Here is a 130466-nt window from a genome sequence, read left to right on the forward strand (position 1 = left end):
CGTCGCCTCGCAGGGCCCATCGGCGCGTCCCAGGGTTTACCCCAACATGCCTCGCATTATAGTCGCGGGACTGTGTAATAGGGACGTGAGCACACCCGGGTTCACACGAGTCCCGTTCTGACACTCCCAAGCCGGTTTCAGCCCTGAGGTGATCTATTTTCTCGGCTAGCAAGACAATATCTATATAATCCCAGGCCGGCTGGGCGAATTTTCCAGGTAGGGATCTGAATAATAGAGCGCAAGCCACTTGCTCCGCAATTTGGTGGCTGGATGTTTTATGGGATTGTAGCCAACCAACCACCTTAGCCCACAAAGCCATGGCCTGTTTCTTAGTTGCCTTAGCGGGTTTGTATGTCCAGGCCATTATGTTTCTCACCTGCCAGCCTGGGTTTCTCCCACCTGTCTTAAAGGGCTTGCCCTTCGTGGGATATGTATGGGCAGTCCCCACACCCAGGAGGCCATAATAAGTTCTCAATGCGTTCCCTGACGCACTTGGCTCTAGCCTATGGGTCCCGGGGCTATTTTTCCCGGACCTTTAACAGGATGATGGGTCGAAGCATATTCAAGCTTTCCCCGACACGCCCCGACGGACGCCCACTCGGCAACTAGGGAGCGGTACTTACCCATCTGATATTTTGTTGGATTATAAACGTGTGTTGAGCCTAGGTTTAGGTTTGCCTTCCAATCTCTCCAGGAGGCCATCCTCCTGCTGACTACGCCACTGTAAAAGAACAGACTTGACACATGTAAAGGAAGGTTTGGGGCAGCCACCCGTATAATGTTCCTAGCTGCAAAGGTTTTTCTTTTTTATGCAACACAATTGTTGATTGCACTGAGTCCAAGACAGAACTGATCAAGGTTGGAAAAGATGTCGGTTTTAAGTGGTCAGACAGGAAGTGATGTAGGGTAACCAGAAGTGATGTAGGGAACAGGAAGTGACGTCCTTCTAGGCGCCGGAACAGGAAGTGACATCCTTCTAGGCGCCGGAACTGGAAGTGACGTCATTCTAGGCGCGGGAACTGGAAGTGACGTTCTTGATTCAAATAGGTTTTCCTGCGGCTGGTCTGTAGAGACAACAGGAGAAGGTTTAGTGCACCCCACCCCCCCCGGCCTGGCGTGGAATTACCTTTACTTGGTCCACACAACGTCCTCCTACTCGCACGTGTGTGACAATATATATATATATATATATATATATATATATATATATATATATATACAGTGTATATATATATATATATATATATATATATATATATATATATATATATAGTAATTTTATGAAATACCCATCTATGTTTACATAATGCAGTCCAAAGACATGCAGGTTAGGTGCATTGGTGATTCTAAATTATCCCTAGTATGTGCTTGGTGTGTGTATGTGTGTGTGTGCGTGTGCGTGTGTGTGCGTGTGTGTGTGTGTGAGTGTGTGTGTGTGTGTGTATGTGCCCTGCGGTAGGCTGGAGCCCTATCCGGATGGATGGATGTTTACATAATGATTATCTTCAAATTGTTTTTAAAAAGTTTTTTCATGCTAGTGTTATGGAGGCGTTAAATTCTTGCTTTTAAATGCAAGAACATATAGAATGAGATGTCTATTATATAAAAAAAACTTGGGACGAGACAAGACCTGTTCAGAGAGACGAGACGTGACCTTCAGAGAAGGACACTTTCACGTCCCACGAGACTAGACTGTGTGCCAAGAGATTTAACCACACCCGGGGCCGGAAAAAGACAAAGAGTAGATGACAAAGTATAAATTAGTCGTAAAGAATTCAAAAACGTTGCCGCAATAAACATGCAGAGCAGGTTAGAAATTATTGAGGAAGCTACACATAGGAAAAGCCATGGAATCAGGTGTCAGTCCTTGAGTTCTTAAAGCTTGTGCTGACCAACTTTGTGGTGTGTTCTGACATCTGTTCAGTCCGCCAATATGACTCTAGAAAGCGCCTCTGCTGTGAAAAACATCCTTCATTGTTCCTGTTCCAAAGAAGCTACCTCTTCACCTAATGACTACAGACATTAGGCACTTACAGTACATCCGGAAAGTATTCACAACGCATCATTTTGTTATGTTACAGCCTTATTCCAAAATGGATTAAATTCATTTTTTTCCTCAGAATTCTACACACAACACCCCATAATGACAACGTGAAAAAAGTTTACTTGAGGTTTTTGCAAATTTATTAAAAATAAAAAAATTGAGAAAGCACATGTACATACAGCACAGTGACCTCCATCATCCGTAAGTGGAAGAAGTTCAAAACCACCAGGACTCTTCCTAGAGCTGGCCGGCCATCTAAACTGAGCGATCGGGGGAGAAGGGCCTTAGTCAGGGAGGTGACCAAGAACCCGATGGTCACTCTGTCAGAGCTCCAGAGGTCCTCTGTGGAGAGAGGAGAACCTTCCAGAAGGACAACCATCTCTGCAGTAATCCACCAATCAGGCCTGTATGGTAGAGTGGCCAGACGGAAGCCACTCCTTAGTAAAAGGCACATGGCAGCCCGCCTGGAGTTTGCCAAAAGGCACCTGAAGGACTCTCAGACCATGAGAAAGAAAATTCTCTGGTCTGATGAGACAAAGATTGAACTCTTTGGTGTGAATGCCAGGCGTCACATTTGGAAGAAACCTGGCACCATCCCTACAGTGAAGCATGGTGGTGGCAGCATCATGCTGTGAGGATGTTTTTCAGCGGCAGGAACTGGGAGACTAGTCAGGATAAAGGGAAAGATGACTGCAGCAATGTACAGAGACATCCTGGATGAAAACCTGCTCCAGAGCGCTCTTGACCTCAGACTGGGGCGACGATTCATCTTTCAGCTGGACAACGACCCTAAGCACACAGCCAAGATATCAAAGGAGTGGCTTCAGGACAACTCTGTGAATGTCCCTGAGTGGCCCAGCCAGAGCCCAGACTTGAATCCGATTGAACATCTCTGGAGAGATCTTAAAATGGCTGTGCACCGACGCTTCCCATCCAACCTGATGGAGCTTGAGAGGTGCTGCAAAGAGGAATGGGCGAAACTGGCCAAGGATAGGTGTGCCAAGCTTGTGGCATCATATTCAACAAGACTTGAGGCTGTAATTGCTGCCAAAGGTGCATCGACAAAGTATTGAGCAAAGGCTGTGAATACTTATGTACATGTGATTTCTCAGTTTTTTTATTTTTAATAAATTTGCAAAAACCTCAAGTAAACTTTTTTCACGTTGTCATTATGGGGTGTTGTGTGCAGAATTCTGAGGAAAAAAATGAATTTAATCCATTTTGGAATAAGACTGTAACATAACAAAATGTGGAAAAAGTGATGCGCTGTGAATACTTTCTGGATGCACTGTACATCTCACCTTATGAAGACCAATGAGAGACTGATTCTGGACAATATGAGTTCTCTTGTGGTAGACCACCTGGGCCCACTGCAGTTTGCCTATCAAACAAAGATTGAAGTGAATGATACAATAACTATCTGCTTCAGGAGGCTTATTCTGGACAAAGCTGGCACCTGGACAAAGCTGGCAGCACTGTAAGGATTATGTTTTGTGATTTCTCTAGTGTCCTCGATACTATCCAGCCACCCCTGTTAAGGGGTTATCTTAATTCAAAGATAAGCAAGTGGATGAGCCTATGGTGTCCTGGATGATGGACTATTTGTCAGGCAGACTACAGTTTCTGAGACTCAAGGACTGTGTTTCTGATACAGATGTGGGCAACACTGGACCACCTCAAGGAATAATCCTGTCTCCTTTTCTCTTCATTATGTACACCTCCAACTACAAATATGACACCAGGTCATGTCACTTGCAGAAATTCTGAGCTGATTCTGCACTTATGGGGTGTATTGACCAAGGGGGATGAGACTGAGTATAAGAGTCAGGTGGAAAAGTTTGTTTCTTGGTGCAAAGAGAATTGTCTGTATCTTAACATCAGCAAAGCTAAGGAACAATTGTTGACTTTCACTGCACCAAACAGCCTCTATGTCTGGTCACTGTTCAAGTACTTGGGGTCCACATTAATGACAGGCTGGGCTGGCCTTGGAACACAGAGGAACTATATAAGAAAGGGCAGATCAGATTCTTTTTCCTTAGGAGACTGTGCTTGATTAAAGTGAGTAGTGATCCTTCACATGTCCTACAACTCTGTGATGGCCAGTTTGATTTTCTATGCTGTGATGTTATCTATCTATCTATCTATCTATCTATCTATCTATCTATCTATCTATCTATCTATCTATCTATCTATCTATCTATCTATCTATCTATCTATCTATCTATCTATCTATCTATCTATCTATCTATCTATCTATCTATCTATCTATCTATCTATATATTCAGAAGAAAATTAATTAAATCTCATTACTATTATGTTGTGAGCATTACCCAACAGCAGGTGCCATGATGTCCTGGTGTTCTACTTTTCATCAGTGCAAGCATTCACATTAATTCCAAGATGAGCATTTGTCTTTTCAAAAGCCAATTACCACATCAGTATGACACCAAAGTTGTTCCAGCAAAACAGGCACAGCATCAGTCATAAGGCAGAACGTAAATTTTATGTACTTAGCTGATATGAATCACTGGCTGAAAACATAAAGCTGCCATGGCATATAAACAATTTGGTCATTTTGTCTATTTTGGCCGCTTGGATCCATTTTCTTCTGAAGGGTTCATCGGTGTGAAAGTTATTAGAACTCAAGCAAGGATGTTTTTACTTAGAATATGAGCACAGGGGGACATTACAGAAGTTCTTGTTTTGTGTCTGCCATTGTTTGGGATAACTAAAAACTTTGTCAAGTTTACCAATTGACAAAGCCTCCTGAAAACAAAAATGCGAAAGTGTTAAAAGGGCTAATTAACCTAGTCATGACATACACATTTATTTATTAATTTTCAAAAATGCTAACTCATTAGACTCAAAAAAGGTAAAAGTGCTGTGATGAGACCAGTTTAGAAACCCATTGAACACCTAGTCCAGCGGATCTCTTAATTGAAAGTATGTGGTCCTATAACTCCACTAAAAAGATCACTAATGTTCTGCATTTATGAGAGACTTTTCGAAAAGTAAAGGCTCCCTGGAACAAAGTTTTTATTTTTTTCACTGGTGCAAAGCCAGGGATGGAATTGGATAACAACCAGATTACTACAAATAGACTGCTGAGTTGGACGGATCCCAGTCACATTAATAAAGATATAAAAAAAAACATTTTAGTGTGCTATAAAGAAAATGTCCTTGCCAAAATGCTCTGACCTCACCCCATAAATTATTACATTTTGACCCACTCTGATAGACAAATAACTCTTTAAGAAGTCTTAAACAGACATGCTGATTTGGCGATTTAATGTTATGGTGAAAATTCCACCTGCAGTTCATTGTTTAGGATTATTTTTAAAGCAATGTATAAATTATTGTATTATTGACATTAGACACAACATGTAAGAATTCAAACAAATATATAAAATTATTATATTTCCACTGGTGTGTGAAGCCAACAAACCAATATCCTGAAATTTTAATCACCCTAGCCAAGTTCAGATGCTTTTGAGCTTTTTCAGCAGATATACACCAGGATTATTGGAAAATGTTTTTGTGCTTTTTTTGGAATATTATAAAATTCATGAGACGTAACTGCAACACCAGACTTGATTAGTGAGTAATCCAATTTCCTTAAAAAAACTTAAAAGAATTAGGCTTTTATTAAATATAGAAACTTAATGGGGCCAAGGTACTGAATGTAACCAATAACATAAAAATTTGCAAATCAGGATTCAGTATGCAACTACGTGTTTAATCAGTTACCCACTTTATGCATAGAATATGTAGAATACCAGAATATTTTTACTTTATTTCCCATCAACTGATTCTAGAATGGGGCAGCACGGTGGCGCAGTGGGTAGTGCTGCTGCCTCGCAGTTGGGAGACCTGGGGACCTGGGTTCGCTTCCTGGGTCCTCACTGCGTGGAGTTTGCATGTTCTCCCCGTGTCTGCGTGGGTTTCCTCCGGGCGCTCCGGTTTCCTCCCACAGTCCAAAGACATGCAGGTTAGGTGGATTGGCGATTCTAAATTGGCCCTAGTGTGTGCTTGGTGTGTGGGTGTGTTTGTGTCTGTCCTGCGGTGGGTTGGCACCCTGCCCGGGATTGGTTCCTGCCTTGTGCCCTGTGTTGGCTGGGATTGGCTCCAGCAGACCCCCATGACCTTGTGTTTGGATTCAGCGTGTTGGATAATGGATGGATGATTCTAGCATGTGCCAGTTGTTGTACTGTATATGAGTTGTCTTCTTAACATTTTGGGGTGCCAGCGGTGGTTCAAGATAACTTCAATATATCTAATGTACTTCATCCATCCATCCATCTTCCAACCCGCTGAATCCGAACACAGGGTCACGGGGGTCTGCTGGAGCCAATCCCAGCCAACACAGGGCACAAGGCAGGAACCAATCCCGGGCAGGGTGCCAATCTCTTTATTTAAGCATAAGCAAGAGTGCTGAAATAGAACATGAGATGAAACAGCTTTTCTGCTTTTTAAATAATCGGTTTACTTTCCCGTGTCTAGATAACGTAGAAAGAGCATAATGAAAAGAAAGTAATATGATTGGATTTGCAGTGTATGTTCTGGATACTGGTGAAGAAAGGGGGAGAGCTGTCAACTGATCACCACATTGTGATGAGTTTGGTCAGTTGGTGGAGGAGGCACTGGGACAAACCTGAAAAGACCAAGTAAGAAGTGAGGGAGGACTGGGAACATCTTGGGGAGGTCCTCGTCTAGAAGTCTTTGAACTCACACCTCTGAAAGAGCTTTTGTACCAGGGAATGAAGAAGGAGGCCTTCCGTATATGGGTATCACAGGAGACAACTAAAGCAGCAGAGAGATACCAACAGGCCAAAAAAGCTGTGGTATCATTGTTCTGGGAAGCAAAACCCTGGGTGTGGGAGGAGTTCAGAGAGACCATGGATAGTTACTATCAAACAGGCTCAAAGAGGTTCTGGTAAACCAATAACCGACCCAGAAGGTGAAGTTAGGGCTTTACCCAGGCTGTTCTTAGCAAGGGTGCAGAAATGCTGACCTGGACTGAACATTTGGTCTGGTGGTGGATGGAACACTTTGAGGAGCTCCTGAACTTGAGGTAGTTAAGCAACTCAAGTGTGGATTGGATCCACCCAAAAATACTGAGGGCTCTGGACATTGTTGGGCAGTCATGGCTGACATGCCTTTTTAATGCTATGAAGTCATTGGAAACCATGCCCTTGGAGTGGCAGACTGGAGTGATGGTCCACATTTTTAAAAAGGGGGACTGGAGAGTGTGCTCAAACTACTGAAGGAACACAGTCCTCAGCCTCCCAGGGAAAACTTATGCCAGGGTACTGGAAAGGAGACTCCACCCAGTCATGGAACCTTAGATCCAGGAAGAGCAATGTGGCTTCAGCCCAAGCTATGAAACAGTGAAACAGCTCTTTTTACCATCTTGAGAATCCTGGAGGGGGCACAGGAGTAAATCAAATTGTTCTGCATGTGTTTTGTGGACTTAGAAAAAGGTGTATAACCATATTCTTCAATGGTTGGGGATGTGCTGGGAGAGTCCAGGGCTATTCAGTCCTTGTATAATAACACTTAGAACGGTGTCTAAATTCTCGGAAAGAATGACAGCACCATTCTCAGTGAGTGTGGGACTCCTCTGCCAGGACTGTGCTTTATCTCATATCCCCTTTTGTCATTTTCTTGGACAGGATGTAAAGGTGCAATTGAGAAGGGGAGAGTTTCCTTAGAATTGCGTCACTGCTTTTTGCAGATGGTGTGGTCCTTTTGGCTTAATAAGGCTGTACACTCCAGTGGAACAGATACGAATCTGTATCCCTAAGTCTGAGGCCATAGTCCTCAGTAGGAAAAAGGTGGATGATCCTCTTTCAGTGAAAGGGGAGTTACTGCCTCAAGTGAAGGAGCTTAAGTACCTTGGGGTCTGGTTCACAAGTAAGGGGAAAAGGGATGGTGAGATCAACAGACATATTGGGGTGCTAAACACAGTTAGGTGGTTGCTATACTGAGGAGGGAACTAAGCCAGAAGGCAAAGCTCTTGATTTAACTGTCAGTCTACATCCCTACCCATACCTGTTTATGCACATGAGCTTTGGGCAATGACCAAAAGAATGAGAATAACGATATAAGTGGCCAAAATCAGTTTTTCTCTGCCGGGTGGCTGGGCTCTCCCTTAGAGAAAGGGGAGATAATGCTGATCCTTTGCATCAAGAGGAGCCAGTTGAGGTGGTAAAGGCTTCTGATAAGATGACTCCCAGATGCCTCCCTGCGCTGTTTTTACAGGCACAATCATCTAGGAGGAGATGCCGGGGAAGACCCAGGGCTCACTGGGAGGATTATATTCCCAAGATGGCTTGGAAATGTTTTGGGATCCCACAGTATGAGTTGGCTGGTGTGGCTGGGGAAATTGACATATGGGTGTCATTTCTAAAACTGTTGCTCTTGCAAATATGTAGTGGAAAATGTATGAATGAAGGAATGAATAATATGAATGGAAACTATACATATGCTTATATGTGAAATAATTAAAAGACAGTAATATGAATGGATAAAATTCCTATACTTGTAAATCTACATTAGTGCTTAGAAATATACTGTATGTGACCATGGATTCTTTATGCTTATATAAACAAATGAAACAAAGAGATCATGGAGACTTATGATCCAACAAAAATATTTGTTGATGATGGTGAAAATCCTTTTCGGACACAAAGGAATAGTGAAATGTCTGGGAAGTCGTTGTTTCTGTGAATGATTTTCTTGTAAAAGTTGTCCCAAAAGAAAAGAAGCAGTATGGACAAGTTAGCAGTGGTGTTGACCTGCAGATACAAAAAAAAAACAGCTAACAAGGCAAATAAAGAAGGCACGGTGTTTTTACAAAAGCTGCTGTTAGGATGTAAACATCTTCAATACGCGATGAAGTCTCTGCCAATGGAAAATAAAACTTTTGATCATAAGGAAAAGTTTTTGTGGTGAAAGCCCATGAAGATAGAAAGAAGTCCTCATCCACAATATAGGTATTATGAAATACATATGTCCATCCATCCATTTTCCAACCCGCTGAATCCGAACACAGGGTCACGGGGGTCTGCTGGAGCCAATCCCAGCCAACATAGGGCACAAGGCAGGAACCAATTCCGGGCAGGTTGCCAACCCACCGCAGGACACACACAAACACACCAATCACACACTAGGGCCAATTTAGAATCACCAATCCACCTAACCTGCATGTCTTTGGACTGTGGGAGGAAACCGGAGCGCCCAGAGGAAACCCATACAGACACGGGGAGAACATGCAAACTCCACGCAGGGAGGACCCGGGAAGCAAACCCAGGTCCCCAGGTGAAATACATATGTTTGCCCCCTAATTACATAAATGGAGTTAAATGACTTGAATTATTATGCATGGGTATTGCCAAGAATAGCAAAGACCATTTGATTTGTGAAATTAGGCATTTACTAAGTAACCATTGTTTTTCTGTTCTTAGCTTTACCATGGTGGCTCTTAGCATAACTGCCATTTTCAAAACAGGGAATGTAATTTGAACTGAACCTTAGAACCTTTTTTTTATTATTTTTCACTAATATAGTAGATTCTAGATTTTTTTCACTTCTTTCTCCCTTAAAGTTCTGGGATTCTCCTCATGAGCTCAGCTTCTTTTTATTTTTTCCCACTTATTTTTCAAGAGTCTTCAATTTGTTATAAGCAAAAAAGGCATGATGGTTAAACTCTGTTTATCACGTTACGTAGAAAATGTCACACATGTTGTAACTCATCAGGTGAAATGCAGTGCATTTCCTGTTATTAACTGATACACCACCAAACGTTCTGTTAGTATTGAGGTGTGTGAATGTGGCAGAGTGGGTCTCTTTAGACATTTGTCACCTAACCCCCATTCCCCTAAACCCAGACCACATAACCAGATCTGTCTGGAGGTCCAACAAGAATAACCACCTATTAACATAATTTATAACCCGCTGAGAGACAAAGAGTAACAATGATTAAGGAGGATGTTATTGTTATTGTTCCACACAAGTGTTCTATTTCAACCAAATTATGGTAAAGTAATAACTTTACTAATTAGCTCAGAATATAAACACAAAAATAACCACCAATGAGAGAATATACAAAGATGTGAATTACAATATTACAAATAATGCATTCTCTTGGCTTAAACAGCCAAGTAAGGCAATATCCATGTGCCTCAAGTCTTAGAGTAAAATCTGAGAGTCGGGGCATAATGTTCAGAAAGCAGATGGATCCCTGCTTGAACAAGTATGCTGAGCAATCTGACTGACATGTTTTGGGAAAACTTCCCTTCTTCAGAGCCAAGGCCAACAACTTGATTGCAGGCTTAACAACACGTGATTGCAAATAATTAGTAGATAATAACATCTGAAAGAAAGGCTTATAGAGGTATTCAGCACACAGGGGAATATACACGGAGAAAATGTGTGGAGTAAACAAAATACTGCCAGGACAGCATCCAACATCAACCCTCATGAGTGGAAAGGATGGTCAAAAGTGTCTGAAGGTCCTCCTTTTTATATTGACTCTGCTGTAAATTGCTGTGGTAAGGATCAATAGGGTATCTTTCTGCTAGGCTAAATGACATGGAGGTATGGTACAATGAGTTTGGAGCCAGATTCCTTCTGGTCAAAGGCACAAACCTTTATCTTAATTTCTATAGGGTACTTCCTCATCCTCAGCAAAGCTGGTTGCAGTGCCTGTCCCATTCTTGTCAGGCTCCTCAGGTCTTTTCTTTTAAAATACAATTTTGCTGTTAAAGAATATACAGAGCTGGATTTGAATTTGGTGGGTCATGGTTGTTTTAATATTTTCTTAAAATTTGTTCAGATCTGATTCTTCTCTCTTTCTACTGTTATTTCAATGAAAAAATGCAAAAAAATCAATAAAGTACATAAATGAATATCACAATGCAATAAATCATATGTCTTAAATTTATCAATATAATAAGAATTGGGACTAAATACCAATATAGTAATTGTGCATGAGAAGAGTTTCTCCTTTCAATAAATTTCTATAGAATGTAAATGTATACATTTCAATTGTGTGCACCAGTAAATATTATCATCTTTGAATTTTTGTGAGTCTTACAATAGCTTTTTCTTTAACTAAGCTGTTTTAATATTTTACCCTAATTTTGTCTCGTAATTAAGATGGTAGAAGATTTATTAATACATAATCTAAAATTACAACATAAAACAAGGAAGAAAAGTTCCTTAAAAATATTAATTTTATGTACAAAGTAATAAAGTGACCTACTTTTAACTCATTGACCTATATGTTGCTTCATACCTACAGTTATAATGAATTTAAATGTTTTTATAAGGCACTAATTTTAATTATTTGAAATTATTATTACAAAATATTTTATAGCTATTATTTCTTCCCGTGTTTTATTGTGAAAAGAAGTTTTCTAACAGAATAGGGGGAAATTGGTGTATATCAAAACTATCTCATGATAATGCAAAATTGCATCAAGCATACAGTACATGGGATTGGTTTTCTTTTATTATGAAAAATAAAACAGGTTTAAGTTATTTTCATTATAGAATGTTATTCATTCAGCACATTATTATAGCTTATGAAATAACATTCATAAATTACAGTAAACTGACATTCACTTCACTGCTGCTGTCAAATTTTATAAGTGGCATTTCAGAACAGTGTATGCCCAGTATTCATTCAAAATTCTTACTTCCTAGTCAGCCAACGAATGAAGCCACCTGTAAAAACAGAAGCCATTTCCGAGTAAATGGTAAAGGTAAAAAACAAATAATCACTTATGACTCATCTACCGAGCTAAGGGAAACAGAAATCATGTACTACAAACCCAAACATTTTTCACTGAAGCTAGCCTGAGTGAAATTTACCAGATGCTGTTCTGAGTCACCCAAAATATGTTCAAGAATCTAAGAAGAGAGGAGGCAAAAGACACAAAAAGTGGCATTCTTGATACAATGACCTCAACACAGTAGGTATGAAGTGAGCTAATGACTATCAAATGAACATACAGGAATTAATTATTTTAATGAAGAATGCTTTTTGTACATTAGTATTATATACTACTACCTTATAAACACAGACAGGCTATGCAGAAAAAGTGGAATTTCAAATTACAAATTATGAATACCATAGATAAACTCATATAAAACTTTTTGTTCGCCAGAACCTATAAAATGATTTAATGTGTGATTTCCTATTCAGAATGTTTTAAGCAAAGAGCTCCAAAAAGAGCATTATTTTCATATGTTAAAATTAAATTGAGAAGTACTGACTAATTTATAATATTACATCCATCTATGTACTATTCAGAACTGTAACATCAAAATGTATCTAAACTTAACACTTTAAAATCCCTTGTACAGGTTAATATGACAACTTATGTTTCAGGTTTACTAAAAGTAACCTGAAAGCAGTTTATACTTATCTAAAATCATATATTATGACTTTACTTAGAGGCAAACCACGTGCCATGCAGGATCGTCCTTTTCTACTCCAAATCTGTAGTCTGTCTCCCACCTCTTGGTCACTCTAGTTAGTATCAAAATTACAAGCTGGCAGCATAAATGCAGGGAGCAGCCGAATATGATAAAATTTTAAAATGTAAGATTAATTCTCAAGAAAATTGGCAAAAAGACTAAACTGGTGTACATCATAAAATAGTATAGGTTTTTATGCATACAGGTATGTACATATAATTAACAAAACCATTTTTATGTATAGCAGATTGATGGAGATGCTAATAATAGTAAGAAGAAGAAGACATTGTATTCATATTGTGCTCTTCAAGACACTCAAGCACTTTACATAGAGAGGTGAAGCCACTTCAGCCACCACCAATGTGTTGCATCTACTTGGATGATGCAATGGCAGCCATTTTGTGCCAGTATGCTCGCCACACATTACTTATTAAGTGGTTAAGGCATCAGAGAGATAGTTAGCCAATTAGAGACTGGACAAGATTAGAAGGCCAGAATGACCAGGCCATGATGGCAATTTATCCAGGATATCGCGAAACACCCTACTCTTTATGAAAGATACTCAGGGATCTCTTATGACTGCAAAGAGTCAGGAGCTCAGTTTTACATCTCGTCCGAACGTGCCATTTTTTGGAGCACAATGTCCTTATCATTGCACTGGAGCATTGGGATCCACACACAGACCACAGGGTAAGCACCCACCTGCTGGCCTCCACCAACAACCTCTTCAAAGCCAACCTTAACCTTTCTCTTATTAGTGACTGTGAAAAATTCGTTTCTACAATTATTCTTTTATAATGATACAATATAATGGGAAAAAATAAAATAAAAGCAAAGAAATTAAATTTTGTTTGTTTGCATTAGAAATGTATACAAGTTAAACAACTTACTTAGTCTAACACATACAGTTTTAACTCGATAGTAATATGTTTAATTACGCTACCAAATGAAGTCACACGACTTGCACCATGTCACTTCAAATTAGACCCTGTTGACTGTTCATTCAATCATTCCATTTTTGGAATTACTATTGTTAGTGATGATTTAATAACTTGTTACTTTAGGCTGGGATAAACTTTAGGACAACGCATAATTAAGGAATAAGAATCAAGAAGTTAAATAAGATGCATAAAAAACTGAATGCCTATGCTTATAATGCTGTACACTATCAGTTAGGAAGCGTTAGGAAAACTTTGCAGGACATTGCCACTGTATACGTTGACTGAATGAGGAAATCTGTTTTGATCACCATTTTCAAATTAACAACCCTGTTATAATAAATCTAGCAATGAATAGCAAGAAGCATACAACAAGTAATAGCCTCACATTATCCCACTGGCCTGAGCCTGTACTTGTTAAACAAGTTTCAGATGATATCTTTGATGGGCTGGTATGAATGAATTGTTCAATCAACAGTATCTGAGCATTCTGATTTCTATTTTCCATTTTTCTTGTGATGTTAATCCATTTCAAAATACTTGATAAATCAGTCATGAGCACAGGAGGAGGTGATGAGGTGATAGGCCTTAGGTGGCACTTTGCTAAGGGTGGCATTTTCATGACAGTTACAGTAAGTAAGAACCTTAAGAATTACATACACATCCAGTGCCTTATTCATATACTGCCTTTGAAAGCTATGAGGAATATTTTCATTTTGTAAATTTTAAAGTTTGCACAACAGTTTGTACAGCATGCGTCTGAGATTCAAAACAATGCGTGCACATTTCAAAGCTGTCAGTGTTAGTGTTCATTATAATTTTCTCAAATTGTATTATTTATATACTGTTAATGCCACTTTGTAAAATTTCATTAAATTCTGGAATGTTTTTAAGGTATCAGTCACAAGTATAATGTCTTTTAAATGTCTCTCACATTTGCACTGCGTATATTTACTTAAGAAAGGAGGCTTCTTTTAGCATGTAGGATTAGTTTGGAAACTGCAAAGGTATTTAGAGTTTCATGCAGAATGCACAAAACAGTGGAGTTTTGCTTCACATTCAATGTTGCTATTCCAGAGCTCTCTTAAAACTGTTTTTTTGAGACAGTTAAACAGAAACAGGGAAGAATGTATGTATTTTTATTGTTTTCAATTACTGTTTTGTGTATTTTAGTTTTTAAGCTAATCTTTATTTTTAATCAAAAATAATATATATTCATTGTTTTTAATTATTTATTGTTTTGTTCTTGCTCCGAGGATGCTCTATATTGTAGGACTATTGTATCATGAAGCCTGTATCGCAATATGTATTGCACCAGTAACAGAGCACTGCACGATAACGTGCAGTGAATACACTTGACTTGAGCATTCATGGTTTTCATACTCTCTCTCTGTACATTTAGCATTCATTTGCTCAGAGGTTGATGCGCTTGCTGCTTCCTGAGCAGCTCTTCTTTTCTCCACGCTTCTTCTCTACTTTCATCTGCATCTTTTCTCGTTAAAACTGACCAAGTCGGTGTTTGCATTGCAATTACTTAGTACCCATCCATCCATCCATCCATTTTCCAACCCGCTGAATCCTAACTACAGGGTCACGGGGGTCTGCTGGAGCCAATCCCAGCCAACACAGGACGCAAGGCAGGAAACAAACCCCAGGCAGGGTGCCAGCCCACCACAGGGCACACACACACATACCCGCACACCAAGCACACACTAGGGACAATTTAGAATCGCCAATTCACCTAACCTGCATGTCTTTGGACTGTGGGAGGAAACCGGAGCGCCCGGAGGAAACCCACGCAGACATGAGGAGAACATGCAAACTCCACGCAGGGAGGACCTGGGAAACAAACCCAGGTCTCCTAACTGAGAGGCAGCAATTACTTAGTATGTTTTCCTTAAATTTTCACTTAAGCTGGCACTTAAGTCTTCAGTCTGCCTCAAGAACGATTTAAGATATGAAGAGGTATGGGAAGTGACAGTGAAGGTGGTAGGGATGAGAATGGCGCCTGTACGCATGCGTTGCACGGCCACGCTGCTGGCCGCTGCTGAGAGTTGATTCTACAATAAAATAAAATAAAAATAAAAAGAGTAATAACTTTGGAAGTCAATCATCATCCCAGAAGCGGATAGTAGAGATCACATAGTATATGTGTACCAAATTTCAGGTCAGTTGGTCAAACGGTTTGCGAGCTACAGGTGATTTAAAATCCTGGACAAACAAATGAACAGACATGGTAGCGTATTATGTAAGAAGATGTGGATTAAGTGCATCATCTTATGAATTGGGTGGGACAGTGGCAAGAATGTGCCTTGCCTCAGGCAGCATTATTTAACACACTGGCCATGTTGATAATTATATAAAACATAAGTGCCAAAACACATAAATGAGTATGGTACTATATAAAAGACTACATAACAGAATTATGCATACTGTATAAGTAAATTGTCTACACAGACTGAGTGAGTATATTTCTTAGAAAAAAGAACAATCATTTAGCAATATCTGTAACAGCAGATTGTCAGTCTTGTTATAGCTAAAAATTATGGATGTATAAAACACAGAGATAAACTTTCCCAGGTTTACAGCTCCGTAGTTTACAGAAATGACTTACACTGGTTGCATTTGATGTGACTTGCTAAGGATAAGATTAAATTAACAGTTTGCCTTTTTCTTAGCATATACTGTATATCCTATTTCAGTTTTCAATGCTTCTTTTTGTGAATCCTTTCAAGTGGTAGTTATTTATGCTAAGACAGAAAAATAAAAGTGGGCCAAGACCCCAGAAAAATATTTTAACCAAAACGAAAAGAGAAAGACAGAAAATGCCATGTGTTTGAGGGTGATTCTTCAGCTGATGTGATTTTTTTTCTAGCAAATATTGTCTTCTGTCTTTAGGCTACCCTAATAAATAGTCATGATGATATTCATCTCAGCTGTATCTAACTGTGTCAGACATGTAGCTGACAGACACGCAGGCATCCTGTGGCTTGAACAGCCATACTTGAGTATAGATAACATAAAGCTCGCTTCACATCCTTCGCTGAATTCCTTCCAAATGTAAAAGTTTCCATTTGTCTCGAACAAGTTGATTTTATTTCCTTGTGACCACAGACATTTATCCCAAAACATATTTTGTTTGTCAGTGTATGATCATGCAAACACACCCACCTCATTTTTTAACTTTGCTTCAAGTGGTCTGTATGTTTCATTTTTTTTACCCTAGGCATTAATTTTTTCAGCACCATTCAAGTATCAGAGGTTGTTACTTCTGATGTTCCCGATTCATGTGGCTGTTTAGTCCGTGTCTTTGAAGATAGCTGCATCTGTGTTTTCTTACTTGTCGTATTGAGTATCATTTTACTATGTCTACGAGCCAGTGTGGCTTCCATCTATCTGATGCTCAGCACAATGTAAGTTGCTTTATACTTCTTTTCAATTTGTCTTCTTTTTTTCACGTTTTAGAATTGTGCTGCAGACTTATCTTGAGGTTAAATGTTGCAGCAAGTAGGTGTATTTGCTTTGCAATTTCAATTAAAATAACACTAGCATTAATGAAAGTTCTTTTAAATGAGGACATAACACAAAATTCTAAATATACTGTATGACAGATTATAGTAGTGCAGAAAATAAACTTTTAAAGCATATTGTGTTATGATGACTTTCTCATTATTTTTAAGTCATTCAGAAATATTTGTATAGTAATTAAGAACTGTCACTTAACATAATAATTCCAAGTATAAAAAATAAAATATGTGTGAATTGCAATATGATTATTAATTATTGGTCTTACTTGATAACTGTTGTAGGGTCAGAGGTATCCACAAGATGGCACTAACATTACCTGCAAACAAATATCATATTAGCCAACATGTTGTTCTCATTTTAAAAGTACACTGTAATAATGCTAAGAATTTCAAAATATTACCCACAATGTATGTGTAGTATATATTCAGTATCAAGAAGTTTGTAAGCGGGTCTTTTAGTTGCTTGATGAAAGCAATAATTACAAAGCAAAGGCTCTCACTATCCTGATTATATGCTGCATCTGTCACATTTACAAAATTCACATATTAATTATGGTATCACTTTCTTTACGTCGCCACCCATCTCTAGCTGCTTCTATTTGCCTGTCATCTGCTTCCCTCATTTGGTGCTTCTTCTTCCTAACAGTTAAGTCTTCTTCCTGCTGACCTTACATGTTCAATTTCAGATTCCACTGTCTATAAATGAGACCATTCTGTTCTCCTGCTCCAAGATTTTATATGACAAAGTGTCAAAGATTCCACCAAAGTTTGAAATCAGTATTATTTACCTTTGACTTTCGGTTGTGAAATGCCGTGTTTCAGGATTACTACGGCTACAATATCTATCCATCTGTTTAACAGAACAAATTACGTTCACATTCACCTAACCTAAATATTCTCATGCTAAACGAGACAATCCTCAATCCTAAAATCAATTTTCAGTATAATAATAAAACATTTCATGTAAAAATACAACCAAAAATCTAATTATAAAAATACAACACAATGCATCATTTCAGAATAATAGATTATAATAATTCTGACATAATGCAAACATTTAAAAAAGTCTTGCTTGTTTATCTGTCTGAGTAAATTATGTTATTTTAATAGTTATATATCAATATACTGTATTTTTATTTTGAAATTAATTTATGTCTCAAAGTATGCCATATTTATAAGCCACATTTAAGAAAGAAAAATTATATTTATTTATTAAGATGTATGTGTAATGTAAATATAGTTAATCTTGATTCTTATGAAACAATAATACATATCAAATACATGTAATTTAATAAAGAATTAGTAATTGATATTTATATTTAAAAAATAAGTAAAAATTAAGTGAACCTTTTATTTTTTACTAGATTGCAGATAGTTATACACACTACTGCTTTGTATACCGCTGCACCAACCTGGTTTTTTTTTATAATTTTTAAATATGTTTCAAAAATACTGAATATATAATAAACTATAAAACTCAATCTACATATTTAAAACAAGGAAATATTTGTACAAAACCTTCAATTACTTAAAAAAAAATCATCCAACTCTAAAAATGGCATTGCATACAACCCTTGGTAATTTTACTAAAATTTCTGCTGCCCTCTAGTGGAACTTTTGCCATACATCATGCTGTGAAGAATTCCAACAGAGCATAAGGAATTACTTATACTTGTGGTTTGTGCTGAGTAGTTCCTAAATGTAGCTTTCTTTGGGAAAAAATACAGCAGTGATTTCTATAATGATTAGAGAGTGTTTTGAGAACTGGGAGACACTTGGTGAGTCACAGATGTTTGCCATGCCAAATATGAAATGTCAGGGAGAAATTATTGGGGAAAAAAGAAAGTAAACTTCCTCATGGTTATCACGGTGTTTAAGGTTGACTAGGACAGGAACTGTTTTGTAAGCTAAATATAAATAAGTTAACATGTTAACTGGAATGGAAATGACACCTAAATCAAATCTGAATGAAAATGTTAAGATTTTGGACTTCCACAAGAAAATAGCCATGTTATGCATGTAATAAAATAATGTTATGATTTATCTAGCACTCACTGCATAAAGTTTTCCAATGAGGTTATTGTTGACATCAGGTCTGGTGCAGTGAATGACAAATCACCACCTTGTTTTGAAGTGGAAATTTGTGTACTCTTACTGTCAGTGATGTCTCCTGGTTAACAGTGATTCAGAGTGAATAAAAGCAGAGAAGGTATCTGACCGGACTGTTCATTCTAATAAAGCACCAAAGAAGACTCCTCCATATCAATGCTGCATATATTCAAGTAAAAGGTAATTTAGAAAGAATTGCTATCTTGTCAATCTAAAATGACTTTCATAACATGCTTAGGAAATAACATGGGTACGTAAATATTTTTTACATGTATTCAGTGTTATGGTTCATATCAGATTTGACCAAACTTACAGTAAGAAATCCTTAAAATTGAGGCTAAAAGGCTGACAAACTCGACTGTAAATCATAAAGTTCAGGCCCCCACTTCTCAATTACTGTGATTCACAAGAAGTGGCATTATCATTAACTGTACTATTGGGCAATGTTAAGAGTGTCATAAACAAAGAAAGAGGATAGGGTGGGAGTATGCACTGATACAATGCATTGCTGCACCCACCACAACACGAACCTCTTCAGTATCCCAAATTAGGACCAAGCATAGCTGTGAAACAGCTGACACCTCAGCCCCACACTAGTTCAAGTAGTTACAGTGGCTGGAGTGCCATATCCTGCCACCAACCCCTGAGATTTCCCTGCAAGTTGGAGGACCTGCTTGCAGGGCTGGATGCAGGTTAACATCATGCTCAGGACAGGGCCATTGCAGGTTAAGGGCCCTTCTCAAGGGCCCAAGAGGGTGAAATCACTTCTGGCATTTATGGGATTCAAACTGGCTACCTTCTGGCATATCCCTAGCCTCAGAGCCACCACTCCACCCACAGGCTAAGCTATCAGTTTAATCACCACCAATTAGTGAATGTAGGGCCCTGGGCAAACCAGTTACATTTACTGATTGTGAAACTCAACATACAGGGCTATTCAAAATGAAAGAACAGATTTCAAAAATGTATTTCAAACAAACTGTATAAGACAGAAGCACATAACGCACATCAACGGATAAAGGAAAGTTCAAATTATAAAAGCCCGCCTACAAGTACTAGTGAATGCCACCAAGCGCTGTTTCTCATTTATAGTAAAATGGCGACAACACCACAAGAGAAATCATAGAAGGTAAATGTGTTTTGTGCCATTTCTGTACGCAAAGTTTATGGACCTTTCTTTTTTGCGGAGCAAGCTGTGACTGGATTTTCATTTCTGGACATTCTACAAGACTGGTTATTTCCCCAACTTCAAGAAGATTCAAATTACTTCATTTACATGCAAGACAGTGCCCTGCCTCATTTCCACTTGGAGGTCTGGCGTTACCTGAATGACACCAATCCAGGACAATGGATTGGAAGAGGTGGACAACAAGGTTTTGCTCATCATCTATGGCTTCCCAGGTCTCCGGACCTTATCCACTGTGATTTTTATCTATGGGTGTACATTAAAGAAAAATTGTTTGTTCTACCTATGCCCACTAATCTTCAAGATTTGCAACATCGAATTGAGGAAGCTGTGAATTCACTAACTAGAGACCAGTTGACTCTTGTGTGGCCAGAAATCGTCTACTGTTTTGATGTTTGTCGCGCTACACATAGTGCTCATGTTGAGTGCATGCAACCTCAAGGACCATAGGATCAAACTTTGAACTTTCCTCTATCCAGTGATGTGTGGAATGTGTTTCAGTCTTATGCAGCTTGTTTGAAATACATTTTTGAACTCTGCTCTTTCATTTTGAATAGCCCTGTATAATCAGCTTGGTTATGTCTGTCTGTGTGTTACCCTCTCTTAGGGAAATTTATTATGACAAATGGAAGATGTCACTCTGGGGCAAAAATTAAGGATTATCATAAAGATTATAACAGAAAAGTTTCAAATCAGTAATGCTGGCATCCAAAGAGTATATTTTTTTTACCTGAAGAATAGTCAAAGCACAATATTACATATCCTATTTTTCCTCTCCCTTTCTTTGAATTAATTTAGTAAATTGCTCAGAGTCCCATCTCTCACTACTTCACATCCTCATACAGACAGGCTAGCTACAAGCCTGAGTCCTCAAAGTCAGCAAGCTAGAGCTTACCCAGTTGAGTAATGATCCCCAAATAAGTACGTGAGCCTATGACTTTCTAGCTGCAACTATCATAATACACAGTGGCAGGCTCACTCTATCGGACTTGCAGATATTAAAGGGTCTGAATGGCTTACAATAAATAAGAGTCTAACACAACAACAGTACACAACAATGCAACAATATATGTATGTCTGTCTGTCTGTCTGTGAGTTACCTTCCCCAATAACAGTAATTTTTTGTTTACATAAATGTAATTTAGTTAAAATGAGTCCCTGCCCTTTAATTAAAAAAAGTACATAGCTCAGATATTATGAGCTAAGAAAAACAAAAGAAACACTAGAGAAGAGTGTCAATTTCAAAATGTTAAATGAATTATTGAGTTTTGCCAGTCACCGCAACTTGCACAGACTTCAAAAGAGGTTACTGCAGCACATGCACAAAACCCTGTTTGCCACAGTCAATCCTGCAATTTGTGGCGATCAAGTCAAAAACCCAAAGAAGATGTTGCAGCATTGGTACAACCAGACGATCAGCGAAAGTGGTTTCATCAGTGAGAAGCCCAAGAAATGTACATTTTACTTTAAATTATTTTTGCCCATCATTTTCAACAGGCATATCTTAAAATTGTACATTGGTTTGTGATTTTTAAGCCAGTATGGATATACGCATTAGGAGAAGGTAATTTCTGTGCCTATTCTGCTTCTTGGACTTCCTTCAAGAAATTAAAACCTGAATCTCCAGTTGCCATGAGAATCATGGTGGTTAGTCAATATTCAAATGAATTGTCATTGGCACAGAGGTTGTTGGAAGCTTTGCTGGACTCACATGGCTGTTCTGGTGCAGGATCCATGTGGGTTTTGGTCCCATGAAGTGTGTTCATGCACAAGGCAAGTGTAAATATTTGTGTGCATTGATTACCTCTAAAAAACTCCAAGTAACATAGTAATCAAGCAAAGTGCAAATGAAGTAATGAGACAATAGTCATTTCAGAAATATATCCTTTTCCACTTTGCAGCCATTGTTTTGAATTGCTTTTAAATATGTATATTTACATATGAATAATCCAACAAAGACATAAATTGTATATACTAATAGGGTGGAGCAGTCTTGGTAATCAGAACTTGCTGATGAATACTATATGTATTACTGTACATGGTTAATGCTAATTGTCTCCTATATCACAAGTAAAAATTTAATTCGCACATTTATGAAGGGTAAATATAATTCAACAGAAAGAAAATACAAAAAAATTAGGCTAATTAAATATCCTGATAAAGAGAAGTCCTCTTCTAAGAGATGAGGTGGCTTATGTGCACTTTGATACATCACCTAACTGTACATCTTCTAGGGTCTACAATATGTATCTGTCACTTTGTTTGCATAAAGTTAACTTCTTGGTCATTTCACTCCCTTGAGAAAAAGTACAGAATGGAGTTCAAATAATCTCACAAGTAATATAGGAAATACCACAGAAATTTACATAAAAATCAGAAACATTAAACTCTACTCTAGTTTTCTTCATGTGTGATTCATTGTCACACAGCCTGGGAAATGCAGTTGGAGTTAAATTATGTAAGATTATGTAAGAGATTTGAACTGTTCAAACCCAGGAAACTAGGAGGACATTGTTACGGTATACTATTATGGTATCCACCTACCTTGTGAGAATGGTCCATCTTCTATTATAAACATTATTCCACTTGAATATTTAATTCACAGCTTGTCATTTCTGCATCTAATGAGATCAAAGTAAGCACATTGAATAATCATATTATTATAATGGATGTACCTTATATCAGTAAGTATAACTGAAAGTGAGAAATAAGCATACCATATACAGTAGAAATAAAGAGAAGATCTTTATGAAATTTACCTATTTACTAATAATCTGCAGCATCAACCTTCCCTGATCTCAGCTACACTGATTTGTAAAAGAGTTGAATAACTAACGGACTTCTCAAAGCCTGAAGAGATAATGTTACCCTCAATACTATTATAAAGCAATTATATCATTTTCCTTCTGAAATATACTTTAACAACTAAGATTCTCTACCTAAAGAATAAGATACATCATGTTTGCTTGCCATGTGAAATCTCCCCAGAGATGTTACGAAATGTTCCGAATTATGTAATAATTGATCAAGAATGGGTGTGTAATTTAATATGGCAGCACTGACAGAAGTTCCATGTTGGAAGAGCTTTCTTTTTCTACAAAAAATACAAATGGGAGTAGAACATTTAAGTTCATCTGACTAGCAGACAGCAGGGTTGTTCCTTATGTCTTTAAAATGTTTCCATGGCATCAAGTTTGAACCTTATAACTTTGTGGTTTCTTCTCAAATCTAGCACCTCTGGGAGTGAAAATGTGACCCTTATCCTGGTCCTGCTTTTGTCATGAAATTAGATCTTGTCTTACATCATCCTCAAGTACTTTCCTGCCACATGTGAACATGATGTTCATGGAGGACCAACGGGTATACTAAGAGAACAATATAAAGTGATCTTCAAAACAGTCTGTTTTTTGTAGCTCGAGTATTTGACAGAGGTGTAGGAGTGACAATGTGCTGTGACAATGTGCTGGTGGACTGTATATCAAGAGTTTAGAAACAAAATAGAGGGGGACAAGAAATAAAAAAGACTTGTAGCTTTGTAGGTGACTTGTGGAGCCGAGTAAGGAAAGAGGAATCCCTGGAAGCTAACTGAAAATTGACTCCTGAAGTACAAATGAAGAAACAATCATGACATTCAGCAATTGCATGTAAAAGATGCTCCTAACCTGTGTGATAAAAACACAGACCAGACATCATAAAAAGGTTTGGGACAGCCACCCGTATAATATCCCTGGCTGCAAAAGGTTTTTTAAGTTGACAGCGATGTTCGCAATACTGAGTCCAAAACAGAACTGATTTCTTGGTGGTAAGATGGCGGCTTTAAAGGCCCATATAGGAAGTGACGTCATCGAGGGGGCTGGACCCGGAAGTGACGTCATCGAGGGGCCCAGACCCAAAAGTGACATCATTGAGGGAGCCAGAACCTTGCAGGATTTCTCGGAAATGGTCTGCAGGGAACTGAGAAAGACAGTTAGCGCACCCCACCACCCTCTGGTCGGATGTGGTATTACCATTACTTAAGCCATTGACAGGTGTGACACCTGATAAGATAAGTTTAGGTCACTGCCATCTACAGAGCAAAATGCTGTACAGTAATCCCTCCTCCATCGCGGGGGTTGCGTTCCAGAGCCACCCGCGAAATAAGAAAATCCGCGAAGTAGAAACCATATGTTTATATGGTTATTTTTATATTGTCATGCTTGGGTCACAGATTTGCGCAGAAACACAGGAGGTTGTAGAGAGACAGGAACATTATTCAAACACTGCAAACAAACATTTCTCTCTTTTTCAAAAGTTTAAACTGTGCTCCATGACAAGACAGAGATGACAGTTCCGTCTCACAATTAAAAGAATGCAAACATATCTTCCTCTTCAAAGGAGTGAAGTAAACAAATCAATAGGGCTGTTTGGCTTTTAAGTATGCGAAGCACCGCCGGTACAAAGCTGTTGAAGGCGGCAGCTCACACCCCCTCCGTCAGGAGCAGGGAGAGAGAGAGAGAGAGAGAGACAGAGAAAAATCAATACATGCCCTTTGAGCTTTTAAGTATGCGAAGCACTTTGCAGCATGTCGCTTCACAAATCAGCTGCACACAGAAGGTAGCAACGTGAAGATAATCTTTCAGCATTTTTAGACGAGCGTCCGTATAGTCTAGGTGTGCGAACAGCCCCCCTGCTCACACCCCCTACGTCAGGATCAGAGAGAGTCAGCACAAGAGAGAGAGAGAAAAGTAAGTTGGGTAGCTTCTCAGCCATCCACCAATAGCGTCCCTTGTATGAAATCAACTGGGCAAACCAACTGAGGAAGCATGTACCAGAAATTAAAAGACCCATTGTCCGCAGAAATCCGCGAACCATCAAAAAATCCGCGATATATATTTAAATATGCTTACATATAAAATCCGCGATGGAGTGAAGCCGCAAAAGGCGAAGCGTGATATAGCGAGGGATTACTGTATTGAAAGATTTCTACAGTCCACGGCTGATTGAGAGTGAAAATACCCTCCTGACAAAAAGACTCCTGAAGTATTCAGTGAAATGATTGGTACCTCTGGTAGAAGGAAGGACCAGAAGGCAGAAGGTGCCTTAATGGGAGAGCATCATGTTGCTGATATGAAGGAGAGACACCATGTTTCTAGTGAAGATAGACGGGGGAAGACAGAAACACATAATGATAATTGGTGAGAGGTGGAGAGAGAGTGAATGAGAGTGAAAGAGAGAGACACAGTACAGAGGGTAGAAAATAATCACTGCTTCATGGGTTCAGAGTGAGTGTCACGTAGAAAAGAGATAATAGTACATAAAGCACTACAAAGGTACAAATTATAATGTCAAAGTAGGGTGTGTTTCACAGTCAGAAAAATAACCCACATGAGGTAAGTGAAACCACTGCCTATAGGCAGCAAAACATCAAGGTGTACCTTTATGGTTGACTCATCTTGTAACTGCACCAAATTGCCAAAAAGGAATGGAACAGGTCACCTGAACAGTGAGCCCCAGGGAGGGGGCAGTGTGACAGAAATAGAGCTCAAAGGAATAAGGGACAATAGAGGGTGCAGGGTATGTCTTAAAACTTCAGACACCTATCTAAGGTGTGTAGTCGTTCCTTAATTTGAATAAACTTCTCCAGCTATAGTGCTTGTTTACTTTAAATTTGGTAAAAGGCACAATTTTTTAAAAGGGAGAGTTTTTGCGGATATGTCTCAGTCAAACAAAGAACAGCAATCATGGAGGTTGTGCACCAGGCCAATGTTTGAAGTTGCACATTCTGTGTATGTTAGGTGAGGTATGCTAAAGGATTACTTTTGAAAGCACTAGCTGACTAAGCAGACATCCATTTTTGTGCTCTGTCAGTAGTGTTTACAGTTGCCAGATATTTATATACAATATACTATATATATATATATATATATATATATATATATATATATATATATATATATATATATATATATATATATATATATACAGTATTTATATTTATAAATGTATGTATATATATGTATGTATATATATACTGTATATATATATCTACTCTCTATATATAAAATCATAAGCCTAAAGGTGCAACGATTTTATGTTATATTTTTATGTCACATTTTAAATAGGGCTTATTTTAAAACCTACATATATATGTTTGGTATCATTCTTTTCAGAATTTATCGAACGTTAATGTGATGTTATTAGATTTTCAGATTCTTATTCCGTTTGTAAATTCAAAAATAAAATATCTAGAAAGTTGTGGTTTTTAATATCAAGAAAGTCATGGTTTTTAGGTTTGATCGAGTAAACTTTCTTTCACAGGAACAAACTATTAAAAAATTATCTTTTCATAACACCAATGTCTGTATTTAGGTGATTTAGTTAGCAGAAGGTTGAGTTATGATGACCCATTGCATACCACTTTAGTTTTCACATGATTTTTCCTGTTATTTAAATTAGTCATTTTTTTAAAAAAAAAGGTTTTTTATCTATAATGTCAGTTAAAATGAATGGATCGTTTATTTAGTCATAAATATTCATCGAGCATAGTGGACCTCAATTTAACGGGAATACTTCAATCGGTAAGAGATTAAATATTTTATTCTCATTTCATGATTTTTACTCTGTTAAATAATAATTAATTTTTCTTTTACATATTTATAGAATTTTATGATTTTGACTCCAATAAATAATATTTTTTCTTTTGTACATTTACAGATTTTACCAATATTCTCCCAGCAACTGACTGTTGTAGAGGGTTTGAAAAAACTAGATCCAGGAATAAAAATAATACCAAAAACAACTGTTCTGGAAGTAATTAATATATTTTTATTTTTCTATATTTGTACTAACTGTAGCAGACTAACAGTAACTTTGATTACTATAGATATGCGTATATTTCAAACACATAATCTTGTTTAGGGTGGCACAGAGGTAGCGTTGCTTCGTCACAGTAAGGAGACCAGGGTTTTTGTCCTGGGTCCTCTAAGCATGGAATTTGCATGTTTTTCTGATGTCTGTGTAAATTTCCTCCAGTTTCCTCCCACTGTCCAAAGACATGCAGGTTCGGTCAACTGGAAAGGCTAAATTGGTCTGTATGTGTGTTTGCCCTGCGATGGACTGTCCAGGGTTTGTTCCTGCCTTGCACCCTTTGCTAGCTAGAATAGGCTCCAGCACCCCTATGGTCCTGATCTTTATTAAGTTGATTTGAAAATGACATGACAATCTCATTTACATATCTATATATATAAACAGGACAATAGAAAATTTGGCAAATAATTTTTTTGCCATCAGGTTTTAATTTAAAGTTAAATTTGAAAATCTGTGCATTAGTCATTTTAAATATTTCTCCAGTAAGAACATGCTGTTGGTCTTAGAGTGCAAAAGTTGTTTACTGGTATCGATGCTTCCTAACAACATCTAAATCACAATCACTTGCCCCTCCTGTATGTATGTTACATGCCCAAAATGCAAAAAATATCCAGATGTTCAGTTAGAAAGGCGGTTTTTGTAACATTTGCATTTTTTCCCTGCACTCCCCTGGTCTTCCTCTGATGACTCCAGTATGCCATAACAGTGTCCAAAGAGATTTTTATATTAGCTGGTAAAGCAAAATTGGCCAGACATGTCAAAGTGTGGATACGTGTGTGAATGTGGTGTCTACTTGTGTGGGTTGCGCTCCAAAACACCAAGACACTCTTACAGGTGAAGTCTCTTCAGAATATGAATGAGTAAATGGATATCTATCAGCAGGCACACAGTAGTACCCCAGTTGAGAATTATAAAAAAGCTGAATATATCCTAACAGCGAGGAGCTTGAGGTATGAAGACACCCTGGGTGGGATGTTGCTCCATTCCTAAATTCAAATAATCCAGAGAAATGAATCATGAACAGTCAGGCTAATGGCATATTTTCAAAATGTGAAAGGAAGCCAGTGAGGCAAGAGACATTTATTTCAACACAGAAAGCTTCTCAGTTTAGATTTTACTGGGACACCAAAGTAATGAAGTTTTAATCCTGCATGTCCTGCTTTATATACTGTTATTATGCAAACAAAATTTTATTTTTCTTATTATCATTAAGCAATTTTCCACAGAGCCCATTTGTTAAGCCACATGCCACCTTCTTTATTCTCTAAACCCATCATTTATATCTGTCTGGTTTGTTGAAAACTGTCACTACTGCTTCACCTATAATTTTATCTTTCAGCACAAACGTGCCAGTCTCTGCCATTATCCTTGTGGTATGACAGATAGCAATCACATCATGTAAAACTATTTGTTTGTAGACATTTTGCTGGTGACCACCCATGTTTAACTGGGGTTTTGGCCTGACTCCTGCTGATGAGTTTTCCAAACCTCACTGGCTGGCAGATGCTAAGCCTGCCTCTGGATCCCAGGCAAAGTAGTTTTTACATTTTCCAGCTAGCATATTTGTGCTTGTTCACCTTGATTCCTGCAAAAGTCAAACATCTGATGCTCAGGTCAAAGGCAAAGGAAATTACTATCCCAGCTGAAGAGCAGAAAACAACCTATTAACATTTTATGTTATAAGAGGGGAAAAGGGGTCTTGTTTTATTCAGATTGCAAATAGACCATCTGGGGCCTAATATTAAATCAGTTGTTTCGGTTCTTTGGTTTATGTCAGCAAGAAAATATGGTATAAATGTTTAGTATATGAACTACATATATTTTGACTAATATATATATATAGACTAACATATATATATATGTGTGTATGTATGTGTTTGTGTGCTTGTGAGGATATATATAGTGGCATTACATTACCGGTGACAGGGAAGCCTATATAAATGGCAAGCCTGCAAAGTTGCATGCTTTTCCAACTAGTATGGCAAAAGGCAAGCAGTCCTCTTAAGGACAGTGAACTACCGCAAAGAGCCTTGTAAAGAACAGAGAAACAATCCATTATGGTGTTTCGGCACCAATGCTTCAATATATAGATATATGTAGGACGGCATGGTGACACATGGTAGCACTACTGCCTTTCAATGTGGGAACTGGGGTTCACATCCTGGGTACTCCCTGCAGGGAGTTTGCATGTTCTCCTTGTGAATGCATGGTTTTCCACCCAAAGTAAAAAAGAAAAAAGTTGTGCAAGTTAGTTGGATTGGTGATGCTAAATTTGCCCTTGATATGTGTGTTTGTGTGTTGAACCTGTGATTGGCTGGCAACCGGTCCAGGTCTTGTTCCAGCCTTGCACATGGTGCTTCCTGGGTTCAGATCCAGTTTTCCCTGTGACCCTTCTCTAAACAGCAAGTTAGGAAAATAGACTTAAAGATAGAGTGGATGAATGTTCTCTGGGATCATCTAGAGGTGGTTTCTTGATACACATTAGCACTGTGAAAGCCAGTTTTGGGTTAAATGAGTTTAAATAATATATGGTGCTAGGAACCTCATCATAATTGGCTGATGTTAAGAGTGGTGTTCCACAGGGGTCAGTGCTAGGGCCGCTGCTATTTTTAATATATATTAATGATTTAGATATGAATATGCTGTAAGTAACTGGTTAAGTTTGCAGATGATACCAAGATAGGTGGATTAGCAGATAATTTGGAATCCTTTAGATAGATAGATAGATAGATAGATAGATAGATAGATAGATAGATAGATAGATAGATAGATAGATAGATAGATAGATAGATAGATAGATAGATAGATAGATAGATAGATAGATAGATAGATAGATACTTTATTAATCCCAAGGGGAAATTCACAATTTGTTATATCATTACAGAAGGATTGGATAGCAGACAGGCTTGGGCAGATTTGTGGCAGATGAAATTTAATGTCAGTAAATGTAAAGTATTACACATAGGAAGTAAAAATGTTAGGTTTGAATACACAATGGGTGGTCGGAAAAATCAAGAGTACACCTTATGGGAAGGATTTAGGAGTCATAGTGGACTCTAAGCTATCGACTTCCCGACAGTGTTCAGAAGCTATTAAGAAAGCAAACAGAATGTTAGGTTATATAGCATGATGTGTGGAGTACAAGTCCAAGGACGTTATGCTCAACCTTTATAATGCACTGGTGAGGCCTCATCTGGAATACTGTGTGCTGTTTTGGTCTCCAAGCTGCAAAAAGGACATAGCAGCACTAGAAAAGGTCCAGAGAAGAGTGACTAGGTGGTTCCAGGGCTACAGGGGTTGAATTATGAGGAAAGATTAAAAGAGCTGAGCTTTTTCAGTTTAAGCAAAAGAAGATTAAGAGGTGACCTGATTGAAGTGCTTAAAATTATGAAGGGAATTAGTACAGTGGATCGAGACTGTTATTTTAAAATGAGCTCATCAAGAACACAGGGACACAGTTGGAAACTTGTTAAGGGTAAATTTCGCACAAACATTAGGAAGTTTTTCTTTACACAAAGAATGATAGACACTTGGAATAAGCTATCAAGTTGTGTGGTAGACAGTAAGGCTTTCAAAACTTGAGTTGATGTTTTTTTGGAAGAAATAAGTGGATACGACTGGTGAGCTTTGTTGGGCTGAATTGTCTGTCCTCATCTACCACTGGTTCTAATGGTCTAATGGTCTAATGGTATGACCAGGAAGCACACTGGCTCCTCAACACCCGACAAGACAGACACTAGGCACAAGTGCAGCAACACACACATTTATTTATAAGGGGGAAACGGTTTTCCTTCATTACCCCTACAGCGCAGTACAAAAGCACAAAGTTCCCAGAACTGCTTGTCTCTGTCTTCCTTCCGCCTCCACTCCTCCTCTGGCAAGCTTTGTCCTCTTCCTCCTAGCTCTGGCTCCCAGAGTAGTGGCCGCTGGCTCCTTTTAAGCCACACTCGGGAGTATTCCAGGGGGCTCATTAGGGAGTTCTGGAAATACTCCCAGGTGTGGCGGAAGCCCAAAGTAGAACTCTGAAGATCTCCCTGGTGGCTGCCACTGAACCCATCAGGGCTGCATCAAATTCCAACTCCCAGTGTGCTCTGCAAGAATCCGTGGTTCCACAGCATTCCAGGGGGGGCTGCCCTCTAGTGTCCTGGGGGAAATAATGCCCTGAACACACTCTCTCTCCTGTTTCTTCTACAGTACTAGTTTCCTGGCTGGGCCAGGCTCCTGGCAGTCGGTGACAATGGCTGTGTAAGCACTTACTGTACATACTCACAGCAAGTACAGTATATACACTGAATGTAAGCTTTCATACAGTGTTGCTTTTCTAAGAAAAAAGATGGACATACTCACATAAACTTTTCTATGAACAGCATTTTACAGAACTTTCATACTTTCGATCTTACGATCCTGCTTCTGCTTCTCTTGATCGCTGCTTGCTCTTAGTATCTACTTCAGAGTGACGTCCTCATAGCAGCCATAGGTCCACACATCTGTCTGGGTTGAACTTAAGAAGTGGAGGTGCTACCATTTCTCAAAACATCAGTACAGAGGTTGCCTGCATTAACAAACACGATATTGATGGAGTGACCATCAGATTCATCTGAGAAACTTCTCTTTCACATTCACTTAATGGTAAAGCAATGGTGTTTAAGATGTATGTTTACCTAACATTTTATCTTTCCTGTAAAACCATTCATTTGTCTGGAAGAAATTTTTTTTCTGAGTTGCTATCCAGCAATCAGGCCCATCATTACCAATATTGTGTTCCACTTTATCTACACTACCAGTTCTGGCAATGTTGGTTTCACTTTCTTGATTTTTTGCAGGAACAGAGGACAATTCTGCATCTTCATGTTTTATCTTGTGGCTCACTGCCACAAAATAACTGCTTATTTTATTCATCTCAGAACATTGATAGATTACTTTGTGATTAAAAACAACTCACATGGTACATGCACTTTGATGATAGCTGCTACAAAGTGGAAATGAAAGTGAACATATTTCTGAGGTGGAAATTAACCAAAAGTGCCAAAATAAAGAAAAGAAAATGAAACTGACATTTAGAGTATTTCTCTTCCAGCATCGATCAGTATCAGTCTATATCAGGAGTCAGCAAAGTTTTTTGGTGGCTGGCCGAATTTTCAATAGTGACTCATAAAGGCCACATAAAGTCTTACTGGGTCTATGAAGTCATGTTCATAGGCACGTCTAGATGTGTTTGTCATTAACATGTGTGTTAAGGACAAACATTAGCGTTTAAAACATTAGCAACAAGAAATGGCTTAATAATTAAACTTTGAACACTGACTTAATAGCTTATAAACAGAAAACTGTCAAGATTTGTAATATTGTAACCACTGACCTCGACAAAGCAGAGTGCTTCTTGTGTAGCTGGAAAGAGGTATGCAAGTAAGGGTAGTGCAGAACACCATGGTGGGATGAGTACAGAGAGCTTCACTTTGCCAGCACTCAATGCGAATTGGAATGCTGAGATGAGGGGATTAGGAATAAAAAGTGGGGTGTCAACCAGAATGGGCATGCTTTTTCTTTAAGCAGCATTAGTTGTTGAATTGCTGGGGACTCAGATGCATGTGTGAGGGACAGCAAACTTGTTGGCTACTATGCTTGCATCTGCCAACTGCAGCAGCATCTTGCTTAGAGAACCTTATGAGGGCCCAAATGTGCGATACTTCTACAAGTAGTTCATGGGCTGGGCCAAAGTTTGCCAACCCCTGATCTATATCGATGATGAAAGATATCTCAAAAACAGGAGTGAATCAATAGTAACAACCAAAATGAAAGAAACCAGAAATGGCAATGTAACAAATTCATTCGTGAAAAAGTTACATCTAGTGCCATATTTATTAATAATTTTATTTATTATTACTATTGTACACCAAAAAAGTCACCAGCACTGCATACTATTGTGTACCATCAGAAAAAAGCACTGCTTTTATATATGAAATCCAACACTGTCCGTGTAGTGTTTGCTCACTGTCCCTATGTCTGTGACTGGTTTTCTTTAGGTACTCCATTTTTCTACAACATCCCAATGTCATGTCATGAACATTTGTAAGGACAGCAACAGTGACTTGCCCAAGTCTTCATTTTGTTTACACCCTTTCGCTACTCTCAGTTATGTGCTGAGTTGGCAGTGGTGGGTCCCTTGTTAATTTAGGGCTGTGGCCACCTGAGAGAGCAGGAGTATAAAAGCTTACTTGCTACAGGTTTTTGCTTTGGCATTACAGATAGCTTGCTACTGTCTATCTATTTTAGCTGTAACCTTCTTGTTCTTTACTTTGCTAGTTTCTGATTAAATATGTTATTTCTGTTTCTTTCTTACCTTTGCTCTTATTAAAATGCTGTATATCTGGCCTTGTTGTCTAGAAGTCTATGTTTATTCCACTACTACTCAATAGAAAATGACATGACATGTGCAAATATATGTGTGTTTATATATTAGATAAAAACAGAATAGGCACAGCCTGGTAGGTAAAAATAGAATAGGCAGATGCGGGGCTTCATTTGGGAGTACCGCATATAATGAGAAAGGCAGCAGAAAATTTTGCTTTGAAGCACAGAATAGAACTTTCTGCTTAGTTAGAGTAAAGGGTAGAAAGTTGGTGCCCTCTTGTGGGAATATTAAGAATTCTGAAAACAAGTTGTCTACCCTGGCTCTTCTGGTCAAATGATGTCCCGTTTGGTAGTACTGTGCTATTTAACCTGGTCATGCATAAGAGGTGGGATTTGAGGAGGATACGATGTCAGCTGTTTTCCATCTGATCTTCCACTGTAAGGAAGGAAATTGTTACCTCATATATATATATATATATATATATATATATATATATATATATATATATATATATATATATACTGTATATACAGGGTGAGTCAAAATTATGTTAACACTAATGGTACTGCTATGTATATCCTTATATACAATTTTTGTGGACCATTTATGTGCCACATATGGTATATGATGGCGAACAGGTTGAGACATTCCTGTATGTTTTGTAAATAAACTGTTTTTGCCATTCAAATGTTAACTTTGACTCACCCTGTATACTGTGTGTATATATATATATATATATATATATATATATATATATATATATATATATATATATATATACCAGTCCATCTGTACCTTATTAAACATTTTTGAAGGGTACATCCTTTGCTAATGCATGTACTTTTCTGAGGATGAAGAGGTTCAGCAAGATATTTGGGTTCACAACAGAAACATAAATTAATATATAAAGTATCAAATTATAGATAATTATTTGCAAAGGAGCCAGATTTAATTTCTAGCTTGGTTATGATGTTAATGTTTGCCCAAGAAGTTTGGAACGAGTGAGCGGACATGACTGTGCCTAGTGACATACTTGTATACCTTCCTGGCTTGATTGCTGCCATGATCCTCACCCAGCAGATATTGAATCTGCACATTTTCTGATTTTCTGTGTGTGCGCATGAACAGTATTTATGCTATATGAGAATATGTACAAAAAGAGGTGTGTGTAGCAACCTAAATTGCATCAGAAAGTAAATTTTTAATGGTATTCCATGTTTTATGTTTTCAAGAATGCAGGGATGTCTTTTGGTTTAAGAACCTTAAGATGTGTATTTTTTTCAGCATCTCACTGGCTGCCTTTTTTTTGTTTTCTTGTTCTTCCTGGCCATATGACCATTGGACTTATTTACCATTAGCTTAGTTAATACTAACTTTAGGCCATGCTTTAGGAACTTTGTTATTTCATTTTTTTTACATTATTTGTATTGTGTATGTTGGTACTATCCATAAATAAATAAATGTTGCTTTTCCAGAAACATAATTAGGCATAATTTACTTTGTAAATGAGTGGACAGAATTGCAGGAGCTGCTTCAAAATGTTGGGGCACGAAAAGTCAAACAAATTAATATTTAAAAGACAAAGAAAATAATACATCAAAAGAAAATACAAATGATCCAGATATTATACCCTAAAATGAACTGCCTTATAGATGTAGCAGCAGCAAAAAGTAAAAACAGTTTTGAAACAGTATGGTTACTACAGAATCCTTACTATCAACATCTATTGACAGAGAAAGGTTTAGCAATTAGTAACATGACAGGTAGGCTTGGTCAGCCACGGTGTTGCCACAGTGGCTTTGGGTCATTTATACAGGTCTGACTGTATACTGCCAGTTTTTTGAGGTGGTTTTCCAGATCAATTTGAAAAAAAGAAAAACAGAATTAAATTGATAAAAATGCACAATGGTGCAATCATATTGTTGACTCACAGCTTGAAAATGTTGATTCAATTTCCACCTGAGTGTGCATATTCTCTAGTCTTTCACTGGCTATGTCTTGACCCTACAGTAATATACATCTTACATTATTTGATAAATTGTTCCACTATGAGTAATTTGTTGTGTCTGTACTCATGAACATGTTTATGATAGACTGGCATTCCATCCAAGATTGATTTCTGCATTATGCCCAATGCAACTGGAACCTTTGTAAACCTTAAGTGGAATAGATAATGTAATTCATCATCTGTAGGTAATTGATAAAAATCAAAATGGATGGCTGTCAGATGTGTACTATTTGACCCTATTCTTGTCAGCATATCACTTTCACATTTCCTCTTAGCTTCTGAAAAACTTTTCCTTCAGGTAGAGTAAAAGTCTATAATTAAGATTCCTGTAACTTAAATCTAATTGTAATCATAGAACAAAATACTAGAACAATTATTCTGTGACCTCTCATAAGTGGTGTTGAATGAACTTTGCATTAAGTTCAGTGAAACTCAGAAATGTTTAAGAATTTTGGCAAACTCTGTGAAAAGGACTGAAGTCAAGGGGAAGGAGAATCTGAACTAGTTTGGGATTATAATGATGCAAGGGATCAACCAGCATTATGCACTTGGAGGGGTTGGCGACATGTTTTCCATGTCTGTACTTGACCTGCGCAACATTCTGAGGAGAATACCATATTTAATCCTGTGAATATTTTCAGAATATTCTCATTATGGTCAGCTAATGAACCCCACAAAAAGAATAATGCCTTTATTATTTAATGGATGAACTTGGAGTGCATTTTGGGTAGTGGCATCATACATGTGTTTAAATTATTCATGCATGAACAAAGTATGTCAGGCAGTGCTGTATAACATAGCTATATATGGCAGTGTCTATGAATATACAGTATCTCTGTAGTGCAGATCGTGTAGTAACATTCCCATTCAACATGGCAGCTACTGCTCTGTGATGTGACGCTGGCCTCACAAAGCATCATGATATGCTGGGGAAAAAATTAATTTAAACCAGCCTCATGGCAAATTTTCAGGGAAAAATTCAGCAAACAAGGTCACCTGTGAACTCAGTTGGGGGTGCCACCAAGCAATAATGCCCAACACAGTTATGGGTTCAAATAATGGATTTTTAATCCACCAAGGACCTTATTCAATAATGTAAGCCAATAATCATATGAAACAATGAACCTCTTCTCCTTCCACCTCCAGTTGAGTGCAACAGGGTCCTTTAATGCTGGACTTGTTGAACAGCTTCTAGTACCCTGGCAAGACATGAGGGGAGTCGTTTGGGAACCTCCTCTATAGTGCCCCCTTGTAACACCCAGGGACCCGAACAGTGCTGCACTTCCAGACTCTACTTCCCATGAACCTGGCTGGTGTCCAAGCTGGGATGCCTCCAGCAGACCACTGACACCTAATGTATGGCGGAATGGAACTGCTCCTGGCCTCTGGCTTCTCAAGGCAACTTCCATCTTGGTAGGAAGTTGTACTGTTATACAGCCTTGATGGCTGTCTTTTCTCCATGGCATTTACAGTTCTAAATAGAACACTGCCTGAAAACTAAACTAGAAATATTTTCTCTTTTGATTTTACCCTATACAGAATATAGAGTTTTTAATTTTCCACATTTTTAGAGTACAGCTTTCTCTAAAAATAATTAATATAATGGTGTTTAATTTTGTCTTTAGAATACTATAAACCAAAGCTCAGTTTCTGAAAAACTTAAAAATACTTAATGTCATTGTGAAAATGTTATTTTAGCCTGATTAGTTATATTGTAAAACACACTGCTAAACTATCCTGTAATTATGTGAACTATTTCATACTGGATAATTAGAAAAGAGAATAAATAACATCCAGCACATAATTTGGTCATACTGTTATAAATATATACAAACAATAATGTAATATTTGAAAACTACATACCATATGTCCTCAAACCATCTTATTCCAATAAAGGGTTTGGGGGGGGCTAGGGCCTGTTCTGGCAGAATTAAGTACAGAGCAGGAACCAATAACATAAACATCTTAAATCTGCTAAATCCTATATATATATATATATATATATATATATATATATATATAGGATTAAGCAGATTTAAGATGTTTATGTTATTTAAACTGTAAATAAATGACTTGTCAAAATGAAGAGCAGTCTATAAAATTGAGAATCCTGTGGTTACCTAATCCCAATGCCCAATGTCTTATTATAAGCTAACAGCACATTATACAGCAATAAATACTCTGCTCAAAAATTGTGAAAAATACACTCATTATCTATCTAATTAAAAAGTGACCAAAATGTTCTTGTTTTTTAGACTAAATACTTCCAGAGTTAATAAAAGGCTCATGTTTGAAGCTATGGATCTTTGAAGTCAGAGCCTTCCAAATAAAACCAGGAATTCTGTGATGATTTATGAGTGTTTAGACAAGTGGCGAACAGAGAGCTGTAGGATATGGAAATACTGCTTTCATATGAAATACACAAAAAACGTCATTTGGGCTTTGGTGACCACTTAATCTGTTGGCAGTCCTTGACTGAAGTAATGTCAGTATGTCAGCATGTTCTGATTCGAGCATGATTGATATTATTTCAAATTACAGCAATGGATGATTGGATGGGTGGGTTAATATAGCTCTATTTCCAGAACAGCCATGATGTAACTTCCTGTTTTTTTGCTGTTTACAACCATTCAACCCACATTGGAGTTAGTTATTTGTTTAAAGGCGTCACAATTAGATGTTGACTGAAGCTGTAGAAGAAATCTGTTTTGTATTATTTATTTATTTTAGAATTATTTACCTGTTGTGAAAACTTGAAAACATTCTTTTGATTCATTTAGTGGCACATAAAAGGTTAATATCGATTTACATGTTCTGTTAGTTTCCATTCTAGGTGGCCTTTCTCAAAGGTGAAAACAGGGTCTTTTCTTCAAAGATCTTAGGCTCTCTTTTTGTTAGTTTCAAGGAGTATAACAGACATCCATAATCCATTTGTCAGTGATACTGAACCAGGAATCTCTTTTCTATATATTGAGAAGATACTGAAACATTTGAATGTGAGGCTCAACCATTTTAAGGTTATTTAAATGTTTTATAGTATACATGGTTAGAATAAGGGGAATGTTGATCTATTCACCCAACTATTTTTATACTTGCTTAATCCAGTTTATTGGAGAAAGTTTTATTTAATTTTTTAATTAGGCAAATAATTTTTTTTCTCGTGTTCTTGCCAATACTACAGGGGTCACATTTGGTATGTATTTTTGTTATGAATATATTGATTTTTTTTTTCCAAAGTTACAAAAACACAATTCTGTTTCATTGTAGGAAAATTCAGGCTGACCTCATTATTGCCATAGTAAGAATACTTCAGTCAGACTTGAAATTTGCAGCAGTGTTTGTAATAGAAGTATGAAATGCCTTTCTTCTTTTTTAATACATGGACTTTGCATGCTCATCTTAACACATTTCTTCTGAGAGATATGTTCAGTGATACACAGTTTCTGTTAATAATGAGACAGAATAAACTTAAGCCTAATACATTACCACTACCGAAAATAGGTTAACTGTCTGAAAGATAAACAGATGCTTAAATGAGTGCATTAAACATGCTGCAACTGAGTAACACACCTTCTTTTTGTGGTTAAAGAAATATGACTTGCCAAGGAGAAGTTTGATGTTCTTTCCACTGTCTCTCTGCCGACTGTTACTTTTTTGCTAAAGATACATGTGGTGTTTCATAGACGATAAATGATTTTTTCATCCTTGTTTTACCACAATTTTCTTTGTGGTCCTCAAAAACAAATTCCACAACTGCTGACTTACAAAGCGGGGCTTTATATAAAAGTCAACATGACTACTGTATCCAGAGCTCCTTCTGTCAGCTGCAGTGTAGAGCTTTATCATTGCTTCCTTCATTCATCTTGTATTTGTAGTCATAGCGATCCTGGCTAAAATAAATAGAAAAGTCAAAAGTATTTGAGAACATATACATACATAAAACTATTTACTCTTTAGTAGTTTTGACATAATCCAATGATCAGTTTTTAAAGTCTCTGGTTTTATTAAACACATTTATCCATTAAAAAAAAATTAATCAAATTAAGAAGACCTTTAATTAGCTAGATAATTTTACAAAGTGTAATGAATTTATTTATATGTTACAAGTATGCTTTCTTTTTAATTTGCTTCATTTCAAATGTCATTTTATTTTTTACATTACCACACCTCAGCAGTTGCTTGTAGAAAACATAAAACATAGATAAATGCTTGCTACTTTGATGATTTTTATTATTACTTTATTATAATATACATGCCATTAATAGTATATACAAGGTGAATGTGGAGAATATTTTAGTCATTAACATAATCTCCAAAGGTATGAAAAGAAACATTAAAAAGTTCTTTGCTTTGTCTGCAAAATCAACAATTAAAACAAAGTATGCTCATGTACAATACATAGTTAAAAGTTTAAACACTTAACAGCACCTAGCATGGGTAATAAGCAAAATGCACATTCTAAAAATGAGCTTTACATTACATTTTCCTTTAATCCATCTAATTGCATCAAGTAAGATGTATGAATTACTACTTACTGCCAAAAAGAAGAATAAACTCAAAAAGTATCTAGCGCTCTTGCCAATATTACAGAGGTAACATTTGGTTTGAATTTTTGTAATGGCTTCCCTGGAGTATTTTCATTTTATTTTTGGAATTTTTAGTGATGAATTTCTCAATATTTATATATTTTTCAATATGGCAATGAAGTCACCTCAGCACCATTTTGTATTCAATTTTGGATTGCCATCCCCATTTTGTGATCCCTTTGCCTAGCCACAGCCATGTTGTTTATGGCCATTTTGTATGTTGTGTGTCAGAGGAAATCAAACTAAAGCTAGGGTTGATATTTTGAATTTTGATCTGCTTTGTTTTGACAATGATCTTGCTTTGTGCTTCTGAGCTGGATATGTTGCCTTTTTGGCTTTTCCTGGTATTTAACTTCTGCACCTGAGGTCTGACTACATTTTTACCCATTCCATAATGGTATTTTTTCCATTCTTTGGTACAATTCTTAATGTTAAAGATTAATTTCTCCTTTAGTTAGGTGGCTCATGGTGCCTTTTATAAATCATTACAGTATTAGTCTCAGTATTTAAATTAAGGGCCAAGATTCATTATTTCAGAATAACATGTAATTGTTAGATCTACTGCTAAGGCTGTCCATATTGCTTTAATAACTGAAGTAATCATTTTGATAGGATAGTACTAATTTCTTCTATTTTATTTTTCTGGTGTGCCTTAGTGGCACTGTTAAGTTCATTATCTGTATAAACAGCTTTAGTATTCTATGTTAAACTGTAAGTTATAGTTCTGTCTTGATAATGTTCTTTATTTACAGTGTGGTGGTTTATAGGGTGTAAAAAGTGTAAAAATGACTGTGACACTCCAGAAATTTGGGGCATCTGGCAGCAAATTCCTTCACTGTCTGTGTGGATGTGAGACCTGCCACCAGTCAACGGGCACAATCCACTCACCCTCCTTAACAGGGATCACTCTTTATTGCATTTTAATTTATTATTCTGAGGAACTGTATGCTAGGCAAATTACATCTTCAAGCTGAGAGTCAAAGCAGCAGTTTACTGGGATGTTGCTCACTCACACATATCAGGTGTAATAATGAGACAAACAGAGACTATACATTTTTTGAGCACCAAAAGGGCCAACCCCTTATATACAGAATAAAACAAGTGGTATAGCGTACTAGGAAAGAAAAAAACATCGAAATGACATAAGACTCCATAAGACTGATTCAAGATGCCGTTGCTTCCAGAGATAAAGGTCCTGGACAGGAGGAGGCGGGTCAAGGAAGTGATGGCAGAGGTGTCATGGTTGTCAGTCTTCCGGTCTGGAGAGAGAGGAAGAGAAGAGACATTAGTTGACAACGCTGCCTGGCTTTCTGGAGGAACAGTACAATTTTCCAAGGCCTTACACTATCCCCTATTTGCACATGTGTGACACAGGACTACTCGGTATTCCAATAACATGACATATTTGAGACATAAATAATATCTAAATGAGTAGGTGACGTGAGCCAGACAGCAAAGTAATAAGAATAGGAAGGTGAATGTCACTGCATTCTTCTAAGGAAAGAGTGAGTGAAACGCACAGACAATGCGGAGCATCTTGAGGATGTGTTGACAAAAGGAGGATTGACTGGAGGAAAGCCACGCAGGCATGAAGAGAACGTTCAAAATCCATCCAGACAATAAGGTTCAATGAGATGATGAAGCACTTAACTCAGCCTTTCCTTGAAAGCTTTGCCAGTTAGTCTGCTCTTTTATGTCTTCAATGCATCAAGGTCTAGTAAATGCTCCTGCAAATGCAAAAACACTGAAGACCTGATTCCAGGGGGTGAAGGAAGAAGCCCCAACTTCAGTAATTTCAGAAAATGTGTAACAATGTGTGATCTGTAAGCATAAATAAAATACAGGCAACAAAAGGAAGGAGGAGAAGTAATTAAAACATGTCCTCAAATGGTACATAGCAACACAAGTTGAAACCTCAGTCAGTGCCTTGGGGGGCAGTGGGGCTTTAGGTTTTACGAAGGGTGTTAAGTCAGAGGAATAGGACTTCTAGCCTGGGCACAATATCCAAAAAGTGTTTACCTCCCACCCCCCCATCCATTACCTAATAAGGAAAACAAAATTAACATAGGTTGACACATTTTTAACAAATATGTTTTACATAATAAGAGTTAAAAAAACAAAAATGACCTGAAAAACAATACTATTGGCAAAAAGAGTAAAATGTAGCATTTTTTAACAGGGCAGCAGTTCATTCAGGTTCTGGTAGATACATTTAGGAGCGCTGGATAAAATCCGTGCCCAACAAATGCATTCACATGAAGGGCATTGTTTCTAATTTCACAGGTATAGTTGAAAAAAACTTGTTTTGATAATTTCATGTGATCTTTATATATGTTTCAGTGCTAAATTAAAAAATGAAAACACTTTTTTTCCATCATATAACATTTTTTTTAAATAAACACATTTTTTTGCCTGTCAGTTACATACATATAAATATATTTTTGTTTTCACAGTATACTTAATTTAAAACCACTATTTGACTTTAATAACTTGTTTGATTTGAATATTTCCTAGTATTAAATCCTGAGTATAAAGTAAAGCAGATTTTTCTTCTTTTTTTCTAAACAGTTATTAACTACAATGACCACTGTTAGTTCATAAGAGCAGACCAGAATATTCTGTGTCTCTTCCTGTGTCAGCATTCAGGGCACACAAAATTCCCATGTTCCCTCTATGAGTGTGACAGCAGGGCCAAGAACCGACATTGGAAAGCCAAAGTTTGGTGCCAAAAACATAATTAAACCTAGCTTGGTGGTTCCTGATAAAGTGTTCCCGCAACCCCTTTAAGCTTGGTTTAATGAAGCAGTTTGTCAAAGCATTATCAAAAGATGGAGCCTGTCTGATGTGTTTGTGCCTTAAGTTTCTGGGTTTCTCTGAGGTTAAATTTGCCAAATGCCATACCAGACATAAGAAATCTAATTGTTGATGTAGAATCTTATGGTACAATCAATGGGCCCGGAAAGAGAGGCTTGGGTATTATTTAAAGAAGTCGTTTTAAAGTCTTGGGTAACAATAAAGACCCAAATGGGAATGCAATGGTGAAAAAATGTATTGTTAAATTTGAGGAATAGAGTTGCTATACAAGTGTAAATTTCACTTTTTGGATTCACATTTGCAATTTCTTCTGAAAATCTTACAGCATTGAGTGAAGTGCAGGATGAAAGATACCATCAGGATATCAGGGTACGAGAGATATTGTGATGTCAGTTAGATGGGGAACTGCTGCAGGATGATTCACAGGGATGCCCCAGAAAAACTGGGCATAGACTGGTTGCCAAATGAAGTTTTGGATCAAGAAAACAAAGAAGTGACAAAATCTACAAAGGTTAAATGTAAGCCAATGAGTATGGGTTGTTGTGTTCTTTACAAATACTTTCAAAAATATTAGATTGACCAAATATACTTTCATGTTAAATTGATTTAGAAGAATATTGTAAACACAAATCAACTGTGTATCCCTTCAATTTAGTACTGAAATGTAACATGATGGAAATATTTCAATTATATATTTTTGTTTGTGTTCATGAACACAAGTAACCATAACTACTTACAATTAAAACAATCTTTTATGAGTTTAATTTTGCAGACTTGTATTTTCTGTCAGGTATTAAAGTTCATGTTTACCTTAATGTATGCAAAAGTGTCTTCCAAGTTGTGCAAATTGAGGTTTTTTATTTTTAATTTGGAGCAAAAGGAAAAGTGAATGTAATGCACACTCACACAAACACAAACAGGTTCACCTGCACATAAAAACGTTACTAACTTTGTGTGTTGTGATGATGTGCCTGCTGCATCTAAATCAGAACATATTTGTCTTCATCACAGTCAGTGCTGATACTGTATGTGTGTCCTACTTGAGGCTTTTTGTGAGGAATTGATGTAAACACGGCTTTACACCTTGCATAGAGGGGCACAAACAAGTGTTATGCAGAGTATGGGCTGTTTAATAACGTCTGTAAGCAGTGACACCATCCGTCTATGTCGGATCGAACTGGCAGCTGACGCCTCCCAGACCCCCCACCAACTCCAACAATCTACACCTGCTGCACTGGAGACAGTGTGTGCCTATAGCCTACTAAGACTACAGAGAAAGGTGACCATGTTATGAGCTTTTTTGTTTGTTATTTATGTTTGACTATTCAAATTAATGTTGCAAGAGATTCAAATCTGATATGTATGTATTTCTATATCTATCCTGATTCCTCAAAATTAAATAAAAATGAATGCTAACTTCAGACTATTTATATCACAGAATGCCTGCGAATTTCTTAGCTTGGAAGTGCTTAAAGATGTTTTGAGGGAGATCGTAGTTGCTATGTCTATAGACAGAAACCTAAGGATGGACACAACAAATGCTGTGGTGAGGGATGGTGAGGACAGGATGTGGAACAGTTTAAGACAACGTAGCAATTTGACAATTTCAGAATGTAGTATGAGACATTTAAATAAACCGCATATTGTTTATTAGTTTAATGCATCTGATTGTAATTAACCTGTAACAATATAATGGTCCACGGAATGGTCAATCTATTCTAAATACCATAGCTGCTTTAGTGTTGTTACTCTCACTGCACCTTCTTCTTTCAGCTGTTCCCGTTAGGGGTTGCCACAGAAGATCATCTTTTTCCATATTACTCTCACTGCACCACTCGGAGTATTTATATCACTGTATCTGAGTGTGGAATCACAGATCTACAGCAGCTGATTGGAAAGAAAATTATCAGTATAGAGCATCAAGCACACGATGCCTCAGCCATGCTGCCTATTTGAACTGCTGCCACATGGCAAACGCTTCAGAGCCTTTCCTGTACCGACCTCGCGGTTCAGAAACAGTTTCATCCCAAGAACTATAAATGCACTCAATCAGCCCATCAAGTGCTCCTTGTAGAACTGTTTGTACTTATTAGTACAATCACCTCAGTGTATACTTGCACTACAGTTATAATATTGCACAACCTGAGCCACTTTTTAAAGCGCGTATTTACATATGATGACAATATCATTTTTAAAATGAAATGCAGCAAAATATGTTTATGTTATACAGATAAAACTTTAACTTCATTTAAGTAATCTATATTGTTAATAATTAAACATGTGAGGACACAGTGTCACTGCGCTAGCAAGGATCTGGTGTTCTGTTCATGGATTGTTTCTGCCTCGCGCTGTATTCTTGCTGGGGCTGCCAAAACACTGGAAGGATAGAATAATTAAACATGTACTATGAAGATATTTCAGTGTTCCTTAAAAGTTTTGAAGAATCGGCGTTCTAAGCTTACAGATGGCTTAACGTCTATTACAGAGCTGATTGTGTGGCGATTGGGTATTTGGAGAAAGAAAAGTAAGGACAGGAATTGGGGGTTAGTACATTTGAAAGAGACAGTACTGCTGCAATAAATTACTTCATCGAAGGTCGTGCACGGCGCAGCAAGCATCTTGCGTGAGGCATGAACAATCACTGTGCCACCGTGTTCCCATGTTTAATAACATGCTTTAACTCCTATCATAATGAAAATTATATCACGTTTACATCTCAGTATTTTAATTATTCAGAGAGCCGTAATATTACGAATGTAATGGATTCTTGTCCTGTCGGAGGAAGAGAAAGCCCATTTAAGAAACACATAGTGATTCACACACATAGAGCACATAGAAGATCAAATACAAAACAAAGCATGTAACATGCTACTTTAGTTACGATGGGATTTGAGAAACTAGTAAATTAAATGATTTTAAGATGAAGTTTATGATGTTCTACTTTTATGTTCTCTGTACCCTAATAAGCTTCCATATGACACTCAGACGGTGGGCTACGACTCGCCTTTTCACGGCGACTTTGATATCTGACAACTTCTTTTTTATTTCGGGCACTGTGCAACTTTGTGAACTTGAGCTTTCGAGTTTCTCCAACACTCTATGTCACTCGATCAACTTCCTTTTGTTGTTTATACCACTGTTTAAAAAAATAAATAGTAAGTTTTTCCTTGCCTCCACTTGGTATTTGCTGAAATTCTTCTATTTGCCCCCGTAATTTTGCCATTGCCTTTTCACTGAACGCTGACCTTAAGGGCTATTTATATTGATTTGCATATTCAAACAGATTTATTGACCTGGCATGAGAAATAAAAGCCAACATCCTGGACACTAAGAAACACCAAGTTAAAAGGAAAGTCAGTTGGAGTGACAAATTCCCAACATCCAACCGCAGAAGTATAGAAAATGCCAAGCATGTGATGTGGGGATGTAACTATGACCAAAAAGTGTGGATAAGGCACCAAAAACCTTGTTAAGTAAGATACAAATCAAAACAGAAAAGGTTCTGTACAAAAATTCCAAACCCTACTAATATAACAGAAAAGAAACCATTACGGGGTAGGATTAAATAGAATTAAAAGTGTAATATGGGAGTTGATGAGACAATGAACAATTTATGAAAAAGTTGCCACTTCAAAATGCTTTATATATAGCAGAGAAACGCATTAAAGAACAAAAGTATGCCATGAAAGGACCACAGACAGATAAGTATTAATATTTCCTTTTTTACAAAATGGTTGTATTTTTTTTTTACTAAAATAAATTTGGTTAATCCCAGTCTCCCTTGTGTTAATATACACAAAGTAATGAAGAAAACCAAAAAAATGTGAAAATAAACAGAAAAAATGTCACAGAGACTGGGGCCTCATGCATAACGCCGTGCGTAGAATTCACACTAAAACATGCCGTAAGGACAAAAGCGGAAATGTGCTTACGCACAAAAAAATCCAAATGCATAAATCTATGTGTATGCCTTCCAGGTTCTTCTGCTACATAAATCCCGGTCAGCATGAAAAGTAATGCACGTGCATGCGCCTGTTGTCCCACCCCAACTCCTCCCAGAATTACGCCTCTTTGAATATGCAAATCAATATAAATAGCCCTTAAGCTCAGATGCATTAAACTAATAAACAATATGAGGTTAATTTCAGTGTAATTATAAAGCCACTTCAGGGATGTGGATCTAAAAAAGAAAGGGAAACCACACTAGAACAGTAGCACTGCTTTGACGCTGGGTGCCGCCAGTTTGCAAAACCGAGCGGAGAACTTGTGTACACCAGGGTTGGAGCTACTGTGAAAATGTGCGTGGCTTTACGCCAAGTTTAGGTTTTATACATCACGTTTTAAGTGTGGAAACGGTCTTACGCAACATTTTTGTGTGTACGCACCGTTTATACATGAGGCCCCTGGACACTGACACAAATCAATGAACATATACAAGCCTGATCTACAATAGAATTAAAATCTTGCAGTACTTTTTATATTCCCTGTTCTATGCCCCATTAAATACAAATTATCATCAATATACATCGATAATGTTTTGCACCCTACGAGCCATTAAGCTTCAAATTCAAGTTCTCATCAATGCAATTTTTCCACTACTTTCAAGCTAGAAACTTTGTTAAACTGAACTTGCCAAATTTTCCTCACCTTCCACCTATTTTGTGAATTTCCCCTTGGGATTAATAAAGTATCTATCTATCTATCTATCTATCTATCTATCTATCTATCTATCTATCTATCTATCTATCTATCTATCTATCTATCTATCTATCTATCTATCTATCTATCTATTTTTATTCCAGGAGAAATATTGAACAATCTTAAAGACTCAGATAGCATTTCCACAATTTATAAACACATTTTAAAGTCCCTTCATTTCAAAGATCCCAGGGAACAATGGGGAAAGGATTTTTCACTTAACATTTCAGAATACACTCTAGCTTCATAAGTGCAAAGCACTCAATTATTCAACTTAAAATCTTCTATCAAGCACATTTTTCTCAATTAAAACTATCCAAATTGTTTCCAGGGCAAGATTCAATCTGTGAACTCTGCAATCTAGCTCCAGCCTCACTGGGCCACATGTTTTGGGCATGGACCAAATTATCATCATTTTGGACAAAAATCTTTGAATGCCTGTCACAATCACTCCCAACCAATTAACAGCTGTGTTTGGTGTACACCCAGATGGGCTTAATGTGAAGAAGAACAAACAAGCTATAATTGCCTTTATCTCACTACTAGCACATACACTTATCTTGCTCAACTTGAAAAATCCCAACTCACCACCTGTAAGTCAGTCGGTAACTGATGTCCTATAATATATTTAATATATTTTACTATTTGAAATTGGAAAAAATCTAATTCTCACTCAAAGGATCTGTTCAAAACTTTTTTTAAAATATGGCAGGAACTAATCAATAACATTTTAGAATAGGCTTATATATCTGTGAAAAGGATACTCTTCCTTCCTTCCTATCACATGCCAGTGTCCCGCCATTCTCTACAGATCACTGGCCTGCCTTCACTGGCCTCGCTATACAGAATAATAATCATGCTAAACATGTTAAACTGTACATGCACAGTCTGGACTTTAACCCTTTAGAATAAAGGAGATAAAGTGGACAGTATGTAATCAGTGATTGTATATAAGAGGTAAGCAAGTCAATAAAGTATTACACAGCTTGATTAATCCATGCTCCAGAAAGGACCAATCAGTAAAAGTGTTAGCTTTATATCGTGTGTTGTGTACGCCTATTCTGATAACAAAGTGGTTATAAATCAGATGTTGTGTCTCTGCTCAAGGTCCATCCTGCCCGCTACACAACTGGCCATATGAGAAGAAAATAAATGCGTGCTGACAAACTTCCTCCTGTCTAGGTTTTTTTCTGTCTGACTTTCTTCCACAGGTATCACACCATTAAAATGGCCAGCAGAGCAGTGTTCCTTATTGACATTGTTCTACTCAATCTCATGCTTGCATATTATTCAAAACGACACTGACTCTAGTTTTAGCATGGAAAAAATACTTATGATATAACATTTATATTTAACACGCTTTGTAAAATGCAAGCTAATATTCAAGCCTGTACAGATTGCCTGGTGAGCACACCCACCCTGCTGACATTCTTCAGGTTCAGTACCATAAGGTTATGTGATCACCTGTTAATAAGCAGCAGGTATGTCACTAATTGACAGTTTCCAAAACTTACATGGTCAGAAAAAATCCAGCTGACTAAAGAGAAACTTTAAGCAATAGTAATAAAAAAATTCAGTTTTTTTAAAACAAAAACTAAACAGTTTTGTCAGTGATAAAACAACTTGTAAACCCTTGACTCTTTCTAATTCTCTGTTGATAGTTTTTAAAAGTTTGTACTTATTACAGTATTTCAAAAAGCAATGTTTAAGGTAAAGTGCACAATGAAATTGATGTTCTTGGCCGACAGATACAGTAAGTTTATCAATCCCTGCTTCTGCCAAGAAGCGAAATGGCAGAAAAGAGCTCACTGGCATTGACATAAGTGTGGGAAGGTAGTGCTTAGAACAACTTTAAGGCCCATCTTAAATATCATGGTATTTGATAGAGAGGCAGTACCAACTTAGATGCATGTCTCACAATGATAAGTATTAGTATCTGAGATGTTATACACCAGTTGATGTAGACCTGTTTGCCCTTCCCGGACAGATTCACGTATTCTGTGATGCCACTGAGCAAGCTTATGAATGTGTCTCCTACCTAAGGACAGAAGCCAAAGATGGCAATATTCATCTTACATTCATTATGGCCTGAGCTAGAGTGGCATCAGTGTGTCAACAAACCATACCCAGACTAGAGCTGTGTGCTCCCTTAAATAGAGCAGAGCAAACCAAACTTCTAGAAAATGAATTTACCTTAACAATCAATCTAGTTGTTCTGTGGTCTGATTCAACAACTGTGTGATCCTGGCTACAGTGTGAATTCTGCTGCTTTAAGGTATTTATGGGAACTAGGATAGCTGAAATTCAAGAATTAACAGGTTGTTATTCTTGGAGGTATGTGGAACCCAGCAGATGATCTCACACCTGGTTGAACACTAGCTGAATTGTCTTTACTGCACAGATGGAATCCAGGCCCATTATTATAAATCAAAGTCAGAATGGCCAATAATGTCGTCTGTTGTCGTTGTTCCTGAAACTTAAGCAGAGTGACAGAATAGTGTTTTCTGTGGCGTCATCGGTTATTCCTAACCCTAGGGAATACTGTACCTGGAATTAGCTGGTGGAGGCTGTTGTTCAGAACAGAGAGTTGATCAGGCCAGTTCTCTTATTGCTAAAGATTACCGAATGTCAGAATTTGTTATTTTCTAAAGTTTGTAGTTAGATAGTTTTCCTGAGGAATACAAGTTGCTGAATACTGGAAAGCTGGTTCCTACCACATGCTGACTTCTTACTTTAACACCAGAGTATGACAAATCCTGTCAATGTATTTGAATTGGAGGTCGAATGCATTGCATTAAAGGGATTGAATTGTGAGCAATTCATCCTGTTGCTTTAGATCCTCACCATCCAGTAGCTAAATTAGTTATTTAAGAATAGAATGCCAAACTTTGGCATTCAGGTTCTCAGAGAGTGTTTGCCAAATTAAAGAGAAATTTCTGGATCCTCTGAGGCCAAGAAGCCATTCGCAAATTTCATCACAAATACACGGATTGCCACAACTAGAAGGCAAAGCCTTTTGTCCCTAAAATGGCTGACCAGACTCCAGCAAGATTGAAGCTTCACAAACCTGCCTTTTTCAGCAGTGGCATGGATTGCTTTGGAATGTTTCAGGTTAAAATAGGTAGACACTGTGAGAAGAGATGGGGCATTATCTTCAAGTGTCTCACTACTCGATGTGTCTGGATGTTCTCACTAGTGTGAACATGAATTCCTTCCTAATAGTACTCAGAAGATTCATAGCTCAAAGAGGCGCACCCTATGAGCTACTGTCTGACCAAAGCACAAATTTCCATAGTGAAGAGAGGGAGTTAAGCATTTGCCACCCTCAGTCAAGACCTTCAGAAACAGATTGTGGAGCAAAAAATACATTTTTGATTCAACCCACCAGGACCACCACATTTTGGTGTTGTATGGAAGAGAGAAAGCAGGTCTGTGTAGAATGCTCTTTACACCACAGTCGGTGTCTGAAAAGGTACTTATAGAAGTATCATTGAAACCCTCTTGAATATGTGTCATCAACTATTGCTAACATGGACCCAGTTACACCCAATTTCATGCTGATGGTGCTCTTTGAGCACCTTTGCAAATGGCCCCCAACTTCCATTGTATCTGACTCGTACTAAGTCCTCCTGCTCTAGTGGACTTAAAGATTGTGCTGTTTTGTTATAAGAATGGTGGTATTTGTGCTGCCTCTGTGAGAATTTTTATGTATGTTGAAGAAGATGTTGAACTGATGGTAGTCTTGTCCTTAACTTTCTGTTCATGAATAACTCAGCTGGTGATCGGCCACAATCTGCTCTATAATTTAGGACAGCAAGATACAGATCCTCAATAGCATCTGCTGCTTTCTTCAGTAGTTGCTATACATTCTGCTCCCATTTTTCAGTTGATCCATTGGACTGAGGGTATTTTGGGGTAGAGGTTACATGTTTAAATCCGTACTGTTTTGCAAAGTCTTTAAACTCTTGGCTGCTGAATTATGGTCCATTATCACTCACTGGAGTAACTGGGATTCCATGACTGATTTGCAGTGGCATCTGTCAACAATGCATTTTCTGGGTATTTTGGATTGGATTTACTTTATTGTCATTTGAGTGGTCATCAATTATAATTAAATAGCATTTCCTATTTAACTGGAACAAATCTACTCCCATCTTTCTCCATGGCTCATTTGGTTTGTTATGAGCTAAAAGCGGTTCTTTGGGCTGTCTATACTTATACAGTTGGCAAATGTCACATCACTGTACAAGTGTCTCAATGTCTCTATTCATAAATGGTGAAAACATAACATCTCATGCACATATTTTGCATTTCTTAATGCCTAAATAGCCTTCATGTATGAGCTAGTCATTTGTGATCTCATTGTAGTAGGTATGATTATTTTGTTACCTTTCAAGAAAACTCCATCAATTACAGATAGCTAAACTCGGAAGTGTTGGAAAGGGTTTGGAAGCTTCTCTTCACATAATGAACTAATTATCTGAATGATATTTTGTAATTCTTTGTCACTCTCTGTAGCCTTTGCAATCTGCATCCATGTCTCTACAGACACAGAGAACTTGGCTTTCACACAGTCTCAATGAATTTGTACCTCTTGTTCAATGCTGCTTGATCCTTTACCAAACAAGCTTCCTCTACTTGAGAAATCTGCCACAATCAAGTGTTTGCCTGGAATGAACTCAAAAGTTAGATTATACTTTTGAAGATGAAGTAAAAGGCGCTGAAAGCATGATGGCACAGCTTCGAGAACTTTCTATGAAATGTCTATTAGTGGTCTCAAGTATAACTTCTCTGTTGTAAATATATTCATGAAACTTACCACAGCTCAAAGCTGCACCTAATGACTATTTTTCAGTTTGTGCATAACTTATTTCAGCTGCTGTCATCATTCATGAAGCCCAAGCTACAGGGAACCACTTTGTGCCATGCTGTTGTAGTAATACGGCTCCCAATCCATCTTTAGATGTGTCCATTAGCTGTTTTACTGGTTTGTCTGTATCAAAAAATTGTAGCACTGGCTCTTTGATGAGACTTTTTTAGTATATCCCAATGTTTGGCATGTTCATGCTTCCACTGCCATTCGGGGTTTTTTGCTAATAAGCTTTGAAAAGCCTTTGTATTGGCTAAAAGATTTGGAATAATCTTTCCCATATAATTCACTAAACCTAATTATTTTTTTCTCTAGGCACTGGCATTTCAACTATGGCTATGAGTATACAGGATCAGACTGTATACCTGCTGCTGCCAATTTGTTGCCAAGGTAAGTGTTCTCTTTTACACCGAATTCATATTTTGCTTGTTTAGTTTTAATGCTGATTTTTGTGCTTGTTCCAGTTCTCAACACAGCCTTTTATCATGTTCTGTTTGAGTTTTTTCCCATACAACTGTGTCATCAAGAAAGATCCCTACACCTTCCATACTTTTAAACAATGTTGCACTGTTCTGTAAATTACCTCAGGGGCTAAGCAAATTCCAAAAGGCAAACAGAGAAAGCAATGTCTTCCAAATCGTGTGTTGAAAGTACATGATTTGATACTGTCTTCATGCAAGACAATTTGGTAGAAACCTAAGGATGCATCTAATATAGAGAATAAGCAACCATCTCCCATTGCACTTGCGATATCTGCCTTTGTTGATAATCTGCAGTGTTCTCTTTTAATCCATGTGTTCAGGTCTCTTGGATCTATATAGAGTCTCAAGTCACCATTCTTTTTGTCTGCTATAACATAACAAGTGAATTTAACCACTCTGTTGGCTTTTCTGTGTTTCTCCCTATGCCTTTGTTAATTGAGGACTGTAACTCTGACTTCAGTCTTCCTTTGAGAGCTACTGGCACTTTGCTTGCTTGGTGAATTACTGGAACTGCATTACTTCACAGTATTTGCTCACTATCTCCTATATATTTGCAGCTTTTGAATCGCTCTGTGTTTTGGAAGAGTTTCAAGATGTCACTCAATTACTGTCAATTACATTGACTTTTTTGATATGCCCCGGTTTCTCACACATGTTCAGGTCCCGTATTGCCTGCCTATCATCCTCAACCAGTAAGAAAACAGCATTGACTGAATGTCCCTTTCCCGATAGGGTGACACTACATAATTGTTTAGTAGGAAATGGCTCATTATTTGTAGTTCTTAAATTTAGTTTTCCTGTTTAATTTTAGACTTTCTGAACAATCTAGCAGTGTCTTTCCTTGGCAGTATATTCACCTGCACACCTGTGTCTAATTTCAAATTGTTGTTCTGTTAATATTTAAAGTTACTGTCTACTCATCCTTGTTACTACTCTCCTCAGTCTCAGCCTCCACAGACAACATGTTGTCCTCATCTCAAGTGCTGTTGCTTTGCTCTACAACTTGTCCTATTCTCTTGGAGAAACAGCACATTGAAAAGTGATTTTTCTTTCTGCATTTCCAACAGTCTTTGCCATAAGCTGGACATTTCTTTGGTGCATGCTTGGTCCCACAACAGACACAATCCCTGATGTTTGTTTCTGCTTAATTTTGTGTGACTAATCTATACTAACTCCTTTTGCTCATTTTTGCACTGTGTCACCTGCTGCGTACTCGCCATCTGGGTCAAACACCTTTAGCTGTATTTTTTGTGCTTTCTGAAGCTTGACAAATTTTAATTGCCTATCTATCTATCTATCTATCTATCTATCTATCTATCTATCTATCTATCTATCTATCTATCTATCTATCTATCTATCTATCTATCTATCTATCTATCTATCTATCTATCTATCACTTCTTCCTCCTCTGGAGGGAGACTGTCCTGACTGCAGCTTTATTAAAAATTAAAACTTAAAATCTCTCATTCACTCAAGTATTCAGACCCTTTGCTGTGGCACTCAGAACTGTGGTCATGTCCATCCTGTTTGCTTTATTTATCCTTGAGATGAACAGAGTTGATTGGGCAGAGGTACACACCTGTGTATATAAAGTCCCACAATTCACACTGTGTGTTAGGTCAAAAAACAAGATACGAAGTCCAAGGATTTCTCTATAAGCCTCTACAATGAAATCGGAGTAAGGCAGAGATCAAGACCTGGATATAAAACCATTACTAACAGTTGAAGTGGTCCCAGGAGCACAGTGGCCTCAACAATTGTGAAATGGAAGAAGTTGGAACTGGGAGAACTTTGTGCCTGTTCTGTGGTTGGGGGGGGGGGGGGGATTTCAGGTGGGCCGGATTTACAAGTTTTTTCGTAGGCTTTGGTGATTCTAGTGTTAATGCAAGACAAGAAATAATCCTGTTCTTGGGCTCCACTATTTGCAAGGTTAGCTTAGAAAAATACAAGTTTAGAGCATTTGCTCTTTAACTTTCTGTATATTTTAATTCCCCTTTACTATTTCTGATACACTTCACCTACCCCTTGACTATTCTTTTACTATCAAAATGCTGAAATAATCTCCTCTTTCTGTGGAGAGACCTGAAGGTGGCAATTAACAGACACCTCCCATGCAATCTAATGGAGCCTGAGAGAATCTGCTAGAAAGAATGACATAAACTGCCCAAATCCAGTTGTGCAAAGTTCGTTGAGACTTACCCATGAAGATTCAAAGCTGTAATTGGTGCCAAAGGGCTTCTTCAAAGTACTGAATTTGGGGTCTGAATACTTATATGAATGCAGTCTAAATATATATTGTGAGGCTGGGACACCATCAGTATGGAAGAATGGGAGAAGGCATTGCGTCTTCCAAGTGCCCAGGTGGCAGCCCCCCCTGGGTTACGGGACCACTACGGATTCCCCCAGGGCACTTGATTAATAAATTATATTGACAACTGTTCTGAGGAGACCAGCAAGAACAAACGTCATTGTATTGACCAGTACGCGCTGACCCAGCTGCAATCCCTTGCTAATAAATCGGTAATTTGTCTATTTCATTACTTGCATCTTTCTTGTTTGCATTGGTACGTTGTGGGATAGAGTTAGTACGATCATGTGATTGAACAGGCAAGGTCACGAATAGAATTGACAGGTGCACGAATGCCGTGTGGGTCACCCTCTCTCTTTCTCGGTCCTACTCCGGCTTTTTACAGTTTGTGGCTCAACAGCGCTGCACAGCAATTAAGGGAGGGTGTGACAGTGTTTGTCCCGTTAGTCCCAAATGGTTATTCCATCCTTGCAGGTAATGCACGATACACACGTAAAGTAACGGTAGCAGCAAATTAATCCAATTACTTTTTTTCCCCAACTGGGACCCTACAGTCAGTCGGGAAAAAGAAATTCTAGTATTTAAGATGGTACATTTTAGCACGAAGTATTTGACTAAGTAACTCCGTTGACAGTCTCTTATCAATGATTACTACTTAAAAATTATCCATTCCTTAAGGAGGGGCGCTTTCCGCAGCAAAATTAATCACAAGGCAGATTTAAAATGCAACCGAGCTCAAAAGAATACATGACAGGGATACAAAGGACAGTACAGCAAAACCAACATATGGACAAACGAACCGCCACTTGTTAATTTTTGCATTCTGTATCGGATTACTTATGTTATGTTTGGTACACTTTGCGCTCCGATTGCTGTGGGCTGCTTATAATCAATCCACTCGCGAATGAACAAAAAGCTGGTCACTTTTTCTTCTTTTTAAGTATCTCTTTAACATTTGCGCAGGTTTTACTTACTGACAAGACGACCTCCCTTGCTCTAAAGATTGTTTCAGCTGTAATCAGCGCATTAGATAGATAGACCATTAAAGTGACATGATAGCATTTCGTTGCGGCTCCTTTAACATTTTTTTCGCTATTGTGAACAACTCTATGGTGTCTCAATTTTCCAATTTTCCGCTACATCGGCTCCGAATACAACAGGAAACACCTCAGTGCACTGGCGGAACTCAATGGATGCACCTGTCCTGGTACTTTTAGGCTAAAATAAACGTCAAAAATAAATCACACATAATGTACTAAACGAGCTGCATTGTTAGTTTTAGAATAATGCGATTCAAATAAATATACTATTTCGAACTAAAGTTGCAAGAGTTTCGAATATAAACGCCACAGAGCTACATTGCTTTTAGGAATCTCAGCCCTCTTTGACACCGCCCTCCCGGGGACCCGATCGCCTTCCGGGGCGCTCATTGGCTGTATTTGGACTAATCAGCGGCGAATTTTAGTCGCCATAGCAACTCGATGTTAAACTAAACAAGGCGTGCACCTGTATCCTAGACTAGCTCAGAAGAGGCTTCGCAGATTGCTCAACTAGAGTAAGTGACTTCTGTTAAATATCTTAAGAAAAGTAACAGACAAATAATTTAAGCATTGACTAAATGTAATTCAATGTGTAGTCACGCGCTTCGGCCATTGTTTGAAACTTGAAAGTTCACATTAACCCTTCTCTTGAAGCTTGCAGAGAAAATCGGAGTGCGTGTGATGTCTCGGAGACAGTTTCATGCAACCCTTTCGAAAGCGGCGACATTAGTAAACAGTGTGGTGTCAACCCCAAAGGCCCCAGCCAGATTGTATAAAGCAGATAGCGGCCGTTGCTTACACGAAATACCGGCTGCATTAACGGTGCATGAGTGCACGAAGATCGCCTTCCACTCTTCTTTCAGTTGCGTCTTCTCAGCTCCAGAAGTTCTTAGCATGAGCGCGGATTAAGTTTGTGCACGCTGACATCGTCCACACGTCCAGATGTGGTCGGGGAGTAGGGGGTTCAAGGATAGTTTGTTAACGTTTGCCTTCCTCTTTACAGAATGTCGCACGCACAGGCTGAAAGCGTCATCAAGAACATTATTCGGGAAATTGGACAAGAATGTGCCAGCAAAGGACAAGCGGTTTCTGAAACACTCGTTGCATTTATTGTAGGTATATTTTACATTTTCTTTGGGGAAGAATAAAGTGTTGGTTGACTCATAAAGTGTTTTGTTTCACTTCCATGTACAATGTCATTAAATAAAGGAAAATGTAGAAATGAATGGGCCAAATAACAGAAGCACAGTTGACCACAGCGTAAATGGCTTACTTCTACTGTAGACTTTAACTGAAACTAATTCTTATATTACAAGGTGTTGTACAGTGGCGGCTGGTGAAGTAAATGTGGGATGGGGCACAGTTTTTGGGGGTACAAACTGAAGCACACGTATCTATTATAGAGTGCCTTTCAATTTATCTATTATATAGTATCTTTCATATCCACCAAACTAGTTATTCCACATGATCTCATGTTCCTCATCATAATGTGAATGAACAGCTTTGCCTGTCCAGTACCAGACCCATAGGACAAATCCAGGCTAAAATGTATTATACCCTTTCCAACAATCCCAATCAGATGCCACCTTTCCCATTTCTACTGTGCTCCAAAACTTCAGACTGTAACATCGACAGCCCCTTTATTCTTCCCATAACTCGCCTTATAGATACGGAATGGAACAGGTGCACCTGCCACCGAAATTTTATACTACACCTGTCTTTAAATTGCCCAGTCCTCTGCCAACTTGCCCAGTTTCCCATTTTGCCAAAACCTACACCATAATGTATACACCCCCACCTCTGTAATCTTCCAATAATGTGGACTTCTATCTGTCTTATGAACACACCCATAGCATAAATCCAACCAAATCTTATTCTACCTCTGCTAATAGAGTGCCCAATCCTTGGCCATCTCCACTGTATTCCAGAAATCTGCATCATACAATCACTAGTCCTCTGATTTTTCTCAAGTCTTGCATCCCAGTTTATCATTTACCACACCCACAGAGTCACTCTCACCCTAATTCTATTTTGCTTTTGCTGCCAGACTGCTCTGTCCTTTGCAAGTTTGCTAGGCATACCTCACCTGGGCACAAATTCACACTGTAAGATCCATTGATCCCCACATCTTAAAACACCTACCCCCCCCCCCTTCCCCCAACCTGTTTTGTACTACACCCACAGAACAAATCCAACCTAAATCTTGTTCTGCCTTTATGATCAAGATACCTATATTTTCTTGAAAAGGTCCGAAAATATCTCAATTACTTTCTACTTAAATTGAGTCATTTCACTAAGCCTGCCAATACAATTTAGCTTCATATGAATGTCTACATCTGTATTTCCCAACCTTTTTTGTTTGGTGGCACACTTTTGGTAAGAAAAAACATCCCAAGACACACCACTGTCTTACTAACCACAAATACATTATATCTGATACAAGTGCTCAACTTCCCGAAATGTAGGGTCTACTGGAGAAACTGGTAAAAAAAAAAAGGAGCTCTGAGATCAGTTTTCAGAGATTCGGCACTTAGTGAGCACTTCGGTGGCATCTCCAAGCTGCTTCTACCCTTTGCCTGCCCCTCTCTGTCTTAGATGTAACTCATATGCCCACTCTCAATTGGTCCTGTGAGACTCGTGGGTGACCACACACCCAGGCAGATGGACTCTAGCAGCCTGGAGAAGCATCCTAAGTGCTGTGTCTGTGACATAGCGATCACCTAGTTGCTTTTATGTCAGCTTCTCCAGGTAGTCCTGTCCTTCTCAGACAGGTCTCAACCACCCAAGGAAGTTGTCCCTCTCAGGTTCAAACTCAAGTGGGCTACACTATTATTTCTACAGCACACCTGGGTAGCTCTCTTGGTGCATCACTCTGCCACAATACACTGGTTTAAAAACAGTGGTCTAGTTGATGGTTGCTTCTTTCATACTGCTTACATTTTTCAGAAAGATATTTTAGGTCTTTACAGTGGATGAAAACAATCAAAATGTAAGTTTTAGTTGAATTATTCAGAAAAGAGTGGGATAAAATTCCTCCAATGTGATCTGATAGACAGATATTGAGTTATAGGAGGTGTTAGATTGCAGTCATTTCAGCTAAATGGACATTATGTTCAGACTATATAATGCACTAGCAACACCACATCTGGAGTATTGTGTGAAGGTTTTGTCAACATGCTACAAAAAAGACATAGCAGCACTTGAAGCTGTGCAGAGGAGAGCGACGCTTGGATCTCAGGACTTAAAGATATATGCTACTCTAACAGACTGTGATATAGCAGGTCCGCGGCTTGAAATGGATGGCCAATTTCTAAATAAATAATCGCCGCATTCGCGGCTTAAAGAGGGGGCATGGTAGTGTGGTCGCAGTGGTTCCCAGGCGTGATGCGGGCATGGGAATTTCCGCACTGAAGTGCACAGGTGTGGGATTGCTCGTGTCCATAACTGATGCCAGGAGCTGCTAATTGCCGCACCTCTATACCACGTCCCCATTATAAATAGGAGGAGGGGAGACAAAAAAGAAAAGAATGGAGGGTAATGGAAAGAGGAAGGCAGGAGGTACAGACAGCTGGTGTGGGAGTGAGCAAGGCAAGCACAACATCAGTGAAATCCATTTAGTCTTAAGCAGTTGACATGGTGTGGGAACCTATGCTTGGTTCTGTAATTAGCCATTTTATATTTTAGACTGTTTTTTTGTCAATACAGCAACAGGCTGAACCTCTTTCCTGGAGACATGGGTGGTTGCTTATCAGTGCTATTTGCAATACTTTCAAACTGAGAATTATTTGGGTATGCTTGGTCTCTGTGAATCTTTCAGAGATCTCATGTTTTAAATCTTTTGATACTTTTAGTTGTGCTCCATCCCTAAGATACAGTGGATCTGCCTGCCTAAGTCTATACTCTACATCAACAGAAAAAGTTGGGAAAGGAAATGGTTCTGGCTTCTGTGTCTGTCGCTCCGGGGATGAGTGCGAGATGATCTCTCTATCTGCTGTACTGATGGTGTCACTGGAGATTTAATCAGACATTGAGACAAGGATTAGCTCAAGTAGAGTAATGATTCTGACTGCTGTTTTTTCTGGAAGATCTTTTTCTATCACATCGTATAGTTTGTGATCAAATTCAGGATCATTGTATTGCAGACTGCAGTTTTTCTTTATGGTTTCTTATCAAATCCTGTACTGTAGCAGGCCTTGTATTCAGGATGACCTTTCGTATATTCACCTCTGTAAGAATGACCCTCGAGGTCACCTTCTGGTGTGCTGTTTATCTTGGGAACAAAAATTATAATTAGCTCATTAGAAATATGCATGTCCTTAAGAACAGTTGCTTGCTGAGCCATTGTTAAGTTGTTGGTAGAGTGTCACCGAGTGGTTGCTAGAGCCAGTGGTGGAAGAAGTACTGTACAGTGGAACCTCGGTTCACGAACGTCTCGGTACACATACAACTCGGTTTACGGCCAAAAAGTTTGCTAAACTTTTGCCTCGGTTCACGACCACACACTCGGTATACAAACAAGCCAGTTTCCCTTTCGGTTTGTACATGTTCAGTCTCTCCCTGTGCATGTCCTGTGCAGCAAGCGAGCGAGCAAGAAAGAGAGAGAGCACGACACACACACACACACGCACACACACCCACACACACACACACACACACACACACACACACACGCACACACACAGAGGCAGCGCGGGCAAGAGAGAGACGCAGACACACAGGCAGTGCGAGAGAGAGACAGACGCACACACACAGGCAGCGCGAGTGAGAGAGCTGGACGCATTAAGGTAGGAAGGCAGTTAAAGAATGCACTGGGCTTGATTTTGTTTTCACTTCTTGTTTCCAGAGATCGGTTCATAGCATGCATTGTTGCAATGTTACTTTTCTTGGTGGTTTATTAAATTACGGATTTTTTCAAATGTTCATTTTTTTTCCCCTGTGCTTAAAACTCATTAAAAAAAAGTGTTTGCAGCGAGTGGTTCGTAGCGTGATTTGTTGCAATGTTACTTTTCTTGGTGGTTTATTAAATTACAGATTTTTCAAATGTTCCTTTTTTCCCCTGTGCTTAAAACTCATTAAAAAAAGTGTTTATACAGCGATTGGGTTGCAAGGTTATAGTGCGAACTGCTGTAATGTTACTTACTTGTTTGCTTGTGGTTGGTTTTTAAATAAAGTTCGGATTTGTTCATATGTTCCTTTTTTTTCCCCCTGTGCTTAAAACTCATTAAAAAAAAGTGTTTATACAGCGATCGGGTTGTAAGGCTATAGCACGAACTGCTGCAATGTTACAGAGAGAGAGAGCGGGCTCGCGTGCTGATGAGAGAGAGAGTGCATGCAGCTGAGAGTGAGCGAGCCTGCACGTGCAGCTGAGCAGGGAGCCTGGGTGTTTGTGTCAGTGTTATTCAATGTTTTTACATTAGTTTACTATTACACTGTGCATTCTATGGTGTAATTAACTATAGTTGTGCTTAAAAATCTTTAAAAATATATATTTACATACAGTTCGTACGGTCTGGAATGGATTAATTGTACTTACATGCAAACCTATGGGGTAAATTGCTTCGGTTCACGACCAAATCGGTTTACAGCCAGAGGTTTGGAACAAATTATGGTCGTGAACCGAGGTTCCACTGTATTTAAAATCCTTCACTTTAGAAAAGTACTAAAAACACTTAAAAAAATAAAAAAATACTCCACTACAAGTAAAAGCCTTAGTCGTACTTAGTTGCATTCCACCACTGGATAGAGCCTCACTAGTATTTGATAAATTTCATTGCACCTTTTTGTTGGCAAGAAGTATGAAAGGAAACTTTCAATAAATAAATGTTTGTGTGACAGTGGTGAAGTGCATTTAAGAAGACGTTTAGCACATCTATGAAAGCTGCAAAATGTGACCATTTGGGCTTACATTAAGACGCCATCAAGAACCATATTGCTTGGATTAATGGGAGCAATCACATTTGTGGATTTTAACACAGAATATAATGCAAGAGTGTCACTATTAAATTGTCTCCAAATTTGTATGCTGGAAGAGGGAAAACATCATTAAGCTCCTTTAATTGCACCACACACAGAGAGGGGTTAATGCTGTTACAGAGTTCAAAAAATCTGAAATGCTCATGGTGCCATTCGGTCATTGCTTTGCAGACAAACAGGATCTCTGTTTTGTCTTGGTAGAGTAATATATTGCTGTACTTTCCCCTATTGTATTATTAATATGTAGCCTTTGTCAGAATGCCTCAGATATCACAGACTTACCACTGTTTATAAGGTACTAGCAAAATACCCGCGCTTCGCAGCGGAGAAGTAGTGTGTTAAAGAGGGAATGAAAAAAAAAGGAAACATTTTAAAAATAACGTAACATGATTGTCAATGTAATTGTGTTGTCATTGTTATGAGTGTTGCTGTGTTTTATATATATAAAATACACACACACACATATAAACATATATATACATACACATATACACATATATATACATATCTACATATATATATATATATATATATATATACATATACACATCCACATATCAACATATATATATATACACATATATACACACACACACGCTTTATGGGTGATGATTGTTTTACTCTTTTTATCTTTATTTTATTTTATTGTAGAATCAAGTCCTATCTGCGCACAGCAGGGCAGCCGTGGGCGGATGCGTATGGTGTATTCACTCCATGTTATCGTGCATTGCGCTGTCAGTGTTATTTTGATAAAAGAATTTGAACAACATATAAGAAGCGTATAAATTATTAAACAGTAAAACATTAACATTTAAGAAGTAAAGTTACATGAAGTACTACTGCAGTGCCTTCGGGTATACCTCATTTTTTGCTTGCCCATTACATGCTTAAATGTATAAATTTTTTGGTGCACCTACCCGAGAACACGCGACATATAACCGAGCGTGGGAGAAGCATGGATTTTAAACACGCGTTGAGTTCATCTGCTGGTCTCCCTCGTGGAATAACTGGTAATGTTTGACTAAAATCTACAGCGAGTAAAACGACATTACCTCCTATTTTTTTTTTACGATCTCTGAGATCTTGCTTTTTTCGGTTCAAGGCTTCATAAGCTCTTTTATGTTGTATGGTGTACTTATCCCAAACCATCATCTTTGAATGTTGCAAGAGTTTCGCCTTGTATGTAGATCGGGGTAATTACATTCATTGCATTCCTAGTCTGAATCACAATCTGATTGTATGGGTGGTTACCTGGCACTGTAGGGTTGCCACCCGTCCTTTAAAATACGGAATCGTGCCGCGTTTGAGAATGAAATTGCGCGTCCCGTTTTGAATCAATACTGGACGGGATTTATCCCGTATTTTTTTTATCATTTTTTTTTTAAAGCAGCGTCTCATGCAAATCATGCCACACGCATTTTATGAAGATGCCTCCTTTCCTACTTTGGATTGGGTAATACTTGATGTCATCGTTAGTTTGATTGGTGTTTTTAACTGTCCAGTGAGGAGGGCGTGTCTTTTAAGTACAGTCTGCAAAGTGTTGGCACTGAGATGTGGCGTCAGCGCCATAGTTGAAGCCCCTAACGTTGCGGTGAGCAAGTCAGCTAACATCCGCCATGTGCCGTCTTTCAGTTGCGAGAAGCAGATCATAGAATGGTTGAAACTGTTGCCCCTAACGTTGCGCCACGGCGTGTGGTTAGTTTATACCTCGTGTCTTCTCATTAAACTTTTATCTCGCTAATATGTTATTGCAATCCGCAGCGGGAGCGTTTCTATAAACTTAATTTAAACTTACGTTTTACACCGTGCTTTGTTTCCCTTATGAACATGCTTGTATGCTTAACTCGCTCCGTTCTCAATTGTTTAATTAATTTTTTGCTCTTCGCTGTTTGCGGCTGTTCCTCCATTTCCCCCTACTTCGTTCTTTTATCTCGCGAATATGTTATTGCAATCCTTAACGGGAGCGTTTCAATAAACTGATTGAAAATAGTTTTGCATTTACCTTTTTAGTAAAAGGCGAGCTTTTAAGCCTGAGAAATCACCCCGTAAATGCACACGTTTAATTGGACATGTGTTAATATGTATGGTTACACAGTATTAAAAGACAGTGAACAACGTCAGTTACCTTTCTTCCCGCGTTTGATAAAAGGTGAGCTTTTAAGCCTGAGAAATCACCCCGTAAATGCACACGTTTAATTGCACATGTGTTAATATGTATGCTTACACAGTATTAAAAGACTGAAAAATTAACGTCATTTACCTTCGTTCCCGCGTGTGACTCGTGCTGTAAATGTCTTCCTTGTTTTTAGTTCACGTGATTACGTAGGAGGCGTGATGACGCGATACGTGACTCCGCCTCCTCCATTACAGTGTATGGACAAAAAATATGTTCCAGTTATGACCATTACGCTTTGAATTTCGAAATGAAACCTGCCTAACTTTTGTAAGTAAGCTGTAAGGAATGAGCCTGCCAAATTTCAGCCTTCCACCTACACGGGAAGTTGGAGAATTAGTGATGAGTGAGTCAGTGAGTGAGTGAGTCAGTCAGTGAGGGCTTTGCCTTTTATTATTATAGATTATAGTATATAACTTATCCCCACCTTCCCTCCTACATCTATAACCTCAGTCAATTAGGTGTACTAAAAGACAAGCAGAAGTTAAGTTACAACTTAAACAATATATTATTGATAATATTCATAAATAATAACAATATGCAAAGTACATTTGAATATTGGCAACCATACAACCTGATTAAATGGTGATGTGTAGTTTCAGGCGGCACACAGACTTGTTAGTTACTTAAAAATGTCTCTAGTTAAAGCATCATTCAGCTTTCCTCAGAACAGGCTGCATTGCCTGCCTCAATATGGCTGTCGAGTTGTGCTCTCCATTGTGTTGTCTTCTTCAGTTCATGGTGTGATGGTCTTCATCAGTTTGGTAAGAGAGATACTTCTTCATCATCAGAGGTTGGTAAGAGAGACAGAATGTGGTTGAACAAGCAGATTTATAGATTCTTTGTCCAACCCCTAGAGCCAATAGGATGTCATGATACTTAAAAGCTTCTGATCCAAGCCAATTCCAAACAGCCGTACTTCAGACCAATGGGGGAATACAACATTTTAAAACCTGCCACCCCCAAGACCATATGTTAAGGTAACCTGGCTTCCTTGCGGGGGTTTAGCAGAGAAACACTTGCCAAACTGGTTTAAGGCACATCCCCCCCATCTCTATCGTAAAATTCAAAGAGACCCATTCCTAAAGGGGGGAAAACATGAATACTTCTCACTAATGTAACACTAAATTACATTGCTTTGCCTAAATTACAAATAACGACATACAAAATGTTTATCAAGTTATATGCAAGATCTTACATCACAACAATCTCTGTGTTAATTGCCACTATTTATTTGATCTGCTTAAATTTAGGAAGGCCTGAGCATGAACCAACAGAGAGTATCATATCAGCACAATATTGAATTCCATCTAAAAAGATTGATGATGCAACAAGAACTGTTGCAGGCTGAAGAATTCTCTGGCAGAAAATTGTTGGACATTCTCAGAGTAAGATTTGATTGATGCTGTAGTAACCTTGTCCAGTTCAACTGAGGGCTTGAATAATGGACTGGCAAGGTATCACTTAAGTGAAAACCCAGCAGTTGGACATGGACATGGGTTCCAGACTTCAGGCAGTCATTAATTGGAAAGGATTTTCAACCAAATACTGAAAAAGATCATTATATTTATGATTATATAGTTTGTCCAAATACTTTAAAAGCCCCCGGAAATGGGGAGCTATGCGGAAAAATGGCTGTCATTCCTGAATGGCTCATACAATATTTTTGGTAAACTCCTTAAATTAAAGCTGAAATTCTACACTTCAATCACATAATGATGGCTTTATTTCAAATCCATTATGGTGGTATACAAAGCCAAAATTATTAAAATTGTGTTACTGTCCAAATACTTATAGACCTAACTGTAAGTACATTAATGGGTTTAAATGTGCACAAGCATTCTTGGTGTAAGCAAGGAAATGGCACAATTCTACTGTATCTCCCATGGTTTAACCTGTAATGTTTTAATAGTCACACAAGGAGTCCCTCAGGGCTCTGTCCTTGGTCCTCTGCTTTTCTGTATTTATATGCTTCCCCTTGGCCATATTATCCGTAGTTATGGATTGGGTTATCATTTCTATGCAGATGATACCCAGCTCTACTTCAATGTTAAAAGTGGAACTTCATCAGAGCTTTCTCAGCTCACAACCTGCCTTAGTGAAATTAAAACCTGGATGGAGCAGAACTCTTTAAAATTAAATTGCAATAAAACTGAACTCCTGCAAATTGGGACTAAAATGCAACTTAATAAAATGAGCTCCTTCCCAGTCCATCTTGGCAGTGATCTCATCAGACCTGCCTCTACTGTAAAAAATCTTGGTGTCATTTTTGATTCCTCCCTCACTTATTCCACCCACATAAATCACATTAAGAAACTTCCTTACTTTCACCTCCGTAACATATCCCGTGTTCGCTCCTTCCTCTCCTTCTCTAATGCTGAGAAACTTGTCCATGCTTTTATCACATCCCGCATCGATTATTGTAATTCCCTACTGGCAGGTGCCCCTTCTAATCTTATATCACAGCTCCAGCTTATTCAAAACTCAGCTGCAAGAGTCCTTACTCAAACCAGCAGCAGCGAGCACATCACACCCATCCTGCTCCGTCTTCACTGGCTCCCTGTGTCCTACAGAATCAAATATAAAATCCTACTAATAACCTACAAAGCTTTAAATAACCTCGCACCAAACTACATCAGTGACCTCCTCCATCACTATGTGCCTGCCCGCCCACTAAGGTCCTCTGATTCTGGTAATCTTGTGCCCCTCACTAATCTACACTCTATGGGTGACAGGGCCTTCAGCTGTATAGCGCCCAGACTCTGGAATGACCTACCAAAATTAATCAGGTCAGCTGACTCCATGAATTCTTTTAAAAAACAACTCAAAACTCATCTGTTCAGGAAGGCTTTTAGCTCTACTTGACTTATTACCTTTCTCTCAGTTTACTTCTCTGTCAAGATGCCAATGTAACCTGTATGTGTGTGCTAGACCATCAATTATGTTGTCTGTTTTTTTTCAGAATTTACTGTCTTAATCTTCTTTATTTATTTATCTGGTTTGTACAATGCTATATACTGTATATTCTGCCGTTCTCTATTATATTCTGTAAGTGCCTTGAGCATGGGAAAGGCGCTATATAAATAAAATGTATTATTATTATTATTATTATTATTAATAGGTAACCCCTTTTCTCACATATAAACCTGCAGTACTTGCACTTAAACTGCATCTTCACAAGAACCAAAACCAAACAAAAAGAAACTTTTGGCTCAGCAACAGTTGTAGTTACATTAACTTGATGAAAAATGTTAACTCACCTTTGTTAATGACTAATTAATGGTCTCTACCTTTGAGAAGTTTGCAGAGTTACTGCAATAAATACAACAAATCACTCATGTGAAAACTGTAACACCATTTTGAATCAGTATGCTACCATATCTAATAGACATAAGCTAGTGTTAGCCAAAATCATACACAAGCATATGTGCTAATGTTATCAGCTATGAACCAACAGAGATGATAAGAAAATAAAAAAACCCTAATGTCAGTACTTTATCTCTGTGCTACCTTAAGCGTATAGCTAACTTGTTGTCACTGCACTGGTTATTTTCAATCAATCATTTTTCCCCGAAAGCAGTGATGTCAGATTGAGCAGATCATTTTCATTACAACTACAACTTTGATCCTGCCCAGTTTGATGAAAAAAATCACTGAACAACAGCCTTTCAATTATTATAGAAAAGCACAATCCATGAATTACACACGTACCAGAAAATATAAAAAGCATCAAATTCTAGTCAAATAATGAATAAATAAAGTGTAGTTTTTATGATTCTTGTATATGTACTGACGTGCACGAAAGGAAAAAAAAAACCATAACATCTCCCTCTTTCCTTTTCCTGCCAGGAACCACATCCGGATTCTTTTTTCTAATTCATCGGTGTTTGAGTGATAAATCACAGCCACAACAACAATTAATAGTCTAATGGTTTTCAATAAGTGTCAACATCTTGCCTGAAGAAGGGGCCTGAGTTGCCTCGAAAGCTTGCATATTGTAATTTTTGTAGTTATCCAATAAAAGGTGTTATTTTGCTTGGCTTTTCTCTAATAAACACAAGAAAGTTAACACAGTCATCATGCTTGTTTACGGATTCATAGTGGCGGATGATGATTTCTAACTCTTTTTTGCGCATATTAATACATTCACATTTGTATTTATTTGCTTAGAAGACGCTTTACCCAAAGTGACTTACAAAAGAGGTAAACTATTGGAATATTACTTGCTTGTAATAAACATCAATAAAAAAATTGAGTAACATTAGGCTAGGGAATGTTTGTTGAGGTGCAGCACGGTGGCGCAGTGGTAGCGCTGCTGCTGCCGCCTCACAGTTAGGAGACCTGGGTTCGCTTCCCGGGTCTTCCCTGCATGGAGTTTGTATGTTCTCCCCGTGTCTGTGTGGGTTTCCTCCGGGCGCTCCGGTTTCCTCCCAGAGTCCAAAGACATGCAGGTTAGGTGGATTGGCGATTCTAAATTGGCCCTAGTGTGTGTTTGGTGTGTGGGTGTGTTTGTGTGTGTCCTGCAGTGGGTTGGCACCCTGCCCGGGATTGGTTCCTGCCTTGTGCCCTGTGTTGGCTGGGATTGGCTCCAGCAGACCCCCGTGACTCTATGTTTGGATTCAGCGGGTTGGAAAATGGATGGATGGATGTTTGTTGAGCAAGTGTAATTGGATGAGTAACAAAAGATGATTGCTACAAGTGAAAAGATGTAATAACTCATACATTTACAATCATAGATTACAGTCAATAAAGCAATTAACCTTTAACAAATTAACCAAGAATATAAAGTATTGCAGAGCAAAGTTTTTTTTTTCTTCATCAATTCGATAGATATTCACAGAACAGATGGGTCTTCAATCGCTTCTTAAATACATTGAGGGAGTCATGCAGTACTGATGGAGGTGGGCAGCCCATTCCACCAACTAGAAACTTCACAGAAAAAGAGTCTGGATGAAGACTTGATGCCATGTAGAGTTGGCATCACCAGACTCTGTTCCCTAGTAGACCTGAGTGGGTGAGAAGGAGTATAGCACTTCACCAGTGCCTCCGTATACTCAGGTGCTGACCCATTGACTACTCTGTAGGGAAGCAGGGATTTTAACTTAATGCGTACTGCTACAGGGAGCCAATGTAGTGACCTGAAGAGACAAGTGACATGTGCCCGGTACTCCTGCCAAAAGCAACAAGACCAAAGCCTGCACCAGAAAATGTGCGGCATACTCTGTCAGATATGGTCTGATCTTGTGGATGTTGTGCAGCGTGAACCTGCATGAACGAGTAGCAGCAGAAATGTGGTCAGAAAAAGATAGCCGCTTGTCAATTACCACCCGAAGGTTGTGTACTGACTTGGCAGGTATAGGAAACAGTGAGTCAACCCATACAGAGATGTCCCAATGACATTATAGCATTTTGCTAAAAGAGAACTCCATGAGATTATTTGCGCATGCAAATGCGGATTATTGATAAATCAGGTTTCTGACTTAATTGGGTTATTCACCTTAACACCGATTATATGTGTGCATGTAAACACGCTGACTGTTAATATCAGAGTCCAGACTGCAAGAATTCCTGCTGGTGCCGGCAAGTCCTCTAGTGACAGTCCACATAGCCCTAATTCAAAATGTTGCATGTATATTTGTGTAGCAGGCTTTTTAGTGACACTTAGATTGCAAACTCCTTGCTCACATTATATATGTTAGCATAAATATACAAACCCGCCCAATATGCACTATACTAAAGCAATCCAATATTTCACTTCCTGCCCGAAGGTATTTTTGCCCTCCAAACCGAATCTAAAGAAAACCATTTGGACGGGAATTTGCCCAGTCTGACAATACTGCCAGAAAGATATCTACAAGTAGTTCCTTTACACACTCACCACTCCACTTGGTGTAATGTTGCTTTCAAAAACAAACAGCTTTCAAACTAAGCAGCAATGCAGAACAAGCGGGCTTTTCACACAACTCGGCACTCACAGTTCTTAGACCTGTTGCTAGGCAGAATTTAGAATAGTTATCTCCGCTTAGCATGATCATTACACTTCAGATTTCAGGTGAATATTGAAAGCAACTAATCTAATATAGTTATGGGGACTTTTTTTATAAAGCATGAAAGAAATATTTAATTAAACTCAAAAGTTTAATTAAAACCAAAATCCAGGTTTACAGTGGGAGGACATTCATGAAAAGTGAGAGAAAATACATTTAAGATGAAAGCCAGGAAGACTTTTTCAAACAAGTGGTTATGAAAATCTAGAAAAATGACTAAGTCATGTGTTGAAGCAGAAATCTTGACAGTTTTAAAAAAAGTGTTTAGATGAGATTTTGGGACAACTTAGCTGTTAGCTAACCAGACAAGCTTTACGGACGTAAAGGGTGACGTCAACATTTGTCAGCATCTTATGTACATTTCTCATTTCAAAATGATTGCTAAATGACCTAACTTTACGCTTCTGATATGTTCATAAAGTTCTTCATTGGCCTTTGTCCATGGGAACTGAATGAATGAACTTTCTGACATTTTGTTTCTTTTTATGAGTGACATGTTCTTGTACAAGTACTACTTGATAGACTACTTGTGCACACCTGTTTAAAAATGTGATTAAAGCAGACATTTTTCCACAGGTATGAATATTTAAGTATTTGAAAAATGTTCACAGATTCTAATGTTTTATAAATAAGCTTTTTGTTGTGCCTAATCATATTGACTTAAACATATTTTGAAATAAAAAAAATACTTTTAAGTCTTTGTATAAATTGGTGTGAATATGGAACAATGCAGACATTATTCTTTTAATGAAAATTTAGTTAAGAATTGAACAAAACATGTAATATATATATATGCTGTACGTAAAACACAAAATGAGTTATTAATTTTAATGAAATGTAAACAAACTTACATTTAAATAGTTTAATTCTGGCTTAGTATAATAAAATTATTATTTTTCTGAAAAGTAGGCTGGCAAGCTTAATTTAATTATCAGTCAGCTCGTCATAAACAAATTGAATTTGCATTTGTTAACATCGGCCTTTATCCTTGGAGGTAAAGATTTCAATTTGTTCTCATTTTTTGTTATCTATATTGCGTTGATGCAAGCTTGACTTATTTTTGGGTAGAGAAATTCAATTGACATACCTAGTAATTTAAGTATTTTCATTATGGTTTGAGACTTTGTAATATACCAATGCAAGCTAATAAATCACTTTTAAAAATTTAGGATTTGAAAATTTAAATTCTTTGAGTCTTTCTGAGCTTTTTTTAACCCCATACAGGTAAAAGCTGTTGTTCTGGATTCAAGAAATGAATTTAATGTTGACCGAACCCTTACAAAAAATGATGTCCAGAAACTCATAAAGGTAACATTTTGACATTAAAAATGAGGCATCAGTGAATGAATTCTTTGTGTACATCACTTTCAAAATACATTATATCTATTACATTGGCCTCTGAAAATCCCTACATTTGTTTTATGAATCTGCTTTCTTTCACAAGGGGCCTGTCCTAGCTGTTACAGGCTCAGTATATGACCAGGTCTGAATGGAATAGCAGTCCATTGCATGGTACACTCATTTTGAAATGCCATGAACATTATTTCTCTATCTATGGGATTTGGAAGTAAACTGTGAGACCTGGAGAACACGTGAAGATGTGCAAAGCCATGTTGTTGGAGCAGTGACTGACCAATACTAAACTGTTCCACCAGGCCACTCCTCTGTAAGAATCAGTACTATTACAGATTTTGGTTGAGTTCATCCATAAATAAGGTCATTAAATTTCATGTCAATGTCTTTCTGTTTTGTAATGAGCAGTATTTGTGTTTCAATATTATTATAGCAGTTTTCCCAGTGGATTATCATGTTCTTTCATGTGTGACTAGTAAATTAAGTCCTTTAGATAGCACCATTTTCATGGTCAGGTTTGCAGGACAGCCTGTTTCTGTTAACAGTAGAACATTCTCAAGAGAATTCTACATTCCTTCTGACAAAGTAGAACTATTTAAGTTATTTTGAGGTTTTCTATATATCTGTAGGATTAACCTTTTTGGGTGAGGGGGTCAGTGTGTAACCACAGTGGTTCATCTGCTAATGCTGCTCTAGCCTGTGTCCAGATTGTGGCACAGTTAGGGGCAATTTTCCTTTTAGTCCTTCAGTTTCCCCTTACATCTCAAAGACATGCCCATTGGGTTAACTGGTTGATATATGTGCTACTGTATAAACTGGCATCACATTCAGTATTGGCTCCACCACCCAATGTAAGATGAAAGCTTCATCCTAGGTCTTAACTTCAGCTTCACCAACATGTTCTGTTATGTTGTCCACAAAACTGTTGCCGCTGCATAGTTCATTGGTCAATCTTATAATCACCTCTTCCTTCAGTTACAAGAATTTCCCTGAGGTACCTGGACTTCTGCAATTGGTGAAGCTATTCGCCCTTATCTGAGGAGAACAGCCAGTCTTTTCCAGGGGATGACCATGTCATTAGATTTGATGGTGCTGATTTTCTTTCTAACTACATCACACTTACTGTAGCCGCGAACTGTACCAGTGTTGATGAGTGGTTACAACCTGATGAAGACAGCATTATCTGCAAAGGCACAAATGCAATTCTTAAGTCCCTAAAGTGGATACTGTCCAGTCCTCAGCTGTGCCTTGATATCCTGTCCCTAAAAGTCATGAAGGCAGGAAGAAACAAAACTCACCCCAGCAGAGTCTAATGCCTACACTGAATAAACTTGACTTAATGCCATTTATGCAGACACAATTATACAGGAGCATAAATGGCATGTAGTAGTGGCCCAGAAACCCCATAGTTTTGAAGCATCTGTCTCTGGATTATACAGGGTTTTCCACATTTCTGATCAGATCTCATGCCTATCACGTCCTTGCCAATGTGCAGCTTTTTATCACTGCACTGACCTCAGCCACAAAAATAATGCACATTTGTATTCAAGGCTTTTAGCACAGACTTCTCCAAGAAGAGCATATCCACTAGGCTTAGATCTTTCTCAAAATGTTCCTTCCACCTTTTGACAATATCCACATTTCTGGACAGCATTTCCCAGCTCTAACTTAGAACATCCTGAGTGATGTGCCATCTACCCTTCCTAAGTTATCGAATGTTTTTCCAGAACCTGTTTATTACTATTGTACTGTCCTCTACTCGCACTTAAGCCATTGCTGTAGCTGCTGCCATTTTGGCTTGCAAGTAAATCTCAGTCAAGTCTGGTGACCCTCCTACTAACATTGGATGGATATCCTCTTTCTTCAGCTTGACAATTGTCCATACTGCTATTGTCTACCAACAACGTTACTTCCATAATAAGTGTCCACAACTTTCCAGCCACAGTTCCCTGCAGTTGCCTTCTCTACTGAGGTCTTCAACACTGATCCTGACATTGCCTGAGGTGCCAAATAAGCTTTCCCAGAAGTTCGAGCTGAAGTCCTCAAACTGAGGCATCTGCTAGTTCTTCTCAGCAAACTATTACTACTCAATTGGGCTTTCCAGGTCTGATCAAATGGTTCTTCATCCATCTGAACCAGTTCACACCCCAACAGGGGATGAACTGACAGGTCAACATCTCTTTTTCCTGGAGTGTCCAGAACATAAATCATTAGATCAGATGACACAACTATTATGTCAATCAATGACTATTTCTCCTAGGTACTCTGGTGGCAGGTACACTTATGAGTATCCTTGTGCTCAAACATGGAGTTTACTATTAGCACAGGAATCCAATTACAATTCATCATTCAGTTTTAAATCAGGCAAGCTGTGCCTCTCAATATCATTGAAGTCTCCTAATGAATTTGTAGATGTTACCTTTTTGAGCACCAAATCCACGTCATTCCTTGGAGAAGACCATTCATTAACGGATTCTAAATGTATACAATATACTGTATAAAACAAAATAGATTTGGTTTAGATGCAAGATGAAAGAAGTCATCTTAATTTAAAATGATAAATCTTTTTTACTTATCAATACAAAATGTATAATAAAGGTTAATTTCACTGGTAATAAGCAGTTTTTCCTTTTTTGCCTGAGTAAATGGGAGGTTTATATAACTGTACAAGGGTCACAACTACAACTATATCTACTTTAATGTGCTGCTGATGGCATTCTTATCTGCAGAGATATTTTCTTCTTTAATCTCAGTGTTAATGTTGTATTATGAAGGGGCTACAAGTGGTGTAGAAGGTTCATGTTTAAGTACTGTGTGAGAATGTGGTACAATATCTTCTCATGGAAATACTCAACTCCTAATGACTTCTGTATGAATATGAAAATCCTTCATTTGAGAAGGATTAGCAACATTATGAAGAGTTTGGCCACAGTGTACAAAAGTTTTAATTATTGTTTATGCATATCATTTTTACATCTCATGTTAAAGAGTTATGTTTGTGGAATGCTATCGTTTTATTATTTATCAATGATGTACTGCATGTTTACAAAATAAACTCTAGATTGACTTCATATTCTTTTCTGTTAAGTCCTGCCAAGCATTTGACATCAGAAGTTCCTCCAGTTAGGAAACTATACTTTGTGAATAAAGTAGATCGATCAGTAGGAGTATTGTGAAGCAATTTCTCTGTATTTTATCTTTGATTACATAATTCATATTTGATTTACACCTGGCCAAGATTATATTTATTATATACTGTATACAGTATTTTATATTATTTACACACCTCATAAAACTGATGGATGTTTGCAGCATCACATGGCCTGCCATTAAAAGACCATCGTAGTTCATGGAGCAAATTGATGAGGACTTACATATTAAAAGTATATCTGTAAAAAAAGGTTTCTGCTACACTGCTTAATACTATCTGCTTTTTATCTTCAAGCTCTGTGTAGATAGGCTGCTGGATCAAAAAAGTCCCTCTTTAGACACAATCAAAATGCAGGTTTATTTTGATATGAACTACACAAGCAGAGGTAAGTCATTTTACAATTTCTACAAAAGTATGGCAGTCAATTATGGCCAGTTATGAGCATTCCCAAGCTATAGTCAGACATCCTAACCCAAACATAAGCCAAGAAGACTAAAGCAGAAAACAGAAACGAATTTTATTACAGATATAAATGACAAATTAGAACAGGATACTACAGACAAGGGAACAAAACTCGTAGGCAAAAAGTCTACAGGACCTAACTAAGCAAAGTTTGATTCTCATTGTGTCTGGTAGGGTGGTGTCCACTTGCCTACCTTGCTGTTTCACTGTTTAAGAACAGCAGAGCAAACTTGATGAGAACAGGCCTGTCAGTCCAACAAGCTGTTCAACCCTATTCATTTTAGTCAGGCATCACGCTACATGACTTCAAGTCATGTGCATGCCACACTCACCAACTGCAGTTGTTAGACCATGCTGAACTAAAAATTAAGCACATATCACCACATTCCATATAGAATGCAGCCACAAATATGACACTCTTTACTGACCTTTTTTGTTACTGAATGAGGTGAGAGTTCAGGGTTATTTTGCAACTTGGGTGGTTCAGGTAGTTTCCCTAAATTGTTCCACTTTGAAGATTGCTCATGTAAAGATTTTCATTTACCATTGGTCCATAGCACATGAATGCAGGATTAATAGCCGCCAGTGTAAATGCTTTCCATAATTGTTCAAAAAGGCAATACAACAAAAACCAGTGTTAACAACAATACTCTATGTCATCCACCTTAAGAAAAGGATAAGTGTCGGTGTGTCTGTCCAATTGCTATGGCATCCAAAAGATTGCATTTGGCATCCCAACAGATGGGGCATCACAAACATTAACAGATTTTATGAATTTTTATAAATCCCATACCAAATGGCAATAGCAGAGATATATCCATTGCATAGTGCACTGCAAATGTTGATTATTTAGATTTTAACACATCATAGCACAGCCAGGGCTAAAATAAAGAAACTTCAGCCTTTGTTTATTAAAGATTTGTGGGCCATCTCTTACAGTGAGATGTAGATCATTCTGATCTGAAGTTGAATAGGATATACTTAATCTTTATTAATTGCATACTGTAATTTTGCTAATCTTTTTTGGGATTTTTTTAGAGAATGCTCACTATAAATTGTTTATTGCACACTATAGATGATGAGTATGTGTTTTGGCAAATGTGCTATTTATTTTTTTCTATTGCGGTGCTCAAATTGACTACTCTTTACTGTTGTCTTTCCCAGGTGAGTTTTTGGATGAGCACCATAGTGTCCTGGAGTCCAGAATGGCCCCTGTGAGCAGAGAGATTACAGACAGCCGTGCCCGATCACGTGATGAACTTGAGACCCTCTACCGCAAAATTGTCAGCTTTGTGCTTCTACGTTCTGGCCTTGGGTCACCCACTGATATCAGCACAGTACGAGAGGCAACAGGTTTGCTCTTCTTTAGATATTACCCAAAACATATGTGTTTGACTTATACTTAGTAAGGACAGCATGGTGGTGCACCAGGGAATAAGGAGAGGAGGGTTCATTTTCTGGGTGTGACATGTATGGAGTTTGCATGTCCTCCCCATATTTGGTTGCTCTGGTTTCCTCACACAGTGTAAAAGCATAATGGTTAAGTAAATTGGTGATGATCAATTGGCCCTGATGTGTGTATGTATGTGTTCACCCTGCAATGGCCTGGCATCCTGTGTAGGGAGAGTTCCTGCCTTGTACACAATGCGTGCTGAGAAAGGCTCCAACATCCACACAACCCGGCTCTTGTTAGAAAAATGGTTGAATGGATCGATTATACTTAGTTAGTAATTGCAGGGCACAAAGCATTCAGGTGGATCTCTTGAAATAAGGACATTTCAGAAAAAAATTTAACTTCTGAATTCAAACTTCGAACCTCGGACGTCAGCGCCAGAGGCGATGCCCCTAACGTTGCGCCACGGCGTGTGGTTCGTTTATTTGACAGCATGTAGATCGGGGTAATTACATTCACGGCATTTGTAGTCTGTGTCACAATCTGATTGTATGGGTGGTTAAACGAACCACACGCCGTGGCGCAACGTTAGGGGCATCGCCTCTGGCGCTGACGTCCGAGGGTCGATTCCTGAGAGGGAGTGCAGTGGAGTGTGTACACCTGATGAGCCCAGAATGAGGGCGAAACACGTGTCGTGTACTCTTTGCATTTATTTGACAGTAAACTATTTCAACCATTCTATGATCTGCTCCTCACAAACTGAGGGCACCGTGGCGGATGTTAGCAGATTGCTGGCCAACCACAAGCGTTACCTGGTAGGTAACCACCCATACAATCAGATTGTGACACAGACTACGAATGCCGTGAATATATATATATATATATATATATATATATATATATATATATATATATATATATATAAAACATAGGAAATTTTTCTAAGCTGTAAAATAGATATCATGGTTACATGTAGGAGCAACATACTCAATAGTTAATCATTTAATACTCTCCTTGTCCTGCATCGTTTGGTATTTCTTTTCAGTTACAAATAATAAAAGTTAAAAGACCAAACATGAAGTGAAAATGCCCTTAGCCATGATAGCTGTCATTGAAAAATGAGACCACAAGAATATAATCAATAATTTAAAGGTTGCCATTAAGTTTGAGTAGGAGTTATATTTTTAAGAAGGCAATTAAGTATTAATTTGTTAAAAACTTAAATTAACCTTTAACTGTATTAAAGACACATATTTAAATTATTTTATGTAAGTTTTTTTTTTTAATGTACTGATTGATTAATATATATACTGTAGTACAACTTGGGTAATCATATGATTATAGTAAGTTAAGGCAACCTGGAAAAGGAAAATTATGATAATTGTAATCAACGGAGACTTGTTTTTGACTTTCACATTCTACTTTTATTTAGTCTTTTCAAAGTTGATTGAATAAGACTACCAACTTGTATGTATGTTCACTTGCAGAAGCTCACAAATACAGCCTAAACTTTTTTTTAATCATGTTAGTTCTAGTCTTATTTTTGTGAAGTTACAGTTTTCTTAATCTTAGAAAAATGAAAGAAAAGGTATTAATCTTCCACAAAAGAATATTCTTTAAATTATTGTCATTAATAAGCAGAAGCATACTGTACTTTCCTTTCCAGCTGCTTTACAGAGTATATTCCCTCAGTCTGAACTGGGCACCTTCTTGGGCCTTAATAAAAAGGATAAAGAACGTCAGTTAAATGAACTCACTATGATTGTCACTGGAATCCGCCTCTTCAATAAGGACTCTGGAAAAGGAGGAGAAAGTATTGATAACTGTAAGTTAACTCCATTCCTAGCCTGGATTCACATTTAGTTCTCACTTGTGTGCTGCTCTTAAGCAGTCTCAAGTTCCTAAAATATTTGTTGAAAAAAGTTGGAATGAAGCAATGAAAAAGTGATATCAAAGCAAAATAACTTTTGGTTTTTCTGCAGCTGCTTTTTTGATTTAAAATGAAAGAATGCAGTTTTTGATATTTTTCCAACATAATTTTTAGTGCCAGCAATTTTAAATGAGGCCATCCCAGCAGCCAGTAAACACTATGAAGCAGAGATGAAATTATCTCTAAACCTTGCACAACGCTATACTACCCTGTTGGAGAAGTTAGCTTCTGAAGACTCGGAAAAAGATCAGAATATGCAGACTGACCTGATGAAACAGGCTCTTTATAATGTCCGACAGCATATTGTTTTCTTGCGTATTATTATGGTAAGCTAACAAAATATTCTATCTTTTCTTTTATCTGCCATACATCCTTCCCCAGTACTTTTAATTACATAGCCGAGGTATCTAAGCATATTTATTTTTACATTCTGAATCCTTGAATCTTGTAGTCAATATTATAGATATCATAATAATACTTTGGAATGAGTTTCAAAAAGTCATCTTCAAAATGCATCAGTTTGTTAAATTTTCATGTTCTTAAAATTATAATTATATAGTTATCAGACATTTTTTGATTGAGGTGCTAGATGATGCAGCAACATTTTATGTCCAGAATAGGATTCACAACCAATTACTTGAATTATGTGGCCTAATGATATACAAGATGATTAGTTATGAATAAAGAACAAAAACAAGTGAGTAGCATTATGGCACAATGGTTAGTGCTGCTGCCTCACAATTTCAGGAAAAAAAAACCTGTTATAATCTAGGACTGGATATAACGTGTGTGGAGTTTGCATGGTCTCCACATATCTTCATTTTTTAGGATCTGAGTACTCCAAGTTCTGAAAACATCCTAAAACATGCAGGTTAGGATGTTGGAGGACACTGCTATGAATTTAGGTGCGTATGTCCTGCAATGGTCAGAGGACAGTTCCTGCTTTTTGTCTGATATTGGCAAAATTGGCTTCAGCACTTTATACAATTAGATGGAGGTGTTTCATAGATAGATAGATAGATAGATAGATAGATAGATAGATAGATAGATAGATAGATAGATAGATAGATAGATAGATAGATAGATAGATAGATAGATAGATAGATAGATAGATAGATAGATAGATAGATAGATAGATAGATAGATAGATAGATACTTTATTAATCCCAAGGGGAAATTCACATACTCCAGCAGCAGCATACTGATACAAAAAAAAAAAACAATATTAAATTAAAGAGTAATAAAAATGCAGGTAAAAACAGACAATAACTTTGAATAATGTTAACGTTTACCCCCCTGGGTGGAATTGAAGAGTCGCATAGTTTGGGGGAGGAACGATCTTCTCAGTCTGTCAGTGGAGCAGGACAGTGACAGCAGTCTGTCGCTGAAGCTGCTCTTCTGTCTGGAGATGACACTGTTTAGTGGATGCAGTGGATTCTCCATAATTGATAGGAGCCTGCTGAGCACCCGTCGCTCTGCCACAGATGTCAAGCTGTCCAGCTCCATGCCAACAATAGAGCCTGCCTTCCTCACCAATTTGTCCAGGCATGAGGCGTCCTTCTTCTTAATGCTGCCTCCCCAGCACACCACCGCATAGAAGAGGTCGCTCGCCACAACCATCTGATAGAACTTCTGCAGCATCTTATTGCAGATGTTGAAGGACGCCAGCCTTCTAAGGAAGTATAACCGGCTCTGTCCTTTCTTACACAGAGCATCAGTATTGGCAGTCCAGTCTAATTTATCATCCAGCTGCACTCCCAGGTATTTATAGGTCTGCACCCTCTGCACACAGTCACCTCTGCTGATCATGGGGTCCATGAGGGGTCTGGGCCTCTTAAAATCAATCACCAGCTCCTTGGTTTTGCTGGTGTTCAGGTGTAGGTGGTTTGAGTCGCACCATTTAACAAAGTCCTTCATACAATACATACAATGTACAGATGCGATGGATGTGTGCAAAACAATATATGTACATTTGCATTGCTGTCTTACTAAATTTTCCTGATGACAGCATGTGGCTGTTTTATTCTTTTAAAGTACAGAACAGAAGTCAGTTATGTTTTTGCAAAGTTTGCAAAAGATCTTAGTATTTAGTGTCAAAGATTTTGCTTGAGTTTTCCAAATGGCAGATAGGGTAGGCTAAGGCAGGTAGGATAGGGCAGGTCTGTATTCCATGACTTATAATTTAAATAGCCAGGGGTCAAGAGTAGAAGCTGCCTTGAGTAAGTAACAGAAAACATGTAACAATTATAATACAGAAGTTAGTTCCTTTGTCTAAATTTTTCTTTGTATTCATTATTTTTATTTCAGTCTTACTGTTCAGCAGCACTTTGATGTGGCTTGCCTTTTAATGTTACAAAAAGAAATAAAATTCATTCAATAAAAAGTGTAGTGTGCTAACATTATTCTCTAAATTTGTACTCTTAGTTATTTACTAAAGAACAATCAAAATAACTTCAATTTAAAATCAATGAAAATGGCAACATTTAATTTTATTGTTAATTTATCTTTACATACTGTACTTTGTAAACTGCATGTGTACCATAGCAAGCTAATTACTCTTGCTATTTGTTTTTTTTTTATCTTACTTACCTTCCCCATTTTTAATAGTCTGAGATAATTACATGTGCACAGCAAGTAGAATCACTACAGCAACAGTTTGGAGTGAGGATGGAGCAGTTGAAATCAACAGTGCGCACAAAAACTGCAGTTCCTACTGCTCAAGTGTATGTAAGTATAGAGGTGGAACAAACTACTTCACAATGGTGCAGCCATGTATTTTACTTTGCTATGTGGCAATGTTCTGTAAGTTGTATAATGTAAAGTGCTTAAAATGTCCATATCTACTTTAGCCCCATTTCATAGCATTGTCACATCTATGGTCTGCATTCCAAGATGAGATGGTTCTCCTGACTGTTTTCAGCAACATAGCAGCCAATCTTGAGCCTTTCCTGTGCCTACACTCACAGCTCTTCCCAGACAGCACAATAGAGCAGCTTTTGGAGGGCAATGAGGTAAAAACAGATGAACAAAGAACTGAAGAAACATCAGGTTAGTATTGTCTTCACAGGACATCCTTTGTAAAATGTAAAGAAGCAACAGAGCTTATTTATAAAATAGCAGCAAACAGATACATAAACACTGACAACTGTGTGAGGTATTTTTCAAGTTTTTTCTTCACCACAGTAAAAAATATATTCATTTGCCACATACAATTGTGTTATAAAGTGAAGAATTCTTTAAATACATTTTAAAAATACCTGTCTGTTCTTGCAGCTTACAATGGGGATGAAGGGTACATAAGCAAATTAAATAAAGCTTTAAAATTTATAAATACTCCACTTTGAAGCAGTAAAGATTTCATTTTAATAAAGTATACCTTCTACGTATAGGAAGGAAACTATTCATCCATCCATTTTCCAACCCGCAGAATCCGAACACAGGGTCACGGGAGAAAGGAAACTAGTAATAATAATTTTATCACAGATTCTGAACTATTTTTTTTTGAGGTAAGAATGCATTTCTTAACCGCTTGTCTGCTCACAGTCACCATCATAGATGGAGTTATTTACAACTCCATCATGTTTCCAGCACCAAGCTATACTATACTACTTTTTGCTTCTATTTTATCAACATTTATGTTCTGTAATGGCATAAAGAGAGATGCATGCCATATCATATGATTATTTTTTCTGAAACAGCCCTTACTTTTCACCTATTACATTCTGTGTTGTTATTTTGCATAGTCTACAGGAGGGATTCACGCTAAGTGGCAAGAGCACATTAAGAGTTTCATTGTAGAAATAACAATAAATCTGAGATAAACTGATTGCATTGTAATGTATTTTTAATAAAAGCCTCAGATTTTTGAAAGGGCCAAGTGTCCTTAAGAGCAGATTGAAGTGTCACAAACCAATTATCGACTTTTTGAATACACAATGAGTCGCTATTGAGGAGAATATGATAATAAAAAAAACTTCAAATGTGTTTGAATGAATAAACTCGCTGACATACACAGATACTAATTAATCCATAAATTCACAGGGAGAATGTGTTAAACTTAGTCTCTGGTACTGTGAAACAGGAATGACAGTTTATGCTACCCGGAGAAATTGGAATAAAATAAGCTCCTTGAATGGCGGCACCAGCACTGGGATAGTGGGGACACAGACACAGAATATGCTGAGTCTGTAAACTATCACCTTCTTTGTAGGCATTATTAGCAGTAACTCACGATTGTGATCTTGATGCATACCTGCCACTGAGGAGTTGAAGAAAAGAGTGGCCTACAGGATGCTTCTGTCCAGAGTGAGACAAGAACATGTGTCGCCATGTAGTGAAAGTGGCCACTGAAATAATATAATAAGCTTCCATACAGTGAAAGAATATAAACGATTTGTAAGCATGACCTTTTCTGTTATCATTGCCTAGTTGTCTACAGTACAGAGACAGCAGTTCACATCTGAGTGTCAACATTTTGTGCCAGTAGCACTTGGTGATGACTTTCCAAGGTGAATTCATTTCTTTGGTGGAGGAAAAAATTGTTGAATGTCACAACAGGGTTTTATCTTATTATTTTATATAATAAAACATACTGTAGATACTCTGTTTTGCAACATGTATGTGATCTGAAGACATGGATCAATACTCAATAATATTTTTGGCTGGAAAAATGGGCGTATTTAGTTTTAAGATTTTTTTCATTCACCTACAGACCCATGCACCCATTAGCCTCATTGTATGCTGCTAGAACAAAGAATTTTAAAAATTTATAAAAAAAAATGTTTCACTTGAGAATTTTATGTGGCAAATTAATATACTATGTAGGTGAAGAAATACCTTTGACTTGAAATGTACTGAATTTATCCTTTAGCTAAAATGCTAAACAATAAAATACAGTAATATTAAGAAAACATTTGTGAAATTCTTGGAGGTTTTTGTTCTACCCAATTAAAAACTGTGCATTGTTGACAAAGATGGCCCGATTGAGGCACATTTTAGTACCGGTAGTTGCTTAACAATTATATTTTTTTTTCAAAGAAGTTCCTATTCTTAAATGGAAAGCATAGTCTAGAAATCTCTTTTTGTTTTATACAGTAACAAATGTTATTCAAAATTTTAGTATATTAATTGGGGTTAAAATAATTTCTAAATGTGGTTCATTTCAGTGAAAAAAATCAAAACAAAGCAATTCATTCATTCACTCCTCCTGCATCAGTCTCATTTAATATTTAAATTAATAGATAATAAAATGTGTAGCTTGAGTATACTGTATACTTTGGGTCATTGTGTGTACTGTACTTTAAATGCATCTGCAAGTTATCTTTATGTGTAATACTGCCACCTGGTGGCCACAAATAGGAAAGACGAACTGAAGTCATAGATTTGTATACACAAATTACAGCTAATTTTATTGTACTAGGGGTATCTTCTCTTGACAGTGTGCTTGTAAAATTCGTAGTTTTATTTTGTTTTGCACCTTCTCTATCTGCTTCATAATTTCAATTATGTTAGTTCACATAATAATGTGAAAAATTGCACTTGATGGGCATTTACAAGTTGATTGACTACATTCTGATTTGTAATATTTTGTGTTTTTTCCCTTGTTTTTCTTTAAAACATAATTCACTAAAAATAATGGAATGTTTAAATTTAAAATGACTAGTTGCTAACATGTATTGATTTAATCATTCTTCTTGGTTTCTAATGCTTTGTGCTATGTGACCATAGGCAAATTTCCATCCATCAATCCATCCATTTTCCAACCCGCTGAATCCGAACACACGGTCACGGAGGACTGCTGGAGCCAGTCCCAGCCAACACAGGGCACAAGCCAGGAACCAATCCCGGGCAGAGTGCCAACCCACTGCAGATAGGCAAATTTCAATTCCAATATCTGTGAGAAGACTTTTCTTCATTAATCTTCACATTACTGAATTTTTACTGAGTGAGAACAATGCGGATTCTGTCCCGGCTGTTGAACACTGGACCAGCTCTACACCCTGGCCAGGATCCTGGAGGGGGCATGGGAGTTTGCCCAACCAGTCCACATGTGTTTTGTGGATTTGGAGAAGGCATTCGACCGTGTCCCTTGAAGCATCCTGTGGGGTGTGCTCCAAGAGTATGGGGTACAAGGCTCGTTGTTACGAGCCACTCAGTCCCTGTACAGGAGGAGCAGGAGCTTGGTCCGCATTGCTGGTAATAAGTCGGACTCGTTTCCTGTTGAGGTTGGACTCCACCAGGGCTGCCCTTTGTCACCGATTCTGTTCATAAGTTACATGGACAGAATTTCTAGGCGCAGCCAAGGAGCGGAGGGGGTCTTGTTCGGTGACCTCAGAATCTCTTCTCTGCTATTTGCGGATGACGTGGTTCTGTTGGCTTCATCGGACAGTGACCTCCAGCTCTCACTGGAGCGGTTTGCAGCCGAGTGCAAAGCAGCGAGGATGAGAGTCAGCACCTGTAAATCCGAGGCCATGGTTCTCAGCCAGAAAAGGGTGGAATACTCTCTCCGGGTTGGGAACACAGTACTGCCTCAAGTGGAGGAGTTCAAGTATCTCGAGGTCTTGTTCACGAGTGAGGGAAGAATGGAGCAGGAGGTTGACAGATGGATTGGTGCGGCATCTGCAATAATGTGGGCTCTGCAACGGTCTGTCGTGGTGAAGAGGGAGCTGAGCCAAAAGGCGAGGCTGTCGATTTGCCAGTCGATCTATGTTCCTATCCTAACCTATGGTCACGAGCTTTGGGTAGTGACCGAAAGAGCAAGATTGCGGATACAAGCGGCCGAAATGAGTTTTCTCCGCAGAGTGGCTGGACTTTCCCTTAGAGACAGGGTGAGGAATTCAGTTATCCGGGAGATACTCGGAGTAGAGTCGCTGCTCCTCCGCATTGAGAGGAGTCAGTTGAGGTGGTTCGGGCATCTGGTTAGGATGCCCCCTGGATGCCTCCCTGGGGGGTTGTTCCAGGCATGCCCCTCTGGGAGAAGACCATGGGACAGACCCAGGACACGCTGGAGGGATTATATCTCCTGGCTGGCCTTGGAACGCCTCGGGATCCTTGCAGAGGAGCTGGAAGAGGTGGCCGGGGAGAGGGAGGACTGGGCTTCCCTGCTTAGGCTGCTGCCCCCACGACCCGACCTCGGATAAGTGGTGGATAATGGATGAATGGATGGATGGATGCGAATGAGAAGGCTGTTATGTGTAGGAACCAAGAAGGGTTAATCCCTCAGTTAATAATGATCATTTTTTCTTTCTGCAAGGCTCGTAATTATTTAACATAATTAACAAGGTGCTCACAAAGGGGGACACCAAATTTATGTAGGTGGAGTGAGGGGTCTCCTTTTCATTTTTTGGCCGGGATACCAGAAATATGAATTGATCTGAACAATTTATAAAAATGGCTCATATATCTGTGAAAGTCTATGTTAACATTTTCACTTTCTCTGTTGTACAGACTTATTTTTACAAATAAACCAAACACACTTGTTGAACTAAATACAATAATAGATTTTATTTATAAAATAAGGATAATAGAAGATGGATATATGCAAGTATATACAGTATATATATATAAACATATAAATATATATGTGAAAGTTAATAACAAACAACACAAAACATAAAATTACCAAAACGAAATTGAACTTTTTCTCTCCAATAGAAAAGTTAACTTATGAATTCTGATCTTTCAATTCATGTGGTTAAGATAGATAAGTTCTTTAGCTGGTTATGAAGCTTCTATTGGCCTTGAGTGGTGGTCATTTACTCACAGCTAGTCTGCACTAGCTTACCTCCCCACACACAGAGTTTCTGTATGCATATGGGCATGACCTGCTGCTCTGCGCTTTCTTACTGGATATAGGAAGACTTAAAAGTCAGCTAAAACATATCTGTCACAAAGATTATTAACATTAAGTTACAGTTACACCAATATTACAGTGCATTAGCTGGTTTTGTACTAACTAGTAAGTTACAATTAATAGTTCTCAGAATCAAAGTGGGTGTTTTTATAGTTCTGGTGTAAGCAATGCTTTTTCCTTTCCTGGTCAGCTTCCTATAAAGATGTGAAAGGATCATAAGTGTGCTTCCCTTCATTTTGGGAACTTGTCTCCTTCTTCGCTTCAGTTGCAGCTTCTTGTTGTGGGCGGTACAACACCCTATAAGCTAGGGGTTCTGTCTGTGAATAGCCAAAGCTATAACTAGGCTGAGATCTGTAAGCTTGATAAGAAGTAAGGCAATCTGGGTCTTACAAGGGTTTTTAAAGGAAGAAATAGTAGTTTTGCCATTGGTTTCTTGGGTGCATAAAAGTCCATACTTTTGGTTGACCATTGGTGCAAAGTTCTATTCTATGAGAGATGTCCCTGTGATGTTACAGGTGTAGTATGGCAGACTGTGTGGTGCAATGGTTAAGGCTTTGGACTTCAAACCTTGAGGTCATTGGTTCAAATCCCACCACTGACACTGTATGACCCTGAGCAAATCACTTCACCTGCCTCTGCTACAATTGGAGAATCAAAAGAAATAAACCAATTGTATTTCAAATGTTGTACTGTAAGTCGCTTTGGATAAAAGTGTTGAATAAATAAATATAGTATTGATGATTCTTTTCAGATAAGGTACAAAGGGCCTGACCATGAAAAATTAATACATTTTAGCTGTCAATGAGAGTGCGTGACAGCTACTGTTTAAGCCAGAACTGGCTATAACAAGAAATATTTCATTTCAGTTTGTCCTACACAAGTTCATTTTAAACATATTATTAAACTGAGGTCCTGGCCTCTAAATATCACTTTTCAAAAAATGCACATTGGTCAGTCCATCCATTTTCTGAACCTTCTGAAAATCTCCTGCCTTCTATTTTAGCTGCCATACAGAAATTCAGTGCATTTTTATTTATTTATTTTTCTTGTTGCTTTTTTTAACATATAACCTCAGGAATAAACTTAATACATACATTTCCATACCAGCTTCTTCCAGTGCTGGGTTACTGGGGCGGGCACAGTGCCTTTGCTGGTAGCACTGACATTGAGACATATACAGTCAAAGTAAAAAGTATGTGAACCCCTAGGAATTATCTATATTTATGTCTAATTCCCATATAAAACATGGTTGTATCTTCATGTCAGTCACAATAATGAACAGACACAGTCTCCTATAACTAAAAATACACAGATTTTCAGAGAATTTTTGACCATATTGAATAAATCATTCAAACTGTGAAACTGAAGGTTGGAAAAAGTAAGTGAACCCTAAGCTAATGACTTTTTAAAAAGCTCATTGCAGTCAGAATTTAGCACACCTGAGTCCATTTAATGAAACAAGTTCAGAGGTGTGGCCTAGAATTACTTTGATTGATAAAAAACACTATAAAGTTTGAGTTTGAGCTTTTGACAAGAAGCATATCCAGATAGGAATCATGCCTCACACAAAAGAGCTGTCTGAAGAGCTACGATCGAGAATTGTTAATCTACATAACGGCTGGAAAGGGTTACAAAGTCATCTCAAAGATTTTAGATATTCATCAGTCTACTGTTAGGCAAGTTGTCTGTAAACGGAGACAATTTGGCATTGTGGCTACTCTGCCTAGAAGTGGGCACCCTGCCAAGATGACCCCAAGCGCACAACGCAAAGTCAGCAATGAGGTAAAGAAGAACCCTAGAGTGACAGCAAAGGACTTGAAGAAGTCATTAGAACTGGCTAACATCTCTGTTCATGAGTCAACTATACGCAAAACATTGAACAATAAAGGAGTCCATGGCAGGACACCAAGAAGGAAGCCACTGCTATCAAAAAAGAACATTGCTGAACGCCTGAAGTTTGCGAAAGAGCACTTGGACACTCCACAACGGTACTGGGAAAATGTTTTGTGGAGTGATGAAACCAAAATTGAACTATTTGGGAGGAACAAGCAGAACTAGCGGAACTTCATTTGGTGTAAAAAGGGCGCTGCATATCAACATCAAAACAACATCCCTACAGTAAAGTATGGTGGAGGGAACATCATGATTAGGGCCTGCTTTGCTGCATCACGGCCTGCACAGCTGCCATCATTGGGGGGAAAATTAATTCACAAGTTTATCAACAAATTCTCCAGGATAATGTGAGGGTGTCTGTCCGTCAACTTAAGCTCAGAAGAGGCTGGGTGATGCAACAGGACAATGACCCCAAACATTGCAGCAAATCCACAGCACAATGGCATCAGAAGAACAAACTCCACCTTTTGGAGTAGCCCAGTCAGAGCTGTGGAATGACTTGAAGAGAGCCATACACAGAAGACAACCAAAGAATATGGAAGTTAAGGCAGTTCTGCAGGGAAGAATGGGCTAAAACTCCCCCCCGCATGATGGGCAGGTCTGATCTGCAGTTACAGGAAGCACCTGGTTGAGGTCATTGCTGCCAAAGGAGGGTCAACTAGTTATTAAATCCCAAGGTTCACTTACTTTTTCCACTACCACTGTGAACGTTGAATGCGTTTGTAAAATAAAGACATGAAAGAGTAGAATGTTTTGTGTGTCATTGACTTAAGCTCATTGTGTATATCAGTACCTGTGACTTAGATGAAGATCAGATCACTTTTTATGACCAATTCATGCAGTAAACCAGATAATTCCAAAGGGTTCACATACGTTTTACTTTGATTGTATACCTAAAAAAATGTTTCTTGGACAGTTTTGAGTCATATGTGGTAGTCAATGGGTCGTAACACAGTGTAATCCACCCCCTTCCACTGGTACTGCCGCCAAAAGGATCAACAGAGCTGTGTGAGATTTTTTATCCTGTTTTAAATCCTGCTCAGTTTACCAATCAATTTTATTTCCCATTTGCAATCACACACATTTCTGACTCAGAGTGGTGGTTCCAGGGGTGAGTGGGATTAAAAATGGGATAAAAAATATTGCAGAGTGCAGTCGATCCCTTTGGTGAGGTGGGCATGGGGCGGAAGGATAATATCATGAACAAGCCACTAGCAGAAATGTCTTTTTTTTTCTCTCATGTGTTCACAGCACATCCATGCAAGCGGAATGATATAGTGTCAGTTGGTCAAAGGGGGAAGGTCTCCATGTCAGATACCAAGAGGCACAAGTAAAATGTAACAGTACTCACAGGTACTCCAAGGAACACTGCCTAAACTCTAATTTGAAACTGAAAGACCACTGCTCAGTGAACTAACATAGGGAGAAGGTGCAGCAGACAGAGTCTGCTTATGAAGCCATGACACTTGAACTGTAAAACTGCACTACACAATGCTTCAGAGTCATACTAAGCAGTACTTACAAATCAAACGTAGAATCAAGTCCTTCATGAAACACATTGTTCTCAGTAGAGTCAAAACTGTGATCAGAATCTGACTCAAGCTTTGTGCATAACGTTACGTAAATGAGCTGTCGCACATGCCATTTATTTCTTGTCTTTTACTCAGAGCTTTGACATGTAATGTAAATGACCAGTCTTAAACAATTGTACATCATTAGAATGAGCTGAAATTCAGCTATCCAATGGTAGTGAGCCTTGTGGCTTGAAGTACTGTAGGTAATAAAAGCAGATTCATTCAGTTGTGACGTGAGGCTCACCTCGGTGTATATGTGTGCAAATCACATATTCTAATAATGAAAGAGAGCAGACAACATAAAATCTTATGATTTAATTGAAAGAAGATACACTTGGTTATGTAAAAATTCCATTATTGCTTTTGATTGACTTGTGGATTTACTGTAATGTACACAAACAACTTTTAAACATGGCAGTCTTATGCACAAGTGGCTACAAATGTTTGATTAAGGCATTTGGGAAGGAGAAAACATTCAAAATGTGCTGCTGTATGTAATGTTCTGTGCTACTGTAACTTGTGACAACATTTTGGTAATGTTTTGAAATGAGTGCAATTCCAAAACTGTAAATGGATAGTTATTAAAATGCTGCTTTAAATATATTACAAGTATTAAAAATTATTGACGGTAATATTTTTGTCAGAGTTCTGATCATTGTTCCCTTCCTTGAAAGTCTGTAGTGTGTTGCCATAAAAAAATCAATGAAACAATGAAGTGCCTGTACTATACTTTTTCCTTGTATTTTTCATGTGTCTTTATCACAATTAATGTAATGTTAAGCACTGCTTTTGTAAATGCTAATTTTATATACCAATAAAAGTTAAATGATAAAGATTGGTAATGTAATACAGCATTTTGACAGCCTTTTGCATTTCACTAGGCTGTTTAATCATTGCTTGCAGTATACTTATTTCATAATTTGTATTGATGTGAGAGTTTTGTTTGGATATTTGTTTAGTTGAATTTGGCCTTGCTCAGTAATTCTAAATCGGTCTTTTTATTTTTTTTCATAAGGTGATCGAATTGACCCTTCTGATTATAAAAAACAGGACTGGTTCTTCCCTGAGACAACTGCTAACTTTCATCATCTGCCACTTCAGTACAGGGGAATTTGTGGGTATACCCTTGTTGAAAAGGATGGCCTGCTATTTTCAGGTTTGTGTTTCCAGTATTTGCTTATTAATATTAAGCAGTAATGTTCATACTAAGCACTCTCAGAAAGTACTTGACATAATAGCTATATTTGCCTAATATTTATTATCAGCAGAGTAGAGCAGTCAATGACCTCAGTGTAGTGTGCTTGCATCCATTCAAGAGTTGTAAATTCAGACACAAAACATGGTATGGAAATAATACAATTTTAGCCTGAGTTGAAGCTACATCTTTGGCACAGTGCTGTACTATTTCAGCAGTAACACAATCTATTTTTCCTGTGTCTCTCTGTCTGATTTCTTCCATTACAAGTCAACATTTACTATATATTCACTTATTTTGCTTACATTCTTTCTTCATCATGAAAAGAGAACATGAAAGGTGGTAATTAATCCATCCTATTTCCCTCAGACAACACAATACAACACTCAAAGCAATTTTGTTCAGTTCACACTTGTATTTTTTGCTCTGTGCTATCTCCTGGTATATTGTAGGTAGTTGAGGAAAAAGCTTACTTAGCTGTATCTCTTCTGGTGTTTCATGAAAAGGGACTCTGACATAATTGGACAATGGTGATTGGATCACGGTTATAAGCAAGACACCCTCCTCTCCCACTAATGTATGTTTCACTTATAATATGATAGATAGCAACCTCGTTTTAATTTATTTTTTAATACCCCATATGTGGCAGTGTACTACAATACAGAACTGAACACATGAATGTAATACTTTGCTATTTCAAGATTATAATTGCTTAACTAAAAATGCTACCACCTTCTGGCAACAAGAAGTACAAACAATACAAGAGGGTGATAGTAGTTCTTAGAACATTTTAGTCTCAGGTTTTATACAGAGAATATTCACATGTAATACACACAGACATGAAAATAAAAGTTCATAAAACTGCATGCCTGACTGTAAAATGCACTGTTGGGACTACTGCACATTAGTGGACAATTTCATAATATAAACAAACACACAGGACAGAGATGTGATATTGGCCTAAATCAAAGCAAACACACAGAAATTACCACTCTGTGTTATGGATGGTCCATACAGCTGTCACAGTAATTGACTCAACGTACTGTGTATTTGTTGCATAAATTTAGCATGTTAAAATTGGAAAACATTAAATGATTATTCACCTACCTCACCTTCTTTATGAATGACAGTCCCCATCTATTGTGATGAAGGATGAGATTGCATCAAATGTAAAAGAGAGCATACTAGAAAGATACACTTAATCTGACACTATATGGTCTTTTAAGTATCAATGCGTGCAGTATATAGAATATGGCTTCTACTGATATTGTAATTGGATTTATTTTACCCACCTGTTTTTGTGAACTATCTCCAATTATTTTAACTCAGTTGTAGAGTATGAAATTTTTAAAAAGAAAGTCTGGCAACTTTGGACCATCATACTGAATTATTTAGACTAGTACCCCTTTGTGTATTCTTATTAGCTGCTTGGTTATTATCCTGATTTCTACGTTTGCTGGCTATGAATCATGCCATACAACAATGAAAAGTCTATGTGACTCACACGTGCATGTGGACTGTGCAAAGAGGAAAACGACTCAGGTGACGAGTTGGGGGTAGGCACATGAAATGTTACTTTTCTTGGTGATTTATTACATTACTGATTTTTCAAATGTTAATTTTCTCCCTGTGCTTAAAAATCATTAAAAAAGCTGCCTGATTATGCGGCGTATGGTACGCCGCGGGTTGGCTAGTATCTTTTTAAAGTAGCAGTACTCTCATAATAAACACAAACATAATAAATAAACCAAATATCAAAAGTTTATTTTCAGTTTGATATGGTCTTGTTAATCTGTTTTTCAATTTAGCCCACTTCCTCCAGGCATAGAATTCTGCACCACAATTATTTTATCAAAAAGATTTTCCAACAGTGACAGAAGTTGTGCACACAGGTTCTTGGATTCATTCACAGAAATATTTTCTCTATTGTAAGCCTGTTTTTTTGAGCCGATTATTAACTGCATAAATACATTGCAGTTACTTGTATTTCATTACTATCTCATGAGGAACTTAACTGTTTTTTTAAAAGTAGTCCTTGAGATAACTTTAGAATGAACACTTTTAGTCTATTATTACCCTTTTGCATGTTATTTCTTATTTGATTTCAGAAGTATTGCATACATACTATTGTGGCAGAGTGATGGTACAATAGCGAATTCTATTTCCTCATGGATCCAGAGTCTTGGGTTCAAATACTGTGCCTGGTGTAAAGTTTGCCTGTTCTTAAAGTGTATGCCTGGGTTTTTCTCTGGGTAATCCAGTGCTCCTGCTTCATCCTTAAAATGTGTGTACCATGTTGATTAGTGAATCCTAATTGGCTCTGTGTAACTGTGGCCTTGCTATGGACTGTCACCCTGTCCAGGGTTTGTTACTGCCTTACACCCTAAGGTAGCTGGGATAGGCTCCAGCACCCACTGCGACCCTGGTCTGGATTAAGCAACATGACATATTAGCCTTTTATTGGGAGTTCCTTACCGACTGACTGTCATTTTTAAAACTGATTTACAAAATATTAATTTTGACTTTTATTGCTATTCATGGTTAGCTTTAAATAATATCTATGAATTTACAAGAGGAGAGCTTTTGGACAAAGTGTTCCTTTTGACATGGTGAGTGACACTAGATGCACACAGGTTACTGTAACAGATGGAAGAGCAAGATAATTATTTTCTCAGCAGACCTCAAAACACTGTAGTTTATTTTTGGTGTTGACTCTTGCTTAAGTAAACCAAACAACAATGGAGAATATGATCACACTTTCAAATATGGCTTTATAAAATTGTGCAAGGATTAGCAGGGAAATGTTTAATTTCTTTAGTTGGCATAAAAAGCACAACTACTGCTGAGCCTTCTTAGTGATGGGAGTTGTGCTAATCTCCCTTCTGAGAGTGTTTGTGATAATTGTACCCAAAAATCTGAAGGATTCCACCTTATTGGCCATTAAATTGTTTATGATGGTGGTGATGAATGTAGTTCTTGAGCAGTATATTTTAAATTATACATTTTTATTTTGTTATGTGAGATGTCTTTCTCTGAGCTATTTTGGCCATGGTTCTTTTCTCACTTTTCACACAAAGCTTGTCATATTATTTAATTATCTGGCAAGCATATTTTTATTGGGGCAGGCTCTTCTCCATAACATTGTGTCCCATAACCCTCTCTGTTTACAAGCCACTTGAATATTTGGCTATCTACCTGTTTTTGTACCTTGAGGTTTACTATAAATAGCCATCTGAGTTTTGCACACCTGCCCCTCCCTGTTTGTCACAAATAGTCCTCCTTCTTGAATAAAGACATTCTTCTTTTTGATTGCTCCACCTATATCCACCTATGTGGCCAATCCACATTATTGACTATGGTTACAATGCTTCTAAATGCTTCTAAATTATCGAAAATTATTACATAGCATCACAAATGTGACAGTCTCTTACGTAAAAATATTAATTAACTAACTTTCTGTATCTTCTTCAACTTCAACCTTACTTTCATTTAAAATAAGTTAAGCCTTGTATCAAGAAAGGAGAAGGCATTCATTGTTGAACCATCCTCTTCACAATTCAGCATCTTACCATGGTTGAGTTTTTTTTTTGGTCCTTTAACTGGGGGCTATGTTGTCTGGAGCACAAGGTCCTGGTAGGATCTCATGACAAATTGACACCGGGTGAGGGGTCAAAGAGATTTATAGTCCCTGATAATGCACTACTACAAGAACAAAGAGCACCCTGCACAGTATGGAGTTGCATGGGCCTCTGTTTGGAGCCAGGCCTTAGGGAAGTGTCCTCAGGCAAGCACCTGGCAGTTAGGCATGATGTGGAACTGCCCTCCTGAAGGCCCACCACCTATATGAGGAATAGGGCCAGGTGCGATGTGACCTGGGCAGCAGTTGACGGCCAAGGTCTTGGCAGACACTTGGCAGAAACACATACACTGACTCTTGGGAGATTGCTGGTATTGGTGGGTGAGATGGAGCAATACCAACTACGTATAGTTGGACTCATATCCACTCACTTGCTTGGTTCTAGAACCAAACTGTTCGAAAGAAGCAGGACTATCCTTTACTTTGGAGTTGCCCAGGGGGACATGTGTTGGGCAGGAGTGGGCTTCTTACTGAGCCTCTGCCTGGCTGATGCCATGTTAGAGTTTGTCCTAGAGAACGAGAAGAGAGGACATTGACTGCCATATGTGCATTGAATGGTGACTCAAAGTACCAGGCTTTTTAGAGTGCCTGGAAGGAATCCTGGAAAGGGTCCCAGCTGGGGCCTCCATAGTTCTGCTGCGCAACTTCAACGCCCACATAGGTAACGATAGAGACACATGGAGAGGTGTGATTGGGAAGAATGTCATACATAAATATGAGCAGTGTTTCAGTATTAGACGTCTGTGCTAGACACGTTTTATCTATAAAGAACAAAACGTTCAAACATAACATAGCTCATAAGTGTACTTGGTACCAGAGCACCTTAAGCTAAAGATCTGTGATCAGTTTTATAATTGTATCATCAAATTTGCTTCCTTATATTGTGGATAGTTGGGAGAAGAGAGGGTAGAGCTGTCAGCTGATCACCAACTAGTCGTCAGAGGGTGGGTGAGGCCCATGGATAGACCTGGAAAACCCAAGCGAATAGTGGGAGTTGACTGGGAATTTCTGGGGAAGGATCCTGTTCAACATACTTTCAACTCCCACTTCCAAAGGAGCTTTTCCTGCATCCTGGAGGAGGCTGGGGACATAAAGTCTGAATTGACCTTGTTCAAAGTCTTCATTGTGGAAACAGCTGCAAAGAGCTGTAGACTAAAGGCCATAGGGGCCTCTTCAGTTGACAACCCAAGGACCCAATTGTGGACACCATGGGTGAGGGATGCCATCAAACTGACAATGGAGGTCTTCCATGTATGGTGTAAGAAAAGGCATTATATAGCACCCGACCCGACACAGATTGGACACTGAAGGCACGTGTAAAATAAATAAACTATTTATTTTCTTCCCTTATGGGTGCATGTCTTCCCTATGTCTCACAGGCACACCACTCCTCCCAAGCAACCTTGTCATCCTCCACCCGACTCTGGCCGCTGACTGGTGGTCGCTGGCTCCTTTTATAGTTCACCCAAAAGTACTCCAGGTGTTTCATCACTGAGTTCCGGCTGCACTTCCGGATGTGATGAATATGCTGCTCACACGGGCTCAGGAGTCCCAAACACAGCACCCCCTGGCGGTGCCTGCGGGACCAACAGGGCTGCACCCAACTCCAATTCCCATGGAACCCTGTGGGAAACTGAGGCACTGCTCCAACCCAGGGGGGCGGCCATCGAGCATTCAGGGAGAGGTACTGCACTGTCCAGGGCTGCTCCCCCTGAATATAGTGTGCAGGGGCGTCCCGCCTGGGCATGGATCCCAGCCGCCTGCCACAGTGGTTAGCATGGGAGACTCCCAAAGCAGCAGAGGGGTACTAACAGGACAAAAATACTGTAGCTTTAGTGGTCAGGGAAGCAAAAACGAGGATGTGGGAGTATGATAGTGCAGGCAGGCTGTATGTCATGTTCAAGAGCCTTTTGAAGCCACCACTGTCAATAGTCATAATCAAGATGAGCCAGGCAAATAAGGATACACACATGCAGCAAGGGGTAGGTGCAAAAGTAAATAGTGCTTTTATTGAAACCAATCAAAAACCAAGTGTTCAAATGTGCAGTGCATCCATCCATAAATAATCCATAAAAACATTGTTCAATAGTGGAGGTTAACAATAGTCCATAATAATCCTTTTAAAACTAGGTTAAAATCATGAGCCACAATTCTGACTTCTAAATGCCAACATCTCATCAGCTTACCCTGTACTGGATCTGGGAACCGAGGCAATGCCCAACTGACAGGTGTAGTCAGACTTCAACTTCTGGATCGGGTTTTCACTGCCAAGCCTTCGCCAGCTCTGGGGCGCTGTGCCAAGCTGCATATGTCTTCCTCCACCTATCCCTCAATGCCTGTGTGTACACTTCATGACAGGCCACTCCTACTCCCAAGCAATCACTCAGTAGAAGCATCCCTTCCTCAGGATCAGGTTCCTGCAGTCTCACTCCCAACCACCTGCTTCCATTCTGTTCTGCATGAGTACTCTCTCTCTCTCTTCTGTCTTTCTTTCCATCTTTCATGTTCTCTTCTTTTATCCTCTGTTCCTTGCTCTCTGTTATTTCTTTTTCGTTTCCCCATTCACGATCATTCTGTTGGTTTTCTATCCGATCTTGTTCCCCCTCTTGTCCTGTGCAGGTTCCTTTCATCTTTCCTAATTATCCTGATTGGTCCTAAGAGTTGGACTAAATTTGCGTGAATCTGAGAATTTTGAGCCTGTTTGAGCCATTTTCCTACTCTGAGATGCTTGATAAATATGGGTATTGTTCCGGAGCTTTGCTGATAAAATATAGTGTCAGAAAAATATTGAAACCTGATCTACTTGTAAACTGTAAATAATGCAGCCATAAGGTTGCTCTTAGTATAGCATACTATAATTACAGAATATGTTTGTGCATTAGTATTTGCAGAGCGACATAAATCTGCTACATTAAATTTTAGATAAGTATTTTTTTTTCGTGTATATGTACCTCATGCAGGCTAACTTGTATTGGGAATTGGGAAAGTTGAAATGACCTCTTCTAAGTTAAATTTGAAATGGTAAGTATACTAATCCTTAACTGAAGTCAGACAGTATGTTTCTCTTTTTTTAAGATAGATTAGTTTGCAAACTCCTCTTCCTTTTCAATGGCAGATATTTAAAAAAAAATCAGTTCACTGTGATCTGAGTGGTTTCATGAGGACAGACAAACTGACAAGCGATCACAGAAACTGCTTTTTATGTTACAGGCAAATGTACATAAAATTATTCCGAATGTTCTTATTGTAGCAAATGTATATTTGAAGTACACAAATACCTAGGCTTCTACAATATGTTTTATGGGCTTACAGGGTCATTATTGCCACTTGTACTTTTTGATTATATTAGAAATCTTGAGTTGACAAATACTATTATTAGTTAACTTTCTCCAATCCAACAGGTAATCCAAACATTGGAATTTTGAAGTACAAGGAGAAATACTACAGTTTCAGCTCAAAGGAGGCAGCACAAGCATTTGCTGAAAATCCAGAGAAATATATAGCTGCTGTGACAGAGATTGCAAAACAACATGCTGAGCTCATTCAGTTGCTGGAACTTCAGCATCAGTTTGCATCTGTTACTCCCTATACAGAGGTGAGAGTTAATTTTAAAAAACATGAACTGGATATATTGTTCTATACAGTTTTAGTTCTCTTTAACAAAAATAATTAACAAAACAGTAAATAATTTCCTTTGTAGCTGCTGTAACTTTTAGCTACCAGATTGAAGTAGGCATTTTGTCTTTACAGTATCTCCAGTGAGCAGAGTTTATTTTTGTTGTGTAATAAAAAAATAAACAAAAAAAAACTATTCATAATTCAATAATGCAGTAGTGTATAATCTTGGATTACTAATACTAACTGATCCGGAAATACCTTGGACAGTATTCAGCAAATGTCTTAGGGTAGATTAGTACTTTTACCTTATAGTGAAAATTAGCATTTAGATAGATAGATAGATAGATAGATAGATAGATAGATAGATAGATAGATAGATAGATAGATAGATAGATAGATAGATAGATAGATAGATAGATAGATAGATAGATAGATAGATAGATAGATAGATAGATAGATAGATAGATAGATAGATAGATAGATAGATAGATACTTTATTAATCCCAGGGGGAAATTCACATATTCCAGCAGCAAAAATATTAAATTAAAGAGTAATAAAAAATAAAAAATGCAGATAAAAAAACAGACAATAACTTGAATAATGTTCAACGTTTACCCCCTCTGGTGGAATTGAAGAGTCGCATAGTTTGGGGGAGGAATGATCTTCTCAGTCTGTCAGTGGAGCAGGACAGTGACAGCAGTCTGTCACTGAAACTGCTCCTCTGTCTGGAGATGACACTGTTTAATGGATGTAGTGGATTCTCCATAATTGATAGGAGCCTGCTGAGTGCCCGTTGCTCTGCTACGGATGTCAGACCGTCCAGCTCTATGCCAACAATAGAGCCTGCCTTCCTCACCAGTTTGTCCAGGCGTGAGGCATCCTTCTTCTTAATGCTGCCTCCCCAGCACACCACTGCGTAGAAGAGGGCACTCGCCACAACCATCTGATAGAACATCTGCAGCATCTTACTGCAGATGTTGAAGGATGCCAGTCTTCTAAAGAAGTACAGGCGGCTCTGTCCTTTCTTGCACAGAGAATCAGTATTGGCAGTCCAGTCTAATTTATCGTCCAGCTGCACTCCTAGGTATTTATAGGTCTGCACCCTCTGCACACAGTCACCTCTGATGATCACGGGGTCCATGAGGGGCCTGGGTCTCCTAAAATCCACCACCAGTTCCTTGGTTTTGCTGGTGTTCAGTTGTAGGTGGTTTAAGTCGCACCATTTAACAAAGTCCTTGATGAGGTTTCTATACTCCTCCTCCTGCCCACTCCTGATGCAGCCTACGATAGCAGTGTCATCAGCAAACTTTTGCACGTGGCAGGACTCCGAGTTATATTGGAAGTCCGATGTATATAGGCTGAATAGGACCGGAGAAAGTACAGTCCCCTGCGGCGCTCCTGTGTTGCTGACCACAATGTCAGATCTGCAATTTCCGAGACGCACATACCGAGGTCTGTTTGTAAGATAGTCCACGATCCATGCCACCAGGTATGAATCTACTCCCATCTCTGTCAGCTTGTCCCTAAGGAGCAGAGGTTGGATTGTGTTGAAGGCGCTAGAGAAGTCTAGAAACATAATTCTTACAGCACCACTGCCTCTGTCCAAGTGGGAGAGGGATCGATGTAGCATATAGATGATGGCATCTTCCGCTCCCACCTTCTCCTGGTATGCGAACTGCAGAGGGTCGAGGGCGTGTTGGACCTGTGGCCTCAGGTGGTGAAGCAGCAGCCGCTCCATGGTCTTCATCACATGTGATGTTAGAGCGACAGGCCGGAAGTCATTCAGCTCACCAGGATGTGATACCTTTGGGACTGGGGTGATGCAAGATGTTTTCCAAAGCCTCGGGACTTTCCCCTGTTCCAGGCTCAGGTTGAAGATGCGCTGTAGAGGACCCCCCAGCTCTGATGCACAGACCTTCAGCAGTCGTGGCGATACTCCATCTGGACCTGCTGCTTTGCTGGCACGAAGTTTCCTCAGCTCTCTGCTCACTTGCGCTGCTGTAATTGTGGGTGGGGATGTCTTCTCCTATGTTGGTATCAGCAGAAGGATGTGTAGAGAGTGCAGTAATCCGAGGTGAGAGTGGGTTAGGGTGGTCAAACCTGTTAAAGAAGATGTTCATTTGGTTTGCTCTCTTCACGTCTCTCTCGATGGTGGCACCCTGCTTCGAGCTGCAGCCAGTGATGATCTTCATCCCATCCCACACTTCCTTCATGCTGTTGTTCTGCAACTTCTGCTCCAGCTTTCTCCTGTACTGCTCCTTGGCCGCCCTGAGCTGGACTCGGAGTTCCTTCTGCACGCGCTTGAGCTCATGCTGATCACCGTCTTTAAAGGCCTTTTTCTTCTGGTTCAAAAGGCCCTTGATGTCACTTGTAATCCATGGCTTGTTGTTAGCATAGCAGCGTACTGTTCTTACTGGAACTAAAGTCTCCATACAGAAGTTGATGTAGTCAGTAGTGCAGTCAACAACCTCCTCAATGTTCTCACTATGTGATCCCTGCAGGATATCCCAGTCTGTAGTTCCAAAACATTGTCTCAGAGTATTCTCAGCCTCCGGGGTCCACTTCCTGAATGATCGTTTGGTTACAGGTAGGACTCTCACTTTTGGTTTGTAGTGAGGCTGAAGCAGAACCAGGTTATGATCTCCTTTCCCAAGCGCAGGCAGCGGGGTGGCACTGTATGCGTCTTTAACGTTTGCATACAGTAAATCAATAGTCTTATTTCCCCGGGTGTTACAGTCCACATACTGGGAGAATGCAGGTAATGTTTTGTCCAGCGTCACATGGTTAAAGTCTCCAGCGATTAGCACAAGTGCCTCGGGGTGCTGCGTTTAGTCATTGAAATGGAAATGAAGGGCATCTTTACTTATCTCTAAAATAAAAAAAATATATAACAAAACCTGCCTCCATTCCATGACTTATTTCTTTACACACACCAAAAAATATATAAATAAAAAATCATACAAACTACAAGAAAGGACACTTAAGCTTATAACTAATCCATCCCCACAGATGGCGCAGTGGTAGTGCTGGTGCTTTGCAGTAAGGAGATTGTGGGTTTGCTTCCTGGGTCCTCCCTGTGTGTAGAGTGCTTTGAGTAGTGAGAAAGCGCTATATAAATGTAAAAAATTATTATTATTAACTTTCAAGGTGCATTCAGCTATTCATTAAGGAGTGGAAACCTACAAAGATTATTTCCCTTAAGATCCAAACACATTTGCATCCTCACAATTCTAAAGACTCCTTTTCTACATTTTCGTTAACACTCAGTAACCTCTAGAATGCTTGTCAAAGGTTTGTTTGAGAAGCTCCATCAGTGGAATCTTAACCACTTCTTCTTCTTTGAATTTCAGTCATCTTCACTGTTCTGATGCCTTTTTCTTCTTACCTCTTTGCTAATTCTTTTATACACTTTAGCATTTAATTGTAACATATAACTGAAAGTTTATTTCATAAAGCATCCTAGCTAGCTTTGTAAGTGTCCTATGATGGTTTATTCTGTACATGGTGCCATGTAAAATAAAGATTAATTAATTCACCCTGCTCATGTAGCCCAATGTCAGAACTGCCTATTTTATGTCATTTCAAAACCTGTCTGTAATGTTAGTTTTTCTTTACAGTATCTAAATTGTGTAAATTACAACTGGGCATATTTCACTATTATATAAAAAAATCCTGAGACAAGATGAGACTTTTTTCAAGAGATTTTTTCAAGTCCCACCCTCCTCTCAACCATATTGAATCATACGTATGGTCCTCTCACCTCTCATTTGTGTGAATGCTTTTGACAAACACAGTTCCTGCTCTCTCAGCTCTTATATATTTTAACATTTTCCTCACTTTAAGTTCCCAATTAAGGAAGATGTATAATGTCCAAATCTTATTAAAGAATTTCATCACAAAGGGTTATCAACTGAAGAAATGAGTACATGGGCAATCCCAGCACAGAGAAACAATGAAATCAAACGGATTAACGCCATAATTGACAATCGGTTACACGGCAAATTGATTAAATGCGTATCAATACTATGCTGAAACAGTTGGTGGTGATCGTGTGGAACTTACAATATCACAAAGAATATCTACAACCATTAACACCCACTGGTCTTCCACCACATTAATTACTGTAGAAAGAAGGATTTATCCAAGAAAGATAATGTAGTACATCTTCCGTGGATAACATTAGACAACAAAGGAGAACTTGATATGCCATTCGTATTAAAACTTTAACAGTTTCCTGTTAGAATAGCTTTTGCAAAGACAATTAACAAATCTCAGAGACAAACATTTGAAGAAAAAAAAAAAGTTGTTTTATCTATTAGAGAGAAAGAAACAAAATTCAATCACAGGCAGTTATATGTTGCGTTGTCATGATGAAAGTCCAAACACAGAATCAAAATTCATTGTGATATTGACGAAAATTTAATTCCAAAAATTGTTTTTACTGAAGTTTTACAGTAAAAGTGTAAGTTTAAAAAGTATTTGCATGTTAATTTCAAAGCCAAAAAGAACGAAATCGTATTACGCAACAAATAACTGTAATGCAACATGAAACATAATATACTTTCAAATTATTATGTTTTGCTATTTTAAATATAGCTAATTACTCGCTGTAATGTAAAATAGTTTGCTCTATTAGGCATATGCAACAATTCCCATTGTTTAAATTGTACATCCGCATCCCCATACGTGAGTGCCAGAACCACAAAGAGCCTAGCGCGTAGTACAGACCCAGGGGTTGGCGGGCGAAGTGACTACAGCTCCATATTCATTCACAGCACAGCTTGCAGTTTTGGTAGTTCATTATCTGCAGCAGTGTGCATACTCTAAAGGTGCAACACTACAAAAAGTTGTGTGAAAGGTTGCAGTTCAAGCAGCAGTATTCTTACAGTAAGGCTGGAGGTGATGTCTCCATTGATCTTTTAAACCTGCTTTAGTCATTTGCCATACAGGCTATACATGTTTAGCTGCCTTTTTGTTTTTAAATTTCTTTGAAACTTTTTTGCCTGTAGGCAGTTAATGCCGTCATCTGCATGGGTGTCTTTGTTAATTTTCTTACTTTTTCCACCTCCACGCTAGTTGGAAGTTTTTACTTTTTTCCTAAGTAACTGACATTTACAGTACTCCGTCTTCTTTCCTTTTCTAAAGACATTGCATTTATTCATTTTGCTGAAGATAACATTTGTTTGTGAAAATATAAAACAATTGAATCTGAGAAATATTATGTTTTGTTGAAAACAAAAGTAAATTTAATCTGTTGTTTTACAACTTGTACAGTAGTTAGGCTAATTCCATATAGCACATTTCACTGCCTAGTTAAGGGACCCATTTTGATTTGTTAACAATATTGATGGTGATGGAGCTAGAATGACCAAGAAAGCATTGAAAGTGTTCATCTGGATGAGATAACCAGACTGGGGGTCAGATTGTTTTGTTTTATAGCTTTTGTTAATCAGTAGACACCAGCAACACAAAAGGGTCAAGTCTCCTTTTTGTGATGTGGAGCTAGGAACCACTGATGTAGCCACCAGTTGGCGGCTGGCGAAAAAATGTGGGCGGGGCCAGTAACACAGTCCAGACTGTGGACTGTGTTACTTAAAAATAAGGGTTGAAACCTGACCTGTTATATTTTTATAAATATGTTTAACATGTTGGAAGCCTTGTGCTCAAGTATAAAGTAAGAGACCCGTTATAATGTTAAAAAATTATTATATTTATAGTTAAGGGAACTACTTGTATAACAGAGGTTTGGGGAACTTGAAATGTTTTTGAAAAATGACCATCCATTTCGACTGTATTCCATAAATCCACATCATACAATGACTAGTCCATTGATATTTTTTTTATTATTTCCATCTTAATTTTATTCTACACTTGCTGCAAGTCTGTCCAATCCTAGGCAAGTTTGCCAGGCTTCACCTGGGCACAAGTTCACATTGTAAGATCCACAAACTCTCACATTTTAAAACATAATCCACTCCCAACCTGTCTTGTACTACACCCACAGGACAACTCTAACCTACATCTTATTCTGCCTTTCTGATTAGGATACCTATATTTCCTTGAACATAAATGTTGCCCTCCTTTCCTTCAGGCCTGAAAATTTCTCAATTACGTTCTGATTAAGCTGAGTCATTTCATTAAGCTTGCCAAAAAAATTAGCCTTATACTATTGTCTAGATCAGTGTTCCCCAATCTTTTTTTCTGTAGTGGCACACTTTTTGTAACCAAAATCATCCCAAGGCACACCATGATCTTACTAACCACAAATACATATGTATGTATTGCTCAACTGCCCAAAGGGGGACGACTACCTGAGAAGACAGTAAAAATGCAGCTCTGAGATCAGTGTTCGTAGTGAGCACTTTGATGGCACCTCTAAGCTGCTTCACCCCTCTCTGCCTCAGGGACAACTCGTGTGCCCACTATCGATCAGCGCTGTGAGGCTCCCTGGTGACCACACACCCAGGGCAGATGGACTCTAGCAGCCTGGAGATGCATCTGAGGTGCTTGAAGTGGTGTGTGCGACCTAGCGATCACTGAGCTGCTTTTATGCAAGCTTCTCCAGGTAGACCAATTCTCCTCATACAGGTCTCAACCACAGTGCTGGTCTGTCTCAGGTTCAAACCCAAGAGTGCTACACTATTATCTCCATGGAACACTGGGGTAGCTCTCACAGCGCACCACTGTGCTGTGGCACACTGGTTGAAAAACACTGCTCTAGATCAGTGCGGCTTTTTTCATGCCACTTGCATTTTTCAGAAAGATGTTTTAGGTCTCATACCCCCATTGTTGTCCACAACGCTTCAACAAAAAAGCAAAAAAAGGCATTACATACACCACATCCCGTTAGCCAACTCCATTTGTCATAACACGAGTGGAAAAACTCCATGTGTAAGCTTGCCATTGATCACTTGCCTGTTGCTGAACTCTTAAATCAGATTGGTCTGGTCCAAACTACTTTAGATTATTTTTTTCTTCAAGTGAACGATTTATGAAAGGGAATTTCATTAAAGAAATAAGATTTCCAAAGTTCCACTTGAAGTTGCCATCTCCATAAAGTCATGCTTGCTCACCTGTAGTTACATTAATGGTTGGTGTGAACTGTGAACCATTGACATGAACTTGAAATAGTGAGTCGACGATTGTCAAATAACATTAGATTAAAAAAAACTAAAACAATACTAATTTGCTGCCAATAACTGTGGGTGTGACCGGGGCACAGACAGCTGTGTCCCCAGAAAAATCTAAAAGTAACCAATCAAAGGGCAGCCTCCGGTCACCTGCTTACCAAAAGATCAGGGACTTACATACACTTTCATTTTGCCAGTTCCCTTCATTCAGGAAATACAGGTAATTGACAAAGAAATTAAAAAAGCACAAGTCAGAAACAATTTTTAATAGATGTTGACATGTGCCATCAGACATGTTGTGCAAATAAACAAATTTATTTCATGATTACTTTGTATTACTTAATTAATTTAAGCAGAATTTTTAAAATATTGGGGGGCGCACCTCAATGCCCTGCATTACAAACTACCACTGGTAGCCACATAAGCGCTGTGTTACTCTCACCACCTCAGTTCATATTTTACTGTAATAATCTGAAACTGTACGTTCATGTTCATGTCCACATATGACAATTTATCATGGATAGGTGGGGAGATGAGACACTGCCTTGACAGTCGTGCACCCTTCCAAAATGGATTTAACTAAACACCAAAATTTGTGAAATAACAGGGCCTATGTAGTGTAGACATGAACCTTGCCCCCCTACTCTTGTTACACTTTTCTAAAGATATTCCATGGTAATTGGTTATATTCACAAAAGTAAATACAGTAGATCTGACACATTCATGTATGCCATTAAATATATACGCCAGTACAAATGAGTCTTCCCAGTAGAATTATAGAGTCAGTGGGTTCTATTTTTCAGCGTACTTCACTGAATATTTGTCATAATGTAAAATGCTGTTAATTTTTGCTAGGCATACACATCCAGAAAACAAACACATCCTTTCTGCAATTTGCAGTTGTATGGAATCAATCCTCTCATGCATTTGCGTAACTCAAATGGTGTCTCACAAGTCTGCCCAGTTTGCTTTGGGCAGCAGCTGCAGAATAGGAAAGAGATCACCCACAATCCAGGAGTCTGGTGCCAGAGCTGATGTTATAGGCAGAGGCGAGTCCCATGGTGTCTGTCTTGAACATTTCAGCTTCCCATGCAAGCTCACGCTCTGGCTTTTTATGCATCACAGAATCTTCTTCCACATACCAAGAGCCACTTTCCATTGCCAAAATCTAGTCCTCTTAAATATGTCCAACAGGTATCTGTTACCTGACTGCCATTACATCTGATGCCTACCAATGGTTGTGTATGTGGTGAGTCTGCATGACATCTTCAGATGGCTTCTTCAAGCTCAGTACATCTTAGCTTTTCAGGATCACCTAGCTGCGTAGTATGTTTTAAAACGTTAATGCTTCAATTGCTAGTGGTTCCATCCTTTTAAACCAGTTTACCAAGAGTAACTGTATCAGAAGCACAATGCTTCTTCCTGCACATGTAGCACAGACAGGCTTTGACTGTGAAAATAGTGGAGTTATTTCTGAAAGCATTCCCATGTGAGTCAAATGCATGACAGTAACCCATGGTGATGTTTGTCTTCTTAAACAAATTAATTCCAAAATTATAATCAAATTTTTATGGTTGGTCTCGTCCGTTGTGAGAGATGGACGTCTGAAGCGGAACTCCATTAGCAGCGGTGTTATTTTTTGTATTATTTCCTTATTATCCTGATATATCCTGTATTTATCCAACCCAAGGGTTCTACTACAGCATATATAAACATGGTCGGCAAGAAAGGGGCTCAGAAAGAAATGGAAACAGAAACTAAAGCTGCATCCAAGCCCAGACCGACAAGTCCAAGTTCAAGCTTAAGGTACGGCCTTTCAGAGACTGACCTGGAACAGATGGGTGAAAGCCCAGACTCCTCGGGACCACGGTCCACAGCATCATCTCCAGTTGAGAGCGAAATGGGGAGTGAATGTGTGAGTGACACAGGTCAGGATAGCTCGCCGATTGGAGAAGATCATTTGAAACTGGAAAAGGCCTTGCAGTCCGCGCTTTTACCTACTCCACTCAAGCCGGGAACATCGGCTGTAATAGAGCCCGCCGCTTCACCTACGGTGCTCGAAAGCAGAAATGATCTGTCCGAACTGAAGGTGATGATCGCTGAGCTCAAGCAAGACATAAAGAATGATATAAAGAAAAGCGAGAAGGCAAGTGAGAAGCCGTGGCGGGAGCTGCAAGAGCTGTGGCAGGATAACAAAGACTCAGAGAAACGCGTATATATCCGCTTTGAGGTGGCCTTTAATGGTATGCTGGATAAAATTGAGGAGCACATTCAGGAAAATGTGTCTAAACTGAGCACACTTGCCAATCAGCTGGAGGATGTTAGGCAGGCATTCACGACTCGAATTGAAATAGCCGAAAATCTAGCATCCACCGCTGATGGAAAAGCAACAGCTGCCAGTTCCGAATGCAAAAAACTCGGAGACAGACTTGCTGCTCTGGAAGATGGAAGCAGAAGGAATAATATTAGTCTATCTGAGAATCGTGAAAGCCCAAACCCAGTGAAATTCGCAGCTGAACTATTCTCTAAAATAATTGGAGACGACTTTAAATCAGATACCGAGATAGCAGCAGCTTATCGCATATGTGGATCAAATACCTTTAGATCTAGGTCTTTTATTATCCGCTTCAAGAGATTATTATGTAAGCTAGATGTGATGGCACTCCTCAGACGCAAGCAAGAGATTATATTTGAAAATAACCACATTCGTATTTTCCCTGATTTCTCTCCCGCAACAGCTGCTAAATGTGCATTCTTCTACAACATTAAACAGCGGTTACGGCAAGCCGATATCAAATACAGCCTCTTGTACCCTGCCAAACTGAAAGTGGACGTTCAAGGCCAATACCACATCTTCTCCAGCAAGGAGGAAGCAGAAAAGGAATTAAGAAAGCTGATCCCGACACTATTCTAAAACACAATAGTGAGTTGCATCCTGTCATGGCATGGCAAGGAGATATCACCTGCTGTCTGATCCACTTGTAATGATACGGGTATTATAATTATACATCCTTTTCATTACTCGGACGCTTTCTGTTTATGTTTTAATTACAGTTATAGATGTGTGTGTGGAAGAAATTAACTTTTTTTTTTCTTACTACCCTAAAGGAGACTGTCTAACATCATACCCTTGGTTTATTGTTATTATTGTATTAAGACTTACTATGCTTATCCTGGACCACTTTCTAACAACACCCCCTGGGTTTATTATCTTATTACTTTAAGATTGCTGAAGATTATATTATATATTTTATGCTTACAGTTTGTTAATGATTATATATAATCATAGTTTGTTAATGATTATATTTTAGGCATAGAGTATTTAGACTATATTGGCAATTGATATTTCTACTTTTTAATCCTAAAACGCCGCTGCATGGGGGCTTGTTTTGCTTTGGATGTGCTCTGTCTCCAGGTATGTCAGAGGACCGAGACTTTGTGAAGTGGGGGGATAAGGGGGGGAGAGAGAAAAAGAGAGCAGGCTATATCTAATCTATCCTTTTAATCCTTATAATTATAACTACCAACGTAACAATAGGCTGTATGGCAATAACTCTTGGGGAATAGGAAATTAAGGTTAAAGCTGTCTCACTTCCAGTTAAGACTATAAAATGACATCAAAAACTCAGAATCAATATCTCCATGATGGGACAGTTAACTTTGTGAGCTGGAATGTTAAAGGCCTGAATCACGAACTAAAGAGAAAGAAAGTACTCTCTCACCTAACAGGTTCAAATGCTAAAATAGTATTTTTACAGGAGACCCACTTACTAAGCAAGGATCTGTTCTGTCTGCAAAAGGACTGGGCTGGCCAAATGTTCCATTCTAGCTTTACAAAGAAAACTAGAGGTGTGGGAATTCTCATACATAGAACAGTCTCATTTGTAGCATCAGATGTAGTATCTGATCCGGAAGGGAGATATGTGATGGTCATGGGCAACCTATTTAACTGTAAAATGATTTTGATAAATGTTTATGTACCTAATGTCGATGATAAGGAATTCATACAAAACGTATTTTCATCCATTCCCAATGTGAACACTCATAAAATTATAATGGCTGGGGACTTTAATTGTATTTTAAATCCACTCTTAGATAGGACTCCTGTCACAGGGGGATGACATCTAACACTGCAAAGACAATTACACAGTTTGTAACTGACCACAACTTATCAGACCCCTGGAGGTTTCTAAACCAAAACTCAAGAACATATTCTTTCTACTCGCCAGTACATCATTGCTACTCAAGAATAGATTTATTTCTTTATAGACAATAATTTCTTGCCTAAGATTAAATCTTGCAAGTACAATGCCATTGTTATTTCCAACCATGCACCTGTGATCTTGGAGCTAAAGTCACTATGCCCCACACACTCATCTCGTAGATGGCGTCTTAACCTGCTTCCATTAGCAGACGAGAACTGTACAGAATTTATATCCAAACTAATCAGTTTCTTCCTAGAGACAAATACATCCTCAGAGGTTTCTGCAGGAATACTCTGGGAAACTCTAAAGGCCTTCTTAAGAGGACAGATTATTTCATATCTTTCCCACAGGAATAAATTAGAAACCAAGAAAGTATCAGAACTAAAAAGCGAAATTACTAGAATAGATGAAGAACATGCCAGGCTTCCAAGCGAGGCTCTACATAGGAAAAGGCAGGCTCTACATTCAGAACTCAACCTCTTGACAACTAAAGAAACTGAATAACTAATTTATAAATCCAGACATCATTACTATGAACACAGAGAGAAAGCTAATAAGCTTTTAGCTCAACAAATCCACAAGCAAGAAGTTCGCAATGCAATCCCAGTAATCACCAACACGAATGGAGATGAAATCATTGACCATAAAAATATAATGCACACATTTAGAGACTACTATAAATCCTTATATTCTACTGAGTTTAAAGAAGACAACACACAATCTAATGCATTTCTGGATACATTACAGTTACCACAAATAGATACATTTAGTGTGGAGGAGCTGTATAAACCTCTGGCGCTATCAGAATTACTAGATTCTATAAAGTCACTTCAAGGCGGGAAAGCAGCAAGCCCTGATGGCTACCCTGCAGAATTTTATAAGAAATTCTCTGCTCAGTTAGCTCCCTTCCTATTAGCAACATTCACAGAAGCTAGAGACAATCAAATTCTACCTCAAACTTTTTGCCAAGCATTAATCACCGTCTTTCCTAAACAAAATAAGGACTTATTACAATGTGCATCATACAGACCAATTTCACTTCTGAATAATGATGTTAAGATACTCTCAAAAATCATAGCTAGAAGGACGGAGAAAGTGCTGCCTTCTGTAATATCACAAGATCAAACTGGATTTATCAAGGGTCGACACTTATCCTCCAATCTTCGACACCTGTTTAATGTAATATACTCACCAACAAAGTGAAACACCCCAGAAATATTATTATCATTGGATGCAGAAAAAGCATTTGACATGATTGAATGGAAATACCTTTTCACTACATTAGAGAAATTTTGGTTTGGCCCGAACATTTGTGCATGGATCAAACTACTGTATACCAATCCAGAAGCTTCAGTTTGTATTAACAACATTTGTTCAGACTACTTTAAACTAGAGCGTGGTACCAGACAAGGATGCTCCTTGTCACCACTGCTATTTGCAATCGCCATTGAACCACTGGCGGCTCACTGTCGAAATGATGATCAGATAAATGGAATTATCAGAGAAGGACTGGAACAGAAAATTTCTCTAGATGCAGATGATATGATACTCTATATATCAGACCCACAAAATTCTGTGCCTGAAGTCTTAACAGCACTTACAGAATTTCAAAAGATCTCTGGTCTCAGAATTAATTTGAATAAAAATACTTTTTCCAGTGAATTCTCAAGCATATAATATTAGATTAGACACCCTACCTTTTATCATTGCAAAAAAGTTTAAATACCTAGGGGTACACATCACAAGTAAACACAAAGCTCTTTATCAACAAAATTTCGCCGTCTGTATGGAAAAAATTAAGCAAGACTTGCATAGATGGTCAACCCTTCATCTCACTCTAGCTGGAAGAATTAACGTTGTTAAGATGAATATTCTTCCTAAGCTCCTTTTTTATTTCAAAACATTCCAATATACATTAATAAATAATTTTTTAAGCAATTAGATTCAACAATAACCTAATTTATCTGGAACTCAAAACATCCACATATCCAAAGAGTGACCCTACAAAGACCTAAGGCAGAAGGTGGCATGGATGTACCTAACTTTCAGTTTTATTACTGGGCAGCAAGCATACAAGCTATAAAAACCTGGACACAAATAGATGAACATACACAGGCCTGGTCCGCAATAGAAGTAAAATCCTGCAGTACTTCTTTATATTCCCTGCTTTGTGCCCCAATAAATGAACGGTATCGGCAATATACTAATAACCCAGTTGTGCTTCACTCAGAATATGGAACCAACGTAGAAAGCATTTTAGATGGAGAAGCTTTTATCTGTGGCACCTCTACAAGAGAACCACCTCTTTCAACCCTCGCAAACATATGCAGTTTTTAATATCTGGAAAAAATTTGGGATTAAATTGCTTAGAGATCTTTATATAGACAACATCTTTGCATCCTACGAACAATTACATTCCAAAGTTAACTTTTACATATTTTTTTCACTATCTTCAAATTAGGAACTTTGTTTAACAGAACCTGCCCGATTTTCCTCATCTTGCACCCTCGTCCATGCTGGAAAAAATATTGCTCAATTTCAAGGACTTAGACACCATCTTTGCGATATATAAAATTATTTTACAGTCCCTCCCTTTCAAAGATCCAAGAGGACAATGGAAAAAAGATCTCAATCAATATATCAGAAAGGGAGTGGAAAGTAGCAATGCAGAGACTTCACTCGAGCTCCATATGTGCAAAGCATACAATTATTCAACTCAAAATTATATATCGAGCACATCTGTCTCACCTAAAACTGTCCAAAATGTTTCCAGGGCAAGATCCAACCTGCGAATGCTGCAATCAAGTCCCAGCCTCACTGGGTCACATGTTTTGGGCCTGTGCCAAATTAACATCATTTTGGACCAAATTTTTAAATGCCTTTCAGACAGCCTTGGTGTCACAATCCCTCCTAACCCATTAACAGCTGTGTTTGGTGTTCTTACAGTTGGGTTTAAAGTGGAGAAGGACAAACAAACTGAGAATGCATTCACTACACTTTTGGCACGCAGACTTATTTTGCTAAACTGGAAGAATCCTAACTCTCCTCTTTTAAGTCAGTGGGTAACCGATGTTTTATACTATTTGAAATTGGAAAAAATCAAATATTAAGTTAGAGGATCTGTACAGATTTTTTTTAAAACCTGGCAGGATATAATCAATAAAATTTAAGAGTAAGCTCTTAAAGTACAGAGGAAACAATTATCTCTGCATTTCTTTTTCTTCTCCATTCATCTCTACTAGCCTATTAAACTCATCAATTTAGGTATGTTTACAAGCCTTAAGTATTACCCTGTTGGCCATGCTCTCTCTCTCAGGGGTGGGGGGTCGACTTGTTTGTCAATCGTATTTTTTGTAAAAATTGATCGATTTGTATGAATGATTACAATAAAATTTGTAAAATTATATAAAAAAAATAAATAAATAAATACAGACATGCTTCTTTTGCCAAAAAAAAAAATTTTAACGTCTAATAAACTAATATTCTGATAACAGACATTAGAGATTTTCTTACAGAATAGACACTCAAAGTAAAGCAGACTAATGCCTTTCTGACAGATGTGAGAATAACATCCATCCATCCATCCATTATCCAACCCACTACATCCTAACTACAGGATCACGGGGGTCTGCTGGAGCCAATCCCAGCCAACACAGGGCGAAAGGCAGGAAACAAACCCTGGGCAGGGCTCAGCCCACTGCAGGGCGCTCACACACACACACCAAGCATACACTAGGGACAATTTAGAATCACCAATGCTCCTAACCTGCATGTCTTTGGACTGTGGGAGGAAACCGGAGTACCCGGAGGAAACTGTGAGAATAACAGGAATTAGATATTCCTTTACAGCCTAAGGGTTTCACACAGCTATAAACAAAGACACTTTTTATACCTCTTTAAACCAAAATCTTTTAAGCCTGATACTTTCCAAGAGATTTCTTTTATTCCCACAACCCAACCATTTTCTCGGTCTCTCTGTCTCTCTCTTGCTCAATGCAGGCTTAGTAACTTTTAAGTGATAATTAACTGCATGTGAAAATAGTACTGTACATATTATTATTCATTTAAAAATACTTTTCCTTATTTCAGTTGTGAAAGGGTGCGTCCCGGACACAGGCAGGCAGACACGTTTTCCTCCATCACCACGTTTATTTACACTAATCACACTATATACAAAAGTCACTATGCACCACACCAACAAACCCCCACAGTCACCCAAAGTCCTGGCTCTTCCAACAGCCTTCCTTTCTTCTTCACACAACACTCAGGGCCTCTCCTTGACGCCTCCTCTGACCTTGTCCACCTCCTCACCCGACTCCAGCCTTGATTGTAGGGAGGCGGCTCCTTAAATAGGCATCCAGCTGCGGACCACACCCGGCCACCTGCCACACAGTATACTAACATTACATTAATGTTTCATTTACAAATATGACTTCACCTTTATTTTTCAGTTTTTCGACACTTCATAAATTGTGATTTTTTAAAAGCACTTTTTTGCATGCCTCTGCTGTTTAATCCACGCATAATCTGCCATGCTACACTTTTAATTTCCATATCGTTGATATTTTCAAGCACTATCCCACGAAGCACTTTAGTGTATTGTATTTTATATATCCTGATTTTAAATGTTGCCTCAGGCAAAAGCACTTGCTCAATGAACAGTGATAATAATACTGGTAGCCACTAAGTATCATGTTGCTTTTGGTTTTTTGTTGGCCATATACAGTTGCTGTTTTGCAACAACATATTTAATTGCTTGTATTTACATTTTTTATACTATAATACTGCAGTTCAAAAGTGCTTAATCATTTTTACCCAGGTTTCATAGATTATACCTATTTAAATAATTATCAATTTAAACATTATGTATTCTACAGACAGCATTACCTAAGGTAAACTGAAAAAGAAAAATACATTACAATTGATTATATGTATTTTTTACAGTTACACATCAAACATGTTAAATAACTGGCAATAGGCTACACAAATAATCAGAGACGAGGTTTGATTTGTAACCTTGCACACTACCTGACAAATTAATAAAACATAACATACTCAAGTCTGATTAATCTGATTCTGGTTTTGGGGTGGGGGGGGTGGGGGCAGAGCCTACCCTGGCAACAGTTTGTATAATGGACAGGAAACCAGTCCATTACAGGACCCTCACACGAATACACACATGTGCACGGGCACACACACACACACACACACACACACACAGGAGGCAAATTTAGAATCCCCAAATCACCCTACCTGTTCATCTTTAGGTATGCAGGAGAAAAGGCTATTCAGACACAGGGGGAATGTGCAAACTTCATGTGCACAACAACTGGGTGTGGGATTTGAACCCAGGGTACTGGATCAATGAGGTAACAGTGCTAACCACTGAGCAATTTCAGCTAAAAAGAAATAAACAAAGACAGCTATGATGGTATGCTTCTGGCAAATGTTGACAAAACACACCAACCTGCGAGGAGGAAATTTATCATAGCAACATTATACAAATATAAATATATTAATCACCTTACAATTCCAAGATGATGTTGATTTTTATAAATCCCATACGCTTTCACTTAGCACAAAATGTTTATTATTCCTGCTAGGGAAGACTTATAAGCTAGTGTATATACTGTATTAATTGCAACTTCATGTTTTCAAATTTAATAATCAGCTTTGCTATTTTTTCTGTAGGTTAAAGAAGGGGACAAAGTAATAGTAAAGCCAATTACAAAGTGTGACAGTAGCACCCAGACAGACACCCATCTGCTGCCTTCAAATATTGTCAAGTCATATGAATGGAATGAGTGGGAACTCCGCAGAAAGGCAATTAAACTGGTGTGTCTCTTTCTTCAAGTGTACAACTTTTATTGTATCATTTGTTGCTTTATTTTCTAACATTTGCTATTTTTTCAATACTGTAGCTTATTAGAATGGTGTTAGTATTTAATTATGACTTTAGTTACACATTTCTTTGAAAGTATGAGTGCTTTATTTTAGAATGCTGAAAATAAGTCATACCTCTCAAAATCTACTTTCTTGCAAGGCCTTTATGTCTTAAAATTTTGTTGAACTGTAAATATTAATTTTCCTTATTATTTGAATGCTAAAATATTAGATTATTATGTCATAAGCATTCCCTTCATCTTTAGTAGAATAGATCTGACAACAGATTCACCTTTCGTTGTGGTCCCTGCATATCCCACCAATAGACTCTAGTCAAAGGTATCTTAGTCAACATAACACAATCAAAGCCGCATAATCCAATTTGTTGAATAAAATGAAACCACCAGAGAATCTACTCTAAACAGTTTGACAACTCTAAAAGCTTCATATAAAGAGAAGGTCACTTGGCTTACTGACGCCCTTGTTTATGAGACTGCTTTCAGTTGTTAGCTGCCTTCAGCAAACGCTTGTTTAAACATAGTATCTTGTTCTTATTGATTTAAATAATACTTTAATTTAGATGATGTTTCATCCAAAGTAAAAAGTAAAGACAAATCACAAGAACATTCTGTAGTAGGATATTTGAAATATTTCTGTCTATGGGGAATTAGGAGATTAAGCAATTTAGTCCCAGTCACGCAGGACTCCAGTGGAAGTTGAATGGGTATACTGTACTTGAGGTTGACATTCCAACACTGGGATCGACTAGGCTACAGTTGATACCTTCTCTTGTGTTTATGTTACTTTTGTAAAGCATTTTGTGGTAATGCTTACTGTAAAGTATATCAGGTGGAGTGGTGGCTCTGAGGCTAGAGATCTGCACTGGCAATCGGAAGGTTGCCGGTTCGAATCCCGTAAAAGCCAACAGGGGCTCTGCCCTGTTGGGCCCTTGAGCAAGGCCCTTAATCTGCAATTGCTGAGCACTTTGAGTAGTGAGAAAAGCGCTATATAAATGCAAAGAATTATTATTATTAAACAAAACTAACATTGGTTAATTAGAAAAAGATCTGTATTTTATAAAAGCAATACTAATATGTGCAAGATGCAGGAACTAACTTGTACTTTCATGTAAATCAGTTATAAATAATATGAAAATAAGTATATCTTTTTACTGCATACAAATGTCTCACAACATTTTTTGCTGTCTTTGCAAACATTGTTCAAAATCAAGCACTCCAAAGTAAAGGCAGATAAACTCGCTTTGTATTTAAAAGTCATTTAAATTTTTAAATATTCATATATTGTTCTTTTTTAGGCAAATTTGAGGAATAAAGTAACTCACTCAATGCAGACAAATCTCAGCCATTTGAGGAGAGACAACACATCCCAGGTATATCTACCAAAGCACATGGCTACTCAAACCAAGGCAACTGGTACAAGTAATGTACCTCAACCTAAGATTTACTTGGCTGGCCTGCGTGGAGGAATGTCTAAAACAACACAAATGGTGAAAATGAATTTAACTCAAGATTATTAATAAAATATTCTGGTTTTATTCTTTTCATATCTTTCAGAAGACACACTGTTGTAAAATATAGATTAAATATGTATGTATTTTATAACTTATTTTTCAAGGTTATTCTAACAAAACTACTGTATGTTTTTTTTAATGGATTTAAGTATTAAGGTCACGTAGCAGCAAAGTGAGACATGTACACATAACCCCCCCCCCCCCACCAACACATTTAATAATAATAAACTCAGAGCCACCAGCCAAACTAGCCTCCGTCTCTTTGGGATGTAGGAAGAAACTGTCAATATTTCGCATGAACACAGGAAAACATAAGCTACAGACAGTTCTTAGGCTTTAAATCCAATCTTTTAGAGCTATGAAGCATTAATACAGACTGCTGCACTACCCAGAAACCTCCCACCCAAAACTACAGAAACTAGCCTCTGCCTGGACAGGCTCAATGTCCAGGCCTTCTCACATCATCTTGCGATAATACTTGGCTCGTGTGAACATCCAAATGATCAATTGAGAGAATAAAGTTTTACTTTTAACAATAACATGCATGGTTTATACATATTACTGTACTTTTTCTACATTTTCTACAAACACATTGAAAGCAGTTTACTGAATAACTTGTTCAAAAACATATCAAATGCATTTTCTATGTACTCTAATTTATATATTTTATAAACATCTTTAAAATGTTTAAAGATCCTATATTGTCACAAAAACCCTTTACAATAAAAAAATACATATTTTGGAAAATTAACTTTTAGTATTTTATTTCTTCCACCCAGAAGATTTAATTGCACAGGTGTAACATCTGTTCACTAAAAGTGACCTCTATTTTCCTTGAAAAATGCTTCTCTCTGCTTTCTTCCATTTTATCTCTTTATTATTTTTTTTGAGCTGCCACAGGATCATTACCGTCTCATTTCTCCATGAGCCTACCTGCTCTTCTTAATTTATTCTGCATTTCTCTTCATGGTTTAGCATTTTACTTTAATTCCGGAATTGATTCAGTGCCTGAAATGTTCTCTGGGACACCATTTATTGTCTCTTTTCTCATTTTCATTGACTATGACATTTCTGACCTGCTCTGTAACACTGGGCCCACCTCCTGAACGCTGAATCTCATTTTGAACATTTCCTTCAGTTCACCTCTCCTTGTCTAATTTCATACTTTTGTTTTTGACTCGTCGCTGTGCATGTTGTGCCTTTCTTTTAGACTTCAAGTAGTATTATACGATTGTCAAAAGGCCTTATCTTAGTTTGACTGATCTGGTAAATTAATCTGTCAATCTTCCTTTGGCCACTTTATATCAAATACACAGGAGTGCACTGTTGAACAACAGTTGTTTTTTTTTTCACTAGAAAAACAGTCTGCAAGATCCTGGTTTCTGCAGACAACATGCTCCAAAAAGCTGCTGGAGCCCCTTCACTTTTCCTCTGTATGTGGTTCTTAGAACACGTATCTTCTCTTACCACCTCTATGTGACAATGTCCAGGTCTTTCTTGTATTTTCATTTATTTAGTCCATAGGTTTTTGCCCAGAGTTCCATCTTTACATCATTTCATTGTTAATGAGTAGACCTCATCTTAAACTCTCAAATCCAAACATCTTATACTTACCCTCTACTTCTCTATCACCAGTTTATTTTCTAAATATTAACAATGACAAAGTCCTTATCTCATAAATAGTGATTGCCAGGAATCTTGGTGTGTCCTTGAATTTTCCCCTCTTTTTCGATCAGTATTTTTGCATTGACATAAATACTCAGTCCTCACAAGACCCAACAATCCCTCAATCCATATCCTAAAACCACAACTTTTCCTGGCTGTTGTCTTTAGACTGGATCTCTGCAGTTCTCTGGTCACCAGCGCAGGGGCCTCATGTATAAACGGTGCGTACGCACAGAAATGTTGCGTACGAACCTTTCCACGCTCAAATCGCGATGTATAAAACCTAAACTTGGCGTAAAGCCACGCACATTTCCACGGTAACTCATTCCTTGGTGTACGCAATTTATCCGCCCGGTTTTGCAGACTGGCGGCACCCAGTGTCAAAGCAGTGCTACTGTTCCTGTGTGATCACTCTTTCTTTCTTAAATCCACATTCCTGGCGCGGCTTTATAAATACACTGAAATTAACTGCATATTGTTTATTAGTGTAATGCATCTGATTGTAATTAACCTGTAGCAATATAATGGTCCAGGGAATAGCCATAGTATTCCAAATACCATAACTGCTTTAGCGTTGTTACTCTCACTGCATCTTCTTTCAGCTGATCCCGTTAAGGGTTGCCACGGCAGATCATCTTTTCCCACATTACTCTCACTGCACCACTCGGAGTATTTATATCACTGTATCTGAGTGGGAAATCACAGCAGCAGCTGATTGGAAAGAGAATTATCGGTACACAGCATGAAGCAGATGCTGCCTGAGCCACAGCAAACGCTTTAGTCCCTGTACGGACTTCGCGGTTTAGAAACAGTTTCATCCCAAGAACTCTAAACACACTAAATCAGTCAATCAAGTGCTCCTTGTAGAAATATTTGGACTTATAAGTACAATTACCCCACTGTAAACTTGCACTACAGTTATAATATTGCACAACCTGCGCCACTTTATAAAGCGCGTATTTACATGTGATGACGGTATTCATTTCTAAGACGAAATGCAGCAAAACATGTTGATTATATTATACAGATAAAACTTTAACTTCATTTAAATAATCTGTATTGTTAATAATTAAACATGTGAGGACACGGTGCCGCAGCGCTAGCTAGTTCAGTAATTGTTCCTGCCTTGCGCTGTATTATTGCTGGTGCTGACGCGACACTGGAAAGATAGACAGATATAATAATTAAACACGTACTACTAAGATATTTCAATGTTCCTTAAAAGTTTTGAAGAATCGAAGTTCTAAGCTTACAGATGGCTTCACGTCTATTACATAGCTTATTGTGTGGCGATTGAGTTTTTGGAGAAAGAAAAGTAAGGACAGGAATTGGAGGTTAGTACGTTTGAAAGAGACAGTACTGCTGTGATAAATTATTTAATTGAAGGTTGCGCATGGTGCAGCAAGCCTCTTGCGTGAGACATGAACAAGCACTGCGCCACCGTGTTCCCATGTTTAATAACATGCTTTCATTCCTATCATCATGAAAAAGATATCACGTATACATCTCAGTATTTAATTATTCAGAGAGCTGTAATATCAAGAATGTAATGGAGTATGTGTCCCGTCGGAGAAAGAGAAAGCCCGTTTAAAAAGCAGGTAGTGATTCATACACACAGAGCACATAGAAGATCAAATACAGAACAAAGCATTTAACATGCCACTTTAGTTACAATAGGATTTGAGAAACTAGTAAATTAAACGATTTTAAGATGAAGTTTATGATGTTCTACTTTAATGGCAAAATAAACTACGTGATTAAAGTGGAAATTTCGAGATTAAAGTTGACATTTCGTGCTTTTTTCCCCACTGTGTGCCTTTTTTTTGTCTGTACCCTAATAAGCTTTCATATGACACTCAGACAGTGGGCTACGACTCGCTTTTTCACGGCGACTTTGATATGTGATTTCTTTTTTATTTCAGGCACTGTGCGACTTTGTGAAGTTGAGCCGAGTTTCTCCGACACTCTGTCACTCGATCAGCTTCCTTTTGTTGATTATACCACTGTTTAAACCAACAAATAGTACGTTTTTCATTTGCCTCCACTTGGTATTCGCTGAAATTCTTATATTTTCTCCCGTGCTTTTCCCATTGTCTTTTCACAGAAGGCTATTTATATTGATTTGCATATTCAAAGAGGCGTAATTCTGGGAGGAGTTGGGGCGGGACAGAAGGCGCGTGCACGTGCGTTACTTTTCACGCAAATCGGGATTTATGTAGTAGAAGAACGTGAAAGTATGCGTGCGCACAGATTCCTGCATCTGGATTTTTCTGTGCGTACGCACAATCCCGCTTTTGTGCTTACGCCATGTTATAGTGTGAGTTCTACGCACGGCGTTATACATGAGGCCCCAGTCTCCAGCAACCACTAACTGACCTCACAGTCTGATTGAGACTGCTGCTTCACTGGTATGTTTTTTTTCTTCACCTTACCTACTCAACACCACTGCTTCATCCATTCTTCTGGCTTTCAAATGCTGATAGTGCCATTTCAAAACCTTTTATCTTCACCGGCATGGCTCTGCTTTGACATTGCCTCCTGCCTCTGCTCTCTGCATAGACCTTTATAAGAAGTCTTTGTACTGCCTCAACATAACTAGTAACTGTTCCTCCTCCTCTTGCCAGACAAGCTAAAATGTATGTTAGTCATTACAACTACTCCAGTGGCTAACATGAAGGTTTATGCGGAGTGAATGAATATCTTCAGTGTGACCACAGGTGGATTCTGGCAAAAAAATTAGACAACTCAGGAAGGGTTAAAGAGAATGTTCATCAGGTTGCCCTCAGATTGGGTGGAGCAACATTGACATCAACTGTGGATGACATCTGATAATACTTTGAGGTACTGGAAGCAACCAGTTAGTGGTACGCCAGTTGTGAAGATTTCCCGTTTTATCTGCAGTTGACCTCTTTAAATAGTCTGCTGACAAAATGACAGATCAACTACTAAGGTGTAATCAGCAACAAACCAGTGTTGTTTCTTAAGATCATGTCATTCACTATGAAAACAAGAGGGCTCAACTGTAATTGTAGTTGGAGAAGAACAGCAATAAGTCATTTAGTAGAGTAATATTGTACAATCAAGAGCCAAAATGCTAAGACAAGAGAATTAAGATGAGAAGAGACATCTATGAATTATAAACCAGAATGCCAGATCCTAAATCACTAAACTGTGCTTGTTCACAGGTCAAGTACATAATCTCAGACAAAGGGCTTCTGGTACTGTGCTGGAACTTATAAATCATTCTTCATAGCACAAATTATATTGCCTCCTGGGAGGTGGCCCTTAGCAACCAGGTATGTTGTCTTAGCTTGGCAGAGATTCTAAAATGGTGGTGTGAGGTACAGTACTTAAAAATAATTACATCTTGCCTGAAGAAGGGGCCTGAGTTGCCTCGAAAGCTTGCATATTGTAATCTTTCTAGTTAGCCAATAAAAGGTGTCATTTTGCTTGGCTTTTCTCTATGTTTACTGACAATAACATATTTAGTCAGGTTTATGTTTCGCATAAGCTATTAAATTAAACAGAATTAAAAGTGTTTTGCTCCTGGTTTTCTTTTGTATTCAATGTCTGGTACATCACGTTGCAGTTTCCAACAGTAGTCAGCAATCATTGACTGATTCCAGTTGCCCTGGTATTGTTTATCCATCGTAGCAATGTCCTGGTGAAACCTTTCACCGTGTTCATCACTGACAGCACCGAGATTTGCGGGGAAGAAGTCCAAGTGTGAGTGGAGGAAATTAATCTTGAGTGACATGTTGCACTTCATTGTCTTGTATGGATTGAGAAGTTTGTCTACCAGCTGAATGTAGTTTGGGGCTCTGTAATTGCCCAGAAAGTCTTTGAAGGCTTTCCAGGCAATTTTTTCCGGCCCAACTAACAGATCTTCAAACCGCTTGTCACTCATAATATGTCTGATCTGGGGGCCAACAAAAATGCCCTCTTTGATTTTGTGTGTCAGTTATTCTTGGGAACATGTGTCTTAAATAACGAAAACCTTCGCCTTCCTTATTCAGTGCTTTCACAAAATTCTTCATGAGTCTCAGTTTTATGTGAAGAGGAGGCAAAAATATCTTTGCCGGGTTGACAAGCAATTCATGTGCCACATTTTTCTGTCCTGGAACTAACTTTTTATGGAGTGGCCAGTTCTGTCGAGAATAGTGTGACTCTTTGGCAGTGCTGTCCCATTCACAGATGAAACAATAGTACTTTGAATAGCCGAGCTGCAGTCCTAGTAACAGAGCAACGACTTTAAGATCTCCACAGATATTCCAGTTGTACCTGCTATACTGGACGTGCTTCAGCAACAGTTCCATATTCTCATACGTTTCCTTCATGTGTGCTGCATAGCCAACAGGTACTGAAAGGTAAACGTCGCCATTGTGTAGCAGAACAGCTTTCACACTTATCATTGATGAATCAATGAAGAGACGCCACTCTTCCGGGTTTTGATCACAACCCAAGGCTGAGAACAATCCTTCAATATCACAACAGGAACAGAGACTGTCGACTTGTGCAAAAAAATTTGGTTATATCATGATGTCGGCCTGTTCTCCCCGTGTCTGCGTGGGTTTCCTCCGGGCGCTCCGGTTTCCTCCCACAGTCCTAAGATATGCTGGTTAGGTGGATTGGCGATTCTAAATTGGCCCTAGTGTGTGCTTGGTGTGTGGGTGTGTTTGTGTGTGTCCTGCGGTGGGTTGGCACCCTGCCCGGGATTGGTTCCTGCCTTGTGCCCTGTGTTGGCTGGGATTGGCTCCAGCAGACCCCCGTGACCCTGTGTTCGGATTCAGCGGGTTGGAAACTGGATGGATGGATGATGTCGGCCTCAAAACACAGAAATTTTCGTACCTGGTGACAGCAAACACCATTCCTGCAGTCTCAAACCCAGCAGCTCAGCTTTTGCTTTTGACAGAACCAAATCTCTGACCAATTCGTTCAATTCAGACTGTGCTATCAGATGTGGATCGCCTTATGAGCACAGTTCAAAATCCGGGTCAATGTCACTGTCAGTACCCTGCATTGCAGTTTCTTCATCTGGTTCGTCTAAGGTTCAATCCTCTGGTGGTTTCAGAATTGGAAGACTGTCGTCATGTGGCACGGGGCTCATTGCTGAAGGCAGATTAGGATATTCAATTGACTTCTTGTTTTTGGCAGAGAAACCAGACACATTAGTCAAACAGAAGTAACAGTTCATCACATGGTCTTTCTGTTCTTGCCATATCATCAGAACAGCAAATGGCATCATCTTTCGAGTGCCTCTGAGCCAGGCTCTCAGACTGACAGCATATGTCACACAGCAAATGTGAGGCGCCCATTCCTTGTCTTGATCACCAATTTTGCAGCCGAAATACAGATGATAAGCTTTCTTCACAAGAGCAGTCATCCAACGTCTCTGAGGCACAAGTGTATATTCTCCACAGATATAGCAGAATGTATCGCGACTGTTACGACATTGACAAGACATATCGCCCAACACCAAAACGTCTATAGCATCAAGCTTACTTACTGTTATATTGCTACAGATACTATACTTTACTATACTGATACTATACATACACACTGACTATCTATATTAACCAAATGAGCAGGATCGGTGTATGCAAGCCACCTTTATAGCATGCTGAGACAGCGTCAAGCTCGTTCAGACCTGCCCAGGCATGCCCAGGATGTCAACTTCCACAGAACAGCTTCCAACCTGACCTGATTCTATGCCTGGACATGTCCCAGGCTACACAACCCGTTGTTGATAAGTCACTTACGGGAGCGAAAATGTTTGGATACAAATATAAGAAAAAATCATGACAAAACTGAAGAATTCTCTGAAATGGTACGTGTGATATTCGTGATCAGCACCCAAAAATCTATAAGAACCACCCAACAGTGCTCAAGAAGCAAAAACCTTTTTGTGCAGTGTAATCAATTATTAAAACCTGGCATGGAAAGCACATAATCAAATCCTTTGAACATTGACTTTAAAATGGTCCAACTAGTCTGACCATTCAACCAGGGTGGCTCATCTGTGCCTGGACTACTGTTAGCCTTAGACAGCGATGTACCAGTGAATCCAGTGAAACTGAGTCAGCAGGGAAACTTAGAAATTCACTTTGTGAAAAGATTAATGTCGTTTCTGGAACAGCGAAATGTGCACAATTGTTCCAGATAAAAAGGTATTTTACATATATCTGTCCTTTCATTCCCACTTTATGGCAAACTGGCAGTGCTGATGCAGGACCTACAACTCCCATCATGTAGAAGGAGTACAAAAAGGTGGATTTAATCAGTGCCCACAAAGTTTAAAAAATGAGCATCAGTAAAGCAGGATGTCATCAATGCTGGCAAGTGCTGCGTTTTTTTCTTAAGCCACTTTGGGATAACAATTTCAATGTTTCATGGGATTACAGCTTTTCTTTTACAGTATGTATTTTTGTCTCATCATGGATTGTGTTTAGTTATGTTCCATTTAAAAAATCCACTTTTTCCCAGTTTATTTTATTGTGGACTATTTTGTGAGAAATGTATGGGACCAAAAGGGGTTTACGCCAGACCTTATGGAGTAATCCTCCTTTCTTTCTACTCCCTCTGTCCCCAAAAAAAACCTTAAAACTCCCAAAACTCAAATACCGTATATACTCGAGTATAGGCCGAATGGAATATAAGCCAAGGTACCTAATTTTACCTACAAAAACTGGAAAAACTTATTGACTTGAGTATAAGCCTAGGGTGGGAAATGCAGCAGCTACTGGTAAGTTTCAATAACCAAAATAAATACCAATAAAATTACCATACATTAATTTAAATCTTTAAAAACAAGCCCGGTGCATTCTTTAACTGCCTTCTCTGCCTTATGCGGCCAGCCCTCTCTCTTGTGGCACATGTGTGTCTCTCTCTCACGTGGCGCGTGTGTGTGTCTCTCTCGCTCGCAGCGGGACCTGACTTGAATATAAGCCAAGGGTGACGTTTTTCAACACATTTTGGGTGCTGAAAAACTCGGCTTATATTCCAGTATATACAGTACCTGTTTTTAGTCAGTTCCACTATTGCAGACTCACAAGTGAAACATAATGTACTGTATTCTAAAGGAAACTCAGTTGTGTTGAATATCATTACCTATTATAACATTATATTTGACAATCTGTGAAGCAGGATTCAGGAACTTCATTTTGAAGTTTACACCACACACACACACAGGGCAATAAATCTAAAATGAACTGATTACACTGCATTTCTTTTATCAATACCTAGCCTAAAGTTTTTTTTAAAAAATCCAACAATGTTTGTCCACTTGCATGCTATCATCAAGTTCACAATACCAATCAACAATCAGCATTAAATGTTTTATGAAGTAACATAAATATGGGCAATAAAAAAAGCACAAATTAAGCAATGGGGGTTAGCCTTGATGGAACAAAATAAACAGAATTTTGACTATAGCTAATGGAGATGCTGTTTTTCAGAATCATGGGAGACAGCACTTTAGAAACATTTATTGTTTTTGTTGGTAACCCATTGTAATGGGGCAGTACTAAATTTGTGCCAATAATGCCAATGCAGAGATAAGATTTTCAGCAGTTTTTAGCTTTGAATGAATCATTTTTAAATCACCTTTATAACATTACCAAATACCACTATTGGCACTTTCATGTAAAACAGGGTTCTGTTGCAATTTCTTTCACACCAACACCCAACCCCAGTGCCCCCACACGTTCACCTTCATGCCCCCCAAACCCTCTGTAGATGCTTCCTGCAGTCAATAGCCTAAATAAACTTTAATAAATACACTTTCAAGTGTTCTATAATGCATAAAAATTGTAGATTATTACATATGAAAAGATAATTACATTGCATAATAGTAAGTAGTGCTCACAGATTAATGTAACTGGAAATTAGAGGGGGCACTGCTGACGACTTCATTAAATGCCTAATGCAACCTAATTAGCATGGCGGTTGTCAGCTACACAGACAGACCATGTTTCTGAATATGGGCACACACACAGCAAAGCTGGTACAGCCATTGATTTAATATCTAGCAGACTGTGCAAATTACTTGCCTTCATAAAGTACTGTGATGTACTTGATTCAAAGTTTAAAATGTCTTGTGCTGCCAAATAAGCAATGTGCTTCTTGAGCATAAGGACAGGGCTACAATGAATATGAGACTCACTTTAAAATAAGTTAAGGAGATATGTCTTTGTACAGATGGACAGAACAAAAATAGGCTTCTTGACTCTTTCATGTATATATCTGCATGTTTATACAGTCCATTTAGTATTGTGGTACGCGGCTGGGGGTCAGACCCGGCCGGGACGCCTGGAAGGACTGGGTCATGGCTTATTTATCCTCCGGGCCACGAGGGGGCAACCACTTTGGAGTAGAAGAGGCCCATGGAAGGGGAGCAGGGAGGCTCAAGACCACTGGGGCCTCTGGTCACCGCCAGGGGGTGCCCTGAGCCTCATGGAGCCCGGGACTTATTCACTTCTGCCACACCCATGGAGGATGATCCTTCCAGGGTCACCCGGAGTGCTTCCGGGTGCTCTCCTGATGCTTCCGCCACACCAGGACATGACGTCAGGTAGAACACCTGGAGCTCATCCGGGTGAGGATAAAGGGGGCCGCCTCCCTCCAATCAAAGAGCTGGAGTCGAGAGCAGGACGAAGCTCCTGGAGAGAGAGAGTGCAGGTGGCCCAGGGACAAGGAGAGAGAAGGCCCAGGAGAAGGGAGACTGGGGCTAGAAGCACGTTGTGAGTTGTGCGGGACTGAGTAGTGTTGTTGTGTGGAGAAGAAAATAAAACATATCATTGATAAAGATGCGGTGTCGGTCTGATGGTGTCTGGGCAAATATCACAGTATGTAGACACAATGTGCATTTCTTACTCTTCATCAAATAGCTATTTTTAAGATAAAATGAAAACTAAACTGAAATAATTCTCTCGGTACAAATTACAACAGAAAGGACCCATAGTTCATCAAACTAAAATTGAAATTTAGCTGAAAATGAAATGTTGGGTGAAAGTAGGAAAGAAATAAAATCTGAACAAAAAAATGGATCCCCATACACTGAATAATAAGATGCAGGATTTTAACCCAGAACATTGGATTTATGTTAGCAGCAGCACGGTGCCACTTTCTTTTTGCCATGCTCATGAATGATAATGAGAATCTGAGGACACTTGTCTGCTTTTTACTTTTCAGCCTGCTGTTTAAGTAATAATCATTTAATTTGCACAGACAGAATGAGAAGATGAATTATAGGAATAAACAGCCCAGGTCACTCTGACAGTTGTGAAACTAAGGTACACCCAGATTCATTTTGTTCATCTCCCAGGAAATGCTCAGAAAAGCTATGTGAATAAACAAAGCACAGAGGACAGCTGGTATTTAGCAGATAACAATTGTCTAAAACTAGCCTCTGTTTATTCAGCCCTAATGCACTCATTCTTTACTCCCTTTCCAAGGTCATATAACCAGTTTGGTAAGGTGTGAGGTTGCCACTCCCTCTGACAACTCCTGCACACCCTCGCCAACACCTTTAAGTAAAGGGAAGCATACCACGTATGTGTCCTTACTCAATTCTCCCAGACAGAAAGAGTTCACAATTACCGTATTATACACCATAGAAAGATACTTCAATAATGACATTGGGGTGGGCATGCATTTTATTATGGGCCTTTCTTTGCCTCTTACCCTTACTGGCCCATTTTGCTGCACACTACCAGATGTAAGTATGGGAATCTTCACAGAAGATTATTGGCAAGGTCTTGAAAGATACATATGCAATGATCATCAAATGGCTGACTTCAACCACAAGCACAATGACTGTTCTGGATAAATCAAAGCAGCTCCAAATTATGTAGCTGCAGTAATAGTTGTTAAAAATTAATACCAATTTATGTAAATGTGCCTCTGCCAATGTACAGTATAATATGTTGTATACCTATATACTGACCCAAAGTCTCACTCTGAACGGTTTGCTAATAATAAAATAGTTTTATATTATTTCTGTTCATTAAGTACACAGCAAACATTAAACTTTGTAACATTTTAGTAAAAAACGTTTTCATAGGTCTGCTAATGAACAGTGTCTGGTGATGCCACCTCTGCATGGTATCAAGTCTCACTCCAGACTCTTTTCCTGTGTAGTTCCTAGTTGGTAAAATGGGCTGAACCCACCTCCATCCGTACTGCTGACTCCCTCAATGTATTCAAGAAGCGATTGAAGACCCATCTGTTCAATGAATATTGGTCTAATTGACAGAAGGAAAAAAAACTTTGCTCTGTGATATTTTATATTGTTGGTTAATTTGTTGTTAGATTAAGTTTAATTACTTTATCTATGATTGTAAGTTTATTAATTATTACATCTTTTCACTTGTGGCAATCAACTTGTTACCTGTCCTGCTACACTTGCTGAACAAACAGGCCCTAGCCTAATGTTACTCGATTATCTTTACCTCTTTTGTAAGTCACTTTGGATATAAGCATCTGCCAAGAAACTAAATGTAAATATTTAACTTTCCAAACAACAAATATGTAAAAATATGTCCCTATTCTTTGAATACTGGTACAACAAAAATATTCTTGGTCTTGGGAGTGGCGGAATTTGGACAGTGAGCTTTCCGATTACATTGAATATTGATCACTCACCTCTCTTCCTCAAAATATATGCATTTGTTGTCAAAGCTACTGGAGAGTTTTTCACATATTTCCTTTTGCCCCTTTAAGCTTTAGAATTTTGCTATACTTTTGGACTGGTGTCTACCTTTTTTAACAAGGAGATATAGAAAAGAGCTGGAAGGATTAATATTTCAGATGGGATATTTGGGCTCTTAATTAAAAAAAAAGCCCTATATAAGCAGGTACTGCACATTTCTAAGCCATTTCTCATTTACACCATGATATCCAGAACTGCAGGGGTAAACATAGTTTAATAAACATCTTGTATTCACATATATTGGAGCTATTGAAACTTGGTAACATCACTTCAAGAGAAGCCCACCGAATCAACAAGCTAATTAAAAGGGCAAGTTCAGTTATATGAGGCACTCTGGACCCCATGGAGGTCATAGCAAAAAAGAGAATTAAAACAAAATTGAGTGCCATTATGAACAATGCTGCACATTATATCCATGACAAACAAAAACTAATTACTTTCAGCCAACAAATTATTCCACAGATGTGTGTCAATAAATACTACTGGGTTCCTTTATACCAACCGCAATATGTCTACATAATGCCTCACTGTGACTGTAACTGCCAAGTCAGAACTTTTCTTTCTTTTTAACTTTCTTCCTTTACAGTTATTCTAGTGTATGTTCAGACCACAGTATAAATATATATATATATACAGAATTTTGCACCCTAAGATAAGCTTATTAGTGCGCCAATGGACTGTTTGTTAGCTAACTTAGTTCGGCTGGGTTCCCCTTCTTCCTTATGATCTGAGCGCTAGGCAAATGGTGATGCTGGCCCTATATATATATATATATATATTTTTTTTGTGTGTATCTAGT

The 130466-nt window shown here is 38.4% G+C and overlaps 1 protein-coding gene across 1 annotated transcript; it reads left to right on the forward strand.

Moving 5' to 3' along the window:
• Nucleotides 1–56717: 56717 nt before the first annotated feature.
• cfap206 (cilia and flagella associated protein 206) lies at nucleotides 56718–117865 on the forward strand. Its single transcript, XM_028797527.2, has 13 exons — nucleotides 56718–56808; nucleotides 57297–57405; nucleotides 71711–71794; nucleotides 75285–75375; nucleotides 76617–76805; nucleotides 78512–78670; nucleotides 78890–79101; nucleotides 81383–81502; nucleotides 81625–81823; nucleotides 91110–91250; nucleotides 98328–98521; nucleotides 115572–115715; nucleotides 117079–117865. Exons 2-13 carry the CDS (start codon nucleotides 57298–57300, stop codon nucleotides 117298–117300), a joined length of 1863 nt encoding a protein of 620 aa, XP_028653360.1. The 5' UTR covers nucleotides 56718–56808; nucleotide 57297; the 3' UTR covers nucleotides 117301–117865.
• Nucleotides 117866–130466: the final 12601 nt, after the last annotated feature.

The sequence above is a fragment of the Erpetoichthys calabaricus genome, chromosome 3 (genome assembly GCF_900747795.2).
Source record: "Erpetoichthys calabaricus chromosome 3, fErpCal1.3, whole genome shotgun sequence".
NCBI lineage: Eukaryota > Metazoa > Chordata > Cladistia > Polypteriformes > Polypteridae > Erpetoichthys > Erpetoichthys calabaricus.

What these genes read in the sequence shown, in the direction of transcription:
- cfap206 (XM_028797527.2), top strand. Translation starts at nt 57,298, where the DNA reads ATGTCGCACGCACAGGCTGAAAGCGTCATCAAGAACATTATTCGGGAA. An exon ending in TTCCTACTGCTCAAGTGTAT is followed by an intron (nt 81,503 to 81,624) that starts GTAAGTATAGAG and finishes TATCTACTTTAG; the next exon opens with CCCCATTTCATAGCATTGTC. An exon ending in CTGTTACTCCCTATACAGAG is followed by an intron (nt 98,522 to 115,571) that starts GTGAGAGTTAAT and finishes TTTTTTCTGTAG; the next exon opens with GTTAAAGAAGGGGACAAAGT.